Source organism: Chelonia mydas, chromosome 9 (assembly GCF_015237465.2).
Source record: "Chelonia mydas isolate rCheMyd1 chromosome 9, rCheMyd1.pri.v2, whole genome shotgun sequence".
In the NCBI taxonomy this organism is placed as follows: Eukaryota; Metazoa; Chordata; order Testudines; family Cheloniidae; genus Chelonia; species Chelonia mydas.
The window spans coordinates 60,077,561-60,218,808 of NC_057855.1; the positions used below are offsets into that span (position 1 = coordinate 60,077,561).

General features: G+C 51.2%; 4 protein-coding genes and 1 long non-coding RNA gene across 12 annotated transcripts; 3 read left to right on the forward strand and 2 right to left on the reverse strand.

Moving 5' to 3' along the window:
- The first annotated feature begins 13,342 nt into the window (after window positions 1-13,342).
- On the forward strand, window positions 13,343-44,139 carry SASH3 (SAM and SH3 domain containing 3). 2 transcript variants are annotated; one of them, XM_007063807.4, is made up of 8 exons: window positions 13,343-14,297; window positions 26,891-26,986; window positions 27,683-27,832; window positions 29,618-29,759; window positions 31,756-31,919; window positions 33,614-33,820; window positions 41,259-41,409; window positions 42,042-44,139. In XM_007063807.4, exons 1-8 carry the CDS (start codon window positions 14,241-14,243, stop codon window positions 42,218-42,220), a joined length of 1,146 nt encoding a protein of 381 aa, XP_007063869.1. In that variant the 5' UTR covers window positions 13,343-14,240; the 3' UTR covers window positions 42,221-44,139. The 2 variants fall into 2 exon arrangements, with proteins under 2 accessions (XP_007063869.1, XP_043377903.1); XM_043521968.1 differs by lacking the exon at window positions 13,343-14,297 and adding an exon at window positions 20,482-21,877.
- A 573-nt stretch (window positions 44,140-44,712) lies between these two features.
- ZDHHC9 (zinc finger DHHC-type palmitoyltransferase 9) lies at window positions 44,713-82,325 on the reverse strand. 4 transcript variants are annotated; one of them, XM_043521966.1, is made up of 11 exons: window positions 82,171-82,325; window positions 78,826-79,091; window positions 56,111-56,271; window positions 55,334-55,492; window positions 50,680-50,817; window positions 50,474-50,522; window positions 50,089-50,191; window positions 49,400-49,503; window positions 48,700-48,755; window positions 48,524-48,650; window positions 44,713-47,306 (listed from the first exon to the last, which is right to left on the reverse strand). In XM_043521966.1, exons 2-11 carry the CDS (start codon window positions 78,990-78,992, stop codon window positions 47,288-47,290), a joined length of 1,083 nt encoding a protein of 360 aa, XP_043377901.1. In that variant the 5' UTR covers window positions 78,993-79,091; window positions 82,171-82,325; the 3' UTR covers window positions 44,713-47,287. The 4 variants fall into 4 exon arrangements, with proteins under 4 accessions (XP_043377901.1, XP_043377900.1, XP_007063868.2 ...); XM_043521965.1 differs by adding an exon at window positions 81,054-81,202 and having other exon boundaries at window positions 48,524-48,755; window positions 82,171-82,301; XM_007063806.4 differs by having other exon boundaries at window positions 48,524-48,755; window positions 82,171-82,324.
- A 16,715-nt stretch (window positions 82,326-99,040) lies between these two features.
- On the forward strand, window positions 99,041-111,429 carry LOC122461720. Of its 2 annotated transcripts, none has more exons than XR_006283839.1 (3): window positions 99,041-99,177; window positions 107,359-107,518; window positions 110,296-111,429. It is a non-coding gene; the product is annotated as an uncharacterized LOC122461720 (long non-coding RNA). The 2 variants fall into 2 exon arrangements; XR_006283840.1 differs by lacking the exon at window positions 99,041-99,177 and adding an exon at window positions 107,119-107,200.
- A 2,177-nt stretch (window positions 111,430-113,606) lies between these two features.
- On the reverse strand, window positions 113,607-115,098 carry LOC122461712 (translation initiation factor IF-2-like). Its single transcript, XM_043522607.1, has 3 exons — window positions 115,045-115,098; window positions 114,249-115,001; window positions 113,607-114,144 (listed from the first exon to the last, which is right to left on the reverse strand). The coding sequence occupies exons 1-3, from the start codon at window positions 115,096-115,098 to the stop codon at window positions 114,022-114,024; spliced, it is 930 nt and encodes a 309-aa protein (XP_043378542.1). The 3' UTR covers window positions 113,607-114,021.
- Window positions 114,688-124,325, forward strand: UTP14A (UTP14A small subunit processome component). 3 transcript variants are annotated; one of them, XM_037909135.2, is made up of 15 exons: window positions 114,715-114,843; window positions 115,244-115,319; window positions 115,890-115,960; window positions 117,222-117,286; window positions 117,539-117,681; window positions 117,992-118,147; window positions 120,758-120,877; window positions 120,965-121,059; window positions 121,256-121,379; window positions 121,471-121,548; window positions 121,643-121,997; window positions 122,277-122,632; window positions 122,887-123,077; window positions 123,160-123,259; window positions 123,816-124,325. In XM_037909135.2, exons 2-15 carry the CDS (start codon window positions 115,263-115,265, stop codon window positions 124,083-124,085), a joined length of 2,181 nt encoding a protein of 726 aa, XP_037765063.1. In that variant the 5' UTR covers window positions 114,715-114,843; window positions 115,244-115,262; the 3' UTR covers window positions 124,086-124,325. The 3 variants fall into 3 exon arrangements, with proteins under 3 accessions (XP_043378589.1, XP_043378590.1, XP_037765063.1); XM_043522654.1 differs by having other exon boundaries at window positions 114,688-114,843; window positions 115,108-115,319; window positions 121,643-122,632; XM_043522655.1 differs by having other exon boundaries at window positions 114,709-114,843; window positions 121,643-122,632.
- Window positions 124,326-141,248: the final 16,923 nt, after the last annotated feature.

Below are 141,248 nucleotides of genomic sequence, written 5' to 3' on the forward strand. Positions count from 1 at the left end.
CGCAGGCTGGTCTGGAAAGGTGCATGATGCATGCATCTTTCGAAACACTGGCCTGTTCAGGAAGCTGCAAGCAGGGATTTTCTTCCTGGAACAGAAGATCACTATAGGAGAAGTCAAAATGTCCATTGTGATCCTGGGAGACCCCGCCTACCCCTTAATGCCGTGGCTTATGAAGCCATACACAGGGCAACTTGACAGCAGCAAGGAGCAGTTCAACAACAGGCTGAACAAGTGCAGAATGACTGTTGCGTGTGCTTTTGGCCATTTAAAGGCCCGCTGGTGATGCCTTGATGAGAAGCTGGACCTGGTCGATGACAATATTCCTATGCTTATAGCCGTGTGCTGTACACTCCATAATATTTGTGAAGGGAAGGGTGAAAGCTTCACTCAGGGCTGGACCGCAGAGGCTCAGCACCTGGAGGCTGAGTCTGAACAGCCAGAGACCAGGGCTATTAGAGGGACGCAGCGTGGGGCCATAAGGATCAGGGATGCCTTGAGGCAGGAATTTGAAGCTGAAGGCCATGAATATTTGTTGCTATGCTCAGGAGTGCAGTGCTTGTAATGCTAGGAGGTGATTGATGCAGACAGTGCAATATGAATGCTTAACAATTGTCTGTTGCTTTTCAGGGCCCTGTTTGCTTTCAATTAATAGAATAAAGATTGCTTTCAAACCAGCACAATTCTTTTATTAAAAAACAACAACCAGAAGAGAGAGTCTGCTTTGCGCTCCATAACGTTTAAGAGCCACTCTAGCTTCATTCTGGTGTGCCATGTTCTCCTTTTGGTCCCTCTTCTCGCTGTCCCACTGATAAAGAGGGAGCCTGGGCTCCCAAGGTCTTCTCTATGAAGTTTAAACGCAACATTTTACAGAAGCAGTATTGTTTGCAACACACAGAACACTGATTCAGTGATTTAAAACACAGCCAGTACTCAGACACCTGTCACTAACAGGCTGACCCCACATGAGCCACAAGCCCCCCAGAATGGTGAGTAGCCACAGAGGCAGCGTAAATCAGTCTTCCCGAACCCTGCTGTACACTGGGCATGTGGCTCTTGGGGAGAGCCAGCACTGTAGGGGGGCCTGATAATCATTCCTGTCCCCACACTTTCCACAGGATGTGATCATTATGGAAGATCTCACTGCTGAGGGTGAGCAGGAATCAAGGGAGGGTCTTCTCCAAGCCTGCAGCTTCCGCCCTGGCTCCTGTGTGGCTCACCTGTGTGCAGCAATGATTCCCCCCATGCCTCCGTGACAGCACAGTGGTGCGGGAAAGTTATTGTTAATGGGGCAAGAAACAAAGCTGCTCTGCCAAAGAATCTGCAGCAGTGGATTGCCCAATATCTCCATGACAGTTTCCTGGAGATCTGAGGCAGATTCCCATGAAGTGAGGGAGTCAATCAACAGCCTGTTCTGCTGCTCAGACTCGGCATGCGGTGGGACACAACCCTGCTTTCTGCAACCCTCCTGCCCCCAACAACTCGCTTCAGCAATTCCCCAAATCAAATCCACTTATCGGCGCCTCCTCCTCTGTTTGCACTTTGCCAACATCCGACAGCTGTGACTGGCTAGCCTCCTCCAGGGTAGAGAAGAGGTCCTGGCTGAATGCATCTCTGACCTCCGAGTCATCCTCTGCCTCTGGGTCCCCCCCCCTCATCCTCGTCCAAGTTTTCCTCCTCCTGGCTCAGTCCACTCTCAACTGGCACGCAAGCCACCAAAGTATCCACAGTGGTCTTTGCAGTGGAGGTGGGGTTGCCGCTAAGTATCACGTCCAGCTCTTTGTAGAACCGGCAGCTCGTGGGTGCAGCACCGGAGTGGCAATTTGCCTTGTGGTAGGTGTTCTGCAGCTCCTTCACTTTGACCCTGCACTGCAATGTCTCCTGGTCATGGCCCCTTTCTGTCATGCATCGTGAAATCTGTCCGTAGGTATCATAATTCCTATGGCTGGAGCACAGCTGGGACTGGACAGCCTCCTCTCCCCAAATGCCGATGAGGTCCAGCAGCTCAGCATTGCTCCAAGCGGGGGATCGCCTGGTGCGTGGAGCAGGCATGGCCACCTGGAAAGATGTGCTGAGACCACGGCATGCATCACTGAGCAAACAAGAAGGGGACTTTCAAAATTCCAAAGGAATATATGGGGTGGGGATGATGGTTGGTCACCTGAGGGAAGGGCAGTAGAGTTCAAGCCAATTACCAGAGAGGCGAGAACAGGCATTGTGGGACACCTCCCGGAGGCCAATCGCAGCGCTGTAATCAACCGGGGTGTCTACACTGTGCTGTAGCCCCGGTGCAGAAAGCTGCACACCTCTTGTCAGGGTGGGTTTTTTTACAGCGCTGCAACTGCACAGTTTCTGCGCACTAAGTGGCTTGGCAGTGTGTGCACCTCGGGAGTCACAATGCAGACAGCTGCTTTACTGCGCAGAAACTTGTCAGTGTAGACAGCGCCTAAGTGTCGTGCTGTCATAAATATAAAGGGAAGGGTAAACACCTTTAAAATCCTTCCTGGCCAGAGGAAAAACCCTTTCACCTGTAAAGGGTTAAGAAGCTAGGATAACCTCGCTGGCACCTGACCACAATGACCAATGAGGAGACAAGAGACTTTCAAAGCTGGAGGGGGGGAGAAACAAAGGGTCTGGGTCTGTCTGTGTGATGCTTTTGCCGGGGACAGAACAGGAATGGAGTCTTAGAACTTAGTAAGTAATCTAGCTAGAGATGTGTCAGATTCTGTTTGTTTAAATGGCTGAGAAAATAAGCTGTGCTGAATGGAATGGATATTCCTGTTTTTGTGTCTTTTTGTAACTTAAGGTTTTGCCTAGAGGGATTCTCTGTGTTTTGAATCTAATTATCCTGTAAGGTATTTACCATCCTGATTTTACAGAGGTGATTCTTTTTTACTTTTTCTTCTATTAAAATTCTTCTTTTAAGAAACTGAATGCTTTTTTCATTATTCTTAAGATCCAAGGGTTTGGGTCTGTGGTCACCTATGCAAATTGGTGAGGATTTTTATCAAACCTTCCCCAGAAAAAAGGGGGTAAGATTTGGGAGGATTTTGGGGGGAAAGACGTTTCCAAATGAACTCTTTCCTAATAATGATAATACCAGTGTTAGACGTTTGGTGGTGGCAGCGAAAGTCCAAGGGCAAAGGGTAAAATAGTTTGTACCTTGGGGAAGTTTTAACCTAAGCTGGTAAAAGTAAGCTTAGGAGGTTTTCATGCAGGTCCCCACATCTGTACCCAAGCATTCAGAGTGGGGAAGGAACCTTGACATGTGCTACGGAGAGCATTGGAATGAGGGGAAACCAGTGAATTGATGCAGCGGCTCAGTGGACACAGCAGGTGTCCAGAAGACAGAGGCCTGGGTGCTTGGAGTGTAACCACGTGAGGTGTGTACATAGCTAGCCTGCAAAGGCAAACTGTGGTGGCTTGAAGCTGAGCACCTCTGTGGCCAGTAGCTGGTGGCAGGGGAGAGTTTCCCCTGCAAGGGCATAGACAGGGCTCTCTTGCTGTAAGCAGCTGGTACTAATTCACTCCAGACACCTCCGGTAACCCCCAAAACAATGTCACAACACTACACTGTGTTTATCCAACTGCCAGACTGGATCCTTTTCCAACCCCCACTTACCACAGCTTGTGCAACATGGCTCAATGTGGGGGAGAGGCCAGACAGCAGGGACAGGGACAGTAACAATTTTTTAATCTTCCAAGGGAGAAAGGACAGATGTGACTAACTTTTCCTCAGAACTGAAGTGTTCCCTTCCCCTTCCTCCATCCCCTCTTCCTGGACCTAAATTCCTCTTCTCTCCCCCTCCCATCCCTCCTCTCCTCTCAGTAAGATCGCTGGGGTGGGGAGAGGGAAAGAATCACTGAATTGTATAACCTTCCAAGGAACAAGAGACAGCTATTACTAACTTTAGACAAAACTATAAAAAACTTTTCTTCAGCTGTGCCATCCCCAGCTGGGGCCTTTCTAAACCCATCCCCTCCCTTCCTCCAGTCTGCGTGGCCATGGGACCATCACTGCCAGCCGGACAATAAATGCAAACAGAGCGGCAGAGATTGCTTGGTGATCTGTTTTATAGCCTCTGCCAGATGCATAACAGTGGCTCATCAGAAATTAATAAAAAACATTGATTTGTAGGCATGCCTTGCTCAGAAGCCATTTAAGGGCTGAAATGGAGCAGGGGCTGGCTGAAAACCAGGGATGTGGCACTGGTGGAGTGAGATTGGCAGGTAGGGTGGGGTTTCATTGTAATTTACCATCCTGGAGTTCCGGTTCCTGCTGAGGCTCAGGGTCCTCGGGTTTGTCAAGGAGGCTTCTGCAACCACTGCTCTGGGCAGAGGTGCAGAATTACATGCTTTTCATTTTCTGGGTCTTCTGGGGCATCTCCATGGTCCCTGCTGCATCCTCACACTGGTCTTCATTGGCCTCCCATTGGACAATCAGGCCAGCCGGGTTGAGGAGGAGGATATGAACCACTCCAGGCTCTGTGCTGGGAGCACTTGGCAGCACCCAGTCCAGCTCATCACAGAATGGGCATGTACAACGAGCCCTCCTGGAGCAACTGTTTGAGTCTTTGGTCTTCTTGTGCAGGAGCCTCAAGTGCTTGATGCATTTCCAGCATTGGACTGGAGTCTGCTCCAAGCTTGCCTGCTCCAGCTTCCATGACATTTCCCAGTAGAGGTGAATGGTCCTGTGACCCCAGGCAAAGTCCTGGAGAACAGTTTACCCAGCCACACACTGATCAGCACTGGCTGTGGTCAGCGGGCCAAGCAGCTGGCCTGCCTCATCTGGCTCCGGCAGCAGCGTCACATCTAAAACTGGGGGAAATGGCCAAAGAGAGCAAATAGATCAGGTTCTGCCCTTCGTAGTGTAACTCCCAAGGAGCTCACCTAGTTCCTGGGGCTTTGTGTGGGTGTAACTCAGGAAGGGGCACTGTCCCTGGGATGAAGGGGCCAAAGGCAGACTCAGAGTCTGCTGGGCAGCCAAGCTCCCCTCACCCCCCATCCCACCTCCACCTCCTCCCCCTCCACTGAACACGCTGCATCCCCGCTCCTCCACCTACCTCCCAAGTGTATCCCGCCCGGCCGCCGCCAAACAGCTGTTTGGCAGCATTAGCATGCTCTGGGAGTGAATGGGGGAGGAGCGGGAACTTGGCATGCTCGGGGGAGGAAGCGGGGAACAGGCGGGGCTGGGGCAGAGATTTGTTGAAGGAGTTGGAATAGGGGCAGGGAGGGGGTGGAGTTGGGGCAGGGACTTTGGGGAAGGGGTGGAGTGGGGGCGGGGCCGGGGCAGAGGTGGGCGTCAAGCACCCACTGGAAAGAGGGGAAGTCAGCACCAATGCTTAGGACGGAAGAATCCCACGCACTGCTACAGGCTGTGGACCAACTGGCTAAGTGGCAGTTCTGTAGAAAAGCACCTGGGGGTTACAGTGGATAAGAAGCTGGATATGAGTCAGCAGTGTGCCCTTGTTGCCAAGGAGGCTAATGGCATATTGGGCTGTATTAGTAGGAGCATTGCCAGCAAATTGAGGGAAGTGATTATTCCCCTCTATTCGACACTGGTGAGGCCACATCTGGAGTATTGCATCCAGTTTTGGGCCCCCCCACTACAGAAAGGATGTGGACAAATTGGAGAGAGTCCAGTGGAGGGCAACGAAAATTATTAGGGGGCTGGAGCACATGGTTTATGAGGAGAGGCGGAGGAAACTGGGCTTATTTAGTCTGCAGAAGAGAAGAGTGAGGGGGGATTTGATAGCAGCCTTCAACTACCTGAAGGGGGCTTCCAAAGAGGATGGAGCTCAGCTGTTCTCAGCGGTGGCAGATGACAGAACAAGCAGCAATGGTCTCAAGTTGCAATGGGGGAGGTTGAGGTTCAATATTAGGAAACACTTTTTCACTAGGGTGGCGAAGCACTGGAATGGGTTACGTAGAGAGATGGTGGAATCTCCATCCTTAGAGGTTTTTAAGGCCCTGAGGTATCTTCCAATCCTAATCTTCTATGATCTAGGAGAGACACTGTTCAGAGCGACAGGGTCCCCTTGGCATGGGGAGGATCGCAGGGCACCCGTTCCGGGAAGGGGCAGTGCCTGAGAGAAAGGAGGGAACAGAACCTAATGACTGACAAGGGAAAGCCTGAGAAGAAGAGCTAGTCTGACCAATAGGGAGTGAGATGCCTGCCTTGGGAGCTCCGGAGAGGGGAGAAGTCAGTCTGGAGGAGCTGGAGCCAGCCCCAGAAAGCGCACGGGCAGAGCTGGCTGTGGGGGCTGGTGAGGCCCAGGCTTGCCTGCAGGGTCCCCCTGGGAACCAGCCTCTGGGGCCCGGCGGCAACATCCCTCAGCTTGGACCCTTCCCTCTCCAAGGCGACTCCCAGTTTGTGAAGCTTTGTTGGGAAAACTTCCCCTGCCCAGCCTGGCTGGATTAGCCCTGCAGCTCCCTAGGCGAGACCAGTCACCACATGGCGAGCTCTGCTCTGGCTGCCAGTATCTGAGCGCTGGGGTAGGAGACTAATGCTAGGATTTTAGTAGAGTTTTGTAACCTGCACCCTGAGCCCTGCACCGCTTTGTGGGGAGGGGAAATGCTGGCACCAGAAGCAGCCTGACTCCTGCCAGCAGAGGAGTCACTGCCCCTCTGCAGTGACTGAGGAGCCCAGAGCCATCTCTGAACCTGAGGATCGTTCGCTGAGTTGTGACTCACCATCCTTCAGCTAGATAGTCCGAGAGATTGTTCAGGAGACCCCCACACCTTGAACTTTGTTCTCAAGCCAGGGGTGAGGGTTTGGGGATTTTGTTACCTGCTGCTTATTAAACTTGTGGAGGGACTGACCACCTTATCCCCCGTTTGAGTCTATTGTGCTGTACTGAACCCAGTCAGCCATATCGTTAACTGCTGCACATGTAAGGGGACTGTTGGCCCCTTACTAAAACTCAGTGGAGGTGTTTTGTTTGGCTAGCTTCCAGTACCAAAAGAAAGGGGAAGGGTTGATGGGAAACCAGGACCCTGAGACTGACAGTCCCCAGGAACAATGGGGAGAGGCCAATGCTCTGGGTCAGCCTGATTGACAGGGTGGGCAGGCTAATGAGGGAGTCAGGAGGTCGGGGAGGGGGGCGTGTCCCATCCTCGGTAGGAGCTGGAATTGCCTGGGTCAGACAAAGTGGGGCCAAGCTAAGGAGACAGCAGGGGTCTGGAGCTGAGCTGGGGGGCAGGGCCGTGCCAGCCAGAGGGGCCAGAGAAGCAGCCTAGGGAACAGGTCAGTGCTGGGAGCAGAGTTAGAGGCAGCCCACAGAGCAGACCTGTGCTGGGAGCAGAGCTGCAGCAACCAGAGCCAGAGGGGCCAGAGAAAGCAGCCCAGGGAGCTGGGGGCAGAGCAGCAGCCGTGCTGAGCCAGAGTGGAGCTGGAGCTGAGGCAGAGTGGCGTGGGCCCAGCACAGGGAGACGCCCCAGCCAAGACGCCTGGCAGGCCAGACATGGAGGGGGATCGTAACCCCGACACGGGGGGCTGATGCTGGGAAGAAGTCACCCCATGCCACCTAGAGCCTGAGGGCATGTGGCCACTGCCAGAGCAAGTGTTCAACCCGCAGCATCCCTGCAGCACAGCCAGGGCCTGAGAAGGAGGCCTGGGACTTGTGAGGAACAGACTGAACTTCCCTTACATTCCAGAGACGCTGGTTGTGATGTCCCCATGCTGCAAAGCAGGGTTATGTGTTTTCCTTTAACCTTTCCCATTTTTTCCTTTTTTTAATTGATTGCTGTTTTATAAATTGTATTTGCTTTGAATTGTCTGTAATGATCACTGGGTCAGGGAAGTGTTCAGTGCGGAGAGAGCACCCTGGTGTGGGGACACCCTAGCCCAGCCTTGTTGGGGTTACGAGGACTCTGCCACACAGGAGAGTGGAAGGGGAGCCCTTGAGGTCAGGCAGGCCTCTGGGTAAACGAAGTGGGAGTGAGGACTCAGATCCTTTTGCTAGCCCATTTCGCCAGGGTAGTGTATAAGCCAGAAGAGTTCCCCACAATAGTGGGACCATTCCCCCGCTTACACACAAAAGATTCATGGCCACAGACCATCAAAGGGCCCCCTACAAAGTGAATGTACCAGCAGGACACTAATGGTATGTTTGCTATATCAGGTCATGTGACTGGGGAACTTCACAGGTATTATCAGCGTGGGCACCGGTAACCCTGAGAGTAGTGTTTTACCCAGTTATATTTATCTCCTGTTTAATATAATGACTGTGTTTAATATATTGTGTGTGTCGGTTATTTCTTGGGAGTCTCCAACTATCCAGCAAGTTAAGTGGGGGTTACCCTGGTCAGAATTTTCCTCCCCAGCTGCCCTGGTGACACTGCCAGGAAGGAGCAAGGGGGGTGGAGTACCGCCACATAAATTCATATTGGAGGAAAATAAGGAAGTTACACCTTGCTGAGGGGGAGGCAGGATTCAGAAGAACCCGTAAGGAGATTGGCGCTAAAGGAGGTAATTCAGTGGATAGTGGGTGCTACAATGGCCATCCAATCCCTCAATCAGGTGTGTCCCTAGGAGCCTCAACACATACGGGAGTCCTACCAAGTGACTCCATTGCTAGGCAACCTCTCCCCTGCTAAGCAAGGGTCCTTTGGGAAGAGACCAGAAGGGACCTTTTTTCTGGAGTGATTACATTTCAGTGGTCAGACACTTAAGCTAACACCCCTCCATTACTAACCCTTTGCCACCCACCTCTGGATTCCAGTCCAACAGGGAGGCACACAGACAATGCAGAAGGCAAAGGGGCTGCACATTTGAAATGGAGGTTGCATCTTAGTAAAGATACATACAGAGAATTCATAATCTCATCCAAGATTCATGGATTGTCCAAGCAGATTCCCCAAGCTTTCACATGTGGCCACAAGGAACTGTACAGGGTGCTCTCCTGTGCCCTTCACAAGCCCATGCAGTCTTTGGCCCTGTGGTGTCTTACCCCTTGAGCCCAGCCATCACTAACTATGCAACACAAAAGGACAGTGATATGAAATGCCTGCCTTGCTTTTGATTGTTCCATCCCAGGTGTCAAGATCCCAACAAGGGCAGTCAGGGCCAAAGGTCAGACTAGGGGCAAACCTGATTCTGGGAGTAGCAGAGGAGTTCATAATCAGGGTTGATGCCAAGGTCCAAGTCAGATTTCATGGTCTGGGTCAGGAGGCAATGTCAAAGCCAGGAGTTCAAGAGCAGGCATAGTCATGGCTGCTACAGGATAGTCACACAGTTGCCCAGACACTTCCTGGAATACTCTTGGGGTTTATATAGGGAGGGGAGCCAATCAGGAGCTAGGAGGCTGCTACCTGTAAGACCCCTTGAAGCGGGATTTCCCCTGGTTAGTGTCCACAGCAGATCATAAGCAGTGGAGCACAAACAGCTCCTTCTGGATGGCAGCCTGGTGATGTCAGATGTCTAGCAGCTCTGCAGGCCTGGGTTCTAGACCTGCAGGGCCTTACATTACACCCTTCCCCAGGAGTGCCCCCTGCCAGCCTGGGTTTGCATAGAAGGCTACCATGAGATTAGGTGCATAGACTTGGGACACAGGCTCCCATGTTTACTCTTCGTAGCCCTCCCAGTCAACGAGGTACAAGAGGGAGTCACGTCTGATTTTTGAGTCCAGTATCTCATGGACCTCATACTCATCCTTGGATCCGCACCAGAAGAGGCAGTGGTTGAGCCCAGTGAGCTAAGGGGCCATTGATGTAGGGTTTTAGCAAGGGTAAGTGAAACACTGGGTGTATTTTGAGGGATCTGGTTAACCAAAGCTTTCTGGTCACTGGGTTGATTACCGAGCTGATGGAATATGGCCAAGGTATAAGTAGTCCAGTTTACAATACGGGCAGTTGGTGTAAAGGTTTTGGGCTGAAAGCCACACTTTTTGCCAGATGGTGAATGCCAGGCCTTCCTGGCACCAGCAGTTGGCACACCATGTGTAGTCCTCCTTATCCTTGTCCAAATGGGGCTTGAGTTCTTCTTGGACTTCGTGGATCTGCTGCTCCCAATTAGCAGCCATGGGATTGGTGGAAATGACAAGTATGGCTGGGTGGAAGCCACAGGTTTCATAGAACAGACTGCCCAGCGAGGATGTGGTTGGTGTTGTAAGCAAACTCTGCTTGGGGTAGGAGGCTCGACCAGTTGTCCTGGTGGAAATTCTTGAAGCAGCACAAGTGCTATTGTAACACTTGATTTGCTCGTTCCGACCAACCGTCAGTTTGTGGGTGATGTGTGATAGATGTGTAAGTCCAGACCCCAAACAATCATAGGGGTTCATGCCAAAACTGCAACACAAACTGCGAACTCCAATCAGTTGTGACTTGCTGTGGGAGTCCATGGAGATAGGTGACATGAGTCACCAGGAGCTGGGCCGTTTCTTCCGCACAGGGCAGGTGTGCAATGGGGATGAATTGAGCAATTTTTGTCTACTGGTCAACCACAGTGAGCATTAGAATGTGCCAGTTAGAGATGGGAAGCTTGTCTATGGAGTCTAGGGTAATGGCCATTCAGGGTCTAGATTGGGTTTTGGAATGCATTAGGGTGCTCAGGGGTTTCAAGCACAGTCTATTGGTGTAGGTGCATGTCTTACAGGAATCAGCATCTGAGTGCATGGGGCCATCAGAAGGAGCAGATGGCCAAACAGAAGGTCTTGAGGTGCCCAGATGGCCTGCTAATGGTGAGTCATGACAGAGCTGTAGTATCTCTAACTGTGGGGGTCCTGGCAGAACATACAAGGGGCCTTTGACACAGAGCAAGCCATCCTGGACCTCCAGATAGTGGCATCACTCTTTAAAGGCCACTTTGATGGCTAGAAGCTCCTTATTTAGAATTTCATAATTCTGTTCAACTGGAGTGAACGTCTGTGAATAGTAGGCACAAGGGTGGAGGTGCTGTTGAGAACCATGCCTTTGAGAGAGTATGGCCGCAATTGCCACATTGGCAGCATCGGTCTCGACAATGAAAGGTCGTGCTGGGTCAAGATGGACCAGGATTTGGGCACTGGTAAAGGTCATCTTGAGCTGGCTGAATGTTTATTGTGCCTCCGGAGACCAGGTGAAGGTGGTGTTTTTGCAGAGAAGCTCTGTAAATGGGGAGATTTGGCCTGATAACCCTGAGATGAAGTGTCTATAAAAATTAGCAAACCTCAGGAAGCATTGTAGCTCCTTGATGTTTTGGGGGGACACCGAGGTCAGTATCGCTTCCACCTTCTTGGGGTCCATTCAGAGGCCATCGGGGGACAGGATATAGCCCAGGAACATGATGGACACTGGTCAAAGCTGTACTTTTCCAGCTTTGCCTACAGGCCATGTTAACAGAGCCATTCCAAGACCAACCGGGCATGCTGAGTATGTTGTTTGGGATCCTCAGAAAAGATGAGGATATTACAGGTAGACTGTACTGGTCTAGGATGCTATGGAAGACCTCATTCGCAAAATGCTGGAATGTTGCAGGTATCATTGTAAGGCCTAATGGCATTACCAGGTATTGGTTGTGGCTGTACCAGGTTTGAAAAGCCATCTTCCACTTGTCCCCAGCTCAGATCTGAACCAGATTGTAGGGCCCCTGCATGTCGAGTTTTGTGAATACCTAGGCCAATCATACACAGTCCAGTAGCTCCAGGATTAGTGGAAATGGGTGTTGATTCCTGATGCTAACCTCATTGAGGGCCCAGTAATCCATGCACATAGGCACAAGATTCCATCTTTCTATTTTAATGAACAGAACTGGGGCCCTAGCAGGAGAGGCAGATGGCCGTATGAAACCCTTGGGCAGATTCTCCTGGGATAGGAACGCAGGGCTACCAGCTCTGGTTCTAACTTTGCCAAATATGGCCAAACAACACATATGGCCAAACAACACCCTGGCCCCTTGTTGCAGCTCAGTTGGGCAGTCATAATCATGGTGTGGTGATAGAGTCTCAGCATTCTTCTTTTTAACGATATCACTGTACTCTCTGTACTGGAGGGAGAAGTGCTGGAGTCAAGTCTAGTGACTGCCCACCTGACCCATGGCCAGGACCACGGGGGCGTATCTTGGTTCTCGGGTTCATCAGACAGTGCAGGTAGGCAGACTTGCGGGCAGAACTTGGAGCAGAAGCTAACCTCATGCTCATGCCAAAGGATGTGTGGATCATCAGTCACCAGTCATGAAATGCCAATGATTTTGGGGAAGTGTGGTGAGCAGATCATTCCGAACTGAAGGACCTCCTGATGGTCCTGAACAGCAACTCCCGGAGGAACCATTTCCTGTGTCACTGGCACTGATGACAGGAGAGAGCTATCTACAGTCTCCATTAGTTTGGGGACAATCTTTGGTTGAACCAGAATACCAGGGCTTGGGCCGTATCGGCATCTATGAAGTTGTCCACTGCCCCAGAATCTACCAGTGCCCACTGTGGGGCAATTCAGCAAGGCTCCCCGGAACATGGAGTCAGACCAGGACTTGAAGGTGCAGGAAGTGCTCACCATACATGGCATGCCTTGGTGAGGATTAGGGGGGCATTATCTTGGGGCTCACCCAGGCCAACCTCCTGTACCGGGCCTGGGCATGGTGATTTCCTGTGCCAGAGCTCCTGTGCTAGAGGTGGCCAGTTGGCAGAGTATGGCCGGACCCTACACAGTAGAAACACAGCCCATGGGGCCACATGGCGGCGGGCTCTATCTGGCTACATGGGTTTGAGGTCTGGGTTGAAGACAAGTACTGAGGGGCACTGGCCAGGTGGTAACACAGACCCCTTACTTTCCTCGCATTGTTCACTAAGCCTATTATTAAATGCATATGACAAGGTAGACAAAGGCATCTAGGTGGGTCAGGGCCTCCACACGAGCTTAATCTCCTTGTGTAGTCCCCACTGGAACTGGTAGAGCTGGGCTGCTTCAGTGCACTGTGTCGGAGACTAGTCACTAAAAGTAGGCAGCGTAAGAGGAGATCCACACCACAGACACCAACTTTCATTTTTCCAGTGGGTGCTCCACCTCTGCTCCACCCTGAGGCCCTGCCTCCACTCCCCCCCTCCCCCCCCAGAGCCCACCCTTGCTCCGCCTCTTCCCACCCCTACTCCACCCCTTCTCTCCCACACCTTCCGCCCACTGCCAAACAACTGGTCCTCAGGGCCCTCCGAACAGCTGATTGGCGGGTGGCTGGTAGGTGCTGAGCACCCACTATTTTTTTTCTGTGGGTGCTCCAGCCCCAGAGCACCCATGGAGTGGGCACCTATGAGCCATACAGTTTCCTGGGACACTTTCTGGATTGCCCCTGGGATTTATATAGGGCAGGGAGCCAATCAGGAGCCATGAGGCTGCTGCCTGTCAGACTCCTTGAGGCGGGATTTCCCATGTCTGTGTCCACAGCAGTGGAGTGCAAATTGGCTACAGCTGCTGCTGAGTGTCTGCTGCCTGGCAGCTCTGCAGGCCTGGGTGCTAGACCTTACACCAGCTGCCCCACTCTTGGCATGGACGAGACCACTGCAGGAGTCCTGAGGGCAGGATGACTGCAAGGCAGGACACGTGCTCTGAATCACTGCCCCTTCCATGCACAGTGGCCCTACAGGAGTGTGTGCAGGAGGCACTCCAACTGTGCAAGGAACAGAGCCGCACACTGGGGATGGCCAAAACGGCACTGTGCAGAACATGGGGATTATCTGCATTCATGTCTATGAATGTTCTATAGCTGTGAGGCAGGTGGTTATTGTTTCACAGGCTGAAAGGTGACTAAGGTTAAACCCTGCAAGAACCCAAGCAATGGTTGTGGACAGAATTCAACTGCCTGGTGCTCATGTGGACAATACCAGGAATCCACTGCGTGAAGGCTACCTCGAGCCCCTCTGGAGAAATGTATAAACCAGTTTGGAGCCAGTTCAGGGGAGGTACACCCCAGAGGGATCTGTGCAGCCAGTGGTGGGGAATGCACTGGTCATGAACATCTTTTGCAGTGTCTGCTGAGAGGGCACGCAAAGGATCCTCTGTGTCCAGGCATGTGGACAGTGCCCTCCCTGGCACACAGGACACCGGGTTCCATGGCAGGGAGACCGTTCCCCAGCTACTTCCTTCTTCCTCCCCCAGCACCAGCTGCCCTGGAGCAGCAATTGCCGTAAGTGCAACTCATGTGACGCCGCGGCTTCCTGTGTATTTCCCAGTGTCTACCTCGGCTGCGGGTGCAGTAAGCGACACGCCGGGTGCTGTGCTCCTCGGCTCAGCCTTCCCCTTGCTTGTCGTGTGCCAGCCTTTCTGGAGAGAGCACCATGCTGCGCCGCAAGCCGTCCAACGCCAGCGACAAGGAGCAGGCGCAGAAGAAGAAGGTGAGTGTGAGAAGCGCCCTTGCCCACTCCAGCAAAGGGCGGCCCACAGCTCAGCTGTGACGAGCCCACCAGGTGCAGGCTCTCTCAGTCTCTCCCCTCCCCCAGGTCCCAGCTCTGAGCAGCTCCATGCTGCCTTCTGGTTCATGGCCCAGACACTAGACGCTGGCAGAGCTGACTGATCCAGCCAGTTCCACAGAGGGATGGTCTCTCATCAGGCCCTGCTAGGGTGGACAGCGCCAGCCTGCACCCCCCCAGAAGGACTGTGCTGAGAGCAGACCCCCCCCCATGATGGTGGGTGGGAGGGTGACTAGTCTGGACAGAGACCCTGTGCCATGTCTGGGGCTGGCAGTGTATTGTGGAGCTACAGGAATTAGAAATGGCAAAGTCCTCTCGGTCCTTGGTGCCACTCATCCCACTTCCTGGGCGCTGCAGGAATGTCGAGAGTTTGGTCCAGCCTAGACTGCTTAGTGGTAAGCCATGGCCCCCATCACCTCTCTGGGGGAACGACACTATTCCAGTGCCAGCAAAATGTTCCTGATATTCAGCCTACATTTCCTCTGCTTGTGTCTCTCCACTGCGTCTACTTAGCTGCTCTCCGCGCATCTCCCTAGATCCCCCTCCCCCACCCTTCCCTTCCCCATCAGGTAGCACTCAGCTGCACTGTGTGTCTCCTTGGCCACCACTCCCGATTTCCCAACCCCACCTGATCACTGGGGTTGCTCTTCTCTGAGCTCACTTTCATTTTCCAAGACCTGCATGGGGCTGAAGAGATCAGAACTGACAACGGTGCAGGGTGAAAATCCGACGCTTGGCTTCTTGCTCCAGGGGCCAGTGACCTGGCATTGGGATCCCACAGTGACAGTGATGCAGGAGGATGAATCCTACTGCTGGGGCCCTAGATTGTGGAGTTTGCTTTCACTTGCTGGTCGGAGGTGGCCACTGGCACCAGATGAGCTGGGAAGGTGAATCGTACAACGAGTTGGAGCTGGGAGTTAGCAGATCCCAGCACTAGTGCATTGCACTGTAGGCACTGCCACATTTCAAGGCTGGGGGGGCCAACTTCAGCTGCCTAATGTCGCTGATGTCCATGGAGATCCCCTGGGTTTGCACTGGCGTGAGTGAGAGCAAAGTCCAGTCCTGGAACGATCCTGGCAAGAGTGCATTTGAATGTGGCTCTGGCCCAGCACTGAGTACAGCGGTGTAAAACCCCTGCTTGTGCATTTATGGGTGGGAGTGATGGCACTTCTCATTTCCTTCCTGTGAGGGTGCTGAAAGGTTGGACTGCATCTGCAGAGAGCAATAGCTGCTCCGCTCTCAGGCTGGTGAGAAACTTGTACAGAAACATCACCAGGGTTTTAGCTCATGGATCAAAGCCCTTCAAGGTGTTTGTGGTTCAAGCAATTCTAGGCTGAGCTGATCACATGCTGCTAACCACTTCCTCTGGCAGCCTGCAAGGACTGGCTCCAGCGAGCACTCAACACCAGCTACTAGCACTGAGCAACCTTAGGCAAGAGGAGGCTGAAGGAGACCGGACTCCTGGCTCTGGCCATTGATAGGCACCTGGACCCCTCCCCCAACACTTCAGGGTCAAGCAGCAGAGTCCCACGGGGTGCAGTGGCCATGCTAGGCCGGTCATGAGGACAGGCCAGGGGGCCTGTTGTGCAGCCAGCACAGGCCTTTCATATTGGCTCCAGGGCCTGCCTACAGCACATACACAGCACCAGACCCATCTCCATAAGGGGCGGCTACAAGCATCGCCACAAGCCATTAGAGTGATACAAAGGATTTTCCCCAGTACACACCTCCCCAGTGTTGTTCATGACCTACACACAGAGAAGTTAGATAAAGACATTAAATACTCCTGCTGGAAGGGTGCAGTGTAGCATTACTTTTACTCTTAGATGCCAGAAGGATCTCACACGGTAATCAAAACCAGAGAGAAAGAAACCAGGATGCTCCCTAAGGCAGGAGGCACTACTTACACCACCTTGTTCTAAGCTGGCTTTTTCCAGAGTGACTCTGATCACAGGCTTCCCTAGAGAGCCCGTTAGACTACAAGCAATAGCAAGAAAGTGATCATTTGAAATTCCAACACAGTCCTCAATACACCACAGCTAACTCCAGGATTAACCTCCCCAGGAACCTGCCCCCGATTAACTTCCCCAGGAACCTGTCCCTACCTAATCTCCCCAGACACACTGCCCCGAACTGCACTTCCCAGGAACCCCAAACCCTGACTAACCTCCCCAGAAACCCTCCCCCAATTAACTTCCCCAGGAACCTGTCCTCTATCTAACCTCCACAGCAGTGGTTCTCAAACTATTGTACTAGTGACCCCTTTCACACAGCAAGTCTCTGAGTGCAACCCCCTCCCCTTATAAATTAAAAACACTTGTTTATATATTTAACAGGATTATAAATACTGGAGGCAAAGCGGGGTTTGGAGTGGAGGCTGACCGCTTGCGACCCCCCATGTAATAACCTCGTGACTCCCTGAGGGGTCCTGACCCCCAGTTTGAGAACCCCTGCTCCACAGGAACCTGGCCCTGATAAACTTCTCCAGGAACCCAGCACATATCTAATTGCCCTAGGAACCCACCCCCTAAGTAACTTCCCCAGGAACCCAACCAGCCAATTAACCTCCCCAGGAGCCCCACCTGTATCTAATCTCCCCGGGCACCCTGACTCCGACTATGCTTCCCAGGAACCCCAAACCCCAACCAACCTCCCCAGGAACCGCACCCCCACCAAGGTGTAATCTCCCTCAGTCTTCCTCCTACTCCCCACACCTCCAATTTCTTAATGCATTCCCCCTTCCTGGCTGCAGTCAGAGGCTCATTCCTGGCACCTCCATATTTTTATGTCTCCTGTCTGGCCCTCGTTGAGGGTCTACCATCTTCTCTGAGGGCAGCCTGGCTTCAGCTCCATTGGAAACAATGGGGGATAGTGGCCATCTTTACTAGGGGAAGTCCAGGGCTAGCATTAGGCTGGTTCATGGTACTGCAGTGTGTCCATCTTCCCCAGTCTTCCCTCTTGTTCTTCAGAGTCTCAGCTTTCAATTTAAACAACAGTGCCTTTCTAGCAATTATGGTTGTGACATAAAAATTGACCTGAACAAAACCAATGCAGCCATGTCTGCCGGAGTCTGCAGAGAGCCTGAGACAGTAGCTCTGAAGTATGATCTGCCCCACTTATTTCAGCGGGTGCTAAGTCAGATGTCAGCGTCAACACTGAACTATTTCAGTGCCCATGCAAGGAGAGCAGCCAGGCAAGTATGGAGACTTGTGCAGCGTGATAGCTCATTCTGGCTCTAGGAGCAGGTGGGGTTCATAGATCATAGAATATCAGGGTTGGAAGGGACCTCAGGAGATCATCTAGTCCAACCCCCTTCTCAAAGCAGAACCAATCCCTAATTTTTGCCCCAGATCCCTAAATGGTCCCCTTAAGGATTGGGCTTACAACCCTGGGTTTAGCAGGCCAATGCTCAAACCACTGAGCTATCCCTCCCCCACTTGGGTTGGGAGATACCACCGCTTCTTGTTTCCTCCTGCCACAAGGGAGCCCAGCACAAGGGTCCCATGGAGTGCAGAGAGCTCACATTATCACCTTTTGGTAGCTTCTGAGAGCAGCGTCTCATTCTGGCATCGTGAGTGGGTGGGGCTTATTGTATGGGCAGAGCTTGGTAGAATACCCACTACATCCACCTCCTCCCTGTGACCCCTGTAGGAGCCTCTCTGTCATCGGCAAAGACGGTAAGGAAACGGCAGCTATCTTGGCTGAGGGGAGCTTGGCTTCAGTCCCATTGAGAGGGGCCATTTTGGATAAGGGCAACATTTCACAAGTTTGAAGACAACAAATCAGGAGCTAATGAGAACCCAAATCTGTCCTCCCTCAACATTGTGAGAGTAGGCAGCTCTGCCAGGGAGAGGATGAGGAAGAGGAAGCCACTAACCGTGGTGACCTCAGCCAGCTGAATGTGGGCATCGCCCCACTTTGGAGGTGATATATTGAGGACATGCGGTGGGCTCAGGGGTGTCTGTGAAGGGCTGAATGAGGGTTTGGTTTCCACATGGCATGGGAGGTTACAAGCCTTCTGCAATCAGCAGCCCTTGGAAATATGTGTCCCCCCACTGCTGTCCTGGCTCAGGAATGACAACCCACCCCTGCATGTGCTAGACTCCCCTGCTACCTCTGGGGCGCTCTGTTCCTCCAGTCTGACGCAGTAGGCCCTTGCAACAGTTCTGCACAGAGTGAATGAGACATTGGGAAGTACCACATCCTTCCTCCTCTCACCATGGAAACAGGCCGTCTCTGAGGAAGGCAGGGCAGGCCAAGGCAGCATTATAGCAGCAGACCTCGCTGGGCACCCCCTCCCTACTCACTGCCCCACCCTCCACTCTCACTTCCCCTCCTCTCTGGGGCCTGGGCTCTTAGTCCTCCGGCCCTACTTTCCTTCTCTAGCTCTTGACACCCTGAGTTCCACCACCCCCGCCCAGCCTCTCACTGACGCTAGTCAGTCACTTTCCATTTCCCCATTGCTACTGGCATTGAAACTCCTGCCTGACCCGTCTTTACTTCCAGTGAGCGCCAACCCCTGCCAAGGCTTTCTCCAGCTGCTCTTCCTGGCACTTGATATTTCCAGCACCCGCCCCCACACCTCACTCACGGACGGGTAGCCTAGTGCCAGCACCATGTGTCCCCTCCAACTCACTAACAGACTCATCGACCGACGGGTCACCTAGTGCCGGCTCCTCATGCGTCGCCTCTGACTCAGCGATAGATGGGTCGCCTACCACTGGCCCTCTGCTTGTCCTCTCTGACTCACCAACGGATGGGCTGCCTAACTACTGGTCTACACATGTCTGCTCTGCCTCACTGACAGACACCATCTCCTAGCGCTGTCCTCCTATGTGTCCCCTCCAACTCATTGACAGACACCACCCTGTAGTGCCAGCCCTGCACGCATCCCCTCCAATTCAACGATGGACACTGTCCCCTAGTGCCAGCCCCAGGCACGTCCCATCTGATTCCCTGACAGATGCTGACCCCTAGCGCCGACCCCGTGCGTGTCCCCTTTGACTTGCTGACAGATATGTCACCTGGTGCTGGCCCCACATAGTGCCCAGCTTATAGGGAGCTGCTCAGCCCAAGAGGCTAGACCTTAAACTCTTGTCACCATAATCAAATTGTGGCCTGACCCAACCCTACTCACTCACCACATCCTACAGACAAAGCCTGATGAGGCTGCAGGGCCATGAATTCCCAGGAACTGCTGGTTGCTGGAGGAAGTGCACTCAAAGGAAAATACAGCTACTCACTACGCTGGTTTTCACTTTCTAAGGCTCAGGTTGTTTAGTCCAGTGTGTAAAATGCCCCCAGTGCTCTCGGCACACACAGACTCCTTCCAGCAATGATGGAGAGGCACATTAGCTTGATACTTTTGCTAAAAAGAGGGCTGTAAAATAGCCAATGTGATTGAAATTGTTATCTTCTAGCTTCAGTGTTAAAACCCCATTGAGATGAATGGGGCGATTCTCTCCTCTCAGAGTTCTCATTTAAGACTATCCACAAACTCCAGGAGGGAGCTGTGTGTTAGTGTAACACAGGGATGGTTTTTTTGCAAGCAGATAAACTGGAAATGCTATTTGCTGGTCCCCCCCACCACCCATTAGATGCTTAAATTCTACAGAAATGATGGGCTTGCTCCTGGGCTGCAGGGTGGGCCCGACCACCATGCACCACCACTGTCCCCTTCCCATCTGCTTCTCTCCCAGTGCTAGAGTGTTGTTTGCTCTTGTGCCTGCAGCTGGGCCCTGAGCTCACAGCTCACTCCCCCCTCTTCCCCCCACTCCCCTCCCCAGTGCACCCCAGACACTGTTCCTGGACCAGGTGCTGCACAGCTCCATGCAGCCCAGCTTACAGTGTTATTTATAGTAATACACCAGATGCTTGACAGCACTGTGTGTGAGCCAGGAATATTTCCACACAACTGGAAATACCATGTCACTGGGTGGACCCAGCTGGAGTTTTTTTGGGGGGCGCTTGTGTTAAAAGCAAGTCTCTAGCCTTTATGGTTGCGCTGATCGGGCATGTACCCCACACTGCCCCTGAAAGGGTTAATGAAGGCATGCTAGGCCAGTTATCTGGCTGCACCTGGAGCTGGCCTAGGCTCACACAGGCAGGAAGGTGAGAGTGGAAAGGGGCTGGGGCAGTAGAGAGTGAGGAACTCTGCAGTCACTCCATGGGGCCAGTGGGGTGACCTTGGGCTCCTCCCCTGAGGGGGTGAAGCCTGGCAGGAGGCCAGAAGAGAGAGAAAGCAGCCCCTGGGAGTAAAGCAGCCCCAGCAGCAGGATTTGGACAACTAGGGAGAGAGCCCTGGGAGGTGCCCAGTGGAGGATGGCACAGCAGAGAGGGAGACAAGGCCCAGGAGGGCTGAAATTGGTTTGTGTCTGTATGCTTAGTTCGGGATTTTCATTAGGCGACCCAGAGGAGAGCCTTGGGAGTCCTGAGAAGGGATAAACCGTGGCGAAGGTTGTGAGCAACACGCAACCCAGAGTAAGCCAAAGACCCTTCGGTGAGGACACTAGACTGTTGGACTTTCTGTTACTCTAGAAGGAGAGGACTGAATTGTGACCTGGCCGGAGAGCTGAGTGGCAGGAAGAGGCAGAGTATCAGAGGACCAGGGCAGCTGTCTGCAGGGAGGCGTTAGGTAGGGAGAGAACTGCTACACAATGCCCTGCCACGAAGAGGCACTGTAGTGGTGAGGGATCTGAAACCCATGGCCTCCAGGCTGTCTTCACTACCTCCCTGCAGGAGCAAAGTTCAGCGAGAACTGCTGGGTATGCTCAATGGGCTGAGCAAACCCAGGGGTTACAGCACAGTTGTCAGCCAGGAGGCTCACTATACAGCCAGGATCGTCACTCCAGGCTCACCTCCAGCCCCTCATACATGCTGGCAAAGTCTTGTTTTCCGGTACATACACATTACAGAAGGGAACAAGGACCTTTGCTCACACCTGCCGGGGACCGAAGCCCTTTATTGCCAGGATTGTGGGCTTTTTGATCGCAGCAGTCAGCCATTGGAGGGGACAGCCCAGCAGATTGGCTTTCCCAGGTGCTCCCAAACAGGCAGGATCGTGGAACATCAGGACAGATCAGGCAGCTTTGGGCATTGTAGATCACCAATGCAGATATTGTCCAAGGGGTGAGACCAGTAAGTGCGGGCTTACAGCAACCAACTGACTGACTGCGCTGGCACCACATGAACCTGTGGTTTGTGAAGGCAACCACCCTGCGGCCAGGATTTCCACGGGGTCCCCGGGGTCCCTGCCTGCGGAAATGACAGCAAGTGGGACGGGCCTAAGGCAGCAGCTGTTGCACCAGTCTCTTTGGAAGTGCTTGCGTTTGTGACCAGCCCTTTCCCTGTGCTGAATCTGAACAAAATCACTGTGTTCCCCTGCGGACAGCCTTCCATACTCTGTTGTCATGCAGAGACGTGGCCTGACACCTGAGTCAGCCCAACCCTCCCTTTCTCCCCATGGATGTGCCTTCCCCTGCCATTCCCACAGTCTGTTCTGCCAGGTGGGTTCAGTACAGTGCGGGGCTCGCATACAATGCGCTAGAGAACAAGAACTCCCTTGGCAATCCAGTGTCACTTTGCAGGTATAGCCGTTGCAGTGCTGCCAACCCCACGCATTCCAAATCAGGGGGCAAGACCCCAAAATCATGAGATAGGCTTAAAAATCCTGACCCTTTTAAAAAATTATAACGTGTATGTCTGTGGTTTTCCCTTTCTGGTTTTTGGGCCTTTGGGAATCATGTTTTCAAGCTTTTCTCTATAACCAAGAAGGCTAATGGAGCATATGGGAATAGGGTCATACCCCTTTAAATAGTTTTTGCTCTCTACTGTTGCTACGTTCTTGAAACTGCCAGTCACCAGCCAGAGCTGCGAGGCGTGTGTAGGGAGACCTGGCATGGTGTGGCCATTTGGAGCCCACCATGCCCAGCTGGCTCGTTCTTATGACCAATGTTGTATAAAGAGCACAACCCGCAATGACTGGTGGTGAGGATGGGACCCTAATCCAGGAACACAGGGCACTAGGGGCTGAGTGACAGTGAAATTGCAGCTACTGTGACTGTGAGTGACCGGCTCATTTAGGGGTTAAAGGCTATTTGGGGAAAATTGATTTGTTTGGGAGCTCAGCAAAGTCCTGGTCCACCTATAATGAGAGATTGGAACAGCCTAGCATAGCTCATGGGATAACTGATAAAACAAGGTGGGGGTTTCACTGAGTGCAATGGGGCCAAAACATATCGCATGCTGCATAGCCTAACAGCTCCGCTTAAGCCTGCAGCCAAAGCAGTGGTTGAGATTCTACAAGATCCCCCGTTCCCCAAAGCCACTGGGCATTGCAGAGTGTCTCTGCTTTTATTAACAGAATCAAAAGGGGAAGGAAATGATTCCAGATTCCGTGGCTGAATAAAGGCTATTAACAGCATTGCTGCTTTGGAGCAAGTTTCAATGATGCATTAAGGGGCTGGCTAGTGTGTGGGATGCACAGTGAAGCAATCTGAGAACAGCTATTGACGGAGACTGAATTGACCCTAAAACCTGCAGTAAAAGTTACTGTGTGAATGGGCACAGCTACAAGGATGCCAAGAAGCTGCTACAGCCTCATATCATCTATGCAGCAACTAAAGTGGGGGACAAGGAGGAAGTACAACCTGAAGAGCACCCAGACCCTATTATTTCTTTGTGTGAAAGAGTCTTTCAGTGACTGTTGGGTCAAGAACAAACCTTGCAAAAACTGCAACAAATTGGGCTCCGCAGAGAAAATATGCAGGTCAACACAACAGTCCCCTCCTGAGGGCAATGCCAGAGATTTGAACATTCATCAGTTTGCAAATGACAGCCTGGAGTCCAGTGAGGACGCTATAGCATCACTACAGCTGTTAAATGTGGAAGACCATAACGGATGGATTCCTTTACAAGTGGAAGGAATAGGACTCGAAATGGAGCTTGGTACAGGGGTCCGCGGTGTCTAATTTTAGAGCAGGATTATTAGTGACAATTTAAAGAGGTGAAGTTGTAGGAAATCTCGGTGCTACTAAAAACACACAGGGGGAAATCCTCATTTCTTGGATGTTATTAAAGTGAAGGTAACAGCTTACTGTAAACAGCATCCACTAAACTGCCGAGTTTAGGAGGAGGTCCTGCGCTGTATGCCTGACAGAGCAACAACCCCTAAGTGCACTCTGACACAATGGACAGAGAAGGTGCCGGTCCCCAGGCTGCCCCACAGCTTTTGATGAGGCCATAAAGCTTTTAGTATCCAAAGGGCCCTTCCATAGTGGTGGCATCGTTGCCTGTAAAATCAGCTGGTGACGCTTCCATACGCGAAAGAGGAGAAGGGATTTCTCATTTGAAGAAGATCAGCGGAGATCGAAGAGGCAGAGCAGGGAGAGGGGAGGGGCGGAGCAGGGGCGGGAAGAGGCAGAGCAAGGGCAGGGCCTCAGTGGAGGGGGCGGAGCGGGGTCTCAGGTTGGCGAGGGGGCGGAGCATCCACTGGTGAAAAAAAACTCAGCGACTGTGGTTCACACTGGCCATTGGAAGTTGCAGGTAGGGATAACGAACTGAACCAGACAGTTGGTATGTTCTGTATAGCACAAAGTGAAACCTTGCCTGCAACAAATGCCAGGGTACAGCAGGAAAGTGTCTGACATTACAATGGGTAGATGGACTCATGCACAAAAACATCTGTGTCCAGCTTTCTTTGCTCGCAGGGAATAGTTAAGGGTATCTCAAGGTTGCCTAATGTGTGACACCAGAGTGTTATTCCTACACAGCTCAGGGCCTGTGTATTCCAAGAATTACACGAGGCCATTTAGGACTGTAAGGAGAGTCTTGGCCAGGAGTGTGTGGTGGCTGGGGATTGATGCACAGAAAGAGGAAATGGCAACATGGCGAGATGTCTAAACATGCTCCACTGCATCCTTGGAAGTCGTCAGCTACGCCATGGCAGTGATTCCATGTTGACTATGCTGGATCACTTATAGAGCATACGTTTGCGATTGCAGTAAATCACGTCATCTTCTAACCTTAGTTCTTTCTATATGGGGTCAGTTCTTTGATCCTTCTTCTCTATTTCAGCCTGCCTTGAAGCAGTTCCTCGGAAACTCCACCGTTAATCAAACCATTTTGTAGAATGTTCATCCATCTAGTCTTGGGTCTTTCAACCCTTCTCCAACCTCCACTTCTCAGTTTAATACCCTGTTTCCTATATATTCTTCTTGTCACATGCCCAAACCACCTAAGTCTGGATTCCCTCAGCTTTTCTATAACTGGGATCACCTTCACACTTCCCCTAATTACATAAGAACAGCCATACTGTGTCAGACCAAAGGTCCATCTAGTCCAGTATCCTGTCTTCTGACAGTGGCCAATGCCAAGTGCCCCAGAGGGAATGAACTGAACAGGTAATCATCAAGTGATCACCCGTCACCCATTCCCAGCTTCTGGCAAACAGAGGCTAGGGACACCATCCCTGCCCATCCTGGCTAATAGCCATTGATAGACCTATCTTCCATGAATTTATCTAGTTCTTTTTTGAACCCTGTTATAGTCTTGGCCTTCACAATATCCACTGGCAATGAGTTCCACAGGTTGACTGTGCATTGTGTGAAAAAATACTTCCTTTTGTTTGTTTTAAACCTGCTGCCTATTAATTTCATTTGGTGACCCCTAGTTCTTGTATTATAAGGAGTAAATAACACTTCCTTGTTTACTTTCTCCACACCACTCATGATTTTATAGACCTCTATCATATCCCCCTTAGTCATCTTTTTTCCAAGCTAAAAAGTCCCAGTCTTATTAATCTCTCCTCATATGGCAGATGCGCCATACCCCTAAATATTTTGTTGCTCTTTTCCAATTCCAATATATCTTTTTTGAGATAGGGCGACCACATCTGCACGCAGTATTCAAGGTGTGGGCATATTATGGATTTATATAGAGGCAATATGATATTTTCTGTATTATCTATCCCTTTCTTAATGATTCCCAACATTCTGTTCGCCTTTTTGACTGCCACTGCACATTGAGTGCAGTAATTAGTTCGTTCCAAACACACCATCCTTGTAAATTCCAAGCATCCATCTTAACATTTCATTCCCACTGTCTTCAAGATCCTTTTGCAGTGATTGCAGTAAAGATGCCCATCCTAAATGGCCAGACATATCCTGTATGAATCCAAGTAGTTCAGCACAGATGGTGGACGTGTTAAAACTCTTGTTTTCAGTTACAGGAGTTCCCAAGCAGTTTGTAACTGACAACAGAACTCAGTTCATAGACAAAGAGTTTGGGTTTTTTCCCCCAAAGAAATGGTATCAGACTCGTCACATCAATTCATCACCATCCTGCCATAAACGGGTTAGTGGGAAGGTTTATCCAGACATTCAAATAACTGCGTCATGCTATGCCCCTGTATAAAGGTCGCTGACAAAACAAATATTATGAATTTCCTGTTGTCCTGTAGGAACGCAGCTGATGCTATTAAAATCAGACATCAGCAATGTTGTTTATGGGGCATAATTTATGCCCTAGCCTGGACTTCTTAAAGTCCAATCTACAGACAAACATTCCTAAGGAATAGGGTGATCAAATGGGCACACATAGTCACACCCTACAGCTCAGTTTTCACAAGGGAGAAAAAAATCTCCATAAAGAAACACCTATAATAATTGATGGAGACTTGAAGTGACATCACAGATTGATCCTCTGCCTTGTCTGGTAGATGTGACTCAGAGCATGCCCTGGAGTTGACATGTAAACCAGCTCTTGAGCACACATTCTGCAGGACATACCGCACCAGTGATACCTGTTGAAAACACAGAGCTACAACACAGCTCCAGTAACTTGTGACTGCCCTAGCGTGTAAGGGACCAGGTATAAGCAGTCTGGCCTAGCGGTCACAGCTGGGAAGCAGTGGTCAGCCAGGGGAGAGAGGCTGAGGCTGGAGGGACAGCAGAATTGACATTAACTGTATTGTACTGCGCAGCCACGAGGTGGCACCATGGCACATGCCGTATCTGAGCACACTACCGCTGCACCTGGCTGCGCCTTGCGGGCTGGCCTGGAAGACAGTGCCTCTGCCCTCCGATAAAGGGAGCGCTGAGGCCAGGTTGAATCTGGTACCAGTCAGACCAGCCAATTATGGCCCTGCTACCCCCATGTCTGAGCAGTTCCTGCGGGAAGGGAAAGCCCTCCAGCCAGGGTGGGGCCAGGAAGGGGAGGGACGACATGCCAGAGGTGGGAAAGGGCCTTGCATGATGGGGACAGATCTGCTGAGCTCTGGTCTGTTCCTGCCCTGTGCTGGGGGCCAGGCTTCAGAGAAAGGGCAGAGTGTAAAGGAGGGGGAGGCCCCTGCCGAGTGTCATACCAGGGCGGGCGGGCCCTAGCCAGCAGGCGGCGCTCAGCGGGAGGGGGCGGGCCCTAGCCAGCAGGCGGCGCTCAGCGGGAGGGGGCGGGCCCTAGCCAGCAGGCGGCGCTCAGCGGGGTGGGGCTTGCTGGCTCATGCTGTCCCTGCTTCCCCACAGCTCTCCCTGCAGCGCTCCAGCAGCTTTAAGGATTTCGCCAAGTCCAAGCCCAGCTCCCCCGTGGTGAGCGAGAAGGAGTTTAACCTGGAGGAGAACGTGAGTATCTGCACACTGCACCGCAGGGAGCAACTGACTGCACTCACAGGCTGCCGCTCCCACCCTAGCCATACGGCGTGCCCACTCCCTGCCCTCAGGGAAACCCCTCTAGCCCCACTCACACAGGGGGACTAGCTCCTGCCCAGTCCCAGCTCCACACCAGTCCGTGCCTGACCCAGGCCCATATAGCCCCCGCCCGGCCTCACCCCACCCACAACCCACTCGCCCCTTGGGCTCCTACAGCCCCAGCTCCACCCACGGCTCCACACTCAGATATGTATGGTCCATACACTGCACCCCTGTTCTAGGTAGACAGCTTATCAGAAGAGTCGGAGGTGCCCACAACACTGACTGCTCTCTGTGTGGCACTGTTCCCCAGGCTGGCACTCACCTGCCGGCGCACCCCCATCATCTCTCAGCTCAACACAGGGACAGTGTGTGACACAGGTGGACTCCTGGTGCTCACCGAAGACATGCCTCTTCCCCACAATCAAGTGCTTGGGCTCTCCCGTGTGGGGCACTGTGGTTTCCCTGCAGAGAGTTCTGCTCAGGGCATCCTCCCAACCCCCATGCGGCAGCCCAGCTGGCTCATCCTCCCTTGGTTTGAGGGGCAGAGGGCAGAGAGAAGTGCAGGGCACTTGCTTCTCTGGCTCTGTCCCCCCCGACACTTCCAACTGGCTGTGACTGTCCCTGCAGATTCCTGAGGATGACCCAGCCAATGCACCTCCTGATGACACTGGGAAGAGCAGTGGCATGAAGCTGGGCAAGAAGTGGAGAGCCGTCATCTCCCGCACCATGAACAGGAAGATGGGCAAGATGGTGGTGAAGGCGCTGGCCGAGGGGAAGGTAAGGAGCAGGGTGTCAAGTCTCTGTGCTAAGATCCCAGGGTGTCAGCACAGGACAAAGGCCTGGAACTCAGAGAATCCACAGAACAGAAAGGACCAGTGCCCAGAGCAAGCTAAGATGGAGCTGGTGCCAGCTTGGCTGCCAGCCCAGCTCTTCCCTGGTGGCTCCTGTACAATCGAGGTTTTCATTTCCCAAAGCAGAGTTCCCAGCCCTTTTGATTGCAAAGAAAATCTTGTGAACATGACCTGATGCGCTAGGGCCTGCCTGAGCCTGCAGGGGGCAGCCCACCCAGCAACTCCCTCCCCAAGGGTAGTTAACTCTGGTGCCTACCGATGACAGTGTGATGGCAACACTTTCACTGCTGCTCCTTTTAGGAATTGTGGGATCCTGAGCGAGACTTGAGTATGAACGTTCTTGCCTGTCTGACCTCTAAACCCCTGTGGGGTGTGGTTCCTCTCTTAGTTATGCCTCTAGTGCAGGCATGTGGAAATAAACGCCTGCCCTGCCCTGGTGCATGAGAACAGATAGCACCCGCATGCAGGTGGTGGTGGGCGGGGGACTCCCCGCTGGCTCAGGCTACACAGTTATCCTGTAGTTGGGGCAGAGGGTGCTCCAGCCAGCCTGTATCTCACCATTCCTGAACCAGTGTCCCATTCATTCATCCCACCAGCTCCTGTGAGGCAGGGCACGGGCTGGTGGCTGCATGGCAACGGGGTAGCTGTTCCCGGGGTCTGACTCTCCCCTTCCAGAGAGAGTGCAACAGTTTATTTGATCACTCAGGTTCTGCTGCTTGCCACCCTTCACTGGACAAGCACCCGTCAGATGAGCTGGCTTTCCCCCCTCCCCTCCTCGGGCTCGCCTGACTGGCTTAGGGTTAGCAGGTTCCCCATGTGGGGTGGGAACCTCTGCCCCCACCTCTGGAGCTTGTTTCATGCCAGCCCCTTTTCACCTTTGTCCTCTGCCCTGGGCTGGCTTCCTGCAGCTCTGTGCCCAGCTTTGGATCAGGTTGGAGTTCCGCTCGCTAAGCCATTCTTCCAACTCGGAGAGCAGTCTCTACGTCCTGGAGCGTGCACTCCCCATACCAGCCATCCCCTCCCTGGGATACTCGCCCGGCTCATTGCAACTTTAGACTAGTTCTTATCAGGCCTTCTCTGAGCCCCTCGCTGTCCCTTTCCATAAGCAACAAGGGTGAGCTCAAACTTCTGTAGCAAAGTGATTTTAAACTTACCCCAGCACTCTTCATCTCCCGCATGACTGGCACGTGTCCACTGAAGGCTGGGTGGACAGTGTGAAGCAGCCTGGCCACAGCAATCCGAACAAAGGCGGAGGAAATGGAATGACTAGACGAGAAGGCGGGGAAGGGGGGCTGACAGCTCTAGGTGGACACTTCCCATCCACTGACCTAGACCCCCCCCTCCAAGCAAGTGAAACAGGAAAGTGAGCCCCTGGCCCCTCTTTACTCCACCACTCAGCATCACTTGCTGCCAGGAGAACCCCCCTCTGATATACCTGGACCCAGTTTTCAGACCCAGGAGTCCCAGGTCTGTGGATTCCAGATGGTGATCATGCTCGGAGCTCTCCCATTGCTCCTTTCTGTAGCAGCTAGCCCATGTGCTCAAGGCGGCACCCAGCATCTGTGCCCACTGGACACAGAGAGCCAAGCTCGGGCCCTTGTTACATTGCTTTTGTGACTGTCTGAGTACCAGCCCCTCTGACACAGCCATGCTGCAGCCTTGCAGCCCCCCTGCCCCAGCCTGCACTAATTGCCTTGGCCTCTGCCCGCAGGGAGAAGTGGGGGAGGAGGGGTCCATGTCCCCCATGTTTCTGGACAGCAGCCTGGAGGAGCCAAGCCTCGAGAAGGTGCCCTTGTCGTACGTGGAGCTGGAAGAGGACGTGCACACGCCGCTCAGCCGCCAGACATCCAGTGGTGAGCGCAGGGGCCGTGCTGCTCAGTGGGAGCGGGCGGGGAGGGGCATTTTCACATGCCACCATCCTCCCAGCTCCCCTCCCAGGGCCAGCTCTCTCCAGGCACCTCTGGAGACAGGAGAGGGCCCACCCCCAGCAGGAAGGACAGAGGCTGGAGCAGTCTCAGCCTAGCCCACATGGACACAGCACCCTGTCACCCTCTGGCGTTGCCACTTGACTGTGCTCCCAACCCAGGAGGCGTGAATCCTCTTGACTGTTCTTCCCCCCTTTCCCTGCCAGCTCAGAGGGCAGCCCCAGGCCCCTGCTGCTAGGATGACCAGATGTCCTGATTTTATAGGGACAGTCCCGATTTTTGGGTCTTTTTCTTATATAGGCTCCTATTACCCCTCACCCTCTGTCCCGATCTTTCACATTTTGCTGTCTGGTCACCCTACCTGCTGCCTGCCCCAGGGACAGTGCGGCACAAGGGCCGACAGGGCTTCGGTGATTGCCAGCACCTCTGCCACACTTTGGCCTCAGCCTCCTTGGGGCAGAGCCCTGGCCAGGGAGCTGCCCCAGGTGAAGGTGGGAGAAGCCACCTTCACACTACCATGGCTGCAGGGGCTTGGGGCTGGCTCAGTTCATCTGGACAGAGTGCATCTCCCATGCGTTTAACCTGCTGTAACCAGGCTCAGAGCCACACGCTCAGGCTCGCATTTAGACCTTGCGACGCCCTCACCATCCCCAGGCTGCAGCGCCCTGGCTGCAGCCGGCACCCGTCCATGCACACAGGTGGCCTTAGAGCTGTGTGCAGAGCCGGGCTCAGACTTGGTGGCACGGGTTTGTAAATGCAGCGCATGTACATGCCCTTTGGGTTGCCAGGTGTCTGGTTTCAACCAGAACGCCCGGTTGAAAAGGGACTCTCGTGGCTCCAGTTGGAGCTGCGGGGGATGGCGCCTGCAGGAGCGAAGGCAAAGCTGTCTGGCTACCCATGTGCCTAGAGGCTGCAGGGACCTGGTGAGCATTTCCTCAGAGCCACAGTAAGCGCTGCCAGGACCCCGCATCCCTTCCTGTACCCCAAGCCCCTGCCCCAGCCCAGAGTCCCCTCCCACACTCCAAACCCCTCATCCCCCACCCCACCCCAGAGCCCACATCCCCAGCTGGAGCTCTCACCCTCCTCTGCATTCCAAACCCCTGGCCCAGCCTGGAGCCCGAAGCCCCCTCCCGCACCCCAAACCCCTCATCCCCGGACCCACCTCCAGGCAAAGCCCTCACCCCCCACCCCAACCCCCTGCCCCAGCCTGGAGCCCCCTCCCTCACCCCAAATCCTTCATCCCTAGCCCCACCCCAGAGCCCACCCCCCAGCTCAAAGCCCTTACCCCATCCTGCACCTCAACCCCCTACCCCAGCCTAGTGAAAGTGAGTGAGGGTGGGGAAGAGCGAGCGACGGAAGGAGGGGGATGGAGCTAGTGGGGGGTGGGGCCTCAGAGAAGGGGCGGGGCTTCAGAGAAGGGGCAGGGTGTTCGGTTTTGTGTGATTAGAAAGTTGGCTACCCTACGTGCCCTACACACTGTTCATGGGGTTGTGGGGGAGATGTCGGGCAGCAGAGCCTCACCTCAGGCCCTCAGCAGCCTCGTCCTGCCTCCTGACCCGGTGTGGCGAGAAGTAGCTGCGCGTTCCTTCACAGTGCAGAGAACAGGCAGCAGCAGTGCCCCGGCGGTGACGGTCCCTTGCGGAGCAGGGGGAGCCAGCTCTGCCCACTGTGGGGGAGGGGCACCCCTGAGCCTGTGTTAGGTGCGGATCTCACACGTGTCACTGGGGCTCTTGCTCGTTGGCAGCTGGAGGGTTGTGGCAGGCGCAGCGGAAACAAACTCCTCAGCCCAGTGCAAAGGACAGAGGCACAGTCACTTACCCAGCCACAGGCTGCCCTTGGGTGGGGCCAGCTCTCAGGAAAGGGAAGCAAAACCCCTGGCCTGGCTGGCACAGCGGGAGAGGCTGACATCTTGCCCCTGCTGCAGGAAGTGAATTGGGCTGCACCAGCCCCTGCACCACAGGCAGCAACCGCGACAGCATGAGGCTGGAGGAGCCCAGCCTGCCCTACAGCGGCCCTTTCTGCGGGAGAGCCCGGGTCCATACGGACTTCACACCCAGCCCCTACGACAGGGACTCGTTGAAGCTGCGGGTGAGTAAGGCCTGACCGGCTGGGGCAGGAGGAAGGCGGGTGCAGAGAGAACGATCTATTACTGAACACACACCACCGGGTCCACAAGAGCTTGGCCTCAGCTCTCCCCGGCTCAGCTTGAGGAGCTGCTGGGTTTACTGGCAGCTCAGCTGAGTGGGTGGGGGCTGGGCCTTTACCATAGCTGCCCATTCTCCTAGTGCGAATGGAAACAGAGTACAGGGTACAGCACTCCTTTGGCAGTGCTTCGTGTGTCATTCCCGCGAGACATGACTCCCATGCTGCACAGGTGTAGGTCATGCCACAAGGCGCCAGGCGGCGTGAACTGGGACTAACACCCCCTTCCCGGCTCAGCTGCTCTCCGGGGCCTGAGCCAGTGCATAGACACCCCATGGCTCAGGGGCTGGACAGGCCCAGCTTCTAGGAGAGCCTTCTCCAGCCTCACCGGGGCCTGCATTGCAGCAGCAGGATCACCCCCCAGGCCCACTGTAGCCATCACAAAGGCACAAGCCCAGGCTGTCCCCCGTGGCAGGCCCCTCCTGGCAGCTCCCTGGGCAGAGCAGAACTCCACTGCTGGGAGGCTGGCTCTGGTGCTGGCTCTGCTGCCCCCACCAGCCCAGAGCCCCACCAGCCACCACCACTGGCTAACAGGCTATAGAAAGCTCAGTCTTGTAGACTGGGGCCAGCAGCCCCAGCACCCAGCCCTGTGCCCTGCAGCCAGGCCCCGCTATGTCAATCCTGAAGCACAACGGAGTCAGAGAACAGCTGGCTCCCCAGGCACACAGGGTCCCAGAGCAGCACAGAGCTGCTGAAATTACCCTAGCCTCTCCCCCTTCCTCCCAGTGCCCAGAATAAGGGGGGAGGGGCTGGGTCAGGGGCACACCTTACTCTGCCCCCTTTCATCACAGCACCTGAGCATCATGGGTTTAGGCCTCATGGGTTTCTCCTCCCACCCTCCAGGCAGCAGGGCCATAGCTCCAGTGTACATGGGGGGATCAAAGCCCAGAGAGGCTAATGGGCCTGTCCAAGGTCACACAGGGCCTCTGTGGCAGATCAGGGAATTGAACCAGGGGCTCCCAGTTCCTAGGCCAGCCTAGTCCAGGGTGCTGCATGGACTCTTGGGAACACTGCAGCCTTGGCATCAGGGCAAACAGCCCCAAACCACCTCCCACCCATGGATACCGGGCCTCAGCAAGACTCTTCTGCTTCAGTCTCTGCTGTGTGCTCCCACTGGCTTAGCTCCTCAGGTCTCCCTGGCGCTCCCACCCCCCTGAGCAGCTGGCTGGTAGGGTACTAAAACGCCAGCACCTGGCTGAGCCCCATCCGGCACTAGAGGAGCTGACCCAGCGGGTGCCAGTAGGGAAAATGTGGGGCAAAAAAGCTTGGCAAAGGCAGCCCCAGCCCTCGCCTTCCTCACTGCAGGGGTAGGAGAGAGGACGACATCCACCCCCAACCGTGGGAACGGCTACAGACAGGCTCCAGGGAACAAATGCCAGTGCCTTTGCCTGGCTGTCCCCCGCAGCACATCAGCTGTCCTGTGGGGGGCCAGGCTCCCACCCAGCTCCTACCAGTGCCACTGCTAGGGGAGCCCGTGGGCACAGACCCAGCAACAACAGCGCAGGTGGGACAAGTGCAGCCCTGTCCCACCTGCCAGGGGTAGAGATTCTCAAAGGGATTCCTCTTTGTGTCTGGCCCAGAAAGGGGACATCATCGGGATCATAGAGAAGCCCCCCGTGGGCACCTGGACGGGGGTGCTAAACAACAGAGTGGGCTCCTTCAAGTTCATCTACGTGGACATCATCCCCGAGGAGCCAGTGCCAGCCCGCAAAAACCGGGGGCAGAGCAAGAGCAAGCGGCCCAAGCCCAAGACCTTACACGAGCTGCTGGAGCGCATAAACCTGGAGGTGAGAGCCTGGCCACGGGCTCTGGGGAAGGGGAGGACAGGCGACCTGCACAGACAGGCACCAGCGGTAGGGTGACCATACTCAGACAGACTCATAGATATTAAGGTCAAAAGGGACCATTATGATCATCTAGTCTGACCTCCTGCACAATTCAGGCCACAGAATCTCTCCCACCCACTCCTGCAATAAACCTCTCACCTATGTCTGAGCTACTGAAGTCCCCAAATCATGGTTTAAAGACTTTAAGGTGCAGAGAATCCTCCAGCAAGTGACCCGTGCCCCATGCTACAGAGGAAGGCGAAAAACCCCCAGGGCCTCTTCCAATCTGCCCTGGAGGAAAATTCCTTCCTGACCCCAAATATGGCGATCAGCTGAACCCTGAGCATGTGGGCAAGATTCACCAGCCAGATACCCAGGAAAGAATTCTCTGTAATAACTCAGATCCCACCCCATCTAACATCCCATCACAGGCCATTGGGCCTATTTACCATGGATAGTTAAAGATCAATTAATTGCCAAAATCATGTTATCCATCATACCATATCCTCCATAAACTTATAGAGTTTAATCTTGAAGCCAGATAGGTCTTTTGCCCCCACTGCTTCCCTTGGAAGGCTATTCCAGAACTTCACTCCTCTGATGGTTAGAAACCTTCGTCTAATTTCAAGTCTAAACTTCCTGATGGCCAGTTTATATCCATTTGGTCTTGTGTCCACATTGGTACTGAGCTTAAATAATTCCTCTCCCTCTCTGGTATTTATCCCTCTGATATATTTAGAGAGAGCAATCATATCTCCCCTCAGCCTTCTTTGGTTAGGCTAAACAAGCCAAGATCCTCGAGTCTCCTTTCATAAGACAGTTTTCCATTCCTCGGATCATCCTAGTAGCCCTTCTCTGTCTTAAACGTGGGAGACCAGAACTGCACACAGTATTCCAGATGAGGTTTCACCAGTGCCTTGTATAACGGTACTAACACCTCTATCTCTACTGGAAATACCTCGCCTGATGCATCCCAAGACCACATTAGCTTTTTTCACGGCCATATCACATTGGCAGCTCATAGTCATCCTGTGGTCAACCAATACTCCAAGGTCCTTCTCCTCCTCCATTACTTCTAATTGATGCGTCCCCAGCTTAGAACTAAAATTCTTGTTATTAATCCCTAAATGCATAACCTTACACTTCTCACTATTAAATTTCATCCTATTACTATTACTCCAGTTTACAAGGTCATCCAGATCCTCCTGTATGATATCCCGGTCCTTCTCTAAATTGGCAATACCTCCCAGCTTTGTATCATCCGCAAACTTTATTAGCACGCTCCCACTTTTTGTGCCGAGGTCAGTAATAAAAAGATTAAATAAGATTGGTCCCAAAACCGATCCTGAGGAACTCCACTGTAACCTCCCTCCAGCCTGACAGTTCACCTTTCAGTATGACCCGCTGTAGTCTCCCCTTTAACCAATTCCTTATCCACCTTTCAATTTTCATATTGGTCCCCATCTTTTCCAATTTAACTAATAATTCCCCATGTGGCACCATATCAAATGCCTTACTGAAATCTAGGTAAATTAGATCCACTGCGTTTCCTTTGTCTAAAAATCTGTTACTTTCAAAGAAGGAGATCAGGTTGGTTTGGCACGATCTACCTTTTGTAAAACCATGTTATTTTGTCCCATTTACCATTGACCTCAATGTCCTTAACTACTTTTCCTTCAAATTTTTTCCAAGACTTGCATACTAGAGATGTCAAACTAACAGGCCTGTAGTTACCCGGATCACTTTTTTCCCTTTCTTAAAAATAGGAACTATGTTCAATTCTCTAGTCATACAGTACAACCCCTGAGTTTACAGATTCATTAAAAATTCTTGCTAATGGGCTTGCAATTTCATGTGCCAATTCCTTTAATATTCTTGGATGAAGATTATCTGGGCCCCCCGATTTAGTCCCATTAAGCTGTTCGAGTTTCGCTTCTCTCTCAGATATGGTAATATCTACCTCCATATCCTCATTCCTATTTGTCATGCTACCATTATCCCTAAGATCCTCATTAAAGACTGAGGCAAAGTATTTGTTTAGATATTGGGCCATGCTGAGATTATCCTTAACCTCCACTCCATCCTCAGTGTTTAGCGGTCCCACTTCTTCTTTCTTTGTTTTCTTCTTATTTATATGGCTATAGAACCTTTTACTATTGGTTTTAATTCCCTTTGCAAGGTCCAACTCTACTTGACTTTTAGCCTTTCTCACTTCATCCCTACATGTTCTGACCTCAATAAGGTAGCTTTTCCTGATCCCTCCCATCTTCCACTCCTGTAGCTTTCTGCTTTTTCTTAATCACCTCTCTGAGATGCTTGCTCATCCAGCTTGGTCTACATCTCCTGCCTATGAGTTTTTTCCCTTTTCTTGGGATGCAGGCTTCCGATAGCTTCTGCAGCTTTGACTTGAAGTAATCCCAGGCCTCCTCTGCCTTTAGATCCATAAGTTCTTCAGTCCAATCCACTTCCCTAACTAATTTCCTTAATTTTTGAAAGTCAGCCCTTTTGAAATCAAAAACCTAGTCGCAATTTATTTTTGTTAATCCTTCCGTTCAGTTTGAACTGAATTAGCTCATGATCACTTGAACCAAGGTTGTCACCTACAACCATTTCTTCTATGAGGTCCTCACTATTCACCAAAACCAAATCTAAAATGGCATCCCCTCTAGTCGGTTCAGCAACTACTTGATGGAGGAATCCATCAGCTATCGCATCTAGGAAAATCTGAACCCTATTATTATTACTAGCACTTGTCCTCCAGTCTATATCTGGGAAGTTAAAGTCTCCCATGATCACGCAATTCCCATTAGTATTTACTTCATTAAACACATTAAAGAGGGATCTATCCATATCCAAATTAGATCCCGGAAGTCTACAGCACACCCCAAGCATTATCCCAGGGGAGGCTCTAGTAGTTTTCTTCCCCATTGTGATTTTTGCCCAGACGGACTCGTCTTATCCATTCCATCGCTCTTATTTCTTTACATTCTACCTCATCATTGATATACAATGCTACTCCACACCGCCTTTATTGCTGTCTTCCTAAACAGCATATATCCTTCAATACCTGTAGTCCAGTCATGACTACTATTCCACCATGGTTCTGTTATCCCTATAATATCTGGTTTCACTTCCTGCACCAGTAGCTCTAGTTCCTCCATTTTGTTACCGAGGCTCCTCGCACTGGGGTACAAACATCTTAACTTTTGCTGTTTGGCCTCGCTCACATTCTTTACCCGATTAGGCACGGACATTCTACAGCCAGTATGACCTATTAGACTGGTATCCACACTGCCCTTCCTCCTTATGTCCATTCTCCTACCCACGGCTGTATCCTTTCTTACTTTGTTTTCTTCCCTCTCAGTGCTAAAATCCGGTGTGGAGATTAAGTCCTGTTTTGGCTGGGACAATCTCTTTTTTTAAGCCCTGTTCCGGCCACCCTGACTTTTTTTAGCAAAAGCAGGGTGCGCAGGAACAGGGCGGGCAAGCGGGTATGCCAGCCCCGCCCAGGGAGGGAGGCAGGGCTCAAGGGAGCAGCGATACTGACACCAGCCCCAGCCTCGTTCATCTCTCATATCAGTGACAGCTCTGCCAACCTGCTCCATAGGATCCCTGCACCATTCAGTGCAGCCACACCAAACACGGGGAATGAAGCTGCAGTGCAAGGCGTCAAAATGCTGCAGTTCTTATCTATAGACCACAACACAAACCATGGCACGTCTGCTTAATCATTTGTTCCTCATTATTATCATCACACACACCCCGTTACTGAACCCTTCTCAGTGGATATTGCCAGCTCCAGGGGGTAGAGTTAAGGTGGCCTAGGGTGGGGGGGGCGGTGTACCTTTAATTTTGTATTTCCTGATTTTCAGAGGTTTAAGTTTGTGTTACCTTAACTCTTCATTTGCTGGTTTATAGAGGTTTCAATTTAACCATTCTTGATATACTGCGGGGGACACAAGGCAGCACTAGGCAGCCTCACCTCTGCATTAACTGATTAAGTAGTTTATTTAGTGTGTAGATTAAATTCAGTTTTCACCTGCCCCCACATTTTCAGCTCTCAAGCTGCCACCAGATATTAGATTGATAGTGAGTAACAGTGCAGTAGAAACTGCTAGGAGGTAGCTGGAGGTTTGGGTAGCCAAGCAGAGACAGCTGGAAATTCTGGCACCTGAGAAAGAATGGGAGGCAGTTGGGATTGTGGAATAAACGCATCAGCTTGATCTATAATATATAACTAATGGAAGAAAGGGGAAGTCGATAGAAATGAATTTAAATAAGAAGTTACGCGTTGTAGAAAACTGATAAGGGAAGCAAAGGGACACAAGGTAAACTCAATTGCCTTCAGAATTAAGGACAATAAGGAGTTTTTCAAATACATTAGGAACAAAAAGAATCCTGATAATAGTATTGGTCCATACTAGATGGAAATGGTAGAATTATCAATAATAATGTATAAAAGGCAAAAGGTTTCATTATCTAAGGAAAAATAATGATATAGTCTCATCATATTGTGACAATAGCACTCTTTCCATTCCAGTAGTATCTCTGGAGGATATTAAATAGAAGCTATTAAAGTCAGACATTTTTAAATCAGCACATACAGATAACTTGCATCCAAGAGTTTTAAAAGAACTGGCTGAGGAGCTCACTGGATGTTAATGTTGATTGTAATAAGTCTTAGAGCACTGGGGAAGTTCTAGAAGACTGGAAGAAAGCTAATGTTCCAATTTTTAAAAAAGGAAAATGGAATGACCTGGGTAATTATAGGCCTGTCAGCCTGACATCGATCCCACCAAGATAATGGAGTGGCTGATACAGGACTTGATTAATAGAAATTTAAAGTAGGCTAATGCAAATCAACATGGCTTTATGGAAAACAGAGCCTGTCAAACTAACGATATCTTTTTTTGATGAGATTACAAGTTTGTTGATCAAGATAATAGTGTTGATGTAATAGACTTCTGTAAGGGATTTGACTTGGTACCACACATTTTTATTTAAAAAAAAGCTCTAGAATATCATCAAATTAACATGGCACACATTAAATGGATTAAAAACTGGCTAACTGATAGGCCTCAAAATGTAACTGTAAACAGGGAATCGTCATTGAGCAGGTGTGTTTCCTATCTGACCTTTTTATCAATGACATGGAAAACAAGTATAAAAATCACTGAAAAAGTTTGCAGATGACACAAAAATAGGGGTAGTAATAAATAATGAAGAGGAAGGGTCACTGATTCAGAGTGACCTGAATTGCTTGGTAAACTGCGCACAAGCAAACAATACATGTTATATTCATCTGGGAACAGAGTGTGTCGGCCATACTTACCGGATGGGGGACTCTGGCCTGGGAAGCAGGGATTCTGAAGGAGATTTGGAGTTGTGGCAGCTAATCAGCTAAACACAAGCTCCCATGATGATGCTGTGGCCAAAGGAGCTAATGTGATACTGGGATGTATGAACAGGGAATCTCAAGTAGGAGCAGAGAGGTGATTTTGCCTCTGTATTTGGCACTAGTGCGACCGCTGCTAGAATCCTGTGTCCAGTTTTAGTGTCCACAGTTCAGGAAGGATGTTGGAAAACTGGAGAAGGTTTAGAGAAGAGCCATAAGAATGACTAAGGGTATAGCTACACTGCGCTAAAAGACCCATGGCACCACGTCTCAGAGCCCGGCCAATTGACTGGAGCTGTGGGGCTAAAAAGAGGAATGTAGATGCCTCCCCACCTCCCAAGTCTACTCTGCTATTTTTAGCCCTGTGTGCCCAAGTCAATTGAGCCAGGCTCTGGGATTCAGTGCCATGGGGTATTTTATTGCAGTGTGGACATACCCTAAAAGCTTAGAAAACCTGCCTTAGAGTCACAGATTCAGAGAGCTCCATCTGTTTAGCTTAACAAAGAGAAAGTTAAGGAGTAACTTGATCCCAGTCTGAGTATCTACATGGGGAACAAATCTTTATAATGGGCTCTTCAGTCTTACAGAGAAAGGTCTAACACGATCCAATGGCTGGAAGTTGAAGCTAAACAAATTCAAGCTAGAAATAAGTTGTAAATTTTAACTGTGAGAGTAATTAACCATTGGAACAATTTAGCAAGGATCATGGTGGATTCTCCATCATTGACCATTTTTAAATCAAGACTGGATGTTTTTCTAAAAGATCTGCCCTAGGAATTATTCTGGGGCAGTTCTCTGGTCTGTGCTGTACAGGAAGACAGACTAGATGATCACTGTCAGGGTTCCCTCCCCACTCTGAACTCTGGGGTACAGATGTGGGGACCCGCATGAAAGACCCCCTAAGCTTAATTCTACCAGCTTAGGTTAAAAACTTCCCCAAGGCACAAATCCTTTCCTTGTCCTTGGACGGTATTGCTGCCACCACCAAGTGATTTAGACAAAGATTCAGGAAAAGGGCCACTTGGAGTTCCTATTTCCCCAAAATATCCCCCCAAGCCCCTTCATCCCCTTTCCTGGGGAGGCTTGAGAATAATATACCAACCAATAGGTTAACAAAGTGAGCACAGACCAGACCCTTGGGTTTTTAGGACACTAAAAACCAATCAGGTTCTTAAAAGAAGAACTTTATTATAAAGAAAAAAGTAAAAGAAGCACCTCTGTAAAATCAGGATGGAAAGTAATTTTACAGAATAATAAAAAGATTTAAAGCACAGAGGATTCCCCTCTAGGCTCAACTTCAAAGTTACAAGAACAGGAATAAACCTCCCTCTTAGCTTGTGCATTTTCCCTATGCTAAAACAAAAGATAATCTAACGCAATTCCTTGCTATTACTTACAATTTCTGTAATTTTAAATGTATCATTTCAGTAGGAGCTGGGTTACCTGCTTGGTCTCTCTCTTTGTCCTGAGAGGGAACAACAAAGAGAGCACAAACAAAACCTCGCCCCCCGAGATTTGAAAGTATCTTCTTTTCTTATTGGTCCTTTTTGTCAGGTACCAACCAGGTGATTTGAGCTTCTTACCCCCTTTCAGGTAAAGGAGGGATTTTATGCTACCCTTAGCTGTATGTTTATGACAATCACAGTGGGCCCCTCTGGCCTTGGAACCTACATCTGTTCCTGTTAATCAAATTGGCAACAAACTAGTTAATACTGACAAGGGTTAAAGGCCATGATAAGACTAGCATCGGCCCTTGCAGTAAGAGGGCCATTCAATACCCAGCTGGCAGATCTCACTGCAGTGATCACACTGTTCCTCTTTGCACGGGGATTTTTGCAATCTCATGTGCTAGGAACAGGGTTTTTAAATGAAAGTTGAGATCCTGGAGCCCAAGTCTGCCTAGGGTGAAGCTCTCAGCTGAGGGATACAAAGGCTAGATGAGTGTCTCCAAGGATATACGCTCTACAGGCTTAGCTGTGTGAGGTTGATTGTCTCTGTCCCCAGGAGCACATCTCCACCTTGCTACTGAATGGCTACCAGACCCTGGATGACTTCAAGGAGCTGCGGGAGACCCACCTGAATGAGCTAAACATCATGGACCCCCAGCATCGTGCCAAGTTGCTCACAGCTGCTGACCTGCTGCTGGACTATGACGGTAAGAGGCAAACACCCGCTCTGCTACCTTCCTGCACCCAGAGACCTCTCCCCTGTGGGCAGTTGCTCTATAACAGCCAGTAAGCTCCAGGCCAGGTCTGGCCCTTCCCTGGAATCCACCTGCTGCTATGGGCACAGACATCCACCGTTCAAGGGCATGGGAAGCAGAGGAGTCTGCAGGTGGGCTGTATCCACTGACTCTTAGCCACTAGGACAGACTTTCCCTACAGGGCCCCAGCTGGCAGCCAGAGCCAGGAGTGCCCTGCATTCTACCACAGCCAGTGTTCAAATTACATCCCACATGGCAAGTGCTCTGCCAAGCAGCCACCTCAGTGCCAAGCAAGGGCGAGCCACCAGGAGACATCCCAGCTGCTCTGTGCGCCTGGGGGAGAAGCAGCACAAGTGACAGAATAAGCCAGGGGGCCTCACCCAGTGCAGCTGGCTAGACTTACAGCAAGTCATATCTTATTACCCAGAATGCCTCTGCACAGCCCCTGAGCATGCAGGGAGCAGCCTCACCCTCCCACCCCCAGCTTGGCCCAGCCAAGGGCAGGCTGGGCCCTGCTCAGAGCTCCCTGGGAAGCAGCCCATGCCCTTTAGCCTCTAACGCTTTGGCTTCTCTCCCCCCTGCAGCAGCCAGTGAGGCTGAGGAAGGAGAGAGCTCGGAGCTGCAACCTGCCACCTCAGACCCAAAAGGGGACATTCCCCGCGACTCGGGCTGCTTCGAAGGATCTGAGACACTGGAGAGTGGCCGGGATGAGATGGAGCTGAACAGCACAGAGGAGCAACTTCAGACCCTCTCTCTAGAATAGTCCTCCTGAGCCTGTCCCCTCCCTGCCCCAGCACTGTCCTCCCAGCACTACACCACATCAGGGACTGAGCCTGCAGAGCAGGGAGGACAGGACAAGACACCCCAGGGGCACACTCTACCCCGACCAACATCTGGGGAGATTCCTGGACCACAAGTGACCACCCCCACGCTGGGAACACTCATGTGAGCCCTGCAGGGGAAGACACTGGGGCTGTTTTATGGTTCCATGGGGCAGCTGCCTAGGTCCCCACCCCAGGATACATCTCCCCTTTGGGAGCTGCACGGGACCCCTCTCTGCACTCCTATCAAAGACAAAGGACCTGCTTCTGCAAATAGCTCAGCCCTCATCCTCCAGCATCTCCGTTAGAAACTCCAGCCTCAGAGCCTGTGGATTAGCCATGAACAGGTGTTTTCCTGTCCCTCTGCCTGGCACCCACTGTGGTCTGCCCACACCCTCTGCCTGGCCTTACCAAATGGCCGAGGCCTCAGTCAGCAGGACACCCTTTGAATGGGAAGGATCCAGGAAGCTCCTGGGCAATGCAAAGCCACACAGTTTATCCACGAGGGTGTCTGAGACTATGCAATGGGAGATGCCCACTTGCAGCTGAAGCTCCCTGGCGTCAGAGGCTCTTTGCAAGGGAGGCTACAGGTAACCTAAGAGCTGGTGCTAACAGGGTGAGGGAGCCGGGAACTGAACAAGAAGTGAGACCATTGTGTTTCTAATGCAACTCTCAGGGTGGTGGAGGGGGACAGACAGCAGAGCAGGGCGATGGGTGCCACGCAGGATCCTCGCCATCAAGGCTCAGCAAGCGCTGGGAGCAGAAGTCCGTAGCCTCCCAAGCTGGCATTCCTCAGAAAGGGGCGAGTCCCTTGCAAGGCAGAGCCTAGCCATGTGGCGACCAGCTTGGCCAGAAAGCAGAGGGTTTGGCTCCAGGGGCTTTGCCATTCCTCATCACAGGACATTGAGTTATTAGAAATATGGCCAGGCTGCAGCAGCTCCCCCAGCCAAAGGCGCGGGCCAGCTCACTGCAGCAACAGACCAAGCCATCACTCCAGCCTGCCACACATGCCCACTGAGGCCGACCTGGCTCAGGCCAGCAGAAACTTGTTTAGGAAGCTGGTCGGAAAGACAGCACCTTGTGTCGGAAAGGCCCTGCATTGTGCTCGCAACATTCCCCAGTGTGTGGCCATTCTGTGCATCGGAACAGCTGCCTTGGGAGGGCACACACTGAGTGTGCACCGAGGAAGCCGATACTGAGTTGGTTTGTTTGAAGCGATCCTTGGTGCTCAGTCCCCGGGCCCACAACTGCTCAAGAGCCCCCTGTGCAGCAGAGAATGGGGGCACCCCCAATGTGAATTCATGTGTTCCTACAGAGCTCACACCCCTGTTCAGGGCTGTCCCTGACAGACTAACACTGCAGCGTTGGGGCACGTCGATTACGGATGCAGCTGATGGATGCAAGAGGGTGCTGCATTAAGAGCAACAAGAGCCCACCTAGCTTTAGAAAGCAAGCAGGTTGGGTTCTATTGGGGCTTGTCCCAGGACAAAAGGGCTGGGCCAGCTTTGGCACAATGTGGCTGCACCAAGAGTTCTTCGGTTAGCTTATGTTAAAAGGGCAGGAAATAGTCTTGCACTGGAGCTGCACCCATATGCTGTTACCCACAGAATATGCTGAGTGACTGGGTAATAGGCCAATTCCAGTCCTGGAGTAAAGGGCTACAACACCCACTAATGCTGATGGGAGATACATCTGCTTACAGCAGAGTCACCTTTGGCCCCATGTCTGTGGCAAGCTTAGCCCTGAATTCCAGGACTCCTGTGCCCGTAAAATCTCTGCCTTTCTGTTGCAGTAATGTAGGTTTGGGTGTTGAATTCAATCCCTTGTGCTTGACCCCAATAAAACGTGCTCTAACCTGCAACTTTGTGTGTCGGCCTCCTGCCTGCACCACAGGCTTAGTGAAAGGGCTTGGGACCCTTGGGGTCTCCCCTCTCTCAGGGGGAAGTTAGTACAAGGCCATTTTTCCTTGTGCTTCAGCCAGTTGGAAGACAGACCCCAGGTGGAGAGGATGCTGCCTCCCTCCTATCCCCCAGCATGCAAATTTTTCTTGGCAAAAGGGCTCCCCACTTCTACAGCAGGTCCAGGAGCCTTTGTTCTTCCTCTCTTCAGAACAGGTTTTTTTTTTTTTTAAAACCTGCTCCATTTTCTCCCCCACAATCCCACCATGTGCAGCTAGCACAAGATCATTCTCAATCCCCACCCCACAAGCTCAGCCCAACCAGCCGACTTTCCCTTCAGTCACGTATTGCCAAGAGCTCCCCACAAGGGTCCGGAGCTGCCCCAATGACATTAAAACACACTGAGTAAAATCTGAAAATATGGTTCTTTACAAACAGGGCCCAGTCCCTCTGGCTCTCCGGAGTAAGGGATGCTTCAGGAAAGAGAGTTGACAGACAGACATACACAGGAAGAGACCACAGCTCAGAGGCTTTCAAACTGATTAGGATTCCTTCATTTGTTTAAAAAATCCAAAAAACAAAAAAAACTTCCTTCATTGAGAAACTTAACGGATCAGACAAGGAGCCACCGTGCAAGAGGTACCAGAGGGCCCCCCCCAGTAGGCAGAGTTTGACACAGTACATCAGAAAATAGATTAGTAAAAACAAAAATACATTTTTTGCAACAAGTTTGAGATTTGGTCGGTAGCATGTTGGGGGCAGGTGGAAAAGTTTGGCTGTAGCCTCCAACACAGTCCCCAGCAGGCAGGGGGCATTAGCATGGGCCGGGAGTGGAGCACCACTGGAGTGGCAGAGCGCTGAGCCTATGCAGCCAGGACAAGTCCCACCCACAGGACTAAGTCTTCCGTGAGGAGGGATGTGGAGAGCCCAGAACCTGGCACGGGGTGGGTGAGCTCAGAGGGGCCAGCCAGACTCAAGGCTCCTCCTCTGTGCTCTCCCAGCAGGAGAAGAGGGGACAGTTCTCGAGGGGACAACACACTCCAGCTGAAGCTAAGGGAGACAGCAATTTTGAACTGTGCTCAACTATAGAGATGGGGGGGAAGTGGGAATGCCTCTGTGCCTTCTATCCTGGCCATCCCACTTGCATCAAGCTAGCATAGAGTGGGAGCTTTAAGGCTGAATGGGACAAGAAGCCGGGCCACACAGCCAAGGGAGGAACAGGAACAATCCTGCCCCCAGATCTCAACAGTGCTGCCCTCAAGCCAGAGAGGTAGGACAGCTCCAACCTCCCCTCTACTCTGCAGAGCACTGCCCTTCAGGACTCTCAGCACACACCTGCTGTACGGGGAATGCTGGGAGACAGGGCACAGTGCAGGTCTCTCATGCTAGGATCACCTCCAATGCCAGCTGAGACAGACCGTTCTGAGAATTAATTACTAACAGGCCAGTAAATGTGGGTCAAGATGGGGGGGCTCCTGCCTCAAGCTTGGGGGGAAGCAGGTCAGACGCCTCAGTGACCCCAATTCCTCCCTCCCTCCACGCCAGGGTCTCACCCTAGGACATACCACAAGTGGCGCGGAATAAGAGAATAAGAGTGCCCTCTTGAGCAGAATCAGGCATTCCCCCTAAGCAGAGACGGGGAATTACAACAGACAGACGGGCAGGGGACACCCCTCCCCCAGGGGCGCATGGGGGGTGCCACAGAAGGGCTCCTCCTTTTAGCCCCACCCAACATCTCTTGGTGGCAGACAGGGAGGGAAGATGGCACAAAGGAGATGGCTAAGCTGCCTCACAGCAGCCCTCGAGCTGAGACTGGGAGCCCCCAGGAGCCTGGCTCATGCAGACAGGAGGAGAAAGGAGTCAGACTCCATAGAGTTCCTTCTCCCAAGGCAACAGCCCCCGTGAACGGCCCGCCTGTCCCCTGCCCCAGCTGGCGGAACCCCTTGCAGCCAGAGCTGCTCCAGGTGGAAAAGCACGTGGGGGCCCTGGAATACTGCAGTGAGGCCTAGGCTCCTCCTGACAAAGGGAGTTCAGAGCCAACCGGGGCAGAGAGAGGGAAAGAGCTTTTCACCATTTACTTCAATGGGGGCACAGCCTCCCCAGCCAAGGGGTGGAAGCCCCACTGCCTGGGGCAGCAAACACAAGAGTTGACAAGGCACTAGGGAACAAATCCTGCCCTGGCCCCAGGAACAGAGTGCAAATGACCCAAGAGGGCTCTTCCCTCATGATTCCCTGGTGCAACTGCTCTGCAGCTGGTGCAGGGTTAAGAGAGTAGCGAGCTCTGCCCCTGGCATTGCTCTCTCCCGACACTCCTGCAGTGAAAGGTGCACTCCCCAAAGGGCAAAGGAGGCTGCCCACTCCATGATTGTTCAAGGACCTCTAATGCCTGCTAGTCACTAATGGGGAAGTTTGGGAAGGAAGCTACAGAAAACCATCTCCAGGTGGAATGCCTGCCCAGGTGTTTCTGGCCCTGTTGGCACCAAGACAGTATTTCCTGGCCACCCCACCACCTTAAACAATAAAATAATGCCAGAGACGGAGGGAGAAGGGGGAGGGAGAGAGACGAACACTGCCATGGTCACAGTCACCTTCCCATCATGATTCCTCAATCCTGCCACTCCACTGCAGGGCAGCTGCCGACGTCAGAGATGACTGCTGGGGCAGAAAGAGAGGGCCATGGCCAGGCTAGCATTTAGCACTAAGGACCAACTGCAGAGTGAGAAGTCCTACTTCAGCCTGTTCCGAGACCAGCTGCAAGGGTAAAGGTCTGTACCAATGACTGACATGCTCTGCTCACTCTTTGAATCCATTGGCAATGACCTGGGCCAGGCGCACTCCTGTCCACAATCAAGGTGAATAAAGACTAAAGCAAAATGGCCGTGAGGAATCGCCTGCCAGCCAGCCCATCTGCTCCCCTCAGTGAGGGGTGGTCTGCTTGCCTGCCAGCCAGCCGGCCTTCTCCGCCTGGCAATCACTTCTGGCATTGATTGGACAGAACAAACAATGTTCTCCTTTTGAGCAGAGGTTAGTGCTCAGTTGGCCCATCGTCCCGGGTCTGTGCTGGGAGCTCCACAGCAGAAGGTTGAGTCTCCTCTGGCATCCCAGTGGGGCTCAGCGGCAGCATGGGGACCTGGGAAGAGGAGAGAGTAATGGGATGGAGCAGACACTCCCAAACCCACAGTGTGTCTTTCCCTCCAAAACCACAGGCAACAGCAGTCTGCCTTCGACAACCCCGCCCATTGAGGTCAAGCAGGGATGGGAACAGGGGACGGGAAGGGCCCTCCTGCATCACTCAGTTCAGTCCCAGCTATTGCAGGCCATCCTGTCATGTAATCCTATTCAATCTATCAGGCTGGGCTGTTTGCCCCACTGCTCCTACTGAGAGACTGTTGCAGAGCCTCCTTCCTCTGCTTGTTAAACTCAGTTTGTTCAAGGACAATTTATCCCTATTTGTTCCTGCCCCAACATTGTCCTATAGCTTCAACACCTCTTCTCTCTCCCTGCTGCTTCCGCCATGGCCAGCAATGGCTTCAGGCTCCTGCTTGCCTTTCTTCACCTGCAGGCCAAGGTTAGAGGGGCCGGGTGAAGAGTGGAAGAGGGAACTCTCTATTTGCCCCTGCCTGCCCCCCTGCTTCCAACGAGCCCAGCAGCCCCCTCGGCCACTGTTCTCTCTCATGAGGTTACACTCCCAGTTCAGGTTTGGCACCACTGAGTGCTGCTGTAGGGCGAGTGGAGGAGCCGGATCAGAGAGGGGGAAAGGGGCCCATGGAACCGGGAGCAAGTGGATTATTCAGGCTTCCAAGAGATAGAGCTGCCCTGCAGAAACAGGTGCTGCCATAACACCCTCACCCAGAGATGGAAATATGGGGAGGAAAAAGGGCTCCAGAGCGAGTGATAAATCAGGCCGGGGCCCAGCCTTCTGGGCCCCCTGCTCACTCACCACGGCTTCCTCCTACTGCAGTGAGTGCCCGGATCTGGGCCAGCTACTGCCAACACTGGCAGGCGGTGATTCCCAGGATGATAGCCCCCAGCTGACCACACCTGCCTTCAGGGTGCCACAGGAGAGTGCAAAGGAGCCCAGCTGCTTGGAAGATGCTTTGCAGCTGCCCTGCTCTCCCCCACTCACGGACACCCCCCTGCCAGCATCATCTCTGCAGCAAGACTCCTTCCAGGAGATCCCTCAGCTCAGGACCTAGCTTTACTCCAAGGACAGCTGCCTCACTCTCCCTATTGCAGGTTGTTCTCAGCCCTGTCTGTCCTCCTGGCTAGAGCTGGAGCTTATGGCTACCATCACCAGCCGGAGAGGAGTACAGGGCATCTGGCCGCATGGGGAAGAGGGTCACTTACCGTACTTTGACGCGTGGGGCTGCTGCTGCCCTCCCGAGTGCTGCCCACTGCCTGAGCACCGAGCACCTGAGTAGCACCGGGCTCCTGAGTGCTGCTCTTCTCCGGTGCGCCGGGCTCCTGAGTGCTGCTCTTCTCCGGTGCGCCGGGCTCCTGAGTGCTGGGCCCCCGCGTGCTGCTGTCCCCCTGCGCACCGCTCTCCTCCTGCTGCAAGATGCCCCGTCTGTCCAGCACACTGCAAGGAACAGAGTGGGGAGGCTGAGGGCACAGCCCTCCCTCACCCGAGGCAGGCCTGGGGAGGGGTGGCGGGGGAGGGCCTGAGAGCACAGCCCGGCCTCGCCCAAGGCAATCCCTGCTGCGAGGACAGGAACAAGGCGGCTGCCAGGGGAGGGGCACTGATGCGGCAAACGCCACAGGCATGTGTCTGTTCTGGTTGCATGGCTCACAGAAACAGAAGCTCCTCTGCTCCCCGGTCAGCACCAGAGCCCCATGTGAGATAGTGCACCGAACTCCTGAGCAAAGGCCTGAAACCTCGAGGTAAGGCTGGGAGGCCAGGAGCAAAGGCCAGTTCCCCGGGACAAAGTCTCTTGCCAGGCCGACGCCCCTAGGGAGAGGAGCTGCCCCTTGGCTAAGGAAGGATGAAGGGCAGCACAAGCTTGCCTCACTACAAGCGCATACAGAAGGTCCCCTCTCCCTCAGGTTTTGAGTACAGACACCACTCCCCTTTCACCTAGAGGAAGCCATGCATGGCTGAACAGTCCCCCACTGTGTAATGGGCTGGCAAGGCAAGGGCTTATGCCACAGACACCTGCATCTGTGACCCAGTGCCCCTCCAGCCCCACGTGCCATGCAAGCCTGCAATTGCTCCCCAGCTCTTACCTGGGGGGCAGTGGCCCACACAGCACTTCACAGCAGTTCTTCACAATGTTCCCATGGCTATAGGGATTCTGCACCCGGTTCTTCCCAGTCCACGCCCCCTTAATCTGCAAGCAGAGAATACCCCAAAGAGACTGGGTATGAGCTCCCTGCCAGACCAGGGCTCTCGAGCATTCAGCTCCACTGACTGATGCACTAGGGCACTGCACAGGTGCCCCTCATCGCGGTTACACACCGCATGGGTTCTGGCTGCCTCTCAGAGCAGGGCTTGGACCCTGTTATTTCCATTGCTGACACATGGAGACCATCAGCCCTAGCACGAACCTAGCCCCCTGGGGACTGAAAGTGGGGTCCCAGACTCCTTGTGCATCCACTGGCTCGGCAGGGGCTGAAGAGAGGGGATTTGGGCCCTCCCCATTCTTGAGCAGCAGGCCCAAGGAGGCCTCAGAATAAGCTTGGGTTGACCTAAATTGCATTTCTGGGGCCTGTGGCAGCATTGAACCCGTGTGCTGCCCTGGATGTATGCCCTCCCTTCACCCCAGCCTGCGCCTGGGGTTTGGCCTTGCTGTGTGTGAGGGGAATTCACCCAGTGATGAACTGATGAAAAGTGGGGGGCGGGGAGAAGATGGCTCTGAAGAGGAGCTGGGGAGGGGCAAGCACACAGATAGGAGAGAGTGGGGAACATCACTCACGTCTTCGTTGGTCGTCTGGTTCAGAGCCACCAAGAAGGTGTGGAATCCGGTTAACCCCACCACTGACCAGAGGGTGAAGAAACAGATAAGCACCTCCAGGACCGTGAGCAGCTGGTTAAGGATTCAGAACCCCATGGCACAGCACCCATCTTCCACTGACCCTGCTTCATGACACTCTGTGTCGCTCCCCTCTGCTCCCCCTAAACACATGGACCCGCTCCTCTCCCATCGCCCCACAGCCTATAGCCACTCCCACCCCCCAATTAAAAAGAAAACCTCCAGTAAGCCTGTGGGGAGACTCTACACACAAGTCACACACCTCCCTCCCCCACCAGGGCAGAGGGGTCGGAAAGGCAGGTATGCTCCATGCGGCGGGGAAAGATATGTTCCAGGGGTCTCTTTCAACGTGTTCAGGAAGCCAATCTTCAGGGACTCTGGGCAACACAAATGAGAGAGGTTAATGTACAGCGCTGTCCAAGAAGACAGGTCTCGTGCCTCCTCCAATCTATTGATTTTCTGTGCTGATCTTGACCCAACCCCCACCCCGACAGCACAGCTCCCCACGCTGAGCCCCCCACCGGCAGGACTCACTGAGCGCCACGTAGACGATGTTGAAGGTGAAGATGTAGATGGTGAGGAGTGAGAGCGAGAGGATGAAGAGGTAGAAGTAGCGGTAGTTCCTCTTCCCCACGCAGTTCCCAACCCAGGGGCAGTGATGGTCAAAGCGCTCTGGGGGAGCAAGAGAAGGACGTCAGCACACCTGCAGCGTGGGGCGAGGCAGGGGCACCCAAGCCCTGCTAACACATCCCACCACCACAGCTGGGGAAGCCCTAGCCCAAGCCAAGGGGCTTCCATTTCCTGTGCTTCCATCAGCAGAAAGCGCTCCCAGATTGTACCAGGCTAGTCTCCAGGGGAAGGATCTTGTGGGAAGAACACTTCCTACCCTGCTCCTCTGCACAGGAAACACTCCCCCATGCTGCAGCCCTGGAAGAGGAAGGCCTCTAGTGTGGAGATACCTGGCCTTTTCCAGACCAACACCCCATGCCACAAGTGAAGAGTTTGAGGACCCCCTCCATCTACCACAAAGACAGAGAGCGTGGTTGATACATGGGCCTGAGCGTGTCCCCAGGTAGAGACCCCATCCTCCTACAGAACCAGGCAAAGGGGCTAGCAAAGCTCCTCCACTGAGCAGAGTGCTCCTGAAGCACTGAGGTCACTTCTAGTCGGGTATTCAGCTCTACGGGAAGTATACTGAGCACTGCTGTTCCTGCTCCCAGAGTGCACTGCCGTTTGTTTCTGGTATTAGATATAACCCGCTCAGCCCCATTAACCTAGTGTCTATTTCAGTTACAAAAATCAGCAACTGCTCCCCTTCATCCTCTTAGCTTCCCACAGTGTGCAGCTCACAGCTGTTGCAGATAAAGGTGGAGGATATATTTATTAATTACACACACACACACAACTTTAGAAGAATGTTATTAAGGTTACAAAGTCAAACACTCAAAAGTTAGGAAATGCCAGAATTAAGCTTTCCCATGCAACCTTAATTTGCCTCCTGTATGCCACATATTATGACAGTCTTTAATTCCATGATCACATATTATTTCTTCCCCCAAGAGAACATCTGCTTCATTTTAAAGAGTCATTATTAAGGGTACAAGAGCAAACCATCTCAATGCATAGGAAAGATGGGAAATATGTAGGGGATGACTTTGGCTTAACCAGGAGATCTTCGAACCCAAAAAACAGTGATACTAGTAGAAACTAAGTCAAATTATTAAATTATTATGAATATTAAAAAAAGCATGTCGGGGCAAAATTAGAAAGGCAAAGACAAAAAACAAGATAAAACTAGGTAGGGACACAAAAGGTAACAAGAAAACATTTTACAAATATGTGAGAAGCAAGAGGAAGACCAAAGACAGGGTAGGCCCACTACTCAATGAGGAAAGAAAGACAGTAATGGCTTAACCATTAAATGCCTTTTTTGTTTCAATTTTCACCAAAAAAGTTAACAGCGACTGGATAACAAACAGTGAACATCAGTGTAAATGGGGTAGGATCTGAGGCAGATCAAATCCACCTGGATTTCAGTAAGGCATTTGATACAGTTCCACATGGAAATAATTAGTTAAATTGGAGAAGATGGGATTACTATGAGATTTAAATGTGGACAAGGAATTGGTTAGTGGGGAGACTGCATACTGAAAAGGTGAACTGTCAGGCCAGAGGGAGGTTACTACTGGAGTTCGTCAGGGATTGGTCTTCAAATCGATTGTATTTAACATTTTTATTAATGGCCTTCACACAAAAGTGGGTGTGTGCTAATAAAATTTGCAGATGACACGAAGTTGAGAGGTGTTGCTAATAGAGAGGAGGACCAGAATACCACACAAGAAGATTTGGACGACCTTGAAAACTGGAGTAATAGAAATGGGATGGAATTTAATAGTACAAGGGCATGCACTTAGGGACTAAGAACAAGATTCTTTGCTACAAACTGGGGACTTATCAGTTGGAAGGGACAGAGGAGGAGGAGAAAGAAATTGTGCATTGATTGATCACAGAATGACTATGAGTTGCCAGTGTGATGTGGCCATGAAAAAGGCTAATGCAGTCCTAGGATGCATCAGCCGAGGTATTTCCAGTGAAGACAAGGAGGTGTTAGTAACGTTATACAAGGCACTGGTGAGACCTCATCTGGAACAGTGTGTGCAGTGCTGGTCTCCTATGATTAAGAAAGATTAATTCAAACTGGAACAAGTTCAGAAAAGGGCTATCAAGATGATCTGAGGAATAGAGAACCTACCTTATGAGAGGAGACAAAGAGCTTGGCTTGTTTAGCCTAACCAAAAGAAGGCCGAGGGGCGATATGATTGCTCTCTACAAATATATCAGAGGAATAAATACCATGGAGGGAGAGAAGTTAAGTGCAATATGGACACAAGAACAAATGGATAGAACTGGTCATCAACAAGTTTAGGCTTGAAATTAGACCAAGGTTTCTAACCATCAGAGGACTGAAGTTCTGCGACAGCCTTCCAAGGGGAGCAGTGGGGAAAAAAAAAAACCTAACTGGCTTCAGGACTGAGCATGATAAGTGTATGGAGGCAATGGTAGCACTACACTACCTACAATGGCATGTAGCCCATCTGCAACTGCCAGCAGCAAATATCTCCAACGGCCAGTGATGGACACTAGAAGGTGAGGGCTCTGTGTTACTACAGAGAATTCTTTCCCAGGTGTCTGGCTGGTGGGTCTTGCCCACATGCTCAGGGTCTAACTGATTTCCATATTTGGGGTTGGGAAGGAATTCCCCCTGGGTCAGCTTGGCAGAGACCCCAGGGGCTTTTCATCTTCCTCTGCAGCATGGGTCAGGGGTCACTTGCAGCTTTAAACTAGTGTAAATGGTAGATTCTCTGTAACTTGAAGTCTTTAAATGAAGGTTTGAGGACTTCAGTACCTCAGCCAGAGGTTCTGGGTCTGTTAAAGGAGTGGGTGGGTGAGATTCTGTGGCCTGCGATGTGCACAAGGTCAGACTAGATGAGCATGATGGTCCCTTTCAGCCTTCAAGTCTATGAATCTATGAGACTTTATGTATAATCTTTGTAAATAAACAAGATTTTCCCTCCTAGTGGGAAAAACCCACAGGGCCCCAAAGTTTGACTAGCCACTCCGGTCAAAAGGAGGTAACAATAAAAAGTGCAGTGCTAAATACTTGGCAAAAATCAGGCCCTAGATGTCTCAGATTGGGTACCCAAAATTAGCCGACACCTTTGACCTTAATCTTTCTGTGCCTCAACCACATCTGTAAAATGAGGATAATCCCACCCCTTCACTTCATGGGGTGTGGGGAAGTCAAACCAGTGGTTGCAAAACACTCCGATATTGTAGTGATGAGTGCAACAGAAAAGCCCATACAAAAATTAGTAATTCTGTCTCCAAAGCAGAGTCTGAATAGCATCCAGTAAAAAAGACAGGGGACACTCACTGAGCAATGAGAAAAACTACTGAATAGCTGTCCATGAAGCGAGCATCCATCCATCCTGTGCACTGAATGAGGCAGGGATCCTGCACCCAAAATAGTATTAAAAACTACCATAATGCATACACACAGGTGACCTAAATTGTGGCATTTCCTATCTTTCAACTGCTTGACTTTGCAAACTTAATGTTCTTTTAACACAGTTGTGTGTATAATTTCCTAGGTTTTTTTAAAAAGCAATCTGAAAATAAGTTCCATCATATTGACACCTACATGGGTTTTCAGCAGGGTTGGAAGCTTTAAATCCATCCCCCAAACCTTTGCTGCTTGAGCTAATGGAGTAACTGATAGCAATAGTAGGTTGTTATCCTCTATTTGGCCCACCACTAGATGGGGAAGAAAACAAATATGCACTTTGCCAGTGAGTTTCACAGATATTTGCTGACAGCAGCAGAATGGTGAGACTCAGGAATGTTGGGTTCTACTCCAGAAACAGGAGGAGAGCGCACTCTAGCGGGCACAGAGTCTTCTGCCCACTCCTCACAAGCTTGCCGCCTTCTGCCCTGTCCTCCGCAACCTGTCTCTGTCACAGTCCTGTCTCTTCCCCATGCCTGGCAACTTGTTCCAGTCCCATTCTCCACTCCTCAGGCTTCTCAGCTGAGTTCCAGTCTCCTTGCCCAGCCACCAGTCCCATTTCCCCTTCCCGCACTTCATCCGATCTGTTTCCCCCCGCCCCTGACACACACACACACACACACAAAATAGCTCCCAGTCCTAGCCTCCGTCACTGGGCTCGACATCCAATCTCAAATTCAAAACTGATAGAAGGAAATACTTTGTGCAACACAAACTGTGGAACTCATTGCCACAAAAAGTTGTTGGCTAAGAATTTAGCAAGACTCAAAGAGGGACTGAGCAATTACATGGATAACAAGAATATCCAGAGCTAAAATAGTTAATGCTTAAAAAAATGTATTGGAAGGGAGACAAAGCCTCCAGCTTCAGATTTTAAACCAATCTCTGACTATTTAGGATTAGAATGAGGCCTTCATAGGGGACAGATTATCCCCCATCTGCTGTTGTGGGGTTTTCCTTCAAAGCAGCTGGGATTGGCCACTGGTGGAGACAGGATACAGGACTAAATGTATGCTCGATCCGATCCCATCTCGCAGTTCCTATGTCCCAGATGCTACCGTGTGAGGCATGAGTGCTGGACTGAGGTCTCCCCCATGGCAAGGGCATCGTGCTTTCTTAACTCACCCACACAATTGTCGCAGATGCTGCAGTGCGAGGCACGGGGGGGCCGGAAGATCTTGCACGTATAACAGTACTTCAGCTTCACTATCTGGTTGTTGATCTGGAAGTTTTTAATACGTGGAGGCGGCCGCTGACCCTGAGGCACAGTTCCATTGGTGGCCTCTGAAAGCAATAGCCAATCAGACACCAGAATTGTTAATCCAACTCCACTGCATTTCAGCAATAACTGCTTGTTCCATCTCATTAACACCAAGACCAGGAGAGCCTGCAATGCTCAGAGCCATCGGCAGCAGCTCTGTTCACAGCTCTAAGAACTTGGGGCCAGGTAAAGAGACGCCAAGGACTCTGCTGAGTGAAGGAACAGGGGCAAACCATTGCTAGGATGTACCTGCGCCCGACATCACCTGCCAGAAAGGGAGAGAACGACCCAGACTGCTCCCATTCCCAGTCATGGTCTTGCGTGGGAGTGAGTGGGGTGCTGGGGAGAGAGAGGGGAATTCCCTGGGTAAACCCAGCACTGCAGGAGGAGAAAGAACTCATGTGAGCTAATGGATGGGTACTTTGGGGGGGCGGGGCACCTTCCAGAGCTGAGGGACATGCAGGGCACCACCGCCACTCTCCAGGCACACTCAGTCCTCTCACAGAGTCAGTAGGGAAGATATGCTCCCCAGCAAACTCCCCACACCAACCCAGGCTCTAGCGCACACTCACACTCCTTCACAAAGGCCTCAGGGAAGGTACTCTGGCATAGATTCTGTTGACAAGAGCCTCTTCACTCACCAATCTCCATTTCAATGAAGGCTGCCTCATCAGGCAGGGCTCTGGGGATCACACCAGGATCACTGAAACTTGTCCGCAGGAGCATGGCCATCGCGAATAGGAAAAGAACTACTGCAAAGACAGGGATGGCTGGAGACAGCTGAACTGCCAGGTAGCGACACCTACAGAGGGAGAGAAACAAGGAGGTGCTGAATCAAACCAAACAATGGCCCGGGCAAAACACTCTCTTCAAAGCCTGGCAAGGTCTCAGAGCCCAGACGCAGCCATGCCGGAGTTCTCCAATGGATCACATCTGGAGAGACTGCCTGATGTTCATCTCCCATCCCAATCACCAGGGCATAACACTTTTGGGGCAGCTACAGCGAGTGTTACTATGGAAAGTATAACCAGGGAAGCGTGATAACGTATTCTTAGTCAGTTTTAATGCAGTAAATATGTCCATCTCTTCTCTCAGCTGGAACCAAAGACAACCAGAACCCTGTGACCAGCCAGCTCCTTACCAATCAGCCTGGGAATTTCTCCTGTGAAGGAGTGCAATGCAATCAGAAGGCACTGGCTGTCCAGAAAGAGTATGACTAAAATGAGAGAAATATTAAAGAGCACTGTTGCTTGGGCCCTGTCCCTTTAAGAGGCGGGTGAAACAGTGGAGCCCAAAAGTTTCAGGACAGAATGGGCAAGGTTGGAGGTGACTGGCTTCACTGAACTCTCCTGCTTACCACCCAGAGAGTTTATTCCAAACCTTGAAAAGTAACTGCAATAATATTCCCAAGCCCTGCACTCGTTATCGGAAGAGTCACTTACAAAGGAATTTGTTAGGGCTGTTGCTGCACAACAGGGCCTTCTGCTCCCCCGTACCTTTTTGAGACACGGGACATCAGGCTCCACACTCAAACAAGAGAAAAGCAGGAAAGACTCTGTTCACATCTCCTTACAATCCCTCCCCGCCCCCGAAGATTGCAATTTCTTGTCAAACACACAAGCCACAAGCTTACGAAAACCAGGAGTGGCACAGTTAAGGTTGTGAAGTATGTGGAGTAACACCTTAACTCTCCCCTTGTTGGGATGCCACCACCTGCTACTGGATTTTGGAGTAGGCAGTGTCTGCCTAAGCTGCAGGAAACTAAGGCTTTGTCTACATGACAATTGGCACCAGAGTCATGCCATCAATTTAGTTACACCAGTGCAAGCTCCCCATGTAGACAGGCTATACTGAAACATAGCAGGATTTAGGCAAGTGTAGCTGCTCAGTAATGATGCAGTTACTCAGCTACAAGTTCTCTCAATGTAGACATGGCCTAATTGTAGGACACCCCCCTCCACACACGTTAGCCTCTGTATTTAGGATCATGCAGCTAGAAACCAAGCAGAGGGTGCTCACTGAATCCAGGGTCATATCTGGTAGCTGGCTGCAAGTACTTCCCGTATCAATGCTGCTGCACAGGCCACACTGAAGACCCAGCTGGACCCTGTGAATAGGAGTCTGGTTTGTCATTGCATTGGGTACAGCGGAAATAACATTTGATTCTGGTTAGAGTGGGATAAGGTACTATGACGCCCTCAGTTCCTATTGCCATCTCTAGGGGGTGCCAAGAAAGACTAGTGTTCACCCAAAGCATCAAAATGGCCTAAGTCTCACGGAGAGTTGGCTCTTTTTAGCCTCCTAAGGCTCAGAAGGGCTCGTGAGTCCCCAATGAGTGCAAGGCTGGAGGGTTGGGGTGGCCCCCAATTGTTCACAAAAGGGGCGAATGATCTAACTAGGAACTTATATGGCCTCCCTCAGCACAGTATCGGAGTGCTTCACAGATATTAGTGAACTTACACCACTTGTGAGGTGAATATATGATCCACTTTTACAGATGGGGAAACTGAGGCACCAAATAAATAAGGAAAAATTAGCAGCCACCTCCATGTATTCTAGTGTCAGTGACCTGGCACGATAGGAAGCATAGGAAGCCTGTGGCAGGAGTCGGTACAGAACCTAGCTCTGAGTGCAAGCCCAATGCCTTGACCATCCTTTTTCTTCCTGCAGTTCCCGTCTTTCCCTACACACACGTCATCACATGCAACTCTCTGTTAGACAGTCTCACCTGTGTGTCTCAGAGTGCTTTGCAGACGCAGGAGTAGCCCATTTGTACAGTTTAGCTGAACACACACTTTTGGCCTAAGCAATGCTGCCTCTCCGAAAGCTAAGCGGACAATAGTTTGTTCTGATATGAGGGACCTGAACTCTATTTGTAGCTCTGCCTGAAGTGATACTCTGGCACCTGTGTCAAGCCCCTGACCTACCAATGTTAAGGTTGATCTGACTTTTGGGGGAAGACTTTAAAAAGAAGTTTCATTGCCACTTTAACTGAACTGGAAAGACAGAAATTACCTGATATGGAACCACAACATTCCCAACATGGTTTGACAGCACGATTTGACACGGAACGTTCAGCTCTACACCACAGACTCTCTTACCACTTGGGCTAAATGTACTCTACAAGTGCATTACATAACTATTTGCTAGACCGCAGTAGAAGGCTGAGATTCCAGACCCCTAAACCTGACTTTGGAAGAAAAGGGTGGTCTGCGGTTAGACAGACAGACTAGCCAAGCACAGATTTGGCACATTCAGTCCAAAAGGCAGTGAGGCTGAAACATCAGTCTGCCGCACTAGACCTGGGTCCTTGCGCTAAACTGATTACATTGACCATGCCTGGACAGAGAAGCCATCAGGGTTTGTAGTCTTGAAAGTTTCACACCAACTGGATGGGTCAAGGGGATAAGCAGCAGTGCTTCAAACCTGACCCACACAGCCAGTGTCAATTCAAGCCCCAAGTTGGGCAAAAGGTTCGAGGACATATTACTAAAAACTCTCTGGCAAGGTTTTTGTTTGTTTTGGGGGGGCACGTAATCAAAGTGTTTTTGTGAAAAAAATTAAATGTGAATGCTTGCTGGGAGGGGAGTGACTTTAGGGGCCAGAGGAGTGGGAGGGAATGGGGTAAGAGGCATATGGGGCTGAAATGAGGGGAAAAAATAAGGATAGGTGGTAAGGGAGGTAAAGAGGGGTTGGGGAGGGACATGGGGAGGGGACAAGGGATTAAGTGGCAGGGGAACTGGGGGAGAATAGGGGCAAGGGGTGCTTCAGCCCCACATTCTCTACAGTGTGCAAGCCAAAATCTGGGGCTCCGAAGTCTTTGTGTATATGCCAGGATCTGGGGTGGCCCTGCCATCTTTGGGTTCTGACCCACCCCCATGGCCGCCCTTCATGTGCGCTGGTTCTGGAGGGGCTTGCCTTTTTGGACTGGACTGGTCTGAACTCTCTCCATACCCCCATGTGAGCTGGGATCTGGGGAAGCCCTACCCTGCTGGGTGGGGAGCTGAGGTCAGACATATTTGGAACATGCACAAGCACAGAGTTTCTCAACCTGTGGGTTGGGACCCATAATTGGGTCACCAGAATGTTTTAAAGGGTGGCATGGCAGCTACTGTCCCATGGATCTGGCTGGGCTCGCCTCCCTGCTCCAGACACTGCAACCTTTGGGGTCCCAGCACCACTCAGGTTTGGCCCTGCCACCATGATGACGGAAGTGCAGGTAGGCTGGATTTCAGTGAGTGGCCCTGCAATCTCATGGGCCACGTCACAACTCCACTCACAAATATTTGGTCCAGTCGGAGAGGGGTGGAACCTAGCGATGCAGCAACCCTAGAGGTTGCAACTCCCGGAGCAGAGACATAAGCCCAGCCAGGAGCTGCCAATGTTGGGTGAGTGCCGGGCAGGACCCAACCCCGCCAGTGGGGCAGGACCCAAGCGAAACCACTCTAGGGCCTCCAACCCCAGACTATTTACTGGGTCAAGACAGGCTGTAAACATTTACAAATGGGTCCTGACCCCTACAAGTCTGAGAATCACTGCTGGGGTGAGGAGTTAAGAATGGAGCAGTTCACGCATCTCAGAGCTACTGTTTCAGGCTATAGGGAGTGTTCTCATTCAGCTGAGACCATCACATTTAGGTGAATGGGCTATGTCACATCTCTGAGACTCCTATGCTTTCAGGATTATCCTGGGCTGGGGCTTTGACTATAACAAAGCAGTTGCTGATTAATTTCATAAATATTATAGCAGAACAACCTCTCTGCTTCAGTTAAGGTGGTGGGATCTTTCTGTTTAAAGGAACTTTTTCTAAGTGTTCTAAAATCTGCATGCTTACCTGGCTATTCTTGAAATTTGCTGTGCTTTGTGGTGGTGCAGGGTAGGCTTAGTGATCCAAATCGGAGGTCATTTGAGCAAGAGGTACCTATGATACAGCCCCCCCCCCAAACCCTCACTGCCCCAAAACAGCTTTTCTTGAAGTTCATAGATTCCACCAACTTTTTTGTGCACATAGCTTCTAAAATGCTAATGGCTTAATGGGCTGGGAAGGAGAGGCTGAACTGGACGAGAGAGTGAGTCTTCTCTCACATGCTTAAAAGTTACTGTAACCACCAGTAATGAAACTGTCAAGTTCTTAGGACACACACCCCATGCCTGAGATTTCCCACAGACTCGGTTATCAACTACACACTCCAAAAGCACAACCACTATCCCCATCCCACTACAACTAGGGCTTGATATCTACAATTAAAAGCTAGGCTGAGATAGCTACATTGGGGAGGGGTGGGACACACCACACCCCTGGCCCTGACACACAGTCTATGCCACAAGCTAGGTCCGCATAGCTGCTTACATCGACCTAGATAACTTCATTCAACACTGTTGGAAAAACCCCTTCCAGCGGTATAGGCTGCATCTATGCTAAGGGGTTAGGGCAGCATAGCAATGCCAGTATAGTCTCCATAGTGTAGCCATACACCCGGGAGATTAGGGGGCACTTAAGAATCACATAGCAGCAGTGTGACTTAGTGGAAAGAACATTGGACTGGGACTCCTAAAACCTGGGCTCTATTCCCAGCTTTGACACTGGCTGTCAGGAAGCAGGGCCTGCAGCAGCGCCAGTCACCAGGCAACCCAAGGAGGGCAGCTGGCCTGTAGTAGGCTGCCCGATTGGTGGGAAGAGTCAGCAGACCAGCTCTTAAGCCCAGCAGCAGCAGCAATTTGGCGGGTGCTCAAAGCATTCCTCCACAACTGCAAAAGCTCCTGTGCCAGCTTGTTCCCAGTCCAGCTCCTGCCTAGTTCCAGCCCTGCTCCTGCCCCATGCCAGGTAACCTGGCTCTGATATCTGGCATCCACTGGTGATCAGGCACAGTATACTTTGACTCCCCGTCTTGCTGATAATCCTGTTTGCCAAGAGCCAAGCTGGGACCAGCAACCCTTTGCAGTTTACACAATCCTCCAAAGAATTCAGAGACACAAAGACAATATAAAGGGAATCCTAGCAAACCTGTTAAATATCAACATTATGTTGACAGCTTTGACAATAAAAAAAACCTGACACTCTACCACCCCATTGCAGCTACATCTACCCCATTGACCTCTAGCCAGGAGCAGAGGTTCCCTGGGTGCATTCACTCCCTCTCCAAACTCAAACTTACTGTCACTCGTGGAGCGATCTGCAGGAAAACTTGCAAAAGAGATCCATTCACTCTTCCACAACCCCAGCGGGGGCCTCAAACTTCTTTGTGGTGAAGACACCTCCCTCCAGCTTTGTGTGGGTTACAGAGCTCTGAACAAGATTACAATCCCAAAACCTATACTCCTGACCACTTATTAATGAACTGTTCTAAAGACTCTGTTCTTCACAGATGAACCTCTGTGGAGCTTATAACCTGGTAAAGGAGAAGATGATGAATGGACCAGGTATGACCACCTGGAATATTCAGTTATGCCGTTTGGGTTGTGTAATGCCCTGGCGACCTTCCATCATTTCCTAAATGACATCTTTTGGGACATGCTGGATCAACTTGTTGTCATTTAGCTGGATGATGTCCCCATTTTCGCTGCATCTCCACAATCATCATGTTTGCATGGTCTTGGAGAGACTTTGCCAAAACCATACCTATGTGACGCTTAAGAAATACAAGTCTGATAAGGACACAGTGGAATGCATGGGTTATCTCATCATGCCTGAGGGACTCACCATGGACCCACATAAAGTGGCTGCAATATCCGACTGGGCCTCATCCAAGGATGTACATGGGGTGCAGCAATTCCTGGGATTTGCCAGTTTCTACAGGCGAGTCTCTAACCTGGTTGCACCCATAATGATACCCCTGCAAAAGGGGGACCAGTTCACCCGGTGCACAGTAGCTCAGTCAGCCTCTGACTGGCTGAAGACTATGTTCACCTCAGCATCAATCCTGATTCACCCAGATCCAACCAAACCATTTAGGATCGAAGCAGAAGCCTCAAATTTTGCCATTGGTTCAGTTTTATCTATCATGAGGGCCCCCACAACCAACTCCACCCCTGAGACTTTTATTCTTGGAAGCTAACCCCAGGAGGAAAAAAAATTATGACATTTGGGACCAGGAGCTACTGGCTATCAAGATGACTTTCAAGGAATGGAGTTACCTACTACAGGGAGCCCAATTCCCAGTCCAAACTCCTGACAGCTCACAAGAACCTGGAATGCCTATAAACTACTAAACACCTTCACCAACACCAGACTTGCTCGCTTTGACTTTGCGGTAACCTTTCGCCCAGGAACAAGAAACAGGACGGCAGATGCTCTATCCCACAAAGAGAAAGATCTCAAACCTGGTGAAGAACCCTCTTCCACTATGCTCAAGGTGTCCAACTTTGTCAACTGGATGATCAACAGCACTCTGACATCCTCCTTCCATTCCCTGACGACCCATTCGCAACCCAGATCCGCCAGACCCTGAATTATGCAGGTACCAGACCTAACGCCAAGTTCCAACAACAGAACTGCCCCCTCTGTCGCAACTGTTGTATTTATGTTCTGGAGGGACAACCCAGGCTTCAGGTAGGGAAGCCATACTATGATTTGCCACTTGTGAGCCATTTTGGCCAATTCTAGACCTGGAATCTGATCTCAAGTTGTTTCTAGTGGCCAGGCCAATGATCTTACATGAAGGATTATATAAAAAGTCCTGCAACCTCTGTGCCTGTACCAAGACTGCACCAACAAAACCCCATGGTCCCCATGGACTTCACTGTAGAATTGCCACACTCCCAGGGACATACAGTAATCCTGGTTGCCACTGACCTCCTACTAAAGATGGCACACTTTCATTCCATACCATTACTGTTCCTACCACATAGGAGACGGCTTGGCTCTTCCTGGAAAATGTCTTCTGCAACCACAGGTTACCAGCAGATATTGTATAGGACTGGGAACCCCAGTTCATTTCCTGATTCTTGGTGGAATTCTGACTTTTTGGTATTGAATCCCTTGCCTCATCCACTTATCACCCACAGACTCATGGGCAAACAGAGAGAGTCAAATCTTGGCACAGTATCCTTGCTGCTTTCTGAGTTACCACCAGGACAACTAGTTCCCCCTACCATGCTACACCAAATTTGCTTGTTAACAATGAAATCCACACCTCAGTCCAACACAGCCCATTCTTTGCAAACTATGGCTTTCACCCCTGCTTCCACTCAGACTTAATGGTAAGTTCCCCAGTACCAGCTGCCGTGAACTAGCCTCCATCCTATACCAAGTGACCTATACCAGGAGATCAAGGAATACTTTCAGTCCACCAATGAAGCCTATAAACACCAGGCAGACCAAAACTGTTAGGTTGGCCCCAATCTGGCCATAGGGGACAAGATATGGTTCTCTGCCCATCTGCCAAACTAGACTACCAATACCTGGACCCTTTAAAATATTAAAGAATGGGTAAACCCAAAAGCCTTCAGGTTACAGCTGCCAGAGTCCTTGAAAATCTACCCCTTTCACATCTTACCTGTTAAAGCTTTAAAATGGGATCCTATACCCAAACTGATTAACTCACCCCACACAGATCTGCAGACAGCAGGAGTACTTGGTCCACCAAATCCTTGACTCCTGGCGAGTTAGGGGAAGCCTCCACTAACTGGTGGACTGGGGAGACTATGGTCCAGGCAAACAGTCTTGGGAGCTGGGAGGGAATATCCATGCCCTGGACATATTTGAGAATTCCACTAGCAGTACCACGAGAAACTGGGTCACGAGGCCCCTAGGAGGCACCCTTCGGTGGGGGGAGTACTGTCACGAATCAGGTCCTGCAGCAGAGCCAGTCTCTGGGCAACCTAACAAGTGCAGCTAGCCTGTAGTAGGCTGCCTGACTGTCTACACTGCCTGATTGGGTGGAAGTCAGCAAACCAGCTCTCAAGCTCAGAAGCAGTTTGGCAGGTGCCACAAGGACTCCTTGTTGTTTTCACCCATGGCTATGACAGTTCCTGTGCCTGCTTGTTCCCAGCCTTGCTCCCACCTTGTTCCAGCCCTCTTCCTGCACCCGACACAGCCCTGCCCCCAGCCTTGCCTCACTCCGGGTTACCGGCTCTAACCCTGGGCTCAGATTCCTGACTTCATCTCTGACTCTTGGCTCTGACCCCAGCTGCGATCCTGGGCTCTGATTCCTGGCTACCAACTCCTGATCCAACCTCTAGGCACAACCACCCAAGTCCCAGTCTCAGACACTGGCCTGCTGGATGATTTTGGCCAAGTCATTTCATCTCTCTGTGTCTCAGTTCATACATTTCTATAATGAAAATAATGATGTTTCCCTCCTTAATGCTACTAGCACTAAGTAAGATCTAGGTATTATCATCACCTGGCCACAGAAACATCTGGGCTGCACTCCTACATGATAACTACAGCTGCCTACATGACCACTACCTCCACCCAACCCTTCTCTTTGTTAAAAAAAAATTAGGAAATTAAATGGCAAAATAATTTGTTAATGCAGAGTGAAGGTTGCCCAGTGATAGCTCATGCCCTTCCAGAATATCTAGGTCAGTAAAACTCAAACTTATGAAAACCAGGAAGTACAGAGTCAAGGTGCAACCCTTAACTCTACCCTCTTTGAACAATGTCTCAATAAGCCCAGAACACACACACTCACACTCTGCCTTTGCCCTGTACTGAACAGGAGCTTCCTACACTCATACACTTAGTAGATGCGGGGGTCTTTTCATGGAGTAGCCTAAATTATACAACTCCTTCAAATCCTTTACCCTTATGCACATACCATCACACATTGAAATTTCACTTGCTATCATTAAACCCATGGGCCACATATGTTCCCACTAACTGCTGACACCCCCATGGCAAGAAGGCCTGTGCCCTGCTACTGACACAGTGCTGATATGAGACATCCTGGATCTCTCATGGTACAGATGCACCTCTTTCCTTCTGTCACACACACACAGGGGGTCAAGGAGAGGGGCTCAAATATACCCACATAGGGCCACAGACATCCAAATCACCTCATACCACAATCACACCTCTTCCAAGCTGCTCCAACTAATTTCTCTACCATTCAATGCAGCTACACGTGAAGGCAGCTGGAGATCATGCAGCTAGTGGCTATCGCCAATTCCAGGAGGGCAGAGTTGCATGGAACTTTACCGTAACTCTAAAAAGAAAAGGAGTACTTGTGGCACCTTAGAGACTAACCAGTTTATTTGAGCATGAGCTTTCGTGAGCTACAGCTCACTTCATCGGATGCATCGGATTGCTATGCATCCGATGAAGTGAGCTGTAGCTCACGAAAGCTCATGCTCAAATAAACTGGTTAGTCTCTAAGGTGCCACAAGTACTCCTTTTCTTTTTACGAATACAGACTAACACGGCTGTTACTCTGAAACCTACCGTAACTCTGTATTTCCTTGTTTTCACAATGCTTTTTTCAACTTTGAATAACCAGTCACTGAACTGAACTAGTTGAATAAACTGAAATGAAGGAAGCGTTCTCTGCACCTGCAGAAGAGACTACTCCTGTCAAAAGCTGGTTTAGCACTTCAGCAAACTCTAGTTTTCAGGTGCTCAGCCAGTAACTTCCACTAATTCAGTGCTTTGACTTTCTCTAAAACTTCAGCAGTAAACATGTACTGCTTGATTTATTAAAATTTTACTTAAATGATTTTAATAGATTATAGTAAGCTTGACTTAACATAGGAGACAACTTTTTAAAATGTATGTAAATTTAAAAATATGATTTAAATAAAAACATTTTTTTAAAAACAAGGATATCCACCCTCTCTATAAACATCCAGTCCCTCTCTGAATCTTACTAAGCTCTTGGCCTTAATGACCTCCTGTAGCAGTGAGTGCCCAGTCTAATCACACAGCATGGGACAAAGTCTTTCCTTTTATCAGTTTTGAGCTTGTCACCTTTCAGTTATTTAACATCCCTTTATTCTTGTGCTATGAGACAGGGAGAGCAAACTTTCAGATATCTCTTCTCATGAGTTTTTCCAGAACCCATCTCATTCTCATCACTCTTCTCTGAACCCCGGCTAGTTCTGCAGTCTCCTTGTTGAGATGGGGTGACCAGCGCTGCTTATAGTAATCCAGATGAGGGTCCACCATTAATTTATAACCACTCTATAATATCTGTATTACTTTTCATCCCATCCCTCGTGCCTCCTAACAGCTTGTTTGTTGTTTTGACCACAGCTGCACATTCAGCAGAAGTCTCCACAATGATGGCCAGATCCCTTTCCCAAGCCGATACAGTTAATTTAGAACCATGTAAGATGTGAGAGTTCAAAACCACCAAGCAGAGTTTTGAACTTGAAAAGGGAGAAGTGCTAGAGATTCCATGAAGTCCTCTAGGGACTTTGCTTCTGATTTTACATGGAAGGCGCTCAGATACTACAATGACGCACAGAAGTATAAAACAGACATTCTTCCCTCCCATATGCATTACTTTTCACTTATCAATGGTTAACTTCACTTGCCATCGTGTTGCTCTTTCCCCTACCTTGGTTAGGTCCCTCTGAAGTTCCTCAAAGTCCTCTCTGGACTTGACTAACCTGAGTAACTTTAGAGTGGTAGCTGTGTTAGTCTGTATCAGCAAAAAGAACGAGGAGTACTTTAGAGACTAACAAATTTATTTGAGCATAGCTTTTGTGGGCTAAAACCCACTTCATCGGATGTATGCAGTGGAAAATACAGAAGGAAGACACACAAACACACACACACACCCCACGAAAAAATGGGTGTTGCCATACCCACTAGAACGAGAGTGATCAGTTAAGCTGAGCTGCTATCATCAGGAGAAAAAAAAACCTTTTGTAGTGATCATCAGGATGGCCCACTTCCAACAGTTGACAAGAAGGTGTGAGTAACGGGTGGGGTAACGGGTGGGGGGGGGGGGGAATAAGCATGGGGAAATAGTTTTACTGTGGGTAATGACCCATCCACTCCCAGTCTTTATTCAAGCCTGATGTAATGGTGTCCAGTTTGCAAATTAATTCCAATTCAGCAGTCTCTCGTTGGAGTCTGTTTTTGAAGTTTTTGTTGTTGTTGTATTGTGTCTTTTAGGTCTGTAATCGAGTGACCAGGGAGATCGAAGTGTTCTCCGGCTGGTTTTTGAATGTTATAATTCTTGACGTCTGATTTGTGTCCATTTATTCTTTTACGTAGAGGCTGACCGGACAGCCTCTACGTAAAAGAATAAATGGACACAAATCAGACGTCAAGAATTATAACATTCAAAAACCAGCCGGAGAACACTTCGATCTCCCTGGTCACTCGATTACAGACCTAAAAGACACAATACAACAACAACAAAAACTTCAAAAACAGACTCCAACGAGAGACTGCTGAATTGGAATTAATTTGCAAACTGGACACCATTACATCAGGCTTGAATAAAGACTGGGAGTGGATGGGTCATTACCCACAGTAAAACTATTTCCCCATGCTTATTCCCCCCCCCCCCCACCCGTTACTCACACCTTCTTGTCAACTGTTGGAAGTGGGCCATCCTGATGATCACTACAAAAGGTTTTTTTTTCTCCTGATGATAGCAGCTCAGCTTAACTGATCACTCTCGTTCTAGTGGGTATGGCAACACCCATTTTTTCATGGGGGGTGTGTGTGTGTGTGTTTGTGTGTCTTCCTTCTGTATTTTCCACTGCATACATCCGATGAAGTGGGTTTTAGCCCACAAAAGCTTATGCTCAAATAAATTTGTTAGTCTCTAAAGTGCCACAAGTACTCCTCGTTCTTTTTGCTGAGTAACTTTGTGTCATCTGCAAATTTTGCTACCTCACCGCTCACCCACTGCTTTCCAGATCGTAAATATATTAAACATAGGCTGTAGTATGGAAACTCAAGGCCCCGCTGCTAACCTTTTGCCCTGATGAAAGTTGGCCATTTATTCCTACTCTTTACTTGCTGTCTCCCAGATCGTTTTTGACCCATGACAATAGGTGATGTGTCTGCCAGAGTGACCTGTGCTTCTACCATGGCTACCAGCTCCAAATAGCCTATACTGTTGCCATCTAGTGGTTTATTGCTTGAACTGTTTTCCTGAATAAGAGGAAAGGCAGAGAAGGTCTTTAGTATTTGTATGTTACTATCTGTCCCTACTGTCTAAGAGTCCCTTAGAAAGCACTGGAGGGATTCCTAGCTGGTCTGCAATTTGTTTAGACACCTGTTTACTGGCTAGTTGCTGGATTTATATTTTCTCTATTTAGCCAAGCCACCATCTTATTTTGGATTCCCAAAAAGTGACAGCTTGCACAGATGATAGGCTGGTTTCTGCGTCATGAAGCCATATCAAGGTTTCTATTGAGAATATGGTTCTCATCCCTTGTTGATGCGTGAGCTCTAGAATCGCTAATTCCCCTGCATGATTTCAGTATAGGAATCATGGGTATGTCTAAAGTGCAATCAAGGTGTGATTGGCAGCATGGGTAGACATACCCAAACTAGCTTTAGTCTGTCTAGCTCGGGGTACTGGTAGGTTTGGAGCTGTAGCAGCATAGACTTCAGCACAGACTAGCCACTCAAGTAAGCACCATGGGTCCCAGGCCGGCTTGCGCAGCTCACAATAAAGCCCGTGCTGCTGCAGCATCACTGCTAGTGGTACTTTGCTGAGCGGAAATGCAGTCAGAGCAACAATTGATAGATAAACCACCACAGAAAGGAGATATGATGGAAGAAGCCAAAAGGTAACTACGACATGTGGGACAGAGGTGAATTTGGAGCATGCCCTTCAAAGGCTCCAAAACACCACCTACATAAAAATGCCAAATGAAAGCATTCAGGCACATGGAGAAGTGACGTGCAGAAAGACAGCTACATTTGGAAACAGCTTATTTTAGACCAGATTTTTGTTTGTTGCTTTATAATACTGGTATGATTTCACTTATATCTCATTGATGGGGGTAAGGGAGAATGGAAACAAGTTATATAGACCTCACCTCAGCAGGATATGAATTCACTTTGAAATATACCTTATCCACTCAGCTACGCAATCTAATTATTTCACCGGGGAAATTCAGAGGGATTATTTTGCCCACAGGAGGAAGCCCATAGGTTCCTCCCCCCTCACAATAATGCATGACACATGGAGAATGAAACCAAAACCTCAGTAGAAGAGCCAACAAGCTGAAAGTATGATCCCTAAAGTGATCCACATGCAAACTCCACTTATTGTGGCCTGATTCTGCTACAAAAGTGAGAAGCATTTCATCACATTTTGGTTCACCACAAGCCAAGATCCTATCTATATGCACTTTGAGCCTGAAGCAAATCTCCCCACTGGAGATAGGCCTGTGTATCTGCTCTGGGGGTATGGTCAGATGGGTGCAGGAAGAATGAGAGTGTTTGGTAATGTCAGGGCCATTCCCCCCTCAGGTTTAAAGCAGTACAGCGAGCAATGGGAGAGCTCATCCTCTCATGCAGCCCAGTCACCGTTGCTTCTAATTAAACAGGGCAGAGAGTGCAAGATTCAGAGTATCAGCAAGCAAGAGTGCACTCAGCATTTCCTTTTAACACAGAGCAGACAGAGACACTCTCAGCCAGGTCACCTGGGGAGCAACGCAAGGGAGTATGTGTAATGAAGGGCACCAATACCCACATTACCAACCTCCCCCCGGAGTGACAGACAATATGAACTAGCCGTGTTAGGGTTCTGGTCCTTCAACAGCACCGCCTTGGAGTATTGATGGGGGTGGTATAGTTGCTCAAGTGGGGGTGCCCAGTAGCACCCTAAAAGGGAAGCAGCCTCAGCGCTCTAGCCACTTCCCTCTGGATGCTCAGAAAGCAACTGAGGAGTAGGAAAACAAACAAAAACATGCAGCCAATTCAAGCTGGGCTGCCGGCTTCTCTTCCTTCAGAGGGGACATGGATGGGCTGCACACTGGTTCAAAGCCCGCTGTGTCAGCAACAGAGGAATATGGTACAGCCTCCTTCATCTCAGAGGTCTTGGCCCTCCTCTTAGGCAGGGGGTAGGCTCTGTCCTCTGCCAGGCTTCTCCCTGAAAGCAGGGAGGCCCAGCACTCTGTCCTGCTCTCAGGCTGCATTTACATTACGAGATAGGGGTGTGTATGCATATACATTAGCACATACATTTAGCAAGAGTATAAATAGCAGTGTAGCCATGGTAGCACAAGCAGTGGGAAGCACAGGTCACAACCAGGTTACAACAGTACAACCCAGCCTGAAACGGGTGGGTAAGTACTCAGCATGGCTCAGCCATGCCTTTGCTGCTGCTACACGTGCTACCGTGGCTACACTACTCTTTATACTCAGGCTAATTCAAGCAGCATTAATGTATGTGTACACAAGCAAAGGAATCACATCCCTAGCTCACAGCTTAGACGTACACGCAGAGCTGCTCACTGCTCAGTTGAGCTTCCCCACTCTTGAACTCCTCCATTTTTGACATAACTTGCAGAGCAAGGGGGGCGGGGAGGGGAGGGGAGGAAGAGGGTTGAAGTAGGGCCAAGGTGCTGCTAGCTGGTGTTTAGATCTCCATCACATAAAAAAAATTCAGCATTTCGATTCACCTCGCCAGTCCAGTGGACTATTTGGAAGCTATAGGATTGTAGGGACAAGTACCAGCACTTTATCCTTGGACTGATGTTTTTCATGGTGTTCAACCACCTAAATGGTCTATGATCAGAGAAAAAGGTTCCCCAGCAGACAATACCTCGGGGTCCATGGCCCACTTCACTGCCAAGGCCTTTTTCTCACTGACAGAATAGGTTCTCTCTAGGGTACAGCTTTCGACATATGTAGAGCATAGGTGTTCTCCCTCAACTTCCTGACAAAGAGTTGCCCTTAGCCCTACCTCTGAGGCCTGTGTTTGTAGTATAAAACTCTTTTTGAGAAGTCTAGATTATAAAGAACTGGTTCCTGAGCCATACAATTCTTTAGTGTCTTAAAGACCTTGTCGCAGGCCTCAGACCACTGAACCTTTTTTGAACATCCATCCTTTACAACACGCATGAGCGGAGCTACAACAGTGACAAACACCGCTGACACCATGCCAGTCCCAAGAAGCACCATACTTGTTTATTTGTTGTGGGGCTGGGACAGGCTGCCAAAGCTTGCACCTTGTTGACCAGTGGTTGTACTCGGCCTTCTCCAATAGTATAGCCTAGATATGTGGCGTTGCGGTTCCCCACTTTATATTTTGCTGGGTTTGCCATCACACCTGCATCTGTGAGGGACGAAAGGACTGCTGAGACTGGCCTTACATGGCTAACCCAGTCTTGGCTGTAAAATCATCCTAGTGTGTATTGTCTATATGGCTGCAGAATGTGGTCCATCAGCCTCTGGAAAGTTATTGCTACCCCGTGAAGGTCAAAGGGCAGGGAACTTAACTGATATAAACCAAAGAGCATGGAAAAAGAAGGTCCCTCCCGCCCCCCTCCAGGATCCTGGTGTCCAGGGTATTTGCTAATATCCTTTTGTGAAATCTAAGGCAATTATATATCTGGCAGCTCCCAGACTTTCCAACAGCTCATCTATCCTTGGCATTGTATGTGTGCCGAATTTTGATACTGCACTGATCTTTCAAAAAAATCAATACAGAAACATATTGTGCCTTCTGGCTTTGGCACAAGCACAGTGGGGCTTCTCCATCCACTGTTTGACTCTTCGCAGGGTAAGCATAGCCTATGGTTCATCCCAAATTGTGTCCCACATTTTACAGGGGTGCATCCAGAGAGTCTCCCAGGCACATTGTCATGGTGCCATCTTGATATGGTTGTATGCCACGTTGGCTGGTCCTGGTAAGGATGAGAACACAGTGGGGAATGAGTCAACTAGCTGCTGTACCTCATCTTTTTATCTGGGTTGAAGTATCTCTCCCATCTGTGCAGGTTTAGCTGTTTGGGTCAAGAGTGCCTGGGGTCCTAATTCAGGATCCAAAGGATAACGGGCTATGAAGCCCCTTGAAGACTTTCCAGGCTTTTAAAAAGATTCTGGTGGTATATCTGTGGGTTTTTGTTTTTTTCCTGTCTTTTCTTTGGCTGCTGGACCTTGGGGCCAACCTGTCTCACCACCTCAAATGACCATTGCCATAGGCCTGTAATTTAGATTCTGAGCTAGGCAGCAATAATAGTACCCAATCATTTGGTTTGAACACCACAATCAGGCCCCTCAGTTGTAGGCTTTTTTGGGCCTGCTGGGCATTTAGCAGGTTTTCGTTGGGCAAAAGCAGTGGTGGGCAACCTGCGGACCATCAGGGTAACCTGCTGGCGGGCTCCAGCCGGCGTGCCACAGGTTGCACACCACTTCCCTAAAGACTTAAATTTCTCCTAGCTGGTGAACATACTGTACTATGTTCATTGTCTGTGGTCCTTGCTCTTCCCTCAGCCTTGCTCTTCCTATATAGCCAGCTGTATAGGAGCTTGAAAGATTGGGGTTGGGGAGGGGAAATCAGTGGAGGCTTGGGGCACCTCCTGTATGGCAAACAGAAGTGAGGAAGCAGCTGGTTCCAGAGACTATGACCAGAGGCTACGAATTTCTTCATCTCCTTCAGCATTTGATGAAATTATTTACCAGCTCATCTGTCCGGGGGCTGTATATTAATTTCCTTGTTGACTTGACCTTTAGTAGATTTCACAGCTCTTTCATCAGATTGCACATGAAGTTAGTTCCCTGACTGGTCAGGATCTCCTGTGGAATTGCTATCTGGACAAAGAGTTACATGAGTTCCACCATGATGGTAGCGGCATTTGTAGAGTGCAAGGGGGTGGCTTTGGGATACTAGGTCACGTAGTCGAAGATGACCAGAATGTGCCGATACCCCCACAGCATTCTTGTTCAGGGGTCCCATGAAGCCCATCCCTATTATCTCAAAAGGGTCCTCAACTATTGGGAGCACAACAAGAGGTGCTTTGGGAGAATTCTTTAGGTGCTTTGGAAGAATGGCTAATTGGCATGAGGAACAGTAGTCAGACATCTCTGCATACACTGAGCTAGTAGACCTGGACCACTACCCAACTGATGTTTTTTTCCCCCCTCCCCAAGTGTCCTGCAAAGGGAATTGAATGGGCTACTTGTAAGACTTCTTGTCTTTAACTCCCAGGGGCTAGGAGTTGAGTTCTTACCTCCCATCTGCCCATTTCATTCAAGGCTGTAAATCCATTCATCCCTGACCTCAAAGTGCAGTCACTGCCTTAGCCACTGGGGATGTACCACCAACTCCATTCATCACAGCCCAGCTTAGCATCTGATTAGCTCACTGCTCTTGAACAAAACTGGTGTTTTGGGCCAGAATGTCAGCCTCCAGCAGGAGAGAGTCCCCAGGCTCCTGAGGCTTGGAGAGTTGAAGGTTCCCTGATTTGGCTGGAAGTCCCCTCGCTGGAGTCCTCTTCCTCCCCTATCACCACCAGTTTTGATGGTTCCAAAAGTGCTTCTGTCTGTGAAAGTGAGCTGTTCCATCAGGTAGCCAGCCAGTCAGCCACCCCATTCTTTCAGGATGTCGCCAAACCAACTAATTGGTCCTTCACTAGGATCTGGCTATACCCCAAGTCCACCAGCCCAATGACTGCCTTCCCATCAATCCATACTGGTTCAAACAGGTTGGCAGGGGCCCTTTTCTGCATCTGGATTTCTGCCCTCCAGACTTGACTATAGCTACAGTTGATAAAGAGGCAATCTCGGTGTAGTTGTCCTGGTTGTGCACATGAAAAGCAGACCCTAGGGACTAGACAAGAGGTATATCCCAAGTTGTGGGTGAGGCTTTTCCCAGTGGGGTGGCCCCTTTTTGATGTCCAGGTGCCCCCAATCTTGATCTGCCCATACAGGTTTGGCCCCAAGTTACCCTAGCTTCTTGGGCACCTCCATCCAAGACTTCACTGCTTTACCTATACCCTTCACAGCCCTTGAGGTTAGCCTGGAGTGCCATACTGGAGGGTTATTGCACTTGGGCTGTCCTTCAGTTCAGACTGCACTGGACCTCTGTATTCTGGCTGGTTACCTGCCTGCATCCCTGGAGGGCTATCAGCAGACATATAGTTCTTAATTGTGTTAGCTAACATGGTAATTAATGAGGTAAAAATCCCAGTGAAGATAAGTCAATTTATAGTTTGATTTTACCTCGAGTTAGTTAACTCCTTTTTTCCCTAATGAAGACAATGTTTCCCTAGGCTTTGGCCTCCCTGTGTAACCACAGGAATTGCCAGACTAGAGAGCAATCTAAGCCAGCATCCCACCTCTGAGAAAGGCCATCCTCCAGAGGTAGCTTCAAGGAACCTACACATACAATAAAAAAAAAAAAAAAAAGGATGGACAACTCCAATGGTTGTAAAGAAAAAGAATTCAGCACTCAGAGCATGTGAGACCAAAACCAACAATGGAGCGTTCAACAGAAACCGTCAACGGCTATAGACTGTCCCTCAGAAAGAACAATCAACAGAGCAAACTCTACAGAACAAGAAGTCTCAAGGACTCGAAACCTACCACTGCCAGTTGTTCTAATTAATGGACAGTCCAATGACGAAGTTGTTATGCATTCAGGTAATGTAATTAGAAAACCAGTACAATTTAGAGACACTTAAACTAATCCTTACTGAACTTCAAAGATAGTGTAATAGTGCAAATTTTGTAAATGGTAGGAATGTAGAACTTAAAAGGGGAGATGTGATGGAATGTTAAGACTTATTATATTGTTCAGACAGAAGGTGGTCCTGTGTGTAACACCTTATTAAGCTAGCCTCAGCCATACCTAGCAGAACATTAAAGGTCCTTATAGTGAATGCCCTTAGTATCTCTCTCTGGGAAGGAAGCTCTGTGGCCAGTCCATAGCTGGTACAGAAGCCTGACCTCCTAGTAGCAGCGTTGCAACCTACCGTGTACAAGAAATATATGACAATCATCAAGACCAGCCTCTGCAGCAGGAGAGTTTGCATTCCTTACACATTTTCCTCTAATGTAACTCTGAATATTCTCAATCTATAGGACAGCAAAATTAACAGAAGAATTTGACTAAATGCTTGGCCTCAATGAGTTCCACAGGTTAACAATGTATTGTGTAAAAATCTACATCCTTAACAGTTTTTAAATTACTGCCTATCAATTATGTGGGATGTCCTTTTATTTCTATATTATGAAAAAGGATAAATAAAAGTGCACAATTTATCTTCTCTATCCTATTCATGAGTTTGTATACATCTCATTTCCCCTTTTATTTCTCTCTCTTCTTTATTAAACCGCTCTTTGTTCAGAAGGATTCCCATGCCACCCATCTCTGGACCCCAATTTCTGAATATATTACAATGCCATATCACTCAAAGGGATGGCCTCCAATACTATTTTCAGGATCTCAGTCTATCCCTTTCAGCCTAATATTGCTTTTTTCGCCATCCCTACATGGTGAATGGAGATTTTCACAAAGCTGTCTGCAATGACAATCAGGTCATTGCCTGAGGAGTTACAGTGAACACTTACATTGCTTCAGCACAATTTCAAAAGGACACTTTGGGTAGCCCAAATGCCAGTCTCCTATGTCATTCCAGAGAGAACACTCAGGTCCTCAGAGTGGAAGAATGCAAAGAATTTTTGCAAACGGGGGTGATGTGTCCCCAAGTCATCTGACCAGAGACACAGCAGCATTTGGGATTTAACCAATCCCAAATTGGGGGTCAGGAGGAAAACAAAGACCCGAAAACAGGGAAGTGTTGAAACATTAACCCACAAGTCAGAGGCATTAATCAGAGCCAAGCTGACGGGTTCAGGTTCTGCCCTGGGACAGCCTGTGCAGGACAAAGTTCACAAGGCACTGCTGGCTCAAAAACTGCATCTGACATTTCCCCATTCCAGGGATTCCAAAGGCTTGTTTACCTCCCAGCTAAGATGTGACCAAACAAATGCTTCAGCTGAATGAAATAAACATTCAAAACATACACACCCCTCATTAGAGTGGGTATGGTCAGGAGATACTAGAAAAGCCACTTCCGCCCATGACATTCATCCCCTCTCTTCAAAAACAATCGGTTGTAACACATGGAATTTCCTTCAGAAGCTATGGCATTAAGAGAGAAACTCCAAACTACTGCAGAAAAAGAAAAATGCCCCCAGCATCTCTCCAGAGCACAGGAAAGGTTAACGTTGCTAGACTGCCCTGAGCCTCTCACACAAGAGAAAAGGAGTACTAGTGGCACCTTAGAGACTAACCAATTTATTTGAGCATAAGTTTTCGTGAGCTACAGCTCACTTCATCACTTGCATCCGATGAAGTGAGCTGTAGCTCACGAAAGCTTATGCTCAAATAAATTGGTTAGTCTCTAAGGTGCCACTAGTACTCCTTTTCCTTTTGCGAATACAGACTAACACGGCTGCTACTCTGAAACCTCACACAAGAGAGATTATATCTATAGATATAGATAGAGAGATTTCTCTCTCTCCCCCCCTTGAGAGGTGTGTCTCATGGATTCTCTTGACAGGGAGGGATTGAATGGAGCCCTCCAGAGGCCTTTGCTCACCTGAGTGCATGGAGGGGAGGTAATCACACATCTTACATATTTAAAAGTCAAACGCAAGCTTGGTTCAATCGGCCTCAATACACCATCACCAATAATAATGACTGCCTGCAGACTGTGCGAGGCAGAGTAACATGGCTTGCTCTTCCACTGCTGGCCAGACTCTGCAGGGATCCATCATAATAAGCACTTACACAACAGCAGCACTTTATACACATTCATTCATCCTCACAACACCTTGCAAGGCAGGAAGTCTTAGCCCATTTTACAGGGGAGGAAATGAACAAAGAGAGGTAAGTATCGTTGCCTAGGGACAAGGACTGAGTCAGTGACAGAGCCAATATTAGAACTCAGAAGTCCCGATTCCCAATGTCATGCTTACACTACACCCCTTATACAGAAACAGACAGTGTCAATGAAGCAGAGAAGCCAATTTCACATAGGGTGACTAGATACCAAGTGTGAGAAATCGGGACAGAGATGTGTGTGTGTGGGGGGGGGGGGGGGGGGGCGGGGTGTAATAGGTGCCTATATAAGACAAAGCCCCGAATATCAGAACTATACCTACAAAATTGGGACATCTGGTCACCCTAGTTTCACAGGTCCAAGCTTGTCTATGACCTGACAGTCACTTCATTGCTACTGCTAAGACACATGAGACCTGGCAAATCTCTCTATAGGATGTTCCAGAAAGGCCATTCAACACTGAAGGGGTTTCAGCCATATCCTTTATCTAGATGAGCGAGCCAGGTTCAGATAAAGTTTTGAGGAAGACGTCAAGAAGATACCTAACTGGGGTGACATTTCTAGAAGGCCAGTGAATGAGCAAGCCATAAATGCCTGGGTTACCAGATTGGCAATTTTGTTTGCCAAACACCATACATCATCTGCAGCAAACAAGCAGGTTTTAGAAGTGGCAACAGTTGTTTAGTTTGCAGAAAATGGTCTCAAGAGAGGTCCCCTTCCTCTGCTTTCTAATGCATGTACTGGCCCATCAGCTCAGAGACATCTGGAAAGCCCATCATGTTACCCAGAGTATCATTCAGGACAATCAGATACCTGCCAGCATCACAAATGCCCTAAAGGAGGCAAGGCTTAGCAGAGCTGGTCCCCCAGAAAGCAGCTGTAAATAAGCCTTCAAGAGATGGCAGAGTTGTAACAATCTTGAGACAGTCACAAGCCATTCACAAACTGAGCCCTGTTTCATTAAGTCTCCTTCCCCTGAAGCAGGCCACATAAGATCAACTAACTTTCACTCCATTCACAGTAACCGTGACACAGTACACCACACTGGCCAAAGAGGTGGCACCTCCAGCAACCTTCTTCACACCAGACCAGAGTGCCAGTCCACTCCCAACTTGGGAGAGGAGGGAGAAATGCAATGACAACAAATCAAGGCCATGTCTACACATGAAAGTTACACTGGTTTAACCAAGAGAAATTTTTAAACCAGCAAAACTTTTGTGTCTATACTAATCATAAGAGGACTAGCACAGTAATATGGTGTCATGCACGACCAAAGACACAACCCTGATGAGCCCAAAACCTCACATACTTATTGGTTCTATCTCTCCAATGAATGGTCTCATGTCACAGGTTGAGACTCCCTAAGAGATTTCTAGCTTCCAGAAAGGATTGAGCCAAACCCAGCAGGTTCCCTTCAAAAACTGGATTTTAATCTGGTGAGCTACACCAAAGATCCCAATATACTAGCTAGCCCTAATAAGAACCTGAGGCTGGCAGGAAATTCCTTCTTTCCTTAACCCAAATCCCAACCCACATGCCCCCAGGATGGGGGGGCAAATTCCTTCCCTCACCCTCAAGTTATGGCAATTAGTTCAGCCCCATAAACCCCTCCAAAAGCAGTGATCTCAGCCCACCATGAACTCACTCAAAAGCAAAGAAGAGGGCACAGGTGCCAAGAATTAAGAAGAGTGTCAGGTAGAAGATGCCCTTCTGGCGGGCCATCATGATCCGACCATCGCAACAGAAGGTGTTCCTGCCTGGCAGCTTCTCCCATTTCCGCATCGCCTTCTTCCTCACCACCATCACCGACATGACTGCTCCTTCAGAGGGCGTAGGGCAACCAAGTGAAGTCCAGCTTCTGCTCCACCCTCATTGAAAAACACGGCATCATCAAGAGTCCAGCCACGGCCACTAAAGAGATCAGAGACAAGGACATTACCATGGGCTTGGATGCTATGCAGCAGTGTCCTCCAACAGCACATGGATCAAGGGAGCTGTCCAATTTACAATTAGAGGCACAACATTCTTCCCACCACCTCAAATCCAGCTCCTCCACACACAACCAGCTCTCACAGCTTAAGTCATTCTATGCAGGATATCTGCAGCTAACAGGAGTTGTCAGCTTTGCCTAATGGGGAGAGGACAGCCTTTGTAGCTCTGGAGTTCCGCCTTTATATTCACCCTCATGAGGTCATGGCACACAGCATATCTTTGTAGAGAAATCTTAATATCTTGCACTTTGTCTAGGTACTTATATTGCCCCATCACTAGAATACACGTGTCACACAAACATTAGTGAAGTTATATCCAACATCCCTGGGAGGTAGAGATGTATTATCCCCATTTTGCAAACGGGACTGAGTCACAGACTAATTAAGTGACTTGCCCATGGCCATGCAGGAAATTTGTCACAGAGCCAGGAACAGAACCCAGGTCTCCTGAGTCCAAGTCCCATGCCCCTAAACATCAAACCATCCCTTCTCTCTCTTCCCTCTTTCAGCCATGGAACTCACATTACTTAACAAAGGTCACACATATAGTTAGGCTTTTGCAGATGCAGGATTAGAACGCTGGTCTCCTGACTCCCACCTTCTGGACCCTTGACAGCAGACCACAGTACTTACACTTTACAGTCTGCGATGGGGTTTCCTGGTAACATGGGTCCATTATGGCCCCTCTAAGATGACTCAGACCCTGTATCCCCATGCAACATGTTAGACCTAAATTATGTGTTAGAAAACCCTAGATTCATGCAGCAAAGACCCTCTCCAACTTCTCTTCCCATCACAACTATCCTCCTCAACTGCTAAAGATGCAGGGTGCATAGAGGGAATAAAGACAGGCATGCGCCCCATAGCTAAAGCTACTTTAGTCACAAAGATTTACACAGTGAACTCACAAGGGGTGGAACTGTGGGATTTTCTTTGGTCTATCCATTCTTCCCTCATCTACTGCTTTTCTAATTCTCTGCCAACTACAGCACCCCTGCCACTGCAGACCTCCTGAAGTTTGCAGGAGAGGAGCCTCACATCCAACCACCTTAGAAACATGACCCCTTGGTTTGCAGGGCAGACTGGCGTTGCACCCTGGACACTCTGAGGCAGATTCATACAAATGTACAACTGAGGTTTCTAGTTAATTCAATATGAAAATACAATCAGTATAGCATCCTCCTCCTGTTTCTTAAAAATATATTACTATTTTACATCACCACCAAGTTTTTAGTTTGCAGCATTATTTTGATATTACCAATAAAAACTGCTTTGTAAAACATGTTTGGGGATGCCTCTAGTATGTGGGAGGAGATGCAGCCCTTCATTCCCTGCCTCTTGTGAGAAAGGTCTGAAAGGAGTAACTCTGAGGGTTTGGAACTTCTAGTTTCTCATCTCAATAATAAGCAGTTTCTGCACTAGACTCCTCCCTACCCAAATATCTTTCACTGCAGCAGACAATCTCACTAAGTACATTAAGTGGCAGAAAAATAGTTAACAATGTTTACATTTAAGCTGCCATCACTAGGTTTCAGGTCCATCCCCCACCCAGATAAGGGAAGGGAGCACTTCACACCTCTCCTATAGCATCAGAATAACTGTGGGCTGAGGCAGATGTCACTCGCTCATCTTGGGTGGAGAATTTGTTTTTAAATGAAAGCTAAAGATAGAGCACAATTATGTAGCTACATTACACATGGACTCGGACGTGTGCAAATCCAGGATCTGCACAAAGCCTCTTCAGCAAAGAAAAACAGAGAAAGGGAATAAACAAAAACAGCAAAACAAAAACCACAGATTTGGTGGGTGAGACAACAGAGACAGGAGCTCATGAACAGAGAAGAAGAATGTTATCCCCAGCTCACAAGGAGAGACAACCCACCATCCCACAGGGATCTCTGGACTTTTCTTCTGCACCGCCAGACAGGGCAGTACAGAGGCATCTATAGATACCGTATGCCAGGCAAGCTAGATCCAAAGGAGAGCAGGGAGAGTGGCAGCACACACCTCGGCCCTCGCAGAGCCTTTCACCTGAGAAAAGGAGCACAATAGGTGGGGAGTGGGGAGCGGAGAGTGGGGGTGGGAGCTAAATACCTTCTCCACTGGAACGGGGAACTCCAGGCCTCACACTAATGGCCTCTAAGCCCTGAGCCAAGGAATCCGGGGACTGGGGCTCTGCTGAACCCCGGGCCAGGCTGCTCCGTCTAAGGAGCCAAATCGGAACTCCCAGACCCAGCCACAACCAACTGGGTACACTTGGCTATGACCCCCCCACCCCACACCTCTACCCCCCCCGAGCCAAGACCCCCCACCTTTCCCCTCCCCCCCGAGCCAAGACCGCCCCCACATCTCTCCCCTCCCCCCCTGAGCCGTGATCCCCCGACTCTGCTTCCTCCCAAGCTGTGACCCCCCCCACACCTTTCCCCTCCCCCCGACCCCTCCCACGCCTCTCCCCTCCCCCCCGAGCCGTGACCCCCCCACACCTTTCCCCTCCGCCCCGACCCAAGACCCCTCCCCTCCCCCCAGAGCCGTGATCCCCCGACTCTGCTTCCTCCCGAGCCGTGACCCCCCCCACACCTTTCCCCTCCCCCCGACCCCTCCCACGCCTCTCCCCTCCCCCCGAGCCGTGACCCCCCCACACCGCTTCCCCCCGAGCCGTGATCCCCCCCCCAACACCTTTCCCCTCCCCCCCGACCCAAGACCCCTCCCACGCCTCTCCCCTCCCCCCAGAGCCGTGATCCCCCGACTCTGCTTCCCCCCGAGACTTGACCCCCCCACTTCTCCCCCGCGAGCCGTGACCCGCCCCACGCCTCTCCCCTCCCCCCGGAGCCATGACCCCCGCGACTCCGCTCCTCCCCCGAGCCATGACCCCCCCGAGCCGCGACGCCCCCCGCCTCCCCCTACTCCGCTCCCCAGGAGCCGTGACACCTCCCCAGGCACCAGGAGCCGCCCCACCCGCTGCTGTCCTTCCGGCCCGCTCGGCCCCAGGGTCCCCTCACCTGGCGGCCGGTCACGCTACCGCCTCCGCAAGCCAGGCCAGGCCGAGCCGAGCCGGGCCGGGCCGCTCACTCCCTCCGGCGTCCGGACTCGGGAGAGGCCACCTCGGTGAGGGGGGGCGCGACAGCGGCTACCATTGGCCCGCCTCGACATGTCGCTCCGCCCCCAACCACTGGAACGCATTCCTATTGGCTGAGACATGTGTCACTCTCCCCTCCGACCCGCTCCTACATCACTGGGTCCTAGAGCGAGAAATGCCTGGAGATGGGGGTGCGGCCCAGGGACGAGGGAGCCTGTGTGCGCGGCCTCAGGGATGGGGGAGCCCAGGACACGGGTCCGGGGGTGCGACCTAGGGACTAGGAAATCGGGGGCACGAGCCCAGGGCCCGCACCCCAGGCAGTACAGCAGAGGGATGGGGCCACGGGCCCAGGGGTTCAGGGATGGGGGGCACCGGGCTAGGGGGCACAGGGCCAGGGAGGCACAGCCTAGGGGATGGTGGGGGGCACAGGACTGGGCAGTGCAGCATAGGGCCTGGCAGTAGGGGCCTGGTAGGGTAACCAGATGTCCTGATTTTATAGGGACAGTCCCAATACTTGAGACTTTGTCTTATATAGGCACCTATTACCCCCCACACCCATCCCGATTTTTCACACTTGCTGTCTGGTCACCCTAGGCCTGGGTATAGGGGCAAGTGGATGGGGGGCAGGAGTCTTGGGATGGGGCATGGCGGTCTAAGGACTGGGGCAGGCCTGGGAGCAGAGATTTTGGTCTGCATCTTCAAGGTGCCCAAGAGCCTGGGCCCAAGTTACCTAGCAGGCCCCCAAAGCTCTGGGCTGAGCACCATGCCATGCCTCAGGCCCCATGCAGTTCAGAGCCATCAACTCCAGGGCCTGCAGGGAACCCCTGTCTGATAGGCTGCCTTTCCCCATTGCCCTGCCTTATGAAAACGGACAGCCAATCAGAGCTGCTGCCCAGGCTGACGGACAGTCCATTCCCTCAGCAGTTGTAGCAGGCTCAGCTCCCAGCCCTTTCTGTTTCCTCCCGCTTTCCCCATCCCCATGTGTGAGGGTTGGAGATGCTGCCATTCTGTCCCTTCACCGGAGTGCTCAGGGATCTGGTCACTGAGGCTCCTACACAACCCAGCTCCCCTGGGATGGCTGATGTCCCCATTCTCCCATGTGCCCCTGCCTGATGTACTGCCCCCTTTCCCACCTCCCTTCCTTTAGGTGTTGCTGCCACCCTGCCCTTCATCAAACCCCCTGATTCCGGCTCTGTCTTACCCTATGAATCTTCTGGTGGAGCCAGTAGGCTCCTTTCTCCCATCTCCCTGTCTTCAGCGCACAGTGAGATTGGAAAGGCTAAGATATTGGACCCCTGCCCTCTGTGGAAAGGACCAAACACCAAGACCACCCTCCTGTATAAGACTGGCATGGGGGCAAGGATTCTACTACCCAGCTGAAGTCATACCCTGGCACCTGTGAAAACTCAGCTATAGGGCCTGAAGCTTGGTAACTGTTACAAAAAGGTTGCTGCCAAGCAGCCCTCCCCCAGCTGCCCATTCAGGACATCCATCAGTAAGCCTGAGTGATACAAACAAAAAAAGAAGGCCCATTTTCCCCTTTCTGCTTCAGAATTGTCCCCAGTGCCACAGAGAATTTAATAGATCTGAGCTAGCTTATCCACAGAGCAGACGGAAATAAAACCTCACTCTGAGCTGTGCTCACTCAACTGCTCACCACTTGGTATAGGTCACTGGTTCAGATTTTTCAGGAAATGAAGTAACCTTTGTTCTCTCCAAGATGAAATATTGCAGTTTATTCTGCTTACAGCTTCCTTGGGAGAAAACTCAGAAGCTGCAACTAGTGCCAAATGTCCACGTAGGGTTAAAATGAGTGCGATGGCCATGAGCGCACAACTCCTGGGCTCTTTCCTCTGGCTTCCCATCTAGTTCCAGGTGCAGTTCCAGGAGCTGATAATTATCTAGAAAGCCCAAAATGGCTTTTTGGGACCTGGCTACCTCGGAGACTGCCTCACTCTCTGTGCATTAATTCCACTCAGCTTATAGACTTTAAGGCCAGAAGGAACCATCATGATCATGGAGTCTGACCTCCTGCACAGAACGTCACCCAGCCACTCTCATAATAAACCCCTAACCCCTGGCTGAGTTACTCTGAAGTCCTCAAATCATGATTTAAAGACTTCAAGTTACAGAGAATCCACCATTTACTCTAGTTCAAACCAGCAAGTGATCCCTGCCCATGTTGCAGAGGAAGACACAAACCCCAGGGTCTCTGCCAATCTGACCTGGGAGAAAATTCCTTCATGACCCCAAATATAGCAATCAGTTAGACCCTGAGCATGTGTGCAAGACCCTGCAGTCAGCCTCCTGGGAAAGAATTATCTGTAGTAACTCAGAGCCCTCTCCATCTAGTATCCCATCAGCAGCTGTTGGAGATCTTTGCCGCTAGCTGTTGCAGATTGGCTACACACCATTGTAGGCAGTCTAGTCATACCAATCCCTCCATAAACTTATCACGCTCAGTCCTGAAGCCAATTAAGGTTTTTGTCCCCACTGCTCCCCAGGTGCAGTGCTCTTGACGTCTGTGCCCCAGCTAGATGTTATGGGGTGGGCAGCAGAGCATTCTTTGTGGCAGCTCCTCAAGTGTGGGATTCATTTGCCTTTCTGATCTGCAAGGATCCTCTTTGGCAGATTTTTCAAATGTTAGGAGAAGTATTTGTTCCCTCTGACATTGTCATAAATTCAGTCTGTACCCACAATGTCCCTACCTTCGGGCTAGGGGGAGGTTTAGCACTGAGGTTAGCTTCAGGGTGGGGGGAATGGTAAGCTTTGGGGTAGCGTTAGCAATAGCTGGTAGGGGACATGGTTGAGAGCTGGTTTAGGAAATTAGAGTCAGGTTAAGGAGTATGGTGAAGGGGAGTGTCGGGGTTACTGTCAGGGTTAGAGTTATGGGATAGAGTTAGATTAAATTTAGGGTTAGATTTAAGCCTAGGGCAAGGTGTAATGACAGGATGAGAGTTAGGGTACAGTTTAGGGTTAGCATCAAGGGTATAGTGAGGATTAGAATTAGCATCAATATTTAAGGTTAGGGCATTTGCGAGGCAAGAGGCAACAGGTGGGCCATGGGCTGCTGTACAGAGCTTCCGGACTAGGTCAGGAGAGAGAGCGGCTGGGCTCAGGACTAACACAAATTAACTTTGCTGTAACTTCCTGCTTTCTGTGCTAACAAAGAATTTTCTACACTGTGTTCCAAACAACTCATAAACCCTTTTGTTTTTACAATGCTGGCTGAGAGTCGCTGCTGACTGAGGAAGGGGGGGGCATTGCTCCCCTTTGGGGGTGTGCAAGGCTTTCCCAGGTATTCTATTCAGATGGACTCACTGCAGGGAGCTCCCAGCGTGACGGGTGCTGAAGGCGCTGAGGTTGTTCCCAGGAGGTGTTGAAGTCAAGGAGACTTGTCCTACTGAGAGTGAACCCTGAGGGGATTGTCACGCTGAAGAGGTTCCTGCCAGGGATTACCTCTATGCCAGCTTCACTGTTGGCTATGCTGTCAATGATGTATGGTGATCAGTAGAACTGCTGTTGGAGGGCTAGGATTCCCTGGAAGGACTGTTATCAAGGGGCACCCCTGGAACAGGGAGAGTTAGGCTGGGAGCAGCTCAGCCACATGGATAGATCGGTGCATTGGCACTTATCTCTTGTGTACTTCCCCATTAGCCTCAGAAGCAAAGTGATCCTGGAATGACTTCCTGTTCCTTGTCCTTTTCTGTCACTTTCAATCCGATTGCTGCTTAAATCGCTGAAACTTACACTGTTTGTTACACATTGTAACTTCTGCTCACTGTTTGCCATTCCTTATACTTGTCCATATTGTAACTCAAACTCCATTTTAAAATGCTCATTCCATTTTGTAAACCCTGCTGCAACCTTCATTTTGCAAAACCCTGATGTAATCTTATTAGTATAGTTTAGATGTGTGAATGAGGTATGTATAGATGATGGAATCAACCTCCAGCCCCAGCCTGTCCTGATGAAATAAAGTGTAAACACCAACAGCTGAAGATGCAGACAACAGCCCTGACAAAGTAAGAGGAGTCCACCCTCAAAAGAAAAGGACAAAAGTACAACTGAAGAAACATCAAAGCCGGGTCCTAGGCTGAAAGTCATGTGTGCAATTGACGGGTGATCAATCACACTGAACTCAGGGGCAGCGTGACAAAGCAAGACCTATAGACTCTGGATTCAAACTAAAGCCTACAAAAAGGATGGATGAGATGGAAGACTTTGGAGGGTAACATTCTGCTGCCAACATGGAAGGGCATCGGTGCATGCCCAACAGAGACCCAGCTCTTCCTTGTGCCCGGCTTTCTTGGACAGTTAGCTGCAACAAGCTACGAACCCAAGCCACGAACTCAAGCTACATTCAGGACTGGTAACTATCTAGCTGCTGCAGAACATTGGATGTGTGTGTATATACATTGGTATTAGATATTAGTTATTGGTCATAAATTAAATTGTGTTATGATAAAAGTGACATCTTGTCTTATGCCCTGAAACGATCCTGTGTGACTTTGTCTGCATAACAATTGCTGGCACATGATGGCATATATCACATTAGTAGATGTGCAGGTGAATGAGTCCCTGATGGTGTGGCTGTTGTGGTTGGGTCCTATGATGGTGTCGCTAGAGTAGATATGGGGACAGAGTAGGCAACGAGGTTTGTTACAGGGATTGGTTTCTGAGTTAGTGTTTCTGTGGTGTGGTGTGTAGTTGCTGGTGAATATTTGCTTCAGGTTGGGGGGTGTCTGTAAGCGAGGACTGGCCTGCCTCCCAAGGTCTGTGAGAGTGAGGGATCGTTTTCCAGGATAGGTTGTAGATCATTGATGATGTGCTGGAGAGGTTTTAGCTGGGGGCTGTACATGATGGCCAGTGGTGTTCTGTTATTTTTCTTGTTGGGCCTGTCCTGTAGTAGATGACTTCTGGGTACCCGTCTCACTCTCTCAATCTGTTCCCTAACTTCCCCAGGTGCCTATTGTTGTTTTAAGAATGCTTGATAAAGATCCTGTAGGTGTTTATCTCTGTCTGAGGGATTGGAGCAAATGCAGTTGTATCTCAGGGCTTGGCTGTAGACAATGGATCGTGTGAAGTGTCCTGGATGGAAGCTGGAGGCATGTAGGTAAGTACAGAAGTCAGTAGGTTTCCGGTATAGGGTGGTGTTTATGTGACCATCACTTATTTGCACTGTCGTGTCCAGGAAGTGGATCTCTTGTGTGGACTGGTCCAGGCTGAGGTTGATGGTGGGGTGGAAATTGTTGAAATCCAGGTGGAATTCTTCAAGGGCCTCCTTCCCGTGGGTCCATATAATGAAGATGTCATCAATGTAGTGCAAGTAGAGGAGGGGTGCTAGGGGACGAGAGCTGAGGAAGCGTTGTTCTAAGTCAGCCATAAAAATGTTGGCATACTGTGGGGCCATGTGGGTACCCACAGAAGTGCCACTGACTTGAAGGTTTCAGAGTAATAGCCGTGTTAGTCTGTATTCGCAAAAAAAAAAGGAGTACTGGTGGCACCTTAGAGACTAACCAATTTATTTGAGCATGAGCTTTCGTGAGCTACAGCTCACTTCATCGGATGCATACTGTGGAAATTGCAGAAGACATTATTATATACACAGACACCATGAAACAATACCTCCTCCCACCCCACTCTCCTGCTGGTAATAGCTTATCTAAAGTGATCATCAAGATGGGCCATTTCCAGCACAAATCCAGGTTTTCTCACCCTCCGCCCCCCCACAGACAAACTCACTCTCTTGCTGGTAATAGCCCATCCAAAGTGACCACTCTCTTCACAATGTGTATGATAATCAAGGTGGGCCATTTCCTGCAGAAATCCAGGTTCTCTCACCCCCTCACCCCCCTCCAAAAACCACACACACAAACTCACTCTCCTGCTGGTAATAGCCTATCCAAAGTGACCACTCTCCTTACAACATGCATGAAAATCAAGGTGGGCCATTTCCAGCACAAATACAGGTTTTCTCACCCCCCCACCCCCATCACACACAAACTCACTCTCCTGCTGGTAATAGCCTATCCAATAGGAGAGTGGTGGGTGGGGGGGTGAGAAAACCTGTATGGGGGTGGGGGGGTGAGAAAACCTGTATTTGTGCTGGAAATGGCCCACCTTGATTTTCATGCACGTTGTAAGGAGGGTGGTCACTTTGGATAGGCTATTACCAGCAGGAGAGTGAGTTTGTGTGTGTGGTTTTTGGAGGGGGGTGAGGGGGTGAGAGAACCTGGATTTCTGCAGGAAATGGCCCACCTTGATTATCATACACATTGTGAAGAGAGTGGTCACTTTGGATGGGCTATTACCAGCAAGAGAGTGAGTTTGTCTGTGGGGGGCCGGAGGGTGAGAAAACCTGGATTTGTGCTGGAAATGGCCCATCTTGATGATCACTTTAGATAAGGTATTACCAGCAGGAGAGTGGGGTGGGAGGAGGTATTGTTTCATGGTGTCTGTGTATATAATAATGTCTTCTGCAATTTCCACAGTATGCATCCGATGAAGTGAGCTGTAGCTCACGAAAGCTCATGCTCAAATAAATTGGTTAGTCTCTAAGGTGCCACCAGTACTCCTTTTCTTTTTACTGACTTGAACGTATAAGTTTTCCCCAAATCTGAAATGGTTGTGGGTGTGGACAAAGTCACAAAGCTCAGCCACCAGGTGTGCTGTTGCCTCATCAGAGATATTGTTCTTGACGGCTTGTCAAGATTGTGTGGTATCCAATGCAAAGTTTGTCATGTTGGGTGTCTTCGGAAGGCTCATGATGCACTGAACATGGTTGTTATAGTGATGTTATAGTAATTGTTACGGTAATGTTACAGTAAGGTTATAATTTCATGTATATAGTTATGAGGCTGAAAATGTATCTTCATGGCTTAAAGCAAGCCCATGCAAAAACTCTCCAAAAACAGAGGCAGTTCACACCTCATCAGGGCATGGATGGGACAAACCCAGCTCAGCCTTACAGGAACAATGGACACTGGCTTAGGCAGCAGCAAAAGAATCTGTTAGACCCTGTAGGGAGTAACCCCCTTCCTTTGGGCAGTTTGGGACTGTGATGAGGTAATGCTCACCTGACTCTGAAGTGGGGGGCAAAGCCAAGAGGAAAGAGAGGACATGATAAAAGGGAGAGACATTTTGCCATGCTCTCTCTCTTCCATCTATATCTACAGATATCACCACCACCAAGTGACTGAAACGCTGATCAAAGGGGAGACCCTGATTGAAAAGTAACCAGCCAGCCTGTGGTGAGAAGCATCTAAGTTTTTAAGGACATTGAAAGTGTTAAGATCATCTTAGAATGTGTTTTGCTTTTATTTCATTTAACCAAATCTGACTTCTTGTGCTTTGACTTATAATCACTTATATCTACCTTTATAGTTAATAAATCTGTTTGTTTATTCTACCTGAAGTAGTGCGTTTGGTTTGCAGTGTGTCAGAGGCTCCCCTTGGGAGAACAAGCCTGGTACAGATCAATTTCTTTGTTAAATTGATGAACTTATATAAGCTTGCAGGGTCCAGTGGGCACAACCAGACACTGCAAGATGGAGGTTCCTAGGGTTGTTTCAGGGCCCGGAGATATTGGCTAGTGTCATTCGCTTGCAGGTAGCTGGGAGCAGCTTACATACCAGAGGCTGTGCGTGAATAGCCCAGGAGTGGGGGTTCTCACAGCAGAGCAGGGTAAGGCTGGCTCCCAGAGTCAAGGATTGGAGAGGCCTAGCAGACCACGGGTCCAGATAACACCAGAGGGGAATGTCACAACCTCGGCTTGATGACTTTAAGTGGTCTCAAGCTATGCTTAAGAAGGTCTCAGACTCTTTGCAGATTTCTGGGGAAGAGTCCAGGAATGCACCCCAGGCATCTAATTTACACACATCCTATATCACCCTTGCTAGTAGTGACAGCTGCTAATGAAAAGTTGCAGCAATACAATAAGACCATACCAATGGAAGAGGAGCCTCAAATGTTGGATTTATTTGGCCATAAATCATGCTTATCAGCTAAATTTGCCGTGCTAAAATTGCAAGTTGTCAGGCCCCCTTGGCCAAGTATGATTTTGTGAGCTCTGAAAAAAATCAGTGTTTGCGGATAAGGTGCCTCCAGTCCATGATGAGCTGCCAAAACCTTAACAACCAGTTCCCTCCTCACCCCACGAGGGGGTCGTGGCCCACCCCTTCCCCCGGGGACTTCTGCCCCATCCAACCCCCCGCGTTCCTTGACGCCCTCCCCCCCGGAACCCCTGCCCCATCCACCCCCCTCCGCTGACTGCCCCCAGAACCGGGCAGGAGGGTCTCGTGGGCCACCGTAGTGGGTGCCCACCCCACCCCTAAGAGCCAGAGGCACCTGCCGGGGGGCAAGGTGGGAAGTCCCGGAGGTGCTTACCTGGGACGGCTCCCGGGAAGCATCCGGCAGGTCCCTCTGGCTCCTAGGGGTGGGGGAGCATAGCTGGGGGGGAGCAGGGGGAGCGGCCACTCCCCCCATTGATCACATCAAAAGTGGTGCCTAAGGCACCGACTCCGTGGGTGCTCCGGGGCTGGACCCCCCACAGGGAAAATTTGGTGGGTGCAGAGCACCCACCGGCAGCTCCCCGCCCTGCACCCGGCCCCAGCTCACCTCCGCACCACCTCCGGGGAGGGCTGAGAAGCAGGCGGCAGCTTTGCGCTCAGGCCCAGGGAGGCGGAGGCAAGCTGGGGTGGGGAGCGGTTCCCCTGCGCACCCCCCGGGTTACCTGCTGCGGCGTGGGTGGCCCTCCTCGCACCCCCCTGCCCAGCCCAGTTCACCTCCGCTCCGCCTCCGCCTCCCTGGGCCTTAGCGCGAAGCCACCACCTGCTTCTCAGCCCCCCCGCCAGCTTCCCGCGCAAACAGCTGATTCGTGGGAAGGCGGGGGTGCGGGGGTGGAGAAGCAGAGCGGGGTGGCACGTTCGGGGTGGAGGCGGAGCGGAGGTGAGGTGAGCTGGGGCCAGGCGGGGAGCTGCCAGTGGGTGCTCTGCACCCACAAAATTTTCCCTGGGGGTGCTCCAGCCCCGGAGCACCCACGGAGTTGGCACCTAAGGCTCCACTTTTGGCCGGTTGTTAAATTTAGAAGCCCTTTTAGAACCGGCTGCAAGGGACAACTGGTTCTAAAAGCGCTTCTAAATTTAACAACTGGTTCCAACAAACCGGTGCAAACCAGCTCCAGCTCACCACTGCCTCCAGTGAGGGAAGAGTTCTGTTCACCGGTGGCTGAAGGATAGATGGTCACCAAGACCAGCCTACAAGCTGCTCTAAATGTGGCAGACACCTCTTCAAGATCAGTGGCTACAGCAGTGGTGAGAAGGGCCTTGTGGCTTCAGGGATCTGGCTTCACATGGTGGAGGACTTGCCCTTTGAAAGGTCAGAATTATTCAGCTCTCAGACAGATTAGAATCCTTCAACATATGAAAGGTTTAGAGCCACACTTTCTCCATCCGAGGTCAACCTGTCCAGCTAATGACCGACAATACAACCTTTGACCCCCGGTGCCTAGGGTAGCCCACACTGAAAATGCCAAGGTCAGGGCAGGCTGCAAAAAGGAGAGCAGATTCTCCCCAAATGGGTGGTTAACTCTGTAGTTAGATTCACCAAACAGCCACAAACTGTGCTTCTGATCCCCCACGCTGGTTATCAAGAAGCTGAAAAAAAGAAAGCACACAGCCCCCTTTATTGAGAGCCAGAGACTGGAAAGCAATCAGCAAATAGGTCTAGTAAAGTGAGAAGTTATTTAAAAACTCTGCTCACTGTACAAAATCTTCTTCTGATCCCCAAAGGGCCAGCCACATTACCAGATCAATACTAGTTTGGATCTTACCCAAAATACCATGTTGCCAGCCAGTCCTTTAGTATCTAAAATTCATGGGGTGTTTGCCCCACACTGGCCCATAAGGGGTTACTAGAGCTCTAGGGAGGCTGTGCAGGAGGCAGCCAATTAGAGATGGGCTGCAAGGAGCAGCCAATCAGGGCTGGGCTTGCCCATATAAGAAGGGATGCAGAGCAGCTTCAGTTGTTCCCTGGAGCTCAAGGAGAGAGAACTGGCTGCCTTGCAGGAGGAAAAATGCTAGTGGAGAAGGTGCTGGGAAGTGGCCCAGGGAAGTAGACTGAGGGATTGGAGGGGACACAGCATGTGGCTACTGTCTACAGGGTCCCTGGACTGGAATGCTGAGTAGTGGGTGGGCCTGGATCCCTCCATCCCCACACTGAGGAAGTGGCTGAACCGTGGACTGCTGTTCCTGCAGAAGGGGGGAGCACAGACTGTAGCACAGCCAGAGGGCTATGTCCTGAAGAGGTTGCCATGGTCCTTGGGGTGACATGAGTCTAGGAGCAGAGATGATGGTGGGTGAGACATGCCAAGAAGAAGGTGTAGAGCTAATTTCCAAGAGAGCCAGCAGGAGATGCCACAGTGGTGAGTTGCACCCCGTCACACCAATTAAAAGGTTTATTTGAACTAATCTTATTCTATTATTTTCTGTGTCAAAGCAATCAGATACATACATATGACTTTAGAGTCCATATATCAGGTTCTTAATAGCATTGGAGAGTTTGCTGGCTTGGAAAGTCCCTCTAGAACACATCTAAAGCTTGGATGGGTCTAAGTCCTTTCTTCAAAGCTTCAGTTTGCAGAGAAGTTCCTCCAGAGGTGAGAAGCAGTATTGAAGAAAAAATGGAGAAGATGCAGCTGCCTTTTTATATCCTTTGCCCCACACACAAGCTCACAGCACAGGCGCATGGAAAAACTCTTGGAGTCCCCTGTCCACAGGCATGTCCCGGCATAACCTGCTGACTTCTAGGCATAGCCCTTGGCTTCTCTCAATGAGTTCATTGTACAGTTAATTGGCATCAGCACTGTCTAGCCTATTTGATGGCCCATCAAGGGCAATCTGTCTTGGGGTGCCACCTAGAAACACAGCACAGATGTGATAAATGAAGGGGTGGAGGGGTAGCTCCCTTTTATGTACACCCAGCCAGTCAGTTAGCTATAAAATCCCTCTTGGTAGCTGTTCTCTACTTTCTTTATCTGTAAGGGTTAACAAGTCCACTACCCACCCTCCATCCCCTCTACCTCAGAGTCCTTAACCACCAGGTTTCTGCAGTGGAAACTGTGGCAGTTGGCCCTGTAAGATTTACAGACATGAAAATATTCCTTGAAATTATGTTGTTGACAATGTCTTTCTCTGCCTGTAACCAAATCTACTCACTGCTAGGTGCCCCCTCATGGCTGGGCATGGCCTCACAGATCTCTTGCTGGGCTAGCGCCCCCAACCAACAGTCACTCCAGCAGCGTCTGCCTGGGAATTCAGCCCTCTGGCCAGGTCACTATCTTTAGTCCACCCCTGCTGGGCTCCCAATAGTCCCAAATTAAGAGTCCAAAAATGTCATCAACAGAAACAAAAATCCTTCCAAGCTCTCTGGGGCTCTTCCTCAACCAACCTTCACCTCCACCCGCTGCCCCCTTGCTGGACTCAATAACGCTTGTGCACCCCCTTCCTGGGGCCAGCAGGGGACCCCAGTACCACCCTGGACTCCATATTTTGCCCCAGGGCCCTGCACTGCGTAACTAGGGTTGTATTGGCCTCATTAGCACTACAAAAGTAATTTCCCCTCTCTTGATATTCACCCCTTCTTGTCAACTGTTGAGAATAGGCCACTTCCACCTTAATTGAATTGGCCTTGTTAGCACTGACCCCCCACTTGGTAAGGCAACTCTCATTTTTTCATGTGCTGTATATATCTACATTGCTTACTGTATTCTTCACTCCATGCATCTGATGAAGTGGCTTCTGCCCAAATAAAGTTGTTAGTCTCTAAGGTGCCACAAGGACTCCTCATTGTTTTTCCTTTACCCATATAACCCTGAAGCCAGGTGGAAGCTAATACAGACCCTGCTTATACCTCTATTGCAGTTTTCCCTGGGCCACTTCCTACCTCACCTTTCCTTCCCTGTGGGTCTCCCAGGCTCTTCCCCATTTTATCAGGGCTTCTCCCTGCCTGGAGAGCTTTCCTTTTTCACTCTCTTCCCTGTCAGCTTCCTGTCCTGCTCTGAGCTTCTCTCTGTAGACTCAGGACCCTGCAGAAGCCTTCTCACTCCCTGCCTAGTGTGACAAGTTTGGTCACAGAGACCCCCTTGGGACTCTCACCTAATGTGCTGAGATTACCTCTGAGTCCGTATTCTTTGATGGCTTGGGACTCCAGAACCCTGCCTTGTTAAGCCAGACAGGCTAGCTTGCTGCAACACAGACCCAGGGTCTGAACCATGCCCCCAAAGCTGCAGACTAAACTGAAAACAGCTCAGCAAGTACTCCTGTCTCCAGGACCCAGCTCCCAATGGGATCCAAACCCCAAATAAATCCATTTTACTCTGTATAAAGCTTATACAGGGTAAACTCAAACTGTCCACCCTCTATAACACTGATAGAGAGATATGCACAGCTGTTTGCTCCCCCAGGTATTAATCACTTACTCTGGGTTAATTAATAAGCAAAAGTGACTTTATTAAGTGTAAAAAGTAGGATTTAAATGGTTTCAAGTAATAACAGACAGACCAAAGTAAGTTACCAAGCAAAATAAAACAAAACAGGCAAGTCTAAGCCTAATACATTTAAGAAACTGCATACAGGTAAATCTCACCCTCAGAGATGTTCCAATAAGCTTCTTTCACAGACTAGACCCCTTCTTAGTCTGGACCCAATCCTTTCCCCTGGTACAGTTCTTCTTAGTTCCAGCTTAGGTGGTAACTAGAGGATTTCTTATGACAGGCAGCCCCCTTTGTTCTGTTCTACCCCCTTTTATAGCTTTGTCACAAGGCGGGAATTTTTTGTCTCTCTGAATCCCCAGCCCTCCTTCTAAATGGAAAAGCACCAGGTTTAAGATGGATTCCAGTTCAGGTGACATGATCACATGTCACTGTAAGACCTTCTTCTTCTTCTTCTTCATTACTAGTAGCTAGAAGACACATACACAGGAAGACCTGCAGGTAAACAAGCCCATTCACAGTTCATTGATTCTGAAGCACCCTTAATGGCTTCCACTTAACATGTTTACGTCAGTAACACAAGTTTGTATCTTATTCTCCTAACTCCAGACATAGAAATAATACATGCAAACAAATGGGGTGAACACGCTCAGTAGATCATAAGCTTTGTAATAATACCTTACAAGAGACCTTTTGCATAAAGCAGATTTCAGTTACATTATATTCACACTCATAAGCATATTTCCATAAAGCATTATGGAGTGCAGCATCACTCCTAGCTCTCTCCCCAGCTGGGCAGGGGGCCTTACCAGCACTTGACTTAAACCTGGTTCCTTGTATACAGGAATCGCCTGCTTCCTCTCAGGTGGGACTTATCCTGTCATCAGGGTTGCTTTAGCCCCAGGCTCTCCAGCCCATAGGGCAAGCCACGCTGTTACACCGCCCTTTAAACTACCTGGTGGGAATCACCCTGAGGCAAATTCCAAACCTCAGCTTCCTTTTGGAGCTAAATGAACAACAACAGGTGAAACATCTCCTTTGAAGAACAATAATAAAGGAAAAGCCAAAATACCCAATTCCCAGGAAAGGAAAGCTCTGATGCCTGATAAGAAATTTCCCAACTATTATTAGTTCTCAAACCAAAGATGTCCATAATTTTCTTATGGAGGAAACTTCCATCTCTCTTGGTCCAGATAAGGAGAACCCTCTCAGGTGACACGAATGGCTGCCCCCTTTTATATAAACAACGAGGAGTCCGGTGGCACCTTAAAGACTAACAGATTTATTTGGGCATAAGCTTTCATGGGTAAAAAAACCCACTTCTTCAGATGCATGGAGTGAAAATTACAGATACAGGCATAAATATTCTGGCACATGAAGAGAAGGGAGTTACCTTACAAGTGGAGAACCAGTGATGACAAGGCCAATTCAGTCAGGGTGGATGCGGTCCACTCCCAATAACTGATGAGGAGGTGTCAATACCAAGAGAGGTAAAATTGCTTTTGAAGTGAGCCGGCCATCCCCAGTCCCTATTCAAGCCCAAATTGATGGTGTTAAGTTTGCAAATGAATTGTAGCTCTGCAGTTTCTCTTTGAAATCTGTTTTTGAAGTTTGTTCTGTATGATGACTTTGCTGGCAGCTTTAATAGGTCGGTTGTTGGCATCTGTCACCTCACACTTGCTTTTCCATCTCTTTATTTCCTCTCCTTGTAGTAGAAAGAGCTGATGGAGACCTGTTCCTTTTCACTGCGGGTGGGACTCCCACTGTACAAGTGCAGATTGCATGGGGTCTTCATACAGATCTTCATCGGCGTGATCAGGCTGCTGTGATAAGCCAATAAAGCCAACAGGGATCTATATTAATTCCCGTCACAAACAGTATCCCCGATGAGGCCATGGCACACCTGGTGGCTGAGCTTTGTAACTTTGTCCTCACCCACAAACATTTCAGATTTGGGGACAATTTATACCTTCCAGTCAACAGCACTGCTGTGGGTACCCACGTTGCCCCATAGTATGCCAACATTTTTATGGCTGACTTAGAACAATGCTTCCTCAGCTCTTCCCCTAGCACCCCTCCTCTACTTGTGCTACACTTATGACATCTTCATCATATGGACCTACGGGAAGAAGAAGAATTCCACCTGGATTTCAACAATTTCCACCCCACCATCAACCTCAGACTGGACCAGTCCACACAAGAGATCCACGTCCTGGACACTACGGTGTGAATAAGTGATGGTCACATAAACACCACCCTATACGGAAAACCTACTGACCGCTATACTTCCTCCAGTTTCCATTCAGGACACATCACATGATCCATTGTCTACAGCCAAGAGCTAAGATACAACTGCATTTGCTCCAATCCCTCAGACAGAGACAAACATCTACAAGTTCTTTATCAAGCATTCTTAAAACTACAATACCCACCTGGAGAAATGAAGAAACAGATTGACAGAGCGAGATGGGTACCAGAAGTCACCTACTACAGGACAGGCCCAACAAGTTAAATAACAGAACACCACCGGCCATCACGTACAGCCCCCAGCTAAAACCTCTCCAGCACATCATCAACGATCTACAACCTATCCTGGAAAACGATCCCTCACTCTCACAGACCTTGGGAGGCAGGCCAGTCCTCCCTTACAGACAGCCACCCAAACCTAAAGCAAATACTCACCAGCAACTAGACACCACACCACAGAAACACTAACCCAGGAACCAATCTCTGTAATAAACCCCATTGCCCACTCTGTCCCCATAGCTACTCTAGTGACACCATCATAGGACCCAACCACATCAGCCACACCATCAGGGGCTCATTCACCTGCACGTCTACTTATGTGATATATGCCATCATGTGCCAGCAATGCCCCTCTGCCATGTACATTCGCCAAACTCGACAGTCTCCACTTAAAAGGATAAATGGACACAAATCAGATCTCAGGAATGGTAACATACAAAAGCCAGTAGGAGAACACTTCAATCCCCCTGGACATACAATAGCAGATTTAAAAGTAGCCATCTTTCAACAAAAAAAAAACTTCAAAAATGACTTCAAAGAGAAATTGCAGAACAAACCTGCAGAACTGCAGTTCATTTGCAAACTTAACACCATTAATTTGGGTTATAATAGGGACTGGGAGTGGCTGGCTCACTTCAAAAGCAATTTTCCCTCTCTTAGTATTGACACCTCCTCATCAGTTATTGGGAGTGGACAACATCCACCCTGACTGAATTGGCCTTTTCATGACTGGTTCTCCACTTGTAAGGTAACTCCCTTCTCTTCATGTGCCAGTATATTTATGCCTGTATCTGTAATTTTCACTCCATGCATCTGAAGAAGTGGGTTTTTTTACCCACGAAAGCTTATGCCCAAATAAATCTGTTAGTCTTTAAGGTGCCACCAGACTCCTCATTGTTTTTGTGGATACAGGCTAACATGGCTATCCCTCTGATACTTGTATTTTATATGTTAATTAAGAATAAGAAGAGAGGAAAACAAAATGTAGGTTTACATTTGGTGCCCCAAAAACCGGAACGTTCCGGAGGTCCTCCTGCTACCGCAAGAAGAATATATATTATTCACCCTGACTTAGAAATTGTGCATTTGTTTGTGTTATGAACCAGATATACATCTCTCTATGTAAATAATCCATCTTGTTCCTAATGTAATGTCTCATATCCTATGATAAGCCTTGAAAGGTGTGATGAAGCGGGACTGTTCTTAATGTTTTCTCTGAATATTGTGGGGGTGCCTCAGTTTCCCCTATGCAGTTCTTAATTATCTAGGTGGTGGGATAAGGGTGTATGATCATTGCAGAGCCCTAGAGGGCAGGTGTGTGCAGGGGTCTGGACACAGAGAATAGCCAACACCCTGTTTCCTGGCAGCTGATGGCCTGGCCCTTCCCCCCTGCAAGGTGAGAGCTAAACGGTTGGAGAACAAAGGAATCAGGTGACATTCTGGCCTGGGAAAGGGACAAAGCCCTGAGGAGGAGGGGCTGGAGAGAGTTTCAGCTGGTGGCTGGGTGGGGACATGGAGTGAAGCGCAGACGTGGTTGGCTGGCTCACTGCCTCCCAAAATGGACCCAGCTGAGGGGTCCTGTTCTCTGCACCTACAAGCTCTGTGTTAGACCATGTTCCTGTCGTCTAATAAACCTTCTGTTTTACTGGCTGGCTGAGAGTCATGTCTGACTGCGAAGTTGGGGTGCAGGACCCTCTGGCTTCCCCAGGAGCCCGCCTGGGTGGACTCGCTGTGGGAAGCGCACGGAGGGGCAAAGGATGCTGAATGCTCCGAGGTCAGACCCAGGAAGGTGGAAGTTGTGTGAGCTGTGTGTCCTGCAGACAGTCTGCTCAGAGAAAGGAGACTTCCCCAGAGTCCTGACTGGCTTCGTAGGGAGCAGTTCCAGAGCATCGCCCAGGAACTCCGTGACAAAAGGTATGAAATGAAAATTATTAGATATAATCAAAGAAGGTGTGGGTCGTGTCCCCTAGATTTAGAAGACTTTAAGGGAGTTTGTTTTCTTGGGAAATGGTGTTGTATTCTAGAAGTTAGATATTGTATTGTATATTGTATTCCTAGAAGGAATGTTAAAAGATATAGGAGGACTTGTGGCACCTTAGAGACTAACCAATTTATTTGAGCATGAGCTTTCGTGAGCTACAGCTCACTTCATCGGATGCATGCTGTGGAAATCGCACAAGACATTTTATACACAGACACCATGAAACAATGCCTCCTCCCACCCCACTCTCCTGCTGGTAATAGCTTATCTAAAGTGATCATCAAGTTGGGCCATTTCCAGCACAAATCCAGGTTTTCTCACCCTCCGCCCTCCCACAAACAAACTCACTCTCTTGCTGGTAATAGCCCATCCAAAGTGACCACTGTCTTCACAATGCATATGATAATCAATGTGGGCCATTTCCTGCAGAAATCCAGGTTCTCTCACCCCCTCACCCCCCTTCAAAAACCACACACACAAACTCACTCTCCTGCTGGTAATAGCCTATCCAAAGTGACCACTCCCCCTACAACCTGCATGAAAATCAAGGTGGGCCATTTCCAGCACAAATCCAGGTTTTCTCACTCCCCCACCCCCATATTCACACAAACTCACTCTCCTGCTGGTAATAGCTCATCCGAAGTGACCACTCCCCCTACAATGTGCATGATAATCAAGGTGGGCCATTTCCAGCACAAATCCAGGTTTTCTCACCCCCTCCCCCCCCAAACACACACACACAAACTCACTCTCCTGCTGGCAATAGCTCATCCAAACTGACCACTCTCCCCACACTGTGCATGGCAATCAAGGTGGGCCACTTCCAGCATAAATCCAAGTTTAACCAGAACGTCTGGGGGGGGGAGGAAAAAACAAGGGGAAATAGGCTACCTTGCATAATGACTTAGCCACTCCCAGTCTCTATTTAAGCCTAAATTAATAGTATCCAATTTGCAAATGAATTCCAATTCAGCAGTTTCTCGCTGGACTCTGGATTTGAAGTTTTTTTGTTGTAAGATAGCGACCTTCATGTCTCTGATTGCGTGACCAGAGAGATTGAAGTGTTCTCCGACTGGTTTATGAATGTTATAATTCTTGACATCTGATTTGTGTCCATTTATTCTTTTACGTAGAGACTGTCCAGTTTGACCAATGTACATGGCAGAGGGGCATTGCTGGCACATGATGGCATATATCACATTGGTGGATGTGCAGGTGAACGAGCCTCTGATAGTGTGGCTGATGTTATTAGGCCCTGTGATGGTGTCCCCTGAATAGATATGTGGGCACAGTTGGCAACGGGCTTTGTTGCAAGGATAGGTTCCTGGGTTAGTGGTTCTGTTGTGTGGTATGTGGTTGTTGGTGAGTATTCGCTTCAGGTTGGGGGGTTGTCTGTAGGCAAGGACTGGCCTGTCTCCCAAGATTTGTGAGAGTGTTGGGTCATCCTTCAGGATAGGTTGTAGATCCTTAATAATGCGTTGGAGGGGTTTTAGTTGGGGGCTGAAGGTGACAGCTAGTGGCGTTCTGTTATTTTCTTTGTTAGGCCTGTCCTGTAGTAGGTGACTTCTGGGAACTCTTCTGGCTCTATCAATCTGTTTCTTCACTTCCGCAGGTGGGTATTGTAGTTGTAAGAATGCTTGATAGAGATCTTGTAGGTGTTTGTCTCTGTCTGAGGGATTGGAGCAAATGCGGTTGTATCGCAGAGCTTGGCTGTAGACGATGGATCGTGTGGTGTGGTCAGGGTGAAAGCTGGAGGCATGTAGGTAGGAATAGCGGTCAGTAGGTTTCCGGTATAGGGTGGTGTTTATGTGACCATCGTTTATTAGCACTGTAGTGTCCAGGAAGTGGATCTCTTGTGTGGACTGGACCAGGCTGAGGTTGATGGTGGGATGGAAATTGTTGAAATCATGGTGGAATTCCTCAAGGGCTTTTTTTCCATGGGTCCAGATGATGAAGATGGAAAAAAAGCCCTTGAGGAATTCCACCATGATTTCAACAATTTCCATCCCACCATCAACCTCAGCCTGGTCCAGTCCACACAAGAGATCCACTTCCTGGACACTACAGTGCTAATAAACGATGGTCACATAAACACCACCCTATACCGGAAACCTACTGACCGCTATTCCTACCTACATGCCTCCAGCTTTCACCCTGACCACACCACACGATCCATCGTCTACAGCCAAGCTCTGCGATACAACCGCATTTGCTCCAATCCCTCAGACAGAGACAAACACCTACAAGATCTCTATCAAGCATTCTTACAACTACAATACCCACCTGCGGAAGTGAAGAAACAGATTGATAGAGCCAGAAGAGTTCCCAGAAGTCACCTACTACAGGACAGGCCTAACAAAGAAAATAACAGAACGCCACTAGCTGTCACCTTCAGCCCCCAACTAAAACCCCTCCAACGCATTATTAAGGATCTACAACCTATCCTGAAGGATGACCCAACACTCTCACAAATCTTGGGAGACAGGCCAGTCCTTGCCTACAGACAACCCCCCAACCTGAAGCGAATACTCACCAACAACCACATACCACACAACAGAACCACTAACCCAGGAACCTATCCTTGCAACAAAGCCCGTTGCCAACTGTGCCCACATATCTATTCAGGGGACACCATCACAGGGCCTAATAACATCAGCCACACTATCAGAGGCTCGTTCACCTGCACATCCACCAATGTGATATATGCCATCATGTGCCAGCAATGCCCCTCTGCCATGTACATTGGTCAAACTGGACAGTCTCTACATAAAAGAATAAATGGACACAAATCAGATGTCAAGAATTATAACATTCATAAACCAGTCGGAGAACACTTCAATCTCTCTGGTCACGCAATCAGAGACATGAAGGTCGCTATCTTACAACAAAAAAACTTCAAATCCAGAGTCCAGCGAGAAACTGCTGAATTGGAATTCATTTGCAAATTGGATACTATTAATTTAGGCTTAAATAGAGACTGGGAGTGGCTAAGTCATTATGCAAGGTAGCCTATTTCCCCTTGTTTTTTCCTCCCCCCCCCCCCCCCCCCCAGACGTTCTGGTTAAACTTGGATTTATGCTGGAAGTGGCCCACCTTGATTGCCATGCACAGTGTGGGGAGAGTGGTCAGTTTGGATGAGCTATTGCCAGCAGGAGAGTGAGTTTGTGTGTGTGTGTTTGGGGGGGGGGTGAGAAAACCTGGATTTGTGCTGGAAGTGGCCCACCTTGATTATCATGCACATTGTAGGGGGAGTGGTTACTTCGGATGAGCTATTACCAGCAGGAGAGTGAGTTTGTGTGAGTATGGGGGTGAGGGGGTGAGAGAACCTGGATTTCTGCAGGAAATGGCCCACATTGATTATCATATGCATTGTGAAGACAGTGGTCACTTTGGATGGGCTATTACCAGCAAGAGAGTGAGTTTGTTTGTGGGAGGGCGGAGGGTGAGAAAACCTGGATTTGTGCTGGAAATGGCCCAACTTGATGATCACTTTAGATAAGCTATTACCAGCAGGAGAGTGGGGTGGGAGGAGGCATTGTTTCATGGTGTCTGTGTATAAAATGTCTTGTGCGATTTCCACAGCATGCATCCGATGAAGTGAGCTGTAGCTCACGAAAGCTCATGCTCAAATAAATTGGTTAGTCTCTAAGGTGCCACAAGTCCTCCTTTTCTTTTTGCGAATACAGACTAACACGGCTGTTACTCTGAAACCTGTTAAAAGATATAATCATCTAACTACGGGATTGTGATGGAGTGGGAATTTTCTGCAATATTTTATATGAATACTGTGTGTGCCTCATTTTCTCCCATATGCTGTGTTGTTAATTTGGTGGTTGGGAAAGCTGTTTATTCTCAGGCAGGCTCTGACACAGGTGCGAATGGCATCTCGCTGTCTCGGTCTGGCCCCAATGTAAATGGAGAATCCATTCAGACAATGGCAAATCCAATCACTGGGACTTTGGTACTTAACAACCAAGGACCATGGATGGCCCACCCCTCCCCAGGAAGCCAGCTGTGTTGGATCAGCTGGATAGGGTGACCAGACAACAAATGTGAAACATTGGGACAGGGGGTGAGGGGTAATAGGAGCCAATATAAGGAAAAGACCCAAAAATTGGGACTGTCCCTATAAAATCGGGACATCTGGTCACCCTACAGCTGGACAACATGGGCCTGAGGAGGGGCCAGGTGGGACTGGCCCCTGGACCTTGAACAAAGAGGACACAGAGGGACAGAGCAGGAGCCAAGGGGGGCACAGTGCTTGGCTAAGGCTCTGGACTAACCAGAATGGACCATGCTGTAACTTTCTTTTCTCCCTGCTAAGCAAGGACTTTCTATGCCGTGCTAATAAACCCAACTGTCTTTACAATGCTGGCTAAGAGTTGCTGTGAATGCTGAAGTAGGAGGAGCTTCCCCCTAGGGGCGTACATGTCTCTTTCAGGTCTTCATCCCAGTAGGACTCACTGAACAGAGCTCACGGCGGGAAGCAGGGGTGCTGAAGGTTCCGAGGTTCAGTCCAAGGAGGCAGTGAAGCCGAGTGGCTTACCCTGGAGGAAGAGCAAGACCCCTAGGGGGTCTGGCACACCAAAGGGGTTCTCCCAGAGACTGTTCCAAGGCTGGGGTACAAGCACTAGTCCTGTGGCTCTGTGACTGGTATGAGTTTGGAATAATAAATGAAATTACTTTAAAAGGGAATCCCAAATTAATAGAGCAAATTATTAAATACAGTCCATTAAACAAATTAAACCCTCCGACTAAACGAAGCACTGAAGAAATTTCTTACACACTGACGTCATCTACTGGATATTGATGGAAGCAGCAGAAACACAGAGTTGGCTGAAAGCAATTTGGCAAATGGCCACAAGAAATCAGAGGGTTAATCCCTCCAACAAGCCCTGAAATATATAAACCTGAAGTCACCATGTGGGACCCCAGAGTTGACTCAACCCATAAAGAAGCTGCAGAATTCTCAGTGCACAGGTGCCTGGAGCAGCCCTGTAGAAAGGGCTTTCCTCCATTCCAGGGTTAAGAGGATAAGATTTCATCTCAAAGATCGTATTTCCCCTTCTGTTCTTTAACATCAACAAATGAACGTTCTCTTGAATAAGTCGACACTCTCTACTGAGTCCTTTCGGGGCTACCCCAGTGGTACAGAGGGAATCACTACCACCTATTTATAGTGCAAGGGAGCCTTGTCTGTGCCCACTGGGGGAACTTGCCCAAAACTACTGGTTGCTGGCACCACAAGTGCCCCACTCCAGGCTCTGCAAGCCGCACTCCTTCCCTCTGCAGGCTGCCAATTTGCACACCCCAGTCCTGAGTGAGTCCTTGGGGCAGAGCAGAGAGAACCTGTGGCTAAATCTATGGAGATAGTTACCCCCAGAGTTCTGCTCTGAATTGAGCACAGGTCCCTCCCAGCTGCCTGTACACCCCACTTCGTTACACACAAGCGCCTGGTCTCATGACTTCTAGGCACCCACAATGCACACAGATTACTGCTTCCATGGAGTCCCCTCCTTCACCGCCCCCCAACTCACTAGCTTCCCTTCAGCACTCTCCTCAACACATAGCACTGAGTTGTGTCTATAGTAAAACCAAATCCCTGTTCATTTGACAAAGCTTGCAGTAAAGATTCAAAGAGAAGCCAGTAAAAGGATTCAACACATGGCTACTGATAAAAGAAAAATATAAAATGCAATCTAAAGCCTGCACCTATTAACAAGGCCCTTTCCCGTCTAATAAGGTGTTTCTTACCCAATGGCCAGTCCATACAGCACTTTTCCAGCCAAGAAAGCTGGGATCCACTTTTCATGAGACACTCCCACTGGCAGAGCATTGCCTCTGTAATGGACACCATCTTGTCCCCTCCTTTCTCCTATTATATTGTTCCAGACCTTTTGTCTATTTGCATAACTAGGGTATTTTGTTAACTTCTGCTTGTCCCTGATGGTCTCCTTATTCAAGCTCTTTTTTTGAACTCTTTTGTAATTTGTAGAGGACCAAGCCTGCTGTGACAGTGACATGCCCAAGCAGGTATATTACACCTGTGTCTGATGATCTTCTTAATATTTCACTGAAGGGGGCCGTTTGTGGTCTGTACCAAAAGCTAAGATCTAGCTAATTGTCCTGGTTGTTGCAAGATGTTTGTGCAGAAAACAAATGTAGAGCCATGTAACGTGTAGGATATCATGTTCCAAAACTGTTGGAAGTGAATCTTGTCACCTGAGGCAGTGGAGTCTCAGGGCACGTGTACACAAAAAACTTAAGTCTACCTATGTTAGGACGATTTACAGCTATTGCAGTAATTACGGCGGTGGTTCATGTCCAGACTGCCCTTCTGTCGGTGGTTGGGCTTCCACAAACTTAAGAGCAGCAGTGTGGGTGGCTGAGAGCATGGGCACCAGAATGGGGGGAACTTTTTGAAAGTGGACAGGCCTGACCCATCCACTTTTCTCCAGGGGCCATGCCCTCTGCCCCTCCTCTTCCCCTGAGGCCTGGGCCTCCAGCCAGGCTGGCAGCTGGAGGCTCTGGAGCCCAGCCGTGGAGCCTGGGCAGTTGTGGGAAGCTGCGGACCCTCCACCTCCCCGGCGGGGGGAGGGGCCAAGAGCAGCCCCTGGCTCATATCCCGCCATTCAGGCAGATGGAGGGTCCACGGCTCCCCATAGCTTCCCAGGCTCCCTGTCCTGGATCCAGCTGCTGGCCGGGCTGTGGGGTATTGACATAATGCTAGTGTAGACCAGGGCTCAGAGATGACTCCATCAACACTGAAAACAATCAACATCCATGGAGCAGCCAGCCCTGTGTTTACTGTCTGAACCAGGTGCAGGTATGAACATTTACAAAGACAAAGGATCCCAAGAAAAGTCTCTGATTAGGGGAACCCCTGGGCTAAGAGACAATAGTCTGTAACTAGATGAAGGAAGAAGAAAGGGTACAAGATGTTATCCATTACAGAGGAAAGACTCTGCCAGCTGGAATGTCTCATGAAAAGTGGATCCCAGCTCTCTGGACCGGACAAGAGCTGTAGGAACTGACCATCGGGTGAAAAATACTTGATTAGACAGGCAAGTAACTTGTTAATAAGTATAGGCTACATATTGCATTTCGTTTTCTTTTACCTGTAACCTTGCGTTTCAAATCCTTATACTGGCTTTTATTTTTAACCTTTATCTCAAGCTCTGTTAAATGCATTTCAGTTTGATTTGGACATGTTTAAGTGCCTTGTGCTAGTATGGGTGTTGAACTGAGATGAAACCCATAAGCTGGGGTGCACTGCTTCTATGGGGGACAGTGGATCAGTGTACTCTCCCGGCATCCAGAAACAAGGAGCTGGGCACTCAAGCGTAAAACAAAGTGGGGTTTGTAAATTGCTAACCTGCAGAGAGGAAGAGTGGGGCTAGCAGAGCCCAGAGCAGAGTTGGGATTTCCCCTGGTGGACACAGACAAGGTTCTCTTGTGCTGTAAGCAGTTGGTAGTAAATCACCCTGGACACCTCGGATAACCCCAAAAAGTGTCACACCCACACCTGGCCTAGACTGTAAACCCTTGTCTGGGCTGGGTCAGATGTCAATTGTTCTCACTCTCAGTTAGCTCTGAGAAACACCCACCCCCGGTAACCAATTTCATCTCTAGCATCTTCGGAACACAATATTCTATGTATCACAGAACTCTTAAAGTATGTTCCATGCATAGATCCCACAATATCCATGACAACCAGCGAGTTCTTAGCTTTCCGCAGACACCAGGCATGGCCCCTTTAGTGAAGTATTGTGAAGACCGCGATCACAGGGTAAACATGCCCATCTGGGCATGTCTAGGCAAGTCCTTGGGTATAGATTGCAACTGTGTACCCTGACCTACTGCCAATACAGTGTGCTCAGTTCACACCCTCCTTTATAAGTTTAAACAAATTGGCTTAAGAGAGACCTGAACCATAACTTTAAGCAATTGCTTTTGGTATACTAAACTACTCCATTTTGAACCAATCTTTTCTAATATTTGAATATGGGCTATAACACTAATCTCATTGGCAAATCTAGTTTGTTAGACTTCAGCTGTAAATTTAACTGGGAACTCTGCAAATCTGTATAATTAACCCCCTTTCATGCTTACAGCCGGCTCTACCCTTGTACGCGCTTGGTGGAGGGCATGAGGACACTCAGGGCATATGTGTGGCCACAGTGGACACTGCTGGGAAAAAAGACCCTGGACTCAGGAGCCTAGTGGAATGTGCATATGGACAACACATGCTGAAGAACTCCAGTCACTGTCCAGGTAAGGAACTTTCCTTTCTGAAAACCAAGAAATACAGAGTTAAGGTAAATGCCCATATAACCTTAACTTTTCCCCCTGGAGCTGGCAATACTGACTGGGAATTATCTGCCTGCACTCCAGCTGCATTCACAGTGTTACGTGTAGCTGTACTGAATGTGGGAGGGATTAGTTTGGAGCATTTTGTCAGAGCTGTGATTATGATCTGAGGTGATCTTTGCGGGGCTGTGCCCATCGGGGGGGAGGAGGGGTGACAGAAGGAAAGAGGTGCACATGTACCTTGAGAGATCCAGGATGCCTCATGTCAGCGCTGAGTTGTGTAGGCTGTGTCAGTAGCAGGGCACTGGGGATGGTACCCAGTTAGGTGGGAGATGAGTGTGGACTGTGGGTTTAATGATAGGTTAATGAATGTACAGTGTTTGGCATCATGTGCATAAGGGTGAAGGGGTGGTAAAAGGGGGTGAAGAGGTTGTAAAATTTAGCAGATGTGGTGTTTTTTCTGTGGAGGGTGCTAAGAGTTTGAGAGCAAGGCAGGAGTAGATTGCTCCTGTTTAGTACAATACAAAGGCAGAGTGTGAGAATGTGTGATGGGTATATTGAGGCATCACCCAAAGGGGGCAGAGTTACGGTTGTGTGGGCATGTACCTTAAGTCTATTTTTCCTGGTGTTCATAAGTCTGAGATTTACTGAACTTGAATTCTGGAAGGGCACGAGATACAACCAGACAGACAGCTGTCACTCCGGTTAATGAATTTTTTTCCATTGAATTTCCTAGTTTTTTTTTTAATGAAAGAGGAATGTTGTTTGTAGGAGTTAGCATTTAGGCAGTTGTAATTATCAGGTAGGCTTGCAGTTCAGGCATTACTATGGCTATGTGTGAGGATCCCTGGGGGCTGGAATCTGGGTCTGCTGGTCCCTGATAGCCTGCTGCATCCATGACACCACCCAATACCTCTGGCACCACAGTGATCTGCAGGCTGTGAGCCTTATGTGGCCAAGCACCATAGGATGTGCCACTTACAGAGGACCTGATTGGTGGTGCTCCCAGGATCCCTAATTGGTCCAGGTGTACTATTTAAGCCTAGCAGGGACACCAGGAAGCTGTCTGTGCAACCAGGTAGATTCCCAACTATGACAATAAAGGATCCTTACCTATAACCAAGGCTCTTTGAGATCGATGCTGAGTATGCACGCTCATGGGATGCTCTGAATGGTAGAATTCTGATTAGCAGTAGCCACTGGAGCACTCACCCAGCTCCCTGGCCCCTCGCTTCAGTGAATGTTAAACATTCCCCAGTGAGGGTATAAAAGGGGCGTGGAGCTCCAGCTTTCTAAGGTCCTTTCCCAGTGAGGAGGATGCTGAGGTTATGGGGAGAGGCAGACTGGGAGTCTAACTATGCAGAGTCCATCCCGAAGAGCCTCGGTTACAGATAAATAACCTTCATTTCTCCTTTGAGTGTCCTCTGCACACGCCCACTCATGGGATAGATTAATAAGGAGCATTCTGGCCCAGGATGGTGGGACCACAGAGTCCTATTAAACAAGGACTGCCTTGTCAAATTTTGCATCAGATCTAGCTTCCAAATCTAAGGAGTAATGTTTAGAAAGGTGTGAACAGAACTCCATGGTGCTATTCTACATGTCTCTACCAGAAGAATGTGTCTATAGAAAGCCATAAAGACTGCCTTTAATCTCGTCGAATGCATTCTCATCCCTTGAGGAATGGGTACCGTACCTCCTTTGATTTATAAGCTTCATAAACAGATAATCTAACCCATTGAGAAAATGTTACAAAAATAGCTTTCCCCTTGTCCTTCATTCCATAAGCTATAAACAATTCTGGGGACTGCCTAAATTGTTTAGTCCTGTCTAAATAAAAGGATAGAGTTCTTCTCATATCTAGCATGTGTAATTTAGTCTCCCTAACATGAGTACGAGGTTTGGGGAAAAAAAACCAATAAAATTATAGACTGATTTATATGAAAATTGGAAACCACTTTTCCAATTGGAAACCACTTTCGGTAAAAACTTAGGGTGAGTAAGGGACCAGGGCATAGGCAGTCTAGCCTAGTGGGATGGCACGAGGCAGTAGTAAGTAAGCAGGGATTGGAGTAATTACCAGAACTGGGCTTGATAAGCAAGAGTCAGGGTCAGAGTCAGGCTGGGTCAGAGACCAGAGATAGCACCAGGCTGGAACCAAACACTGGAGATCAGAAAGCAAGGTGTGGTCTGGAGTCGTAGCAGGCCAGAAATCTGTGTGGTTGCCCAGACAATTTCCTGGGGAACGCTCCAGGGTTAAATAGTGGACAAGGTCAATCAGAGGACTGCAAGGTGCTGTCACTCTGGACCTTTCGGATGGTATTTCCTGTAGTGCCTAATCTCCCCAGTGCTCATTGGAAGTGCCTCTGCATGCCGCCATAATGGTGATGTGGGAACATCTGCTGTGCTGGCCCCTCTGCAGAGCTGGGTTCTGGTCCCATAGATCCTTAAAACCCATATGTCTTTATGAAAAACAGTGAATGGTGAATAGCCATTCATGTCTGTAATTCACTTATACCCCTTGCAGACATGATCACTATCAAAAATACTCTTTTGAGAGACAGATGGAATAAAGAACAGCCCCCCAAAGGTACAAAAGGAGGATTCATTAAATGGGACAGAACTAATTCAGATCCCAAGAGGGCAAAGAGTTTCTTATGGGGTGGGGGAGTATGAGTTATTAAAGCTTTTAAAAAATGTCTTAACTGTATCATTAGTAAAAATTGATTTACTCTCCACAGGTACATGGCATGCTGATATGGCTGAGAGAATAACCTTAACTGAAGATAAAGAAAGACATGCATTCTCAAGATACAACAAATACTCTACAATTAAGTGGTGCTGTAAATGGATCTTGATCACACGTAGAAATCCACAGCAAAACCCTTTTCCATTTATGAGTATAGCATTTATTTGTGGACTCTTTTCCAGAATGTAACAGTACATTCTGCACCTTTAATGAACAACTTTTCTCTAGCCCTCCCACAGTTCTATTCCCCACACAGTTAAATGAAGGGACTGAGGATCTGGACAATAGACCATCCCAGTCTGTTGTGACAAGTGCGGTAGCAGTGGCGGAGGCTCCATTAATCCTTCTGGCAGATGAATCAAGTCCAGATACCATAGTTTTCTCAGACATGCTGGCACTATTAAAAGCACTCTGGCCTTATCCTGTTGTTTGTTTATCACTCTCTGTATGAGGGGAAATGGTTACATTAAGCCCTGACACAAGTGTATCAGAAACGCATCCAATGTTGATTCCTTCTCTCTGCCTGCTCTGGAGCAAAATTGTTGACGTTTCCTGTTGCTGCTGGAGGCAAACAGATATATTATCAGATTCCCCCATAAACTGGAGAGGTGTGTTATTACTTCTTCCTTCACAGACCATTTGTGCATTTGACATGTTAATCTGCAAGCATGTTTTGTTCCCCCATGTGACAGGGTATAAAACCCTTCATTGGACAGCAGAGGATTAAAGAGCAACTCTGGGCACAGGAGGCTCCACTCCTCCGCCCTCGCCAAGCATGCTCCAACTGGAGGTGGGGTTGAAAAGGAAGCCAACCAGCCACTGGCTCCGTTGGGCCAGACAGGGTAGGGAGAAGGACCTGGTCTGGGAGCTCTGGACCAGGACGTAGCCAGTCCCAGGCTAGGAGAAGGAATGTTGTTGAGCAGCAGCTCCTATGGGTTGGAGACAGGTAGGCAGCGTGCGAACTGGTGCTTATGTGAACACCTTGCAGCCCCCAGTGCAGGAAAAGGGGAGGTAGGAAGTAACCCAGAGAGGCTGATTTGAGGCCCCTCAGGGTGCGAGGCACCAGACAAGTCTCACAGGGCCCTGGGTCGGAACCTAGTGGAGCAGGAGAGTCCAGGTTCCCCTACCTCCCCTTTGGCTGCAACCACTGGACGGAGCAACTGCCAGAGACTGTGACCACTACAGAGCGGACCACAAACCCATTCACATACCCCTACACCAATTTATCCTGGGTGAATGTCATGCTCTGTACACCATTTCCAAAGCCTCTTTGCCTCTAGGCATAATTTTATAGAATAAGTTCCCCCTCCCTTGTTCAGATAACATAGCACCATTGCATTGTCTGTTACTACCTGAAGTACTCTGTATTTGACTTGAGATAGGAAGGACTTTAGAGCTAGTCTTGTGGCTCTCAGTTCTACAATACTGATACGTACTTTCTTTTTTTTTTGGGTGACCAATGAGCCCTGACTAACATTGTTTTTCAGATGAGCTCCTCAACCTAGTGTAGGTGCATCTGAGGTTTGTATCAGAGGGGTAGCCGTGTTAGTCTGTATCCACAAAAACATTGAGGAGTCCGGTGGCACCTTAAAAGACTAACATGTACCAGTATATTTATGCCTGTGGTCTATAATTTTCACTCCATGTATCTGAAGAAGTGGGGGTTTTTACCCACAAAAGCTTATGCCCAAATAAATCTGTTAGTCCTTAAGGTGCCACCAGACTCCTTGTTGTTTTTCTGAGGTTTGTGTTACTGATGCTGGAGAAAAATTGAAAAGTGTACATTTCATTGCATTTTTGAGTATCTGTCCCCCCCCCCCATGAGTGACATTAACACCTGCTGTAGAATTACTATTTTGTGATGCATGCTACGCAAACCTGGTCTGTAATTTGTTCCTAACCAGTGCTGAAGATGAGCATATGGCGGCACTGCTGTGTTTGACAGACCCAGCAACTGAAGAAAATGGGGAACTGACTGCTATAGAAACTGGAGGATATATATATTTTTATATACCTCGCCTCTGGGAGAAAAGCTCTTTCCGAAGTAGAATCTACTATGGCCCCAAAAAGCGGCTCCTCTGAGTAGGGTTTAAACACAATTTTTTCCATTTTATTTCTAATCCCAGACTGGCAAAGAGAGAACATATTTGATTTACATATATTAAAATGTCTTCCCTGGATGATGCTTTTATTACCCAGTCATCTAGGAATGGGTACGCATACATCCCCTGCCTTTTTAGGTACACTGCCACTACCATCAGGCATTCTGTAAACACCTGAGGAGCTATGGATAAACAAAAAAGGAGGACCTTGTACTGAAAATGAACCTCTCATACCATGAAAAGCAGGTATTTCAGATGACACTGTTTTACGGAAACATTCATCTTTTAAATCCAGATCAACAACCCCATCCTCAAGATAAAGTGAAAGAATTACAGAAGTTATCTCTAATATGCAGAAACAAAATTTCTGTATATAAGTATTTCATTTCCTTAAATCCAAAATAGGGCAAAAGCCCCCTACTTTTTTAAATTAGAAAACACCAGTAAAAACCCTCCCTCTGTGATCTTGCAGAACTGTCTCTATTGCTCCTAACTGCAGCAGAGATTGAACCCAGTTCTTTAACAAAATGAGATGACTTTGATCTCTGCCCAGAGATGAAATGGGTGAGATGTTGTAGGTAAGGATCTTAATTTGAATTGTGTAACCACATGCAATAACTTCCAGGATCCACCTGTCTAGTATTAACTCCCAGTGATAAAAACAGGGCAAACAATCCCCAAATATCTGTATCCTTTGGATCAGACAACTGAATGTCCTCCTGGTATGGAATTGGTGAAGGTCTAGTCCCATGCATAGATCCTTCTTGATAAGGTGCAGAAGATGGCCACTGGGATTATCTAACCTTGTGGGGGTAACGTGCCATTCAGGCCAAAAAAAAACAGTGATGGATTTGGCTGGAAATACTTCTGTGCATCTGGATCCAGTAGGTATGAATGAAACTGTCCAACATTTTTCTTGGAATCCACTCTCCGATCTGCATCTCTCGTCCACTCCCAACCCTTACGAGGTTCAGATGGAACTGGAGACAATAACCCCTTTCAAAAAGAAAGTTGAGAGAAGTTCTTCTCTGGAGATCCAGAAGGGATCTTAGGTGAAGGAAGTAGCAGAGAAATCCTGATCTCTTCTTCCTTCCATCTTCTGCAACAAATGAAGCAGAGGTCCTACAGACAATAGCCTTCTTCACTACACAACTCCACTAAGCGTGTCCGTCAGACAAACCAATGAAATGTCAAACAGTGGTCATTTTGGAACTCTTTATTCTTTTCAATGTATCAACCCATTTTCCATGAAAAATTTAAATAGTACCCAAAGCTTACAAACCATGTTTGTTCATTGACATGTATGAGGTTTTTACAAAAGAAAGGTTTGACTAGGGTGACCAGACAGCAAGTGTGAAAAATCAGGACAGAGGGTGGGGCAGTAATAGGTGCCTGTATAAGACAAAGCTCCAGATATTGGGACTGTCCCTATAAAATCGGGACATCTGGTCACCCTAGGTTTGGCACCCTGTTAAAGTGACCGCCCTCTGCTACAGCCCTACCCAGGCTGGTTGCTATGTGCACCCCGTGAAAGCAGAAATCTCATCTCAGCGGGAGAGGCTCACAGAGCATTGATTTAGGTCACTGGAAATTCAGTTGACACAATTTGGACTCCATTAGCATCTTGCTTTTAGCCAGTTCTCCAAGCCGGACGGGGCCTTCTGGCCCCCAGTGTTTTCTCCGAGATGGGTGCAGCCTGAACGAGATGCCTGGGCCCCAAGAGATACAAAATAAGTGGGTTTCAGAGTAGCAGCCGTGTTAGTCTGTATCCGCAAAAAGAACAGGAGGACTTGTGGCACCTTAGAGACTAACAAATATATTAGGGCATAAGCTTTCGTGAGCTACAGCCCACTTCTGTCTGTGCCCAGAGAGGTCCCCCCAGTAGGGGCAGTTCAGCCGAGCGACCGATGCAGAGACGGTTTGTCCTTGTCCATAGGGTGCGCTGGTCCGGGGCTTCCCGGTCAGCGGTCCCCGGCCACAGCAGCAGCGCCGCCGCCGCCAGCTCGGCCAGCGCCAGGCCCACCGCCGAGTCGCCAGCAGCCCGTCCCGCGGGGCTGGGGCGGGCTGGCCACACGAGGCGCAGCGCGGGCAGCCGGCCGAGTCCAGGGGCGGCGGGGCTGGGAGAGGAGGGGTCACCCTGGGCGGGGGCCGCGCGCCGGCTCCCCCGGGCCCGGTCCGAGCGGTCACCGCCGGCCAGCGGAAGAGCCCGCCCAGCCGGGCCTCCCGCGACCCCACTGCCATGGCAACAGCCAGAGCCCGCCTGCGCAGCGCGGGGCGGAAGTGCCCCGGCTCGCGGCGACGGCCGGCTCCGTGAGGGGCGGAAGTGCCGCGCTTTACGACCTGCGCGCTGGTGCAGGGCCGGCTCGCGGAGCTGCCAGTACTTGTTCCTACCCACGTGTGCTGGCCGGGCGGGGAGCCGGGCTGGGCGCGCGGCGGAGGTGAGGGGCCCGGGGGGGTGGGCCCTGGTTCCCCGGTTCCCCCTCAGCCCCCGACTTGCGCGCGGTGTCTGGGGCCAGCCCGTCCCCGCCGGGCTCTGCTGGCTCCGCCCTGCCGCGGGGAGGATGGGGAAGCCGGACTCCCCGGGCCCGGGGCCCGCCTTTGGGGGGTGAAGGGGGGAAGCCAGACGCCCCGGGCCCTGCCTTGGGGTGGGGGGAGCCGGGGCCTAGTCCCAGCTCCAGCTCTGACGGAAGCATCCTTGGCAGGCCTGTGCTGTCTGTTCGGTGCCGGTTTCCCAGGTAGCTCGTCCCGCAGGACCTGGCTGTGCGATCGACACCCGTAGCCTGTGCGATCCTGTGCCAAGGAGCCCAAGCCTGAGCCCGGCTCGTGTCTCCCCAGCAGCAGCTTCCTGGGGCTGCCGATGGCCGAGGAGGATTTGTTCCGGAGCGACCACCCTGTGAGCGCCAGCGAGGATGAGGTAGGAGAGGCTCTTGCGGCCCCAGCACTGGGGCAGTGACCTCAAGGCATGGCTGCGTTTGGGTCGCTTACCCCGAGCCAGTGCCAGGCTGCTGCTGACAGGAGGGCTCAGGCTCCCTAGGCCTCCCACGGGAGGCGTTGTCCTGCCCTGAGGGGTAAATACAGCGAGCTTTATTGTCTTCTCGTATTGTAGTAAAATTAGTGAGGTGGAATAGGGGCAGGAAGTGAGACCGCCTTGCGGGGCAGGTCATGGTGGGTGTATGAAGGTGGCAGTGCAGTGTAATGGAAGAGGGTCCTGGGGGGACTTGAGAGGCAGTGGGGGCAAGGCATATGGTGGTGGTGGGGCCTCAGGCTGAGCTGAAATTTGTGTTTGGTGATGTGGGCACTGCACTGCAGGGGTCAGGCCTGTAACTGAAGGGCAGCTCTGAAGGTGCCCAGCCCGCTGCCCCCCTTGCAGATCTGCTATAGGGGCAGGGCAGAGCTCCTCTGGTGATTGAAGGGACTCCTTGTGGCCAGATGCTGAAGGCCTGTGCCACTGCCAGCTGCATTAATTTTGTCTGCTGTGTGCTAGGGGGATGACAATGAGGAGAGGCGGCATCGTCAGCTCTTGGAGGCGGTCAGCTCCCTCGCTGGAAAGAAGCGGTGAGTGTCGGGATCGCACTTGCCCATCACCCAGGGGCTCAGTTGTTTTGTGGGAGCTCTTAGACACTCGTGTCCAGGCTGCCATGGTTCCCACACTGTGCTCAGGGCAACTGAAGCAGCAGTGAAGGCCCCTCGGCTCCTGAGGTGTCTGGGAGGTAGCTAGCCCTACATGCCCCCGTCACAACCATAGACAAAGAGGGTCAGAAGGGACCGCAAGGGTCATCAAGTCTAACCCCCTGGCAAGATGCAGAAATGGGCTCCTCTCAGTGGCGCAGGAACCGGGGGGATGTGGAGCCAGGCCAGGGAGTCCAGGCAGTTGAAGGGAGCTGTGGTGGTCCTTCCACCTGCCCGGAGTGCGGGGGGATCTGCCAGCAGCCCCCGGCCCGTGTCCCCACCTGGCCCAGGGCAGGTGGAGGGTCCAAATCTCAGCGCCGACTCCCCACAGCTGCCTGCGCTGCTCTCGTCGACCCAGCTTGCTGGGGGCCTCGGAGCCGCAGCCAGCCATGGTAAGAGCTGGGCGAGCAACTGTGAGGAGTCGCGGGCTGGGCGGGGACACAGGCTGGGGACTGCTCGGGCTCCACACACTGCAGGCAGGTGGAAGGTCCACTGCAGCTCCCCACAGCTGCCTGCCCAGCTCTCATCGTGGCAGGCTGTGGCTCTGAGGTAGGACCCCTGGCCGGAGGGCAGCCTGGGTCCGTCCACCTGCCCTGGGCAGGGAGCCCAGGACACAGACAGGAGGCTTCTTTGGCCCCTTACTCCCCCAGGCAGTGGGAGGGGGCTCCCTGGCCCCATTCAGGCTTCTGGCTTGGCCGGGGTGGAGCCTCAGGGGGGCCCCCTGGGCTAATTTCCCTCTAAGCTGCACAGCTGTGCAGCAGACTATCAAGGGCCACACCAGGGAAAGAGGCGCCCCTCCCTCGGCTGCTGTGGCGAGAGAGGACTGCGGGGGGAGTCCTCTCTCCCCTGGGCAGCCTATACCCCAAACCCCGCATCCTCAGCCCCACCCTAGAGCCCGCACCCTCAGCCAGAGCCCTCACCTCCCCAGCCCTGAGCCCCCTCCAACACTCCGAACCCCTCAGCCCTCCCCCGCCACACATCACCTCCATATTGGTACACATAACAAAATTAATTCTGCACATGGATTTAAAATTAATTCTGCACATGGAACGTTGCCCACACGCTTTTGGGAGGGGCATTGCATGGGCAGGGGTGCTGGTGAACTGCACTCAAGGGGTCCCCATACATTCTGCCTCCTCTCTTCTAGGCGGAAGCTGGCTGAACGCACAGAGGCGAGCGTGCAGGTGTCCGAGTTCAACCTCAGCTGTGAAGGTAAGCTCCTTCTCGGGAGGGGAGCAGAGGGGATGGGATGAGCCTTTCTCCAAGCTGTTTCTGCAGCTCCCAGACAGGGGCTCCCCCTGCATAACTGGGTCACTTCATCCCTACTCCAGGGTGGTAGTGTGGGAAGCTGCGATGGGCTGTGTGGGGGGAGGGTGCAGGAACCCAGCAGATGGTTCCCTGTTGGCGCCCTCTGCTGGGAGCTCCGTGACATCCTGCCTGCATTGACTGCACTGGTTCCTGCAGGCATCGGGGAGAAGCTGGTCCTGCCTGAGCTGCTGGGGTCCATCCGGGCCTCGTCCTCCCTGGGCACCGTGAAGAAGCAATTGAATAGAGTCAAGCAGAAAAAGTCCCTGGAGCTGCCACTCAGCAAAGAGGAGTCAGAGCGGGTAAGACTCTGTCTGTCCGTCCATCCGTCAGGGCTCGTGGGAGGTCACTGATGGACCTGAGCTGGGAGTGCCTGAGGTGATGAGGGTAGGTCAAGGGCAGAGCAGGGTGGGAGCGAGTTGGGAGTGGAGCAGGGAGCAGCCATGGAGATAAGCACTGATGTTTGGTCTCAGTCCTGTGTGACTGAGCTGTGAGTGCCTCTCCCTACCTGGGTTACTTGCTGGGTTTCCTTGCTATCCAGACCTTGGGGTCTGGTGTCTTTGTAGACGTGGGGCCTATTGTGTCCTCACAGACTGTCTCTTGGGACTGCAGGTTGTGAGGGAAGCTGCCTACAATAAGACCTCGAAGGCCGTTGCCAAGTGGGAACAGGTGGTTCAGCAAAACCGACGAGCGGAACAGTTGGTTTTCCCCCTGAAGCAGGAGCAGATGGGGGTTGCACCCATCGAGGAGGTGTTGACCGGCTGGAAGGTGGGTGCTGTTGCATGGCGTGTGTGGGAGGGGCGGAGGGGGGTGCAGCATTGGCATAGGTGTCTAGGCCCCTTTGGGGGTGGTTTGTGCCTGATCCCAACCCCGAGGACGCTGGTGGAGCAGGAGTGCATCAGGCTTCTGAGCACTGGGCGAGCCCAGGCCCAGCCTTGCTGTGGCAGGCAGGGCTGAGCTTCACACCAGCTAGCTGAGAGCCACGGTGAGAATGAGGGGCAGTGCCAGCTCTGACACGCAGGGTGTGTGTGTCTGTGCTCTCACGTTAGCTCAGCGGGGCCATGGCAAGCCATGCAGCTTCTGGGGGAAGGTTCACTGTGAGGCTGGGCGCACACAGAGCCGGGCTACTTGGAGCTGACCTTCCCATGTCCTGCTCTGCATTCCACACTGGTAGCCAATGCACAGCGCTTTGCGGTGAGGACAGACGCACATGGTGAAGGGTGCGGGGGAGTGGTGTGTGGCCATCCCAAGCTCTGCTGGCTTGCTCTTTGCTCCCAGATCTGAGTAGTCTTCTTCCTCTCAACCTTCCCAGGGCCAAACAGATTCCAAACCGTCCAGGGGCCTCGCTCAGGAAGGAGGGAGCAGGTCAGAGCTGTCCTTTCCCTCTGCAGCTCCCTTCTCTCCTTGCTAAGGTCCTGACCTCAACCCAGGGTCCTGACACCAGAGTCTCAGCTGACTACTGCACAGCTGCTCTCGGCGCCTGCTGGGATGCGACAGGGAAGTGAGGGGGGCTGCCTTGTTAAAGTCCCCAGCCCCCCAGCTCTGCCTTCTTCCCACCCAGAGAGACCCCCTCCCTAGCCAGATTTCTGCTCTTTCCCTCAAGATCTGCAGTGCTGGAGCTCTCCAGTGATGAGGGACCCTTCCACTGGGGCAGGGTCCTCTCTCCCCACAAACAGCGGGACCATTACAGCCCTTCCACAAACATTCCCCCTGTGCAGAGTGCAAGTTGGGACAGCACTGGCCCCCAGTGAGGCAGGAGGTTGCTCCAGGAGTCCCAGTCCCTAGTGAGGTAAATGCATGGGGAACCCATAGCTATCTCTGTGTAGGGCTCAGCACTGGGGCCTAACAGTCTCCAGTCCAGAGGGAAGCACGTGCTGTGACTGCCCTGCCAGCGGCGCAAGGGCTGGAGGGGTTCTCTAAGCCTGGCCTTGCCGAGCAGTCCAAGGGAAATGCAAAGGCTTCGCTGACCACTGCAAGCTTGCTCGTAAAATTTTTCCCCCAAAGAAGGGAGCTTAGGGCTGTAAAAATGAGAGCTGAGAAATGGGTCTGCACTGTGCATGGAGAGTCTGGCTCTCTGGGGGCACCCACAGCAGGAGGCCCAGGTAGGTCCCAGTGATGTGATGGGCTCTGAGGAGCCTCTTTCAGAGGAGGTGGGAAATCAGCCCTTTGCTCCCCCCAGTAGGTCCTAGGGCTTTCTCTCAGGGGAGGTCGCCCGGGAGTCCTCTCTAGACTCTGCCACGGGGAATCCCTCTCATTCAGTCCCCACATTTCCCTTGTGGTTTTGGTTGGTTTTGGCCACTTCTTGTCCTGAGCAGCTGTGCATGTTGCTGTGCATGTTAGCAGTGGCTGCGTAGTGCCACAGAGAAGGCTGTGTTCTGGTGCTGGCTGTTGGCCGAGATGAAAGGTGTCCTGTGAATTCTGAGCACACGTGCCTGGGTGGCTGACAAAGGCTGTCAGATGGGCATTCTGCATCCCGTCTTCCCCCCGTGTTCCCTGGGCCGTAGGGGTTTCCTCTGGGCCACTGGCTGGGGAGTGCTGGGTTGGAGGGGTTGGACTGGGAACTGAGCCAGGGTTGCTGGGGTTTTTGTAAGTCACCTCTACCTCTCTGACCACGGCCAAGTCTAGCCTTTCTCTAGCCTTCAGGGCACTGCTGGGTATTGCCCTGTGTTGATAGTGGAGACTTTCTAGCTGTACCTGGTATTCTGGGGGTGCCTACCCCATGTGCTGGCTGGGGGTGGCTGGTCCGCGCACCAGGCCTGGCTTGGTTTCAGCCCCTGGCTGATGTTGAATTTTCACCAAAAGCCTTGTAAAAGTGACAGGTTCTTGCTGTTGTGCCCCCTTTGCCCGAGCAGATTGGCCTCAGGAAGTTCCTAGACCCCACCCACCTAACCCCCATCACCTGGGGGTCCTGGTCCTGCACCCTGAAATCCCCACAACAGTGGGGACCAGGTGGGGCAGAAGGATTGGGGGCAATTAATGGGGATGTCTCCCTTACCTTTCTGTGGAAATTGCCCAGCGACCCATAGTACACTCGTCTGGGTGCCCCCTGCTGCCGGAGCCATGTGCTCGATTGGTCCCCCCTCTGGGAGCTATGGTGAAATGGCCCCCACTCCTTTGGATTATTTTGAGGGTGAGGAGCTGGCTGAGGCTGGGGGCTCCCACGTGACTAGCAGCCCTCACTGAGATGGGGCTGCTAAGACTGGCTGGTGGCTCCCCTTGCTAACCTCGGGGCCCGCAGGAAGAGGGGAATCCTTCCCTCCCTCTGGGCCTGCTAGGGGGAGTGGGTGGGATGGCCAGAGCCCATGGCCAAGGAGATCCCAATGAGGTTGCCCCCGCACGCCTAGCATGTGCTCACTTGCTGCCCTCCTTGTCCCGAAGGCCCGAACACCGCTGGAGCAGGAGATCTTCAGTCTTCTCCATAAGACGCAGCAGCCGGTGATGGACCCGCTGCTGACGCCTCTGGAAGAGGCCTCGCTGCGGGCAATGAGCCTGGAGGAGGTGAGTGAGTAGTGCCCTCCCTGTCCATGTCCCCCTGGGTGCAGGCCCCCCTTGGAGCTGGCCGTCACCCCGTGCTGTGTGTTTCAGGCTCAGCTGCGCCGGGCAGAGCTGCAGAAGGCCCGTGCTCTGCAGTCCTACTATGAGGCCAAGGCCCGTCGAGAGAAGAAGATCAAGAGCAAGAAGTAAGGAGCCGTCCACACAGGTGTTAGTGTGTGGGGAGGTTGGAGGACCTTGGAGGAGCCCTGGGTTCAACTTGCCCTGGAGCCCAGGTGTGGGGTGGGTTAGCAATAAGCTGGGGTGAGCTGTCTCACTTCCTGCTGTGGGAGGGCAGCTCAGCTGGCGCCTGCACCTTCTGACTGCTCTGCTCTCACTGCGTAGGTACCACCGAGTGCTGCAGAAGGGCAGGAGTCGCAAGGCCCTGAAGGAGTTTGAGGTGCTGCGGAAGCTAGACCCCGAGGCTGCCCTGACAAAGCTGGAGGAGATGGAGAGAAGCAGGATTGAGGTGATGCCCCAGGGACCCTCTGCACCCTGAGATCCCCCAGCTGCCCAGAGAAGCCCTTGCTGATGCCTCTCTCTGCTTCCTCCCTCCCCAGGAGAGGATGAGCCTCAAGCACCAGAACAAGGGGAAATGGGCCCGCTCCAGAGCCATTATGGCCAAGTACAACTTGGAGGTGAGAAGCTGTTGGGGGAAGGGTGGCTCTGTGTTGAGGGCAGTATGGGTGTTCTGCTGGGCCTGGCTGTGAACGTGTTTCCATCTCCCCACAGGCCCGCAAGGCCATGCAGGAGCAGCTGTCCAGGAACAAGGAGCTGACCCAGAAAGTGCCTGTGGAGCCAGAGGGTGAAGAGGAGGGCGACATGGCTGGGGAAGACCTCCTCCCGGACTCCATCAATGAAGTGCAGCCCAGCACGGATGGAGCCAACCCTTGGATGTTGGGGAAACCCAGCAGTGAAGCAAAGGACTCTGGGACGCAGGAGGACCCCAAGGACCTTAGAGAGTCTGCTGCCCCGGAGGATGCTGGGAACGAGGGAGAGGAGATGTCAGAGGATGAGATCTTGTTACAAGACTTTGAGCAAAGACGATGCACACGGCAACAACAGACAGGGAGCCCAGAGCCTGAGGGTGAGCAGGCTGGGGCCAGATGTCATGGCCCCGGAGCACCATTGTGGGCGGCACTCTGGGGCCTGGAGTGGTGGGAAAACAGGAGTCAGGTTTGGAGCCTCCTGCCACCAGCTGTCAGGAGCTGGTTGGGCTGGAAGAGAGGCTGTGTGAACCCCTTGCCACCCTGCTGCTCTGAGGGGAGCAGCATCTCGCCCATCAGCCCGATGGTCCCCCCTCGCCCTCCCTGGGGCCTGTTATATCCACAGTGGGTAGCAGTGCCTTCACCCAGTGCTCTCGCAGGTGCTGGCGAAGCGGAGGAGGCACACTTGTTTGCTGAGCTGCTGTCGAATGTGCAGACGGGTCCTGGAGTGGAACAACCTGCCCAGGGGCCAGAGGGGCCGCTGCTGTCGGAGCAGCTGGGCAGGCGGCGCACACCGGAGGAGATAGATGCTTTGGGCCAGGAGGAGGGGGCGGAAGAGCAGGAGCGGCCCTGGCCCACTGGGACACTGCAGGAGTCAGAGGAAGAGGGCAGTGCTGGGGGTTGCCGCACGGCCAGGAAGGCACCTAAGCAGAAGATGATCAACCTGCAGGCTGTCCTGGCTGGGGAGTCCCACGTGATCCAGTGTCCTGCCCAGCCAATCTCTGTGCAGGATGAGGTGAGCTGGGCTCCGTGCTGCCTACTGCATTAAGGAGTGGGGATGGGGCAGGCAGGTGCCATGGGTGCTGATCTCTATCTTGGGGAGGGAGGCAGGCGGGTGCCATGGGTGCTAATCTGTCTCAGGGAGGGGGCAGGTGGGTGCCCTGGGTCTGAGTTGTCTCAGGCACGGGGAGGGGGGGAGGCGGGTGCCACGGGTGCTAATCTCTGTCTTGGAAAGGGGGGTAGGCGGGTGCTTATCTCTGTCTCTGGCAGGAGGAGGAGACTGCAGACCAGAGGCTGGTGATCAAGGAGGCCTTTGCGGGGGATGACGTCATTGCTGACTTCCTGCGGGAGAAGCACAAGGTGGAGCAGGCAGGGAAGCCGCAGGCCGTGGACCTGGTCCTACCCGGATGGGGCGAGTGGGGCGGCACGGGGCTGCGGCCTAGCGCCAGGAAGAGGAAGCGGTATGTGCAGGCAAGGCCAGGGCATGGGGTGTCTCACCCCTCACCGGAGCTTTGCGGCCTAATCTGTCTCATTGTCTCTCAGGTTCCTCATCAAGCCGGTGCCAGGGCCACCCAGGAGAGATCGGCACCTGCCCCATGTCATCATCAGCCAGCAGCGCAATGTCTTGGCTGCAGCACACCAGGTGAGGGGAGCCCCACCCGCCCTGGTGGCAGGCCCCGCGCCTTGGGGTCCCACCCACTCAGAGGCTAGCTTCCCTCCCATCCCCCAATGAGTCCCTGAATAGGAAGTCGTTGTTCAGCCCTCAGACAGACCAAAGGGCACTGTGGGGACAAAGAGAATCACAGTGGCTCCAGTGCACAGGCTTAGAGTGGGTCAGGCAGGCGCTTTGGCCAGCAAGGAGGCTGTTTCAGGAATCACTTCCCTCCCAGGACCAGCCTCCATGGGCCCTGGCCTTGGCTGACTGCGTAGGAGGTGCCAGGGTTCCAGCTGCAGCAGGCAGGTGCAGCACTGACACCGTGGCTTCCGTGCAGCAACCAGCATCACAGTTGGGCTCTCCTCTGCTTCGGCTTGGGGCTGGGTCCCCACCAGCCCTGAATGCTGGGGTAGTGAGGGCCTGGAGTGAGGATCCAGCCTATGCGGATCTCTAGTAACCCCATTAGTGTGCCCTAGCGGGACCAGCCATCCCCAGTCTGGTGCCAGGACAGGGTGCTGACCCTGTCTGTATCCTCCTCTGGCAGGTCAACGAGGTCCCTTTCCCCTTCGACCGCCGCCAGCAGTTTGAGCGGAGCATCCGCGCGCCGGTGGGGCCCACATGGAACACACAGCAAGCTTTCCAGAAGCTGACAGCCCCCCGCATCCTCACCCAGCCAGGCCACATCATCCAGCCCATATCTGCCGAGGACGCCAGCCCCCAGAGCACTGTGCCCACCCGCGGAGGCAGCGCTGCCCTGCCGCCCACGCCCCAGCGTTCCAGGCACCACCAGCACTCCCACAAGAAGGCTCACTAGGCCAGAGGGGCCATGCTGCTTGTGGCAGCACAGAGACTGAGGGTGGCTGTGAAGTGCGTGGCCGGGCCCTGGTAGGGCTAGGAACTGCTCGGTGAGCAGGTGGGCCGGGCTGGCCCTAAGTGAGGGCAGAGGATACCATGCCATGTTCCTGCCCTAGAGGCAGGGGCACTTTCCTGCACCCACACAGTGTGCTGCATTCATCTGGAACCAGAGCTCCTTCCCCAATAAATGTCCTGGCGGAAGGCTCCTCTGTGCAGTCTCTGCGCCTCACCCCCACCCCTGGGCCCTTCCAGGCAGGCTGCAGGGGGGCGGGAGTTGAACTAGTCTGTTGTAGGAAAGCAGTGCTTGGCTGCTAGCAGCAAGGGTGTCTCACCCAATGCTGCTCCCTCCTTTCCCAAGCGAGGGCTGGGTTTGGCTGGGCTCAGCTGCTCTAGCTGATGCTGTGTTACACCCCGCTCCTGCAGACAGGACAGTTGGATTTTCTGGTGGGAGCAGAGCAGGAGTACTAGGGAAAGGGTGGGCAGTCCCTCCTGGCATGGAGGCAGGCTAGGATTTGGGAATGGAGACAGAGTGCTCTGGCTCACTTGGTAACCTGGGTGCAAGCAAACAATATGCATGAGAATACAGCTAAATGTAAATGTGCACAGCTGGGAACAGAGTGTGTCAGCCATGTGTACAAGGTGGACCACTCTGTCCTGGGAAGCAGAGACTCTGAAAAAGGTTTGGGAGTCGTGTTGGATAATCAGCTGAACACAAGCTCCCCACATGTGGCCAGAAAAGCAAATGCGATCCTGGGATGCATGAACTGGGAATCTCGAGTGGGAGCAGAGAGGTTATTTTACCTCTGTCTTTGGCACTGGTGTGACGGCTACTGGAATCCTGTGTCCCGTTCTGATGCCCACAACTCCAGCAGGACGGTGATCAATTGGAGAGGGGTCAGAGAAGAGCCATGAGAACGATTAAAGGATTAGAAAACCTGCTGTGGAGTGACAGGCTCCAAGAGCTCAGTCTGTTTAGCTTCACACAGAGAAGTCGAAGGTGTGACTTGGTCATAGCTGATAAGTACCAACACAGGGAACAAATCTTTGATAGTGGGCTCTCCAGGTTAGCACACCAGTGTAGCATGATGCAGTGGCTGGAAGCTGAAGTTAGGTCAATTCTGCCTGGAAATAAGGTGTACATTTTTACTGGTGAGAGTAATTAACCCTTGGAACAATTTACCCAGGGCTGTGGTGGATCCTCCCTCAGTGACCATTTTTAAATCCAGACTAGCTGTGTTTCTAACAGATCTGTTCTGGGAATTATCTGGGGGCAGTTCTCTGGATGATCGCACTGGTCCTTTCTGGCCTTAGATTATGTGAAGCGGGGGGAGGGAGCGCAGACCTCCCCTCTATGCAGCCCAATCTCCCTGCTCTAACCTGCCATGCTTGCAGCTCCTGCTCAGCCTTGCACTGTCCCACCCCATTCTTTCTTATCACAGCGCTGCATGTGCTCTGGCTTGCCCCTAAACAGCCAGTGTGCAGGGACTTGGGAGGCAGCTGTCCTGCATTCCTTGCTGGGGGACTGGAGTGGGAGAAGTGCAGAGCAGGCAGCATTCACACCCCCCCCCCCTCCCCGGTCCCTTCTTCTCCATCAGAGCTCTGGGCTTTTCTCCACACATAAGTATTCTGTGAGCTAAAATACCTTCATAGAATCATAGAAGATTAGGGTTGGAAGAGACCTGAGAAGGTCATCTAGTCCAATACCCTGCTCAAAGCAGGACCAACACCAACTAAATCATCCCAGCCAGGGCTTTGTCAAGCCGGGCCTTAAAAACCTCTAAGGATGGAGATTCCACCATCTCTCTACGTAACCCATTCCAGTGCTTCACCACCCTAGTGAAAAAGTGTTTCCTAATATTGAACCTCAACCTCCCCCACTGCAACTTGGGACCATTGCTGCTTGTTCTGTCATCTGCCACCACTGAAAACAGCTGAGCTCCATCCTCTTTGGAACCCCCCTTCAGGTAGTTGAAGGCTGCTATCAAATCCCCCTTCACTCTTCTCTTCTGCCGACTAAAGAACCCCAGTTCCCTCAGCCTATCCGCGTAAGTCATGTGCCCCTGCCTTCACCATGGCCGCTGGCTGGGGCAGCACAGTCCTGTGGGGTCAGAGCCTCGTGCCCCAGTGTCCCCCATGACTGGGTAGCCTTTGTTTCTAGCGAACCTTTTCAACATGAGGCGAGACCCTTGGTGTGAGGAGCAGGCCAAGTGCACTCTAGGGGATCCTCCCCTCTCCAGGGGCCAGAAGGATGCTTTTCTCTGGCCTCCTTGACTGGGTGTGGTCCCTTGTGCTCTCCCCCTGTCCTTGCCTTGTGGCTCTTCCCCAGCTGGGGCGGTGGGCACCCAGTGACTTTCTTGGTGCTGCTGGTGGGAAAACATTGATCAGAGCAACCTTCCAAAGGCCTTGGACCCATATGTCCTGGCTGGGAGGGGGAGCTGGCTCTGAGGGGGGCTGGGCTGGGCTGGGCCAGTCATGCATGCCACATGGGCAGCTGGGGAGAAAGTTTCTTACCCTGTTCCACTCTGCTGCTGGCAGAGGAAATCTGGCTCTTCAGCATGGGGGACCCACCCCCCAGCATCAAACCACTGGGAGCATCCCTCTGTTTAAAAAGTATTGGAATGGCAGGGGAGGTGGTGGTGCCCAGCAGCAGTTGGGGGGAGGCAGTCCTGGGTTGCATGCGTGTTACACTTTGCCCCCCACATGCAGCGCAGGGGAGTAATCATGGTTCTTAAGGACAGGGTCACTAGAAGCCCTTGCTTGAGCGTAGGGGTTGGGAAATGCATGGAAATATGAACAGCCATCAGTGTGGCGGATGCAAGCTTAGAGCCCTTGATTGCCCGGCTTCCAGCCCAAGCACATTTCCTGAAGCCAAAAGGGAGTTGTGTAAGCATCTGTCTGTGGAATATGGCCCATTGTGGTAATGCTCTGGGATAGGGAAGCTAAACCATCCCAAGTGTGGGGTGTAGCACAGAGGCTGGGGTGTTGGAGAAGGGCACCTCTAGCAGCAGCACTCATCTCTTTTGCCTGCCTTCTCTTGTTAGTACAAATGTACCGGAGGAACAGCCACCTTAGGGCAATCAGAGCCCAGCTCTGCAGATACCGTGCCAAGGTCTGCACTGCCTGGAGCCTTCTTCCAGACAGTGTCTCAAGAGACACCTCAGGCTGATCCCACCTGCCCCTTGTCTGCTCAGCCACAGGATGAGATACCACTGGTAGCACCCTCAGGCCCAGCTTCAGGGCAGCAGACAGGGAGAGTGCTGCCACCATGCAGCCAGGGGCCCTCGGCACAGCCTCCTCAGGGGGCATTGAGGGCAGACTCTGCTGATTGCCAGCCTTGTCCTGGGGGCTTTGCAGTGTGTGCTCCCTGCCTGCACCCCTCAGCCCATCTGCTGCAGTAGGAGCCAGGCCCTGGCCATCCCTGCACACTGGCTGCATGCCTTGGCTGGTGCAGACTGCTAGCCCACTGCCATGCACAGGTGGGGCCCTTCACATGCTAGCTCTTACCCCTGCACTGCTGAAGTCGAAGGCTTAGCTGCAACTTTAAGGGTGGGGCTAGGAGGGAAGGTCATTTATCCAGTGCCCTGCAGCAAGGTGACCTGACCTCCCAGACGCCACTATACCCCTCTCCCAGGGTGGGTCTGCCCTGCTCATGCCAGGGACCCCTCCTCGGTGCCCTACCCTTGCTGGGCTATTGTCCACTCGTTCTGCTCCCTCCTCTAGCACAGGCAAGTGCTGCACCCTCCACAGTGGGGTCTACAGCCATTTCAGACCCCCCACTACATACCCACACTCACCAACATACAGTGTGCCTCTCTGACACAGGCGCCCCCCAGAGCACCACACACACACAGAGCGCCTCTCTCTGTCTCACACACACACAGTGTGCCTCCCCCCCCCACATACACAGCGTGGCTCTCTGACAGACACCCCACAGACGAACACACACACAGCTTCCGCAGCACACCCCCACACACACAGCGTGCCTCTCTGTCACACACACAGAGCAAACCCACCCCCTCCCCGCGTGCCTCTCTCTCTCTCTGTCTCTCTCACACACACACACACACAGAGCGCACCTCTTCTCCCAGCGTGCCTCTCTCCCCCCAAACACACGTGCAGCGTGCCTGTGACAGACACCCCACAGAGCAACACACACACAGCATCCGCAGCGCACCCCCCCATACACACAGCGTGCCTCTCTCTCACACACACAGAGCAAACCCAACCCCACCCCGCGTGCCTCTCTCTCTCTCTCTCACACACACACACACAGCGCACCTCTTCCCCCAGCGCCTCTCTCCCCCCCACACACACACCGTGCCTCTTCTCCCCCCAGCGCGCCTCTCTCCCCCCCACACACACGCAGCGTGCCTCTGTGACAGACACCCCACAGAGCAACACACACACAGCATCCGCAGCGCACCCCCCCATACACACAGCGTGCCTCTCTCTCTCTTACACACAGAGCAAACCCAACCCCATCCCGCATGCCTCTCTCTCTCTCACACACACACAGCGCACCTCTTCTCCCACACACACACGCAGCGTGCCTCTGACAGACACCCCACAGAGCAACACACACACAGCATCCACAGCGCATCCCCCCACACAGCGTGCCTCTCCCTCTCTCACACACACAGAGCAAACCCACCCCCACCCCGCGTGCCTCTCTCTCTCTCACACACACACACAGCACACCTCTTCCCCCAGCGCCTCTCTCCCCCCACACACACACGCAGCGTGCCTCTCTGACAGACACCCCACAGAGCAACACACACACAGCATCCACAGCGCACCCCCCCACACAGCGTGCCTCTCTCTCACACACACACAGAGCAAACCCACCCCCACCCCACGTGCCTCTCTCTCTCTCTCACACACACACAGCACACCTCTTCCCCCAGCGCCTCTCTCCCCCCACACACACACGCAGCGTGCCTCTCTGACAGACACCCCACAGAGCAACACACACACAGCATCCACAGCGCATCCCCCCACACAGCGTGCCTCTCTCTCACACACACAGAGCAAACCCACCCCCACCCCGCGTGCCTCTCTCTCTCTCTCTCTCTCTCTCTCTCTCTCACACACACACACACACACACACACACACAGAGCGCACCTCTTCCCCCAGCGCGCCTCTCTCCCCCCACACACACACGCAGCGTGCCTGTGACAGACACCCCACAGAGCAACACACACACAGCATCCACAGCGCATCCCCACACACAGCGTGCCTCTCTCTCACACACACAGAGCAAACCCACCCCCACCCCGCGTGCCTCTCTCTCTCTCTCTCTCTCTCTCACACTCACACACACACACACACACAGCGCACCTCTTCCCCCAGCGCGCCTCTCTCCCCCCCCCACACACACGCAGCGTGCCTGTGACAGACACCCCACAGAGCAACACACACACAGCATTCGCAGCGCAGCGCACCCCCCCCAGCGCAAACCCACCCCCACCCCGCGTGCCTCTCTCTCTCACACACACACGCAGCCCCGCCTTCCTCTCTGCTTCCCCGCCCCTTCCTTCCGAGCCCCGCGCGGCTGCTGCGGCGCTCGGTGCCTGCTGGGCTGCGCCGGCGGAGCTCCGTGGGCTGGTCTCTCACTTTCTGCTCTTCCTGGTACGTCCCTTAGCTGGCCCCAGCCCTGCAAAGCCTCGCTCGCCTGGAGCCAGAGGCTGCTGCCCCTGGAGTGGGCCGCTGGCTCCCTTCCTCCTCGCTCAGCTCTCCGCGGCAGGCCTGCCTGGCTCTGATGCCTCCTCCTTGCCCAGCTCCTGCCCTTAGCGGTAGGCACAGGCTGTGTGAGGCGTGTCGCACGTACTATACCGGGAGGGCAAGCAGCCACCACTGCACCCCCCAGAACCAAACCTTGTTCCCATTAGACGAGCGCCTAGGGGCTCTATTGTGCCAGGTGCTACAGAGACCTGGGCCCACCCCAGCCGAGATCAGAGTCCTGTTCTGCCAAGCACGGTCCAGACACAGGGAGAGACTGCCCCTGCCCCAGCCGAGATCAGAGCCCTGTTGTGTCAGCGGCTACAGGGGCAATCCCAAGAGCTCACCATCTACAGACTAGGCAGAGGGGAAACTTGACCAAGGTCACACAGCAGGTCACCGGCAGAACCACAAACAGAACTCAGGAGTCCTGACTGCAAACCCGATGCCCATCCCACTGGACCACACTGCCTTCTGGCACCAGGGGGTGGGAACGCTCCTACTTCACAGCACAAGCTGGTGGCTAGCTGAGGGGGTCAGGAAGAAACGTCCCAGGGGGCAGGTTATCCCATAACCACTCGCATCAGGGCATTTTGCACCTTCCTCACAAGCAACTGGCCCTGGCCACTGTTGGAAACAGGATTGGGCTGGGAAGAGCCTGCTCTGCTCCTGCTCAGCAACCCCCATCTTTCTAACAGAGGGTACCATTAATTCCCCGCCCTGGGAAATTGGCAGGGGAGGAACCCTGCTGCGGTTACCTGCCCCCCTCCCCTCCCCAAGCACTATGCAGGGACGAGGTGCTGGGGCATGTGTCCTGATCAGGTGCATACTTTGGTGGGGGAAGGGTCCACTAGCAGGGAGCCTGGGCTCTGGCCGAGGTAGGGATGTGAGAGAAGAGTCTGACTGCCCAGCTTGTCACCACAGAGCTGTGTGGTGACACATGGCACTGCGTGTAGCACAGCACCATTAGCAATAAGCTTCATGCTAGCTTTGGTGGAGTTCAGGGGGCTGGAGGGTTGGTGGCATTGGCTGGACTGGCCCTGGCAAGCAGCTCCATGGCCCACTGGCTGCACACTTCAAACACTTCTCCTAATTCACCAGCTGCATTTGCCCATGATTAAGGGAGGCCCATTGGCTCCTGGCTTTCCCTGTGCAACCAGCCTGCCTGCCTCCCTCCCTGACACAACGTCCCATCCCAGATTTAAAGTGGTCATCTCTCCCCAATTCCCATGGTAACATTTCTCTGGCTCAGTGAGCTCCAGGTGTCCTCCGCCACCACAGCACGGCCCTGCTCCCACCATCAGGCTGCTCACCTCCTCTGAAGCTTTTCTGGCTCTTTTGTAAACCAAGGTTTCCTGAGCAGCCTCCCCACAACATGCAACACGCCTCTCTATCCCCTGAGTCTGGCCCGGCCCAGCCCAGAACAGGCTTTCCTCACAGCAGCCTCACCCCTTCATCTTAGGCCCCCTTTCTGCCACTGATACACCGGGGCTGTCTGTAAAGACTCAGCCTTTGAAGGAGACACTAACCCGGGTCTGGGAGTGTGTCCAGAGAGGCAACAATTCCAGAGCAATTGTTAAGACTGGGGAGGTGAGAGCCCTGGTATCCCAGCCCCAGTATTCCCTGCCAGGAAAATAAGAGCTTCTTCTCTGAGTGTTATGTATGTGAACCCCACTGATGGGGTTTGCACCTCATACAAGACCTTCTGGCCAGCAGTGTCTGTGGGGGAGCAACCCCAGCGAGTAAGAATCCAGTGTTGCCTGCCCCCTTCCAGGAACAGACCCTTCTATCGGAAGTACTTCTGGCTTGTTTACCAAGCATACCACACAGCTTGGCAGCTGGTCTGCCCTCTTGGCAACACACACTCACTTTAGCCATGTACCAACTGCAGGGTGCTGAGGATCCTCTTTCTCACCTCCTGGCTGAGCACAGGACCTCAGGCGCCAAGCCCTGCTCTGCATATGAGGGCCTCACACTGGCTACCAACAGATGCTCCAGATGCCTCTTCTGCTTGGGAACAGGCCATATCCCACAGAGCTGCTGCGTCTGCCGAGTCGTCTCTAGCACACACGAGCAGGCAATTAGCAATGGGCTGTTGGACTAAGGGCACAAGGAGGCCCCCAAGCAAGACTCCCCCTCCGCTGGAGTGCACCAGTCCCTTTGTGTGCTGGAGAGACAGGGCTCCAGCCCACATGCTGAGCCTCTCGTCTCCTGCAGGCAGGAAGCCTGACCCCATCTGAAGGCTGATCAATGTCCCGGGGACCTAGCACTGCAGCCTCATTGCTGACTGCACCCCCTCAGTGCTGACTTCCCACAACCAGCAGGAACCTTGCTCCCAACACAACCCCTGGCACCAGCTTTCCCCTCAGAGCCAGGCAGGAAGAATAGAAAGGAGCCATGGGACCCACACCTGCCCTTGCTGCTGAGGCCCCAGCAGGCAGTGGCCACCCCTGTTCAGGAGCTTCTGGATGCACTAATGCTCACCACCTCAGTGTGGTTGCCTTTGGCATAAGAATGTAACATAAGAACGGCCATACTGGGTCAGAATAGTATCCTGTCCTCTGACAGTGGCCAATGGCAGGTGCCGCAAAGGGAATGAACAGACAGGTTATCATCAAGTGATCCATGCCCTGTCACCCAATCCCAGCTCTGCTTCTGGCAAACAGAGGCTAGGGACACCATTCCTGCCCATCCTGGCTAATAGCCATTGATGGACCTATCTTCCATGAATTTATCGAGCTCCCTTTTGAACCCCGTTATAGTATTGGCTTTCACAACACCCTCTGGCAAGGAGTTCCAGAGGTTGACAGTGCGTTGCGTGAAAAAATACTTTCTTGTGTTTGTTTTAAACCTGCTACCTATTAATTTCATTTGGTGGCCCCTTGTTCTTGTATTATGAGAAGGAGTAAATAATACTTATTTACTTTCTCTATACCACTCATGATTTTATAGACCTCTATCATATCCCCCCTTAGTCACCTCTTTTCCAAGCTGAAAAGTCCCAGTCTTATTAATCTCTCCTCATACGGAAGCCGTTCCATATCCCTAATAATTTTTGTTGCCCTTTTCTGAACCTTTTCCAATTCCAATATATCCTTTTTGAGATGGGGAGACCACATCTGCATGCAGTATTCAAGGTGTGGGCGTACCATGGATTTATATAGAGGCAATCTGATATTTTCTGTCTTATTATCTATCCCTTTCTTGATGATTCCCAACATTCTGTTTGCTTTTTTGACTGCCGCTGCACATTGCGTGGATGATTTCACAGAACTATCCACAGTGACTCCAAGATCTCTTTCTTGAGTGGTAACAGCTAATTTAGACCCCATCATTGTATAAGTATAGTTAGGATTATGTTTTCCAATGTGCATTACTTTGCATTTATCAACATTAAATTTCATCTGCCATTTTGTTGCCCAGTCACCCAGTTTTGTGAGATCCCTTTGTAGCTCTTTGCAGTCGGCCTGGGACTTAACTATCTTGAGTAGTTTTGTATCATCTGCAACTTTTGCCACCTCCCTGTTTACCCCTTTTTCCAGATCATTTATGAATATGTTAAATAGGACTGGGCCCAGTACAGATCCCTGGGGGACACCACTATTTCCCTTTCTCCATTGTGAAAACTGATCATTCATTCCCACTCTTTGTTTCCTATCTTTTAACCAGTTACCAATCCATGAGAAAACCTCTCTTATCCCATGACTGTTTATTTTGCTTAAAGGCCTTTGGTGACGGACCTTGTCAAAGGCTTTCTAAAAATCTAAATACACTATATCCACTGGATCTCCTTTGTCCACATGCTTGTTGACCCCCTCAAAGAATTCTAGTAGATTGGTGAGGCATGATTTCCCTTTACAATAACCATGTTGACTATTTCCCAACAAATTATGTTCATCTATCTATCTGTCTGACAATTTTGTTCTTTACGATAGTTTTAACCAATTTGCCCGTTACTGAAGTGAGGCTTCAACATCACAGGCCCAGGCCCTTAGCAAGGGCCCCAATGTCACAGCCCCAGGATGGGAGGCTGATGGCCTCCAGAGCTGCCTGTGGCAGTCTTCCTAGCATGGCTGAGGTGCCCCACTTCCTGTCATCAAGTACCAGGCCCTGTCTGGTGCCATGGGATCAGTACCTGCTAAAGTCCCTGCGACACTCAGGTGAAAGTTAATTCTACCATGGGATCTGCCTTACTCTCTGCGGACATCTCAGAGCTGAGCCAGGGACCCTCCCCAACACCACCCAACAACTCCCCCCCCCCCCCCCCCCCCCCGCCCACATGACTACAGAGGCCTATGATCCTGCCCTCTCCCATCCACCTTCCACATCCCTCTGCAGCAGCCCTTCTCATGAGACACTGCTGAGGGCAGAGGTAGCCGCCGTCCTCCAGCCAAGAGACATCAAAGAGGTAATGCAGGAATCTAGGGGCAAGGGTTCATGTTGTTTCCTCATCCCAAAGGGAAGGAGGGCTGTGCCCTTAATGGACTTGAGGTTTCTACACAGACCCATCCAATGCCTATAATTCAGGACAGTGATGCCCCTCCTTCATCCCTTTCCTAGCCTCCGTGATTGGGTCCAGCTGTTGGCCTCCAGGCCAGAACATAAGCAGCCAGGTCTAGTGGTTGGAGCTGAAGTCAGAGAGTCAAGCCAAGGGTCAGAGTCCAGAGGCAAGGACCAGGAACAAGACAGGAGCCAGGTCCCAAGAGAGAAGCCAAGGAGAGACAAGTTGTGCAGATAACTTTCTGTGCTGCTCTTTGGGTTTAAATAGGAAGCCCTGACCAATCAGCAGTCCCAGTGTTCCTCCAATTAGGGCACAGGAAAGACTTCCCTGAGGTAGCTTCAGGTTTCATGTCTCCCCCCTCAGTCAGTTAGCAGCAAGCTGGTTGGTGGGAGCAGGGTGGTGCTAGCAAACATCAACCCCTGTGGACCCCCAGGTTTTGAGATGTGGGGCCATGACACTGAGATCCTGTTTTCACATAGGCTCTCATCCAGCTCCTACAAAGTGCCTACACCAACAGTGCCAACACAGAGCATGGCCCTTTGGTTTCCATTATGTCTTCAGAGCCTCTAGCACTGCCTGGCAGTGGTGGCAGCTTGCTTCAGACTTCTCGGGGTGCACAGCTAACCATTCCCAGAGGACTGATTTTGTCAGGGGAGATCCCTTCTGGATGCCTAATCAGCTTTAATCACCCTGAGCTGTTTCAGACTCTAGGCCTGCACGTCAATGACAAGAAATCCACGCTGGTTCTTTCCAGAACTCTTGGGGTGCCCATCCTTGAGTCCAGACAAGAATTTACCATGATGGGGCATCCACTGTACACTGGCAGAGAAGGGGTTAAAAGCAGCCAATAGGAGAGGGGCTGGGAAGAGCAGCCAATCGGGCCCAGTAGGCCCACATAAGAAGAGCCTCAAGGCAGAGCAGTGTCAATAGCTGTCTGGAACTTGAGGAGGGAGTACTGTGTCTGGAGAAGGTGGTAACCCTGTTGCACCTTGGACAGAGCAGTGTAGACAGGAGCTTGGGGAAAAGAGAAGGAGCTCTAGAAGGGCTACAGGCATGGGCAAGTGGCCCAGGGAAATGCAGTGATAGTAGAGGCAAAGGGGCCAGTAAGTGACTGCTGTTCAGTGTGTCCCTGGGCTGGGACCCAGAGTAGGAGGTGGGCCTGGGTTCCCCTCCCGCCCGCCATTTGCCATGGGGGAAGTGGCAGGATAATTGACTACAGTTGTCACTGGGGAATTAAGTTCCCTCTAAGCTATGTGGCTGCTCAGCAGCCTATTAAGTGCTGTGCAGGCACTCAGGGCTGTGGCAGGGACAGGTACCCCTCCCCATGGCCCTGGCCCTAGAGCTGCCATGGTGGGGAGAGATACCCCTCCCCCACAGCCCAGGTGCTGCTGTGGGGAGAGAGCTGGGGGGAGTCCTCTCTCTCTGTTGTAGCCCAAGCGCAGTCCGTACCCCAAATCCCTCATTGCTGGAGCCCTCACCTCCCTGCACCCCAACCTTCTGCCCCAGCTCTGAGCCCCTCATCCCTAGCCCCACCCCAGAGCAGACCTCTCACCCCCCTGGCACCCCAACCCTCTCCCACACTCCAAACCCCTTCGCCCCTCCCCTGCTACATCTCTTTCATATTGGAGCACATAACAAAATTCATTCTGCACGTGGGTGGGAAAAATTAGAGGGAACGCTGCTGGGGAAGCGTCAGGACTATGAGTTAAACACGGCCAGTGGCTGGAGGGCCGAGCCGCGATGAGGACACTGCAGTTCCTGACGCTGTGAGGGGGGTGCAGGCAGACTGCGGAGAAGGTGTGATAAGGTGCAGTAGTGTCGGCCTTGAGCTACTCCCGAGAATGACCAGGAGGCGGCACCAGTCTGGTAGTAAGTGATGTGCTCTGTGACACTTGCCTCTCCCAAGACAGGGTCCAGACACCTGTCATCCCCAGAGGTCTCAAGAAGGGCAGACAAGACACAGCCATAGTGTTGTGTAGTCCCTTCTGGGGTGAGGCTGTTCTGGTTCACAGACCTGCTATAGCTGTCTGTACAGTCTCCTGTTCCTGTACAGTCTCCTCAGTATCCTGGCCCAGTATCTTGCAGATCCTTCACCCTGACCCCAGCTCCCTGCCCCTGGCAGCATGAATACTAGCTGGCAATCATAAATGTGTCCAATTCTGTTATGAACTGGCATGCTGGTCCCTTCCCCAGGGACCAGGACCCCCTCTACTAGGGCCAAAGTAGCTTCACTGATGTGCTCAGTGGTGTTCCTCTGACTGAAATCTGCAGAGCTGCAACATGGAGCTCAGTCCACACCTTCACCCAGCACTACTCTCTGGATGTGGCCTCTAGGTGAGACCACAATTCAGGACAGCTGTTCTACAGACTCTCTTTGGCTAGGACACTTTGGCCCCTCCTCCTCCTCCTGGTCTGGGAACTGCTAGCTAAGCACCAGGAGTGGAGTTAACATAGACAGTATGTGCCAAAAAGTGAGTGGTAACTTACCTACACTAATGATGGCTTTCTGAGATGTTTGGATCCTACATATTGCCTTCCTCTTCTGCTCCTTCAGAGTTCAGCTCTTTCTCTCTTGGCTTTTGCATTCGTGAGCAAATAGAGTGGTCACTGGTGCTTAGAGCTTCTTTCCCTTTGTCTCCTGGGGCAGGTGTGTGAGGACAGGTGGGCGCATGGACAGCCCAGAAGAGACTGCTGGCCAAAATGTTCCAAACCCATGTGCACAGGTGGGATGTACCTGGGCAAACATCATGAGGACTCAGTGACTGTGGGTCAGGACCTGCTGTTACTACCCCAAGGGGACTTGTGAGTCCTGTGCAGCTGGTGTGCCTGTGAGGACATGACAAGGCCTTTATCTGCGCATTTGTAGGAGACTGCAGAGAATCCTGCCCTTCAGTCTCCACTCCAGGGAGCTCCCCTACCCTAGCTGAGCTAAACCAAAGCAAAGGACAGCAGAGATGCTGTTTTGGATCAGAAACTTGTCAGACTCCAAAGAAAGTCTGCAGCTGCAGGTCAGGAAGAACCTCCAGCCAGTATTGCACAGGCCCCCCAAATGGCAGCTTGTGACAGTTTGTTCTTCGGACCCCTTCAGCAATTGCAAGTGTACAAAACTAAAGTCACTCAGACAAGGGAAAGCTCAGAATTCCCACCTGGAGAGTGGCAGCCTTCAGAGAAATGAGAACCCTCCTCCACAGTATCTCCGCTTAGCAAACCAGGTTCCACTTCCCTTATCAGAGCCTTGGCCTCCTGGCAGACAGGAAGATGAAAACTAGTTTGCTCTAGAACGGCATTGCAGCCTCTGTGGAGCAGTGCTGGCTGGGATTCCCTCTTGGAATCTGGCATGGGTAGAGCCCAGCTGGTATCCCAGCACCAGGATGGAGACCCTCTCCATAGACATGCCAGCAAGCTCTGTTCCAAACCAAGTCAGGATGTGGGTGGAGACATAGGTTCTAGAATATCCCACCATTTCCCTGACCTGAATGCCAGCTGTAGATCATGTTATATTGCCTTGGCAGAGAGCTGAGAAGTTCATCTGCATTTGGGAAGGCTCCTCAGTCCACGTGGATCCAAGCCCCTTCCACCACCCTACAGAAACCCTCCAGCATTCCTGGAGTTTTGCTCATTTACACCAGTAAGTGTACTGGCCACTGAAAGAGACTTGACCTGTGAATTTGCCTTCTGGCTTATTTAAGAGTCCTGAGCAAGCGGTGCCCCTCCTCACTGAGACAGCCAACTCCTCATTCAGGAGAGGAAGAGACTCTTTCCCCACCCCCACCTCCACCCCCTTCAAACACGCAATTGCCTGACCAATGCTGAAGAACCCCCGCTCCTGGATGCATCAGGGTCCAGGGGAATGCACTGAACTGTTGTGAGACCTTTCTGCCAGGATACACTGAAAGGGTAGTGATGCAGAAATTGCACCTCTGCACCCAGACTGCTCACTGGGGGAGTCCTACAAGGGTCAGTTCTCTTTCCAGGCCTATTTAGCATTTACAGGCAGCTCCATCTGTACTTCACCATCTATGGCAGTAAATATTGCCCAGCAGTCATGCAGCCCCCCAGGATGCAGGCTGCTTCCTCTTTTAACCTATTTTTGTCATCGTTGGAGGAACTGGCAGCAGTGTCGTCTCCTCTGGCTAAAGGTGTATACCCACTACTGTATCACGTCCATCCTCACTTTAGGAGTGCTCTAGATTCCTCACTTATGCGAAGTGCTCATCTACCAGTGTCTGCAAGTAACATCCTGCCATCTCTGGCTAGCAAAGCGCTCCTGTCCCAGCCTAGTGGATGGGGATCTGGCCTCAATAATGCCTTTGCTACCTCCTGGCTGGCTGTAGCAATGTGATACACCTGGACGTGAAGCCACAAGCTGTCAGGAAACTCCAGCTTGTATAGAATGCTGCAATGTGTCTCCTCAGCAACACAGGTTTCTGCAAGCGCATCAGACCTGTCCTTCGCTCTCTCCACTGGCCTCCCATCGGGTATCTTGTCAAAATCAAGATATCGGTCTCGCTTCTCAAGGTGTTCCAAAGCCTGTGCCCAGGTTACTTTACGGATCCCCTAAAGCTCCAGGCAGAGCACCACGGTTGCAGCACCACTCCTCAGCTCCCACCTCCGCAAGGCAAGATTTGTCTGAGCAGGGGACAGAGCTTTCTCTGGGACTGGTCACACACTGGAATGAATTCCCCCTGCAAACCTCATTACCTTCCATTGCAAGTGCAAGTCACACTCCTTCCACCTGCCTTCTATAATTGCATCACAAAGGACAGGGATTAATACTTGTTTAATAATAATAATAAAAAAATCCACAGGTAACTTTCGCCTGCAGAGAGAAAATAAGGAGAGAACCACATCAGATGACTGTTTAGTTGCATCCCTTAATGCACAGTTGGAAGGTGCTCAGACACCATGGTGATGGGCATGATATAAGAACCTGTTTAGACTAGAAGCTGTACACACCTCCTTGGGAGGAAATCTGCCAGGTCAGCACTATTGTGACAGGGAGTCTTCTGTGCAAGAACATACTTTCTCTGCTGGAAACTGGATGTCCTAACACCTCACTAGTTTCCCACTGGGTAAACACCTGTTTTAGATCACCAAGCTGTCCCCTCAGCAGGGAATTCCCTGCTCTAGAGCACTGTCCTTACTGTGGCACGGTCAGGCCTTGTTCATCTCTTGTGCCAGCCAGTGCTGACATGCTCTCCCTGCCAGGCTGCTGGCTGCAGAGGAGATTGCAGCAGCAATGTTGGGTGCTGTCTGATAAGTCAGATTATTTCTGTTGTGAAATTCGGAGGGTAAAGGAGCTTCTGTAATTAGAGAGCAAACGAAAAGCAACCCTTTGCACCATTACATAAGTCTCCTCTTGCATGTGGTAACCCCCAGAGAGAAGCGGATCTATTAATGCACATGCCTTCCTCTAGATGCACAAGCACAGAGCGTCCCCTGAGAGAACTGCAATCGGCTGCAGTTCGCTCTTACTGGCCTACTTTCCAGGCTACGTCAAAACCAGGTTTACAGAGCAGAGGAGCCTCCGTGAAAGAGGCTAGTACTTCCCATACCAGCAAGGAGCATGTGCTAATGGCAGGCGTGGTGGTGCACACACAGCCAGGCACTGAGTCCTGGCCAGCCTGCAGACCAGGTGAAGGATGGAGAGGCTAGTGAAGTTTGGCTGCTGTGAAGTGAGTGGGAGAATCACAATGGCGGGTCTGTTGCATCTGACTGATCTCAAGTGACCATGAGCTCAGGGGAGGACTCAGTTTGGTCTGAGCAGGAGATTGGCCAGGCAGCCAGTGGAGGAACCTGTGCTTAGAGAGAGGACTGGTGTGTACAGGGGAAGGTCCTGCAGGAAGAGCCTCTGAAATTCTCCAGGAATAAAGAAGCTACTGCAGCTTGAGTGGTTCTTCTGTGCTACAGGGCCGGGAGCAGGTGTTTTCCTCTGACTTTGGCTGGGGAGAGAAACTGGGACAACCGATTTAGCAATGGAATTCCCTCCCAGCACTGCAGCTGTGTACCTGCACCTCTGGTTGGTGACAGATTTCAGCTTGATGTAGAAATTGCAGGGTAGAATCTCTGGCTTGCATCAGAGTAGATGGCCCCTCCAGGCCTTCAGATCTTAGAATCTGTGAACCTCTGAGTCAAAGTTCAGAGACAGGAAGCAAAAGTGGTGAGGTATCAGGAGGGTATGGTCATGACAGGACCAGGCCCCTGCGTATGAAGATAAAAACTAGAATAACTTCATCTGTGAGAGAGCACTGCAGAGACCTGTGCAATAAAGGAGAGTCCAGAGAAGGCCTATTTGACCTGTCTCAAAAGACAAAGCTTTGGATGAAATGAAAAAGCAGCACATTTAAAACTGACAAAAGGAAATCTGTGGTTTTTTTGTGTTTTTTTTTGCATGGACTATAAATAACTTGTAGACTATGCTGCCATGGGGTGTTACTGAGGCAAACATCTCAGTAAGAGGGAGAAGAAGCGCAAGGATTTATGTGAATTCCCAAACAATAACAGGGCAAGTCTATGAGAGGGATGCTGTTTGGGGCAGTGGCTCTCTCCATGTTCCACCTAGGGGAAGCAGATGGGGATTTCAGTATTTAAGGTTACTATGTAGGGAAAAGAATCAGCCTTGCGAAGTCCCCCTTCTATGCCTGCCCTGGTCTCCTATGCCCCCAACCAGCCTACCCTCATCCCCTGGACAAGCTTGCACATTAGGGCTGCCCATGGGTCACCTACTTGACCTTAATCCTGTCCCTTCATAGCCTGGCAGTCTCCTTCGTCCCCAGAGCCTCCCTCTTCTAGGTTTTCCTCCCCTCATTGTGGCGCATTAATTTTTTTAAATTATGTTTTTGCCTGTTAGGCAGGGGTAGGGGCCCTCTGCTGGGAGTTTCTAAATTGCTTCACAATACTCC

Coding starts and splice junctions, on each gene's coding strand:
- UTP14A (XM_043522654.1), top strand. CDS start 115,263: ATGGCCGAGGAGGATTTGTTCCGGAGCGACCACCCTGTGAGCGCCAGC. Junction 118,148..120,757: donor AGGTGTTGACCGGCTGGAAG/GTGGGTGCTGTT, acceptor CTTGTCCCGAAG/GCCCGAACACCGCTGGAGCA. Junction 120,878..120,964: donor GGGCAATGAGCCTGGAGGAG/GTGAGTGAGTAG, acceptor TGTGTGTTTCAG/GCTCAGCTGCGCCGGGCAGA.
- LOC122461712 (XM_043522607.1), bottom strand. CDS start 115,098: ATGCTTCCGTCAGAGCTGGAGCTGGGACTAGGCCCCGGCTCCCCCCAC. Junction 115,002..115,044: donor CCGGCTCCCCCCACCCCAAG/GCAGGGCCCGGG, acceptor CACCCCCCAAAG/GCGGGCCCCGGGCCCGGGGA. Junction 114,145..114,248: donor CACAGACAGAAGTGGGCTGT/AGCTCACGAAAG, acceptor GCTACTCTGAAA/CCCACTTATTTTGTATCTCT.
- ZDHHC9 (XM_007063806.4), bottom strand. CDS start 78,992: ATGTCGGTGATGGTGGTGAGGAAGAAGGCGATGCGGAAATGGGAGAAG. Junction 56,272..78,825: donor GCCCTCTTCTTTGCTTTTGA/GTGAGTTCATGG, acceptor CTCCCTCTGTAG/GTGTCGCTACCTGGCAGTTC. Junction 50,818..55,333: donor CATCTGCGACAATTGTGTGG/GTGAGTTAAGAA, acceptor TTGCTCCCCCAG/AGCGCTTTGACCATCACTGC.
- SASH3 (XM_043521968.1), top strand. CDS start 21,782: ATGCAGAGACGTGGCCTGACACCTGAGTCAGCCCAACCCTCCCTTTCT. Junction 26,987..27,682: donor AGTTTAACCTGGAGGAGAAC/GTGAGTATCTGC, acceptor CTGTCCCTGCAG/ATTCCTGAGGATGACCCAGC. Junction 33,821..41,258: donor TGGAGCGCATAAACCTGGAG/GTGAGAGCCTGG, acceptor CTCTGTCCCCAG/GAGCACATCTCCACCTTGCT.